This window comes from Phyllobates terribilis, unplaced genomic scaffold (assembly GCF_046119375.1).
Source record: "Phyllobates terribilis strain yellow unplaced genomic scaffold, ASM4611937v1 Scaffold_13__5_contigs__length_258822181, whole genome shotgun sequence".
Lineage (NCBI taxonomy): Eukaryota > Metazoa > Chordata > Amphibia > Anura > Dendrobatidae > Phyllobates > Phyllobates terribilis.
In genome coordinates, this window is record NW_027362773.1 from 226,814,655 (window position 1) to 226,951,667 (window position 137,013).

The following is a 137,013-nucleotide window of genomic DNA, read 5'->3' on the forward strand; positions in this document are numbered from 1 at the left end:
TAGGAGGAGATCCATGAGAGGGCTAGGTCAGTGATGCCAAGGGATTCTAGGATGTGGAGTAGGAGGGGGTGGTCGACTATGTCGAAGGCGGCGGAGAGGTCGAGAAGAAGGAGGACGGAGTAGTGTCGCTTGCTCTTGGCGGACAGTAGGTCGTTGGTGACTTTAGTTAGGGCTGTTTCGGTGGAGTGGTGGGGTCGGAAACCGGATTGAAGGCGGTCGAAGAGGGAGGAGGAGGAGAGGTGGGAGGACAGCTCGGCATGAACGTGCTGTTCAAGTAATTTTGAGGCGAAAGGGAGGAGAGATATCGAGCGGTAGTTGGAGATTATTGCAGGGTCAAGGGAGGGTTTTTTGAGGATGGGTGTGATTGTGGCATGCTTGAAGGATGATGGGAAAGTGCCGGATTTAAGTGATAGGTTGAAAAGATGGGTTAGGGCGGGGATGAGGACAGTGGTGAGGTTAGGGATGAGGTGGGAGGGGAGGGGGTCGAGGGCACAGGTGGTGAGGTGTGAGTGGGCTAGCAGAGAGGAGAGGAGGTCTTCTGTCATGGGGGAGAAACTACATTTGGGTGAGGGGGGTTGGGCGGCCGATCGGCTTGTAGATCGAAGCTTTGTCTGACTGTCAATCTTGTCCTTGAAGAAGGTGGCGAAGTCGTCGGCTGAGATGAGGGGCGAGGGGGGGGTGCAGGGGGACGGGGGGGTGCAAGGGGACGGAGTAGACAGTTGAAGGTACTGAAAAGTTGCTTGGGGTTGCGGGATAGGGCGGTTATTAGGCAAGAGAAGTAGTCTTGTTTTGCAATCGTGAGAGCAGTCTTGAAGGCGGTGAGGGACTGTTTGAACAGGGTGAGGTGTTCAGCGGAGTGGGATTTCTTCCTTTTCCGCTCAGCCACTCTAGACGTCTGCCGAAGTTTTTTCGTGAGGGGCGTTAGCCAGGGTTGTCTGTGTGCACGGGTTGTGACGTGTGAGAGCGGGGCAGCTTGGTCGAGGGCTGTGGTGAGGGTGGTGTTGTAGAGGGTGGCGGTGGCGTCGGCGTCCTGAGAAGAAGCTAGGCCAGAGAGAGGGAGGAGGGACTCGGAGAGTGAGTGGAAGTCGATGAGTTTGAGGTTTCTACGGGGGTGGGGGAGTGTGCGGGGAGGGGCGATCAGAGAGGGGGGGAGAGGGAGGAGAAGGTCAGTAGGTTGTGGTCAGATAGGGGGAGAGGTAAGTTTTCAAGGTCAGCGAGGGAACAGAGGCGGGTGAAGACAAGGTCCAGTGTGTGACCGTCGGTGTGTGTGGCGGATGAGGTCCATTGGGAGATACCGATGGAGGAGGTTAGGGATAGGAGTCTAGAGGTGGCGGTGCAGGGGATGTCAACGGGGATATTGAAGTCACCCATGATGATGGTGGGGATGTCAGAGGAGAGGTGATTGAGGAGCCAGGTTGTGAAGTGGTCAGAGAAAGAGAAGGGGGATCCTGGGAGACGGTAGATAACTGCCAGTTGGAGGTTGCAAGGGGAGAAGATGCGCACGGAATGTGCCTCGAAGGAGGGGAGGGGGTAGGAGGGGGGCGGCGTAATCGGGATGAAGGAGCACGTGTTGGCCAGGAGTAGGCCGGCGCCTCCACCGCGGGTGTTGTTGGGGCGGGGGGTGTGGAAAAATGTAAGTCCACCATAGGAGAGGACGGCTGGGGAGGTTGTGTCAGAGGGGGTGAGCCAGGTTTCCGTGATGCCGAGGAAGGAGAGTTTTTTGGAGATGAAGAGGTCGTGGATGTATGGAAGTTTACTGCAGACCGAGCGGGCGTTCCAGAGGGCGCCCGGAAGGGAGACTGGGGAAGCAGGGGCGGGAGGGATGGGTCTGAGGTTGTTGAGGTTGCGGGCGTTGGTTATATGTCGTGGGAGTGGGGGGGTGGTGTGATGAGGTGGGCCAAGATTAGGGGAGATGTCACCCGCAATTAGGAGGAGCAGGGAGAGGGTGAGAAGGTGTGGGCAGGAGAGCTTGCGTGGCGGGCGTGTTTGTTTGGAGATGGAGGGTAGAAAGTGGAGGAACAGTTCAGAGGAGAGGGTGAGGTGGGTAGGTAGGATGGAGGGAGAGATGAGCATTTCATTACTGGGAGGAGTGATGAGTGGGGGTAGTAGGAAGTGGAGAAGGATGGGAGTGAGGGTGAGAAGAAGTGGGAACATTGCGGGGGTGCGTGGTGGGTGAGAGGTGACAGGGGTAGGAGGCAGCCCGGGAGCGATGTAGGTGGGATGAGTCCTAGTGGGGGACAGGTGGCCGCATGTGAGGTGCTGCTGGGGGATAGGATGCGATCAGGGATGGGGAGCAGAGCAGGGATGAGTTGCAGTCCGGTGAGAGGTACAAACAGCCGGGGTAGAGATGAAGGTGAAGTAGCCGGGGGGAGATGCAGCAGCCGTGGACGAGGTGATGGAGCCTGGATGAGAGGGTGCGGCTGGAGATAGGATGATACGGCGGGGATGGGGTGATGCGGCAGGGTTGAGATGAAGCAGCCAGAGATGAGGTGATGCAGCAGGGATGAGATGAGGCAGCCGGAGATGAGGTGATGCAGCAGGGATGAGATGAGGCAGCTGGAGATGAGGTGATGCAGTAGGGGTGAGATGATGCAGTCAGAGATGAGGTGATGTAGCCAGGGTGAGGGGAAGCAGCCGAGATGAGAGGAGGCAGCCGAGGGTGAAGTGAAGCAGCCGATGATGGGAAGATGCGGCCGAGGATGGGAAGATGCAACCGAGGATGGGAAGATGCAGCCGAGGATGGGATGATGCAGCCAAGGATGGGATGAGGCGGCCGAGGATGGGATGATGTAGCCGAGGATGGGATGATTTTTTGCCATTTTGGTGAACCGGAATGATGTTCCAAAAAGTGTGTGGCCAAAGAGGTAATAGACTTACCTATTGATTGATCTTTCCGTGCTCTCATGATGTTTGAAAAGTGGTGCTGGATTCTCCTGCGCAGTTCCTGCATGGTCTGTCCAACGTAGATCTTGGGGCAGCTGCAAAGTAAAACATAGATGACACTCCTAGTGCGACAGTTGGAATAAACTCGTTTAGAGATTGGGTTAGGAAACAGTGAAAAAAGCCATGTTATTACCCCCCAATAATGTGAGGGTAAATATTGCAGCTGCCACAAGGGTATGTGCCCACCAATTTAGTACCTCTGGCAAGAGATTGAGTGGGACGCTGAAAATGACTAGAAGATAAAGAATCACCTAGATTTTTTGCCCTTCTGGCAATCAGTTTTGGATTCTGATTAAGAAAAGGAGCAAGCTTTGCTTCACTGAGCAGAATATTCCAATTCTTTTTGAGAATTTGGTAGAGTTTCCCCCAATGATTTTTTTACGAAGTGATGATGTTCAGGCTGTGTGCCCACGATGCGTTTTTTAAGCGTTTCCGCAGCGGCAAAAACACTTCAGAAACGCTTAAAAAATGCATGGTAGAAGGCCTGCCATGGTCCCCAATGATAATCAGTGCTGTGCACATGCTGCGGAAATTTCCGCTGCGGGTTATCATTGCGGAAAAAAACGCAGCACTACCAATTATTTTGCGGAAGCTTGGCGTTTTCACCGCCATTGACTTGCATTGGAACGCATGGATTACGCATCACTGCATAAGTAGATGCGCATTCCATGCGTTCCAATGTGCGGATGGTACCCGAGTCTGGAGGAGAAGAGACTCGCCTCGGGATCCGGGTACCATAGTACCTGTAAAAAACAGACTAAAATAAAAAAAATATATTATATTTACCTTCTGATGGCCCCCGGTGTCTTTGTCTTCGCTTGCCGGCAGATCGCGATGGACTGAAGGACCTGCGCTGATGTCAATTAGTCATGTGACGGGTCACGTGACCGCTGACGTCGGCAGGTCCTTCAGTGTACCGCGAGCTGCCGGCAAGCCAGGACGGATGGAATAAAGACTCCGGAGGCCATCGGAAGGTAAGTATATATTTATTTTTTATTTTTTACCATTCTTTACGGTCACACTATATAAATCCATGCCGTTTGCATGGATTTATATAGTGTGACCAAGTTGTCAAGCACTTTCCAAGTGATGCTAAAATCGCTTGGAAAGCGCTTGTCAACCCGCATGCGGAAATGCAAGTGAAGAACGCTTCACATCCGCATGTCCCTGGCAGGAAAAACGCATGTACAATCCGCATGCGTTCTTTCTGCTAGGGAGATGCAGAAACGCTCAGGAAAAAATCCTGAGCATTTCTGTATCGTGGGCACATAGCCTCTTTCTTTCTGTCATGGCTGTAGAAGTGCCAAGCGGTCACTATGTGTAGAAGATTGAAAAGCCTGTGCAATCACTTTGTTGGGGTACCCTCTAGCCCTGAAGTGTCCAGTTAGTTCTTTTAACTTATGAAAATTATGAAAGTCACTGCAATTGCGTTTCATACGTAAAAACTGACCTTTGGGAATTCCATTCCGGACATTCGGTGGATGGAAACTAGGATAGTGCAGGGGGCTGTTTGTTGCAGTCTCTTTGCGGTACAGTGACATTGTAATCAAACAGTCCCTGAAGATGATGTTCAAATCCAAGAAGTTAATCTCTGTAGAAGAGAAACTTGAGGTCAACGAAATATTCCAAATGTTGGAATTGAGTTCTGAAATGACGTTAGTCCCCTCTTCAATTGAACGGGTCCAAAAAAGAAGTACATCATCGATGTAGCGGTACCAACCGAACACATGGGACTGGAAGGATGCTAGCTGTTGAACGTGTGTCACCTCCCACCAACCTAGAAATAAGTTTGCGTAGGAGGGGGCACACCGGGCACCCATTGCTGTCCCTGAAACTTGTAAATAGAATTGGCGGTCGAAAACAAAGTAGTTGTTTTCGAGTACTAATCTCAGCAAGTCCAGGATGAAAAAGTAATGTAGCCGATCCCCCGTACTCCTGGAATCCAGGAAGAAAGAGACTGTTCCTAGTTCCAGATTGTGGTCAATGCAGGTGTAAAGAGATTCCACATCCATTGTTATCATTAGTGTGTGAGTAGGGAGAGTCAGGCCATTGAGTAATGTGATCAGATGAGAAGAGTCACGCACAAAGGAATCAAAGGAAAAGACCAGCGGCTGCACATAGAAATCCAAGTATGAACAAGGGCGTTCAAAAATACTCCCAATCCCGGACACGATGGACCTGCCTGGGGCTCAAGCAGGGATTTATGGACTTTGAGAAAGAGGTAAAAGGTGGGAACCACCGGATGTGGGGTTGTTAGAAAATCTCTTTCCTTTTTATTAATTCTGCCCAAATTCAATGCCCTGATAAGGAGTCTATCAATTTTGGTCTTCAACATAGTTGTTGGGTCTGAGGGGAGTGGTCTATAAGAGTTCAAATTTAGAAGCTAGCGCTTGGCCTCTTTGATGTATAGGTCCGTGGGCCCGATAACCACGTTACCGCCTTTATCGGCCTCTTTGATGAGAAATTAATCATTATTTTTAAGATTTGTCAAGGCCCTTTGTTTAGCAGCGCTCAAGTTGTTACACTTGTTTTTATCTATTTTCAAATTCAAAATGTCGCAACAAGTAGTCTCATAAAAAATCTGAACCACTTTTTTTTGGGGTGGCCCTACCTATGTCCGGTAACTATCACAATGTTACTATTACCTTGTTGTTTGCTACAGCGCATGCGCCACATCTATCTGAATGGTCTGGCTCCTTGCGATATCTTTTGCTACGCCACATATGATTGGCTTTGGCCATGGCGCCTGCACATTGCATCCTGATTTGTTGACACTGCTTGGTAACTGCCACCTGATAGGCCTGCCCCTCCGCGCAAGCGCACAAGTACTATTAAGGCTGCCGAATATTTCATACACCATTTGATACGTCATGTGTGATTGGCCTTCTGTCACAGAGCATGTGCAGTAATTACTCTTTCGTTCATTATGTTTGTCAAGTGCCCTCTGATAGGCCGGTTCTGTGGCGCAGGCACACTGACACCATTAAGGCTGCTGCTTACTTTCTATGACGCTGTCCCTATGCTTCATCCCTGTATGTGGTAATCTTACTTACTTACATATGTAGTATTTCAGTATATAAATGATAAATTGTGAACCCTCTTTTGTATCTCCTTCCCCTGATAAAGCCACATTAAAGGTGGCGGTACACATGGGGTTTCCAGCTCCTCCACACCTATTGACCTCACTTTATTTCAGGTATTTCTTCTGGCTGCATTTGTTTTTTTCCACCATGTCCATGTGACCTCACTTATAGATTGCAAATGTTCTGGCATTATTGCTTGTTTCTACTCTATATGACTTTCCCCCAATACATTTTGATGGTCACTATTCATGTTGTATGCTCTGTGGTGTCTTTGGAGAGGTGTCTCGTCCTATTATGGACTCAGCTGTTGGAATGAAATTTTTATAGCATGTTTGGCTTTTTAAATGGTTTTAATTGTTCTTGTTCATCTTTTTTCTGTCTAATAAAATAACGTCATATTTTGTGGTGATCCCAGTTTTTATGTACACTGCTTTGCCTTTCCTTGTCTACACGACTTTTTAAAATGGGCACACACACGGCGTACTTTGACAAGCAGATCTGGTTAGGTTTTGAGAAATCGCTGAACCACGAGGTTAAGCACATGGGCCAGGCACGGTACATGTGTGAGCTCTCCTCGCTTCAGAGCCGCCACCAGGTTCTGGCCATTGTTACACACGACCATGCCTGGCTGTAGGGTCAGTGGTGTCAGCCACAGATTTGCCTGCTCTTTCAGAGCTGTCCACAACTCTTCAGCGTTGTTCTGTTTGTCACCTAAGCATATTAGCTTTAGCACAGCCTGTTGCCGCTTGGCCGAGGTAGTGCTGCAGTTCTTCCAGCTTGTGACTGATGTGGTCATTTCGAAGATGGAGGCTGAAGAGGAGGAGGAGGTGCATGAGCTGTAGAATGTGGGGGCTACCCTGATAGACCCAGGGCCCGCAATCCACGGCGTCGGGAGGACGTGTCCCGTCCCAAGGTCCGACTGAGTCCCAGCTTCAAATATATTAACCCAGTGTGCTGTCTGCGAGATGCACCGTCCCTGCCCACAAGCACTTGTCCACGTGTCCGTGGTTAGGTGGACTTTCCCAGCAACTGCGTTGCTGAGGGCACAGCTGATGTTGTGGGACACGTGCTCTTGTAATGCGGGGACGGCACACCGGGAGAAATAGTGGCGGCTGGGGACAGAGTACCGAGGGATGGCCACCGACATCAGGTTGCGGAAAGCTTTCGTCTCCATGAGCCTATAAGGCAACATTTCAAGCACAAGCCTTTGAGAAATGTGTGAGTATAGTAGTGTGGCCTGTGGGGTGTTGGCTGCGTATTTGCACTTGCGTTCCAAGGACTGGGGTAAGGACAACTGAACACTGCGCTGGGACAAGGACAAGGATGTGCTTGCTCATGGTGCTAGTTGAGAGTGTGCAACGACAGATGCAGAGCAGGAGGCATCTTGGCATGCGCCATGGACAGGGGATTGGCGCGCACGCACAACAGCGGAAGAAGCAGTGGTGTCACCCACAGGCACTGTATCTGGACCCTGGGGTTCTGCCCACTTAGTCGGGTGCTTTGCTGCCATGTGCCTGATCATGCTGGTGGTGGTCAGGCTGCTAGTTTTGCTACCCCTGCTGATGCAGGCCTGGCAGGTGGTGCAAATGGCCTTTTTGGGGTTATTTACAGAGTCTTTAAAAAACAACCAGACTCGGGAAGACCTAACAGTTCTGGCAACTTCTGTCGTGTTGGCGTTATGGGAAACGCTTTCTCGCCTTGTGTCTGCGGCCACCACACTGCTTCTTCGTGCCTGTTGTGGTGCCACCTCGCCTTCCCCCTGTGTGCTGCTGTCCTTGCTCTGCATGTCCCCTTGCCAGGTTGGGTCAGTTACTATATCATCCACCACCTCGTCTTCCACTTCCGCACCCTGGTCCTCCTCCTGACTTTCTGGCAATTGTGTCTCATCATCAAACACCTCTTGTGACAGTGATTGCACTTTCCCACCGTTGCCTTCGTGTGACCATGGCTGCTCAAATATTTGGGCATCGCTACACCCGTTCTCCTCTTGATTTGCTTCAAGCTGGCCGGTAGAGGCCCAAATCTACAAATGGAAAAGTGAACAGCTCTTCTGAGAGTCCAAGTGTGGGATCAGTTCTCTCTGGGCACTCGGCCTCGTAGGAGGATGGAGGATCAGGGTGAGGAATATGCAGTCCAGACTCACGGCCACTGAGACTTGACCGTGTGGAAGACAGAGTGATGGTGGTGGTGGCAAAGTGACTCGAAGCATAATCTGCTATCCAACCAACAACCTTTTGACACTGCTCTGTGTTCAATAGTGGTGCTCTGCGGTCCCCTAGCAATTGGGACAGGAAGGTCGAGCGACAAGATGTGGGTGTTTGTTATGGCACAATTTCAGCTTGACCATGACCTTGGCCTCTGCATGCACCATCACCATCACGTCCACTTCCCCGTCCCTTGCCACGCACCTTGCCCATTTTAAATGGATGACAATATTTTCCACATTCACAAATGGCTGGATTTGAACCGCACTTATATGTGATACGTCTGACGGAGAACCAGGGTTTTAAATAGCGGGCCTGTAGTTTACGAATACTGTTCTCCACAGTGACCTCGTGTGAATAGCTTCATCGACACACTGCAACAAAATGGAAATGGAGACCAATATTTTCCATGTTCAGTTCAACTACTACTCTGCCTGTTTCCGGGGTAGACTGTGACGAGCATAGCGGCACCAGGTCTTATATAGACCTGATGATGCTGTGCGGCCAGCCAATCACTGTAATGCCCACAACTAACATGACTATGGCATTACAGTGCGTGGCAAGCAATCCCTGCATGTTCATGTTGCTCCTGCCCGAGCAACCTGGAAGTACTCGCCGAGCTTGTCGAGCATCGTGATGCTCGGACGAGTACCGAGTAGTGGCGATCGTTCATCACTAGCGATCATCTCTCTATGTCAGAAGAGGATGCAGATTTGGAGACACAGCATCAGAAATGTGGTTTTCCATGGTGAATGTTCTCCATTTATTTAACGGTCACACTCAGTCCTTCAGTAATGGGTTGTTGCTTGCAGTGGCATGTAGAAGAGGGGTCCTGAGTGCCCATTATAGGTGTTCATATACTATTATACATTGGCTTACAAAAGTATTCACCCCACACCCCCTTGCCATTTTTCGTGTTTTGCTACATCGCAAAGTGGAATTTCAATGTTTTTTTGAGGGTTTGCATCAGTTCATGTAAAAAACATGTCGACATCTGTGAACATTTGGTTTTCTTTTTATTGTGAAGCAAACAACAAATATGACAAATCTGAAAACTTCAGTGTGCATAACTATCCCCCCCCCTAAAGTCTGTACTTTGTAGAGCCTCCTTTTGTGGCAATTATAGCTGCAAGTCGCTTTGGATAATTCTCTATGACCTTTCTATATCTTGCCACTGTGATTTTTGCCCATTCCTGAAGGCAAAACTTCTCCATCTCCTTCAAGTGTGATGATTTCCTTTGGTGAACAGCAATCTTCATAGTTTGACCACAGATTCTCAATTGGACTAAGATCTGGGCTTTGACTAGGCCACTCCAAAAACATTTACATGTTTCCGCTTAAACCACTCGAGTGTTGCTTTAGCAGTATGCTTTGGGTCAAGGAAGGTGAACCTCCATATCAGTCTCAAATCACTGACAAACTGATTTTGCTCAAGAATATCCCTGTATTTCACGCCATTCATCTTTCACTCGATTTCCTTTTCCTGCTGCTGAAAAGCATCCCCACAGCATGATGCTGCCACCACCATGTTTCACTGAGGGGATGGTGTTCTTGGGGAGATGAGCTGTGTTGGCTTGAAGCCAGACATAGCGTTTATCTTGATGGCCAAAAGTTTAATTTTGGTGTCATCTGACCACAGCACCTTCCTCCATACATTTGAGGAGTCTCCCACATGTCTTTTGGCAAATTCAAAATGAGCCTCACACACAAAAATTGTAAGTCAAGGCTTTTTTTCTGCCCACTCTTCCATAAAGGCCACCTCTATGGAGTGTATGGCTTTTTGTGGTCGTATGGACAGGTACTCCAGTCTCTGCTTGAGAACTCTACAGCTCCTTTAGGGTTACCTTTGGTCTCTCTGCTGTCTCTCTGATTAATTCCCTCCTTGCCTGGGCTGAGAATTTTGGTGGGCGACCTTCTCTTAGCAGGTTTGTTGTGGTACCATGTTCTTTCTATTTGATGGTGCTCTGAGGATCATCGGAGATTGGGATTTTTTTTTTTTTTTATAACCCAACCTCACCTTTTACTTCTTAACAACTTTATCCCTGATTTGTTTGGAGATGTCCTTGGTCTTCATGGTGTTGTTTGGTTAGTGGAGCCTCTTGTTTAATGGTGTTGCAGCCTCTCTGGCCTTTCAGAAAAGCTGTGTGTAATAGTGACAGACCATGTGACACTTAGATTGCACACAGGTGGGCTTCCTTTCACTAAGCATGTGACTTAAGAAGGTAATTGGTTGCACCAAAAATTTTAGTACTTCCAAAGCAAAAGCGGTGAATACATATGCACATGACAATTTTTAGTTATTTGGTCCAATACATTTAATTTATGCCCATATTTTTCTCACTGCACTTCACCAACTTAGACTATTTAGTGCTGACGCATCACACACAAATCAGATTACAAAAATATTTAAAACACAGGTTGTAATGTAACAAAATAGGTAAAAAGCCAAGGGGGTGAATACTTTCACAAGCCACTGTAATGGGCAATTTTTGTCCTGAAGGGACAACCCGCTTTGCTAGTAAAGGTAGTACTACAAGTTTTGGAATTGCACCTTAGTAAATAATAGCAGTGTGTTCAAAAATACAAGTTAAGCACAAAATCTTTTTACTAGTTTTTATGTCCATGCATTGGGAACATTGCCCACTGTTTTCTAATACACCACATGAAGAGAAATGTATATAATTTGTAACTACTTTACAGAAAATAACAAAAATTGAACATTGGGCTGTTCTGAACTCAAACTCACAATATGTACTGTTTTTTTGAGGATTTAGCATTCCTGTGAATCACTAACCTAATATTTAGTTGTATACCCACAGTTTTTTAGAACTGCTTCACATCTATATTGCATAGAGTCAAGCAACTTCTGCGACCGGTCAACTGTTATTCCAGCCCAGGATGCTTTGGCTACGTCCCACAATTTTTTGGCATTTGTTGGATTTGCCTCAGAAATGGATTGGGCTGGCCACTCCACAATCTCAATTTTGTTGGACTAGAACCAAGATTTTGCTTGTTTACTGGTGTGTTTAGGGTCATTGTCTTGTTGAAACACCCATTTCAAGGGCATATCCTCTTCAGCGTAAGGCAACATGACCCCTTCAAGTATTTTAATATATGCAAACTGGTCCATGATCCCTGGTATGCAGTAAAGAGGTCCGGCACCATAGAGAAACATGCTCATATCATGATGCTGGCACCACCATGCTTCACTTCCTTCAGAGTGTACTGTGACTTGAATGCAGAGTTTGGGGGTCGTCTGATGAACTGTCTGCGGCCCTTGGACCCAAAAAGAACAATTTTACTTTCATCAGTCCACAAAAGGTTTCTCCATTTTTCTTTACGCTAGTTTATGTGTGTTCTTTGGCAAATTGTATCCGCTTCAGTAAGTTTTTTTTTAGTTTTTTTAACAGTGGGACTTTGGGGGAACTTCTTTCTTAGAGATTAGCTTCACACAGGCGTCTTCTAACTTGAGACTGTCTTTGATCATCCTGGAGCTGATCATTGGCTGAGACATTGCCATTCTGGCTATTCTTCGATCCATTCGAATGGTAGTCTTCTGTTTTCTTCCACATCTCTCTGGTTTTGCTTTCCATTTTAAAGCATTTGAGATCATTTTAGCTGAACAGCCTACCATTGTCTGCACTTCTTTATAAGTTTTACCCTGTCCAATCAACTTTTTAATCAAAGTACACTATTCTTCTGAACAATGTCTTGAATGACCCATATTTCTCAGGCTTTCAAAGAGAAATGCATGTACAACATGTGCTGACTTCACCCTTAAATAAGGGCCACCTGATTCACACCTGTTTCTTCACAGAATGATTGACTTCACTAATCGAACTCCACACTGCTATTATTTTGAACACTACTGTATATACCTGGGGTGGGAGACAAAAATGTAAATGACCACTGTACTTTAGACTTGATCTCATTTGATTGATAAATGTGCTAAAAAGTAAATCTGTAAATCATGTTGTCATACCCCCCAAAAAATCACTCCAAAGTGTTGCTACTAAGTGTTTCCCATCTGTCTTACTTGTTCTCTACTGCTTGAGACAGATTATGCTTGACAACAGGCAATTAGAGATTTCAAGACGGCTTACTTTCTTTTCTGACTGAAAAACTTCTTATGGGTATAAGGCCTTGTTCACAAGCTGCATTCTCGCAGCAGACAAAATGCAGCGTTTTACAGTACTCAGCGTGTGCACATACCCTAACAGAGAAGTGGTCTTTTAGTTTGGGACAGGCAAGTCCCTAAACAATGGATGTTGGGAAGTGAGGGAAAGAAGATATCAGTACCTACAGTGCTGGCAGAGTGCTGATAAACGGGGACCACTCACTCAAAAATAGTGCATAGCAAGGTACCAAGCATAAGAGCAAAAAATAGCTAAACATTTTGATGACTGATCTGTTATGTTGAAATTGTGACAATAATCAGACCGATTAAAAAAAACAAAGAACCAATTTATGTAATTGACAGCAGAAAGTTCAGACACTGAACAGTAGACGTGAGCATCAAGGTAAACACTTTATTACCATATACATATAGATATATATTTATTCATATATTGATCAGAGCATCCATTCACTGAAACAAAGGGAATTGCAAAACATATTCATCGTACACGTAAGAGGAAATCAGACAACAGATTCTTGGAAAGTTCAACTCCATAACACTGAAACATTGGAGTCTAAAAATGTCACTCTTGAGGTGTCCAGCATAGGAATAAGAGTGGGTAAAACGCCAAATAAAATATGAGATGAAGGCCAGGAAGAACAAAAAGGTTCAAGAAAAAGACTTTACGTCATAAAAAAAAAACAACCAACACCAGATGGGCAATGAAAGTGAGAAACTGGATGGATCTGGCGCTCAGTAAAGCATGCACCATTGGCTCGGGTGATCAAACATTGTGTCAGGAGTCACATGCACTTAAGTGTTTAATATTTTATGACTGTACCTGCGCATAAAAGAGGAATGTTCTGCTTGGATTCTCTGCCAACGTTATGTATTAAGACTTTAAAGAGCAAATCTCACCGAGGCTTTAAAACAGTAGAAAAGGCCTGAAATGTTATTCTCCTATGGATGAATCAAACAGAGCAAAGACAATAATTCTAAATGGAGATGGTGTGAGTGGACCCACGGGTCCCGGGCCAGCGGCCACATCAGTAATGGAACACCATTGTGCTGGCAGAGATCGTAATTAAAACCTGGAGGGCAGTGCCATTATTGAGTAAAAAAGATGGCGACCCTAGCTCTGTTCCTTATGTGGGTATCCCCAGGTATAGGGGGTTGTCCAGCACCACCACACGGTTGTACTATGGCTTTAAAGTGAATTGAAACACAAGGTTTTTGCGATGTAATCTGTCAACACCATAAGGTAAGGACAGATTCCCCAATTCCAGCGATGTATCACTTAGTTTACTGGGTTCAGCAGTTATGTTACAGTCAGTTTTCTCTGCTGATCTAGCAGAGCTCTGAATGCTGAGCCCTGTATAACCCCGCACACATCAAAGATCATAGAGTGTACACAGAAAGCTGCAAGTGACAGAAAGCTGCTAATCAGTGCTGGGGCTGTGGTTGGACCAGGAGGCACGAGGCGTGCTGTTTTGTAGTGATAATTTGCTGCTGATAAAACACTAATTGTATTGAAAAAGCAAAACAGCCTAGTAAGTGACACATCACTGTAATCAGGGACTCTCCTCCTACATTATGGTGCTCTCAGATTATATAGCATAAAACCTGATGACAGATTCCCTTTAACTTTGCAAAAAAAAAATCCTATTAATTCACTGGAACAATTTGGTGCATTTTCTCGATCTCGGAGCATGGCAACGTTCTCTACATCTCTTATGTTCTGTCTGGTCTTCCGCTCCGGCTATGTACAGGATATCACAACGGATATCATTTACACAGGCTGACGGATAGGACCCAGGAGAACAAGTCCTTGTGTGCATGTCCAATGCCCCTTCTCCAGTGCGCTTGAACTGTCTCATCACACAGTGCAGACCTGCTTGTCTACAGTGCGCCTGTACCACCGCACACACCAGCTGGCACTGGCTGCGGAGACATTGCAATGAATGAAGGGCATTGTAGGAAACGGTCACTGCAGAAGGTGCGGAATACAAGCCGGTAGGTGCATGCCGACGATTGAGCAAAGGGCAGGGAAAAAAGGTATTGAGGGGTCACTATTAATGCCCTCTGGCAGGGTGGACTCCATTTAAAAAATAAACAAATTTAGGGTCTGAAAATGGAGGAGCCGCAAATATTAGAAAAGGCCAAAAATGATGCTGGTACACAGCAAAAAAGTAACATGTATACCGCCCAATTCCGCCCTTTTTAGTGGGACGGATACATTGGTGTGGGGATTAATCTAAGTTTTTGTTTCATGTTAGGAGAAAAATAATTCTAGCTGTGACTTTTCGTGTAGCTGGTAGAGAGCGACATTTTTATTAGTGTAAACATCTATTATGATACAGTGATAGAAGTACAACATATTACAATACTACACAGAGTCCTATCCTAAAGGACTGCGATTAACATGCTGTGTCACACCTACGATCAGCTCGGTGACCACTTCACATCCAGTCTTTATATGCCATTGTGTCATACCCGGACATGCTGGAGAATCAGAGTACTCCTAGCCCGGCTCCCATCACTTCACGGAGATGCATCTGTAAGTAATGTGCTTGTGTTCAAACAAAAGGAGTACAGACAGAAATTACTTACAGGAAAGCGATCAGAAAATGACCTTGCTTTTCTGTTAAATGTATTTTTTTTTTTTTTTAAATTTTCCCAACAATTTTTTTAGACTCTTACTTTTTGTACTTTCAGAAAGTTTTCAGCAAGCTCATTATCATCAGAGGCAGGATTACAGTGACAGGTGACACCTTTATACACAACTGATAACACAGGATCCACCAATGACAATAGGTGATGTCACAGCTGACCTGCTCCTCCTCCCTTCATAATGACCTTTGCACACGCTCATTAGATGCTTCAATAGAAAAGATAGGGCTGGTGTCTGGCCATTGTGGCTAATGTACATGTATTGTTTCCTAAAACAACAAGAAATTAAGAGTCTAAAAAAATCCTCAGTGGTCAGTGTGCAAATTTCAAGATTACTATTTTTTTTATTTTAATGCAAATTGTGGCATAGGGGCAAAAAAATAAAAAGGCAAAAATTGAAAAAAAAAATACATTTAAAACACAAATCTGATTTAAACAATGGATCAATCTCTGATGATAGATTCTCTTTAAAGGCGTTTTCCAACTTAAAAAAAAACAACACATAAATGGCCTTTGATACGTTATATAACTTACTGTATAATCTAGTTCAATTATCTCGGTGCCTAGGTCCTCTGGTAGCTCCTCTGGTCCCAGCATCTCCATACCATGTACTGTGCTTGACCGTGTTTCATATATCCACATATGACTATAGCCGACTGCTCACTTCAATAACTAAGCCAGGCCCTTCCTCTGACACAGCCTATGCAGAGACAAAGGAAGTGGGCAGCTCAGCTGCTGAAATGAGACAGTCAACCAGCCGCTCCTCTGATACAGCTTATGCATAGACAGAGGAGGTGGGCGGCTCAGCTGCTTAAATAAGACAGTCAGCCAGCCGCTCCTCTGATACAGCTTATGCATAGACAGTGGAGGTGGCGGCTCAGCTGCTGAAATGAGACAGTCAGCCAGCCGCTCCTCTGATACAGCTCATGCATAGACAGAGGAAGTGGCGGCTCAGCTGCTGAAATGAGACAGTCAGCCAGCCGCTCCTCTGATACAGCTTATGCATAGATAGAGGAGGCGGGCGGCTCAGCTGCTTAAATGAGACAGTCAACTACTCCTCTGATACAGCTTATGCATAGACAGAGGAGGTGGCGCCTCAGCTGCTTAAACAAGACAGGTCAGCCAGCCGCTCCTCTGATACAGCTTATGCATAGATAGAGGAGGCGGGCGGCTCAGCTGCTTAAATGAGACAGTCAACCGCTCCTCTGATACAGCTTATGCATAGACAGAGGAGGTGGCGGCTCAGCTGCTTAAACAAGACAGGTCAGCCAGCCGCTCCTCTGATACAGCTTATGCATAGATAGAGGAGGCGGCGGCTCAGCTGCTTAAATGAGACAGTCAACCGCTCCTCTGATACAGCTTATGCATAGACAGAGGAGGTGGCGGCTCAGCTGCTTAAACAAGACAGGTCAGCCAGCCGCTCCTCTGATACAGCTTATGCATAGATAGAGGAGGCGGGCGGCTCAGCAGCTTAAATGAGAAAGCAGACAGCCCCCTTTACATACAGCATTGAGAACAGAACCTGAAGTGAAGTAGCCAGGACCCATAGATCAGAGCATTGGGGCACCTGGTGTAAATGAATTATACTAAGAGTAAGGTATATAATTTACTAAGCTTATTCATGTATTTTTTTGTTGCCTGGACAACCCCTTTAAGAATTACAAAGCGCCCAATTGTAGTAGTATGCGACAATGGAAATTTAGATAAAAGGAGTCAATCCGGACATGGATACAGCACTCGTAGTATCTTTGAACATTCACTCACATCTATAGCTATTCATAAAGAGGATTTAGAAGGGCTACACTGATCCTTAGCTCTGTCACAGCCGGAGGGAAGGCCTTGCTGGCCGCTCAGTAGTTGTCTGCCATACACCTAGCAAAACCAGCTGCTGATCGGCTAAATAAACTCTGCGGAATCTTAAAATCTTATGTCACACCCTCCCCGTGGACTGATCAGACAATAAGGCAGAGGACGTGTCTGCAGGGGGATCAGAGGGAGACGAGGTGAGCTGGAAATGTCTCTCTTTTATTTTTTTAGAAGATGGGAATGTAGTTATCAATCTTGGCTCGGTGTCTCTGGGCGATGCACTCTGCGATCCAAACAATATTCCGGCATTCCTGCTCCTTTAGCTTCACAAAGGCATAAAACACACCAAAGTGGAACTGGTTTAGAAAGGCCAATTTATTCAATTTCACCTGTAAATGGTAAAAAAAAAAATTATATGAACAATCAGAAGAAGAAATTAGATGGAATACAACAATTCTTTGGACAGGTTTCATGAAAAAGTTGTGTGTGACTGTAATAGAAAATACATCCACTTAAAGGCGGAGTTCTTGTCCCAATACGTTGACTGCAATCTATATATACAGTGAATAGATATAAAAAAAATAAGTACCATATACACGCCCCTGTTAATATGCCAGGTTTTGTAATGTAAAAAAATCATACCAAGAAGAATGGTTTCAGAACTTTTTCTACCTTGAATGTCACCTACAGTATATTCTGTATAAACTCAGAGAAGAAAACTCAACACAAATCATTTTTGGGGGTGGGGGAATTAAAAAAAAACACAAAAATATGTTTGGTTAAGTGTGAACATCCTCTTACAAAGTAGTCAGCACATGGCGGTTATCATTTACAGTGATGCTCATTAACCCCTATAAAGTTTAGTTGTTCTAGTAGGATTTCCCTGCCATTTTCACATTTTCTTGGCTGCATTTTACAGCAAAAGCCATGGTCTGTAAACAGCTTACAACACAGCAAAAGGATCTCACTCTTGAAAATTATCAGTCAGCAGAGGGGTACAAAACATTTTCATGGCATCAGATATGCCACGAACACTGTGAAGTCATCAAGAAATGGCTTAAAATTGGCACAACACTAACATTACTGGAAGTCCCTCAAAAATTGCTAAAAAGACAAGACGAAAACTGGCCTGGTAGGCGGCCAAGAAGCCTATAGCAACATTACATGAGCTGCAGGAATTTCAGTAAGTACTGGTTGTGTAATGAATGTGACAACAATCTCCTGTATTCTTCATAAGTCTGACCTGTGGGGAAGGGTGGCAAGATGGATGCCTTTTCTGACAAAAAAACAAACAAAACAAAAAAAAACACCAAAGCACAACTATGTTTTTTGAAAACCTACATCAAGTCTGCCAAAACATGTTATGATGAGACCAAGGTTGAACCTTTTGGACATAGTTTCAAAAGGTATTTTTGATGCAATGCCAACACTAAGCACCACCAGAAGAACAGCATACCCACAATGAAGCATGGAGAAGGCAGTATTATGCTTTGGGGCTGTTTTTTGGTAGCTGGAAAGGGGGCATTATTCAACATGGAGGGAGTAATGAACAGTTATAAATATCAGTCAATTTTACATCAAAACCTTCAGGCCTCTACTAAAAGGCTGAAGATGAAAAGAAATTTCACTTTTCAGCACGACAACGATCCTAAGCGACCTCCAAATCAACAAATGATCAAAGTTCAACAAAGTAGAGCGGAAGAGAGGCAATATGACATCACAAGAAGCAAAAGAATCGCTGCCAGGATGATCTGTGACTGCTCAGAGCCGAGAAAGATAATCACGGGGCAGCACAGGCAGGCAAATAGCAGCTACAGTTGATAGAAAACATGCATGACCGTCTTCTCCGCGATCCCAAAGCTGTATAGTTTAATTACACTGAAATCTGGCACAAACTCCGAGACCTTATCAACCTGTAAATGTTTTATGCACAAAGACTGAACCCTTTCTTTTAATTAAATGGAAAGACACAATATCAGCATACTGGCAAAAACCAGCTACAAAGCCACTAAAATCTTGGCAAGGAAGCCTGCCCTTTAGCTTAAAAGATTGTTATTCTATTGAGCACACGGGTATTGGCTCTGGATCACGTTCATGGAGCGGCTGTGTAGTCCATATGTGAAATTCATCATGGCTGAATATAAAGCTTCTCCAATATGATGGATCCTGCGTGTGTGTAAGGCGCAGAGACACCATATCTGCACCCCCTATCCCACACTTTAAGACTCCATATTAGGTTTTAAAAGGAATCTGTCACTGGGAGTTTGCCACCTAATCTGAGAGCAGCATGGTGTAGGGGAAGAGTCCCTGATTCCAGTGATGTGTCACTTACTGGGCTACTTGCTGCAGTTTTGGTAAAATCACTGTTTTATCTGCTGTGCTCAGTATAACCCCACCCACACCACTGATTGGCAGCTGTGCGCCCATGTACAGTGTATACAGAAACCTGCCAATCAGTGGTGTGGGAGGGGTTATACAGAGTTCAGTATTCAGAGAACTGGCAAAGCAGATAAAGTAGGGATTTTATCAAAATTACAGCAAGTAGCCCAATAAGTGACACATCACAGGAATTAGGGTCTTTTGCCCTTATATTATGGTATCTCAGCTTAGGTGGTAAAAACCTGGAGACAGATTCTTTTTAAAGTGAAGCTCGACTGTGATAACAATGTATAATACTGCCCGGAGGATACATGCTGAATATATAGACAATCTATAGTCTCATGGAAACTATAAGCAAGTAGGTTATATTTTTGAAAAGCAAGGCAGACTCGCTCATTTACACAGACTTATGTTTATTAGCCCAGTCAAACGGATTGCTCTAACACCAGTATTAACGGGCACTCATGTTCTGTGTTGTAAGGTGTAGCGACACTAACAGTACTCGTTATGTGAAGCCTACCATATATAGCGTCCTATAGACAGAGAGAAAATATCCCTCCCAGGGTTCACATATACTAAATTCCCACTATGGATTTAGCCATGCACCTGTATCAGATCCCCTGCCTTTATTACATGCAGATTTGTTACGGATTTTAATGTACATTCTGCCACACACTTCACCCAATGTACAGGTGCTTCTCACTAAATTAGAATATCATCAAAAAGTTAATTTATTTCAGTTCTTCAATCCAAAAAGTGAAACTCATATTATATAGAGTCATTACACACAGAGTGATCTATTTCAAGTGTTTATTTCTGTTAATGTTGATGATTATGGCTTACAGCCAATGAAGACACAAAAGTCATTATCTCACTAAATTAGAATAATTAACAAAAAACACTTGCAAAGGCTTCCTAAGCATTTAAAAAGGTCCCTTAGTCTGTTTCAGTAGGCTCCACAATCATGGGGAAGACTGCTGACTTGACAGATGTCCAAAAGGCAGTCATTGACACACTCCACAAGGAGTGTAAGCCACAAAAGGTCATTGCTAAAGAAGCTGGCTGTTCACAGCGTGCTGTATCCAATCATATTAATGGAAAGTTGATTGGAAGGAAAAAGTGTGGTAGAAAAAGGTGCACAAGCGGCATAACCACAGCCTTGAAAAAAAATTTGGGGGAGATTCACAAGGAGTGGACTGCTGCTGGAGTCATTGCTTCAAGAGCCACCACACACAGACATATCCAGGACATGGGCTACAAGTGCCACATTCCTTGTGTCAAGCCACACATGACCAATCGACAACGCCAGGAGCGTCTTACCTGGGCCAAGGAGAAAAAGACCTGGACTGTTGCTCAGTGGTCCAAGGTGTTTTCAGATGAAAGCAAATTTTGCGTTTCATTTGGAAATCAAGGTCCTAGAGTCTGGAGGAAGAGTGGAGAGGCCACAATCCAAGCTGCTTGAGGTCTAGTGTGAAGTTTCCACAATCAGTGATGGTTTGGGGAGCCATGTCATCTGCTGGTGTAGGTCCACTGTGTTTTACTAAGACCAAAGTCAGCGCAGCCGTCTACCAAGAAATTTTAGAGCACTTCATGCTTCTCTCTGCCAACAGGCTTTTTGGAGATGGAAATGTCATTCTCCAGCAGGACTTGGCACCTGTCCACACTGCCAAAAGTACCAATACCTGGTTTACACAACAGTATCACTGAGCTTGATTGGCAGCAAACTCGCCTGACCTTAACCCCATAGAGAATCTGTGGGTTATTGTCAAGAGGAAGATGAGAGACACCAGACCCAACAATGCAGACGAGCTGAAGGCTGCTATCAAAGCAACCTGGGCTTCCATAACACCTCAGCAGTGCCACAGGCTGATCGCCTCCATGCCACGCCGCATTGATGCAGTAATTGATGCAAAAGGAGCCCCGACCAAGTATTGAGTGCATTTACTGAACATACATTTCAGTAGGCCAAGATTTCAGATTTTAAAAACATTTTTCAAGCTGTTGTTATAAAGTATTCTAATTTACTGAGATAATGACTTTTGTGTTTTCATTGGCTGCAAGCCATAATCATCAACATTAACAGAAATAAACACTTGAAATAGATCACTCTGTTTGTAGTGACTCTATATAATATATGAGTTTCACTCTTTGCATTGAAGAACTGAAATAAATTCATTTTTTGATGATATTCTAATTTAGTGAGAAGCACTTGTATAATAAAGTGACATGACATCTGAAGTAAAAATCTGCAGCATAAATTGATAAACATTTTCATAATATCTATATATATATAATCGTCTTATCCCGTCTGTCTGTCTTGGAAATCCCACGTCGCTCATTGGTCCGGCAGCGGCCAATCAGCTCCGCGGGATTTCTGAAAAAAGATGGCGGCTGCTAGCGGCTCATCTGCGGGACGGAGATGCAGCCGGGAGATGACCGGCGCGAGGCGCTCATCTTCCGGCCGGTAGCAGAAGGACCTCTATGCGGAAGGGAGGACCGGGGAGCGGCGCTGCGGGTCTGGATACTTCTGCTGCGAGCAGCCGCTCATCTCCCAGCTGCTTGCAGCGGAAGTACCCGCACAGGCAGCGCCGCTCCCCGGTACTCACTAATACGACGCTGATTGGTCGCGACCGCCGGGCGCGACCAATCAGCGATTTTTGCGCCAAATGTAAACCCCGCTCTGCTGATTGGTCGCGGTGGCCGGCCGCGTCCAATCAGCAGTATTGGCGCCAAATTTAAACCCCGCTCTGCTGATTGGTCGCGGTGGCCGGCCGCGTCCAATCAGCAGTATTGGCGCCAAAGTTAAACCCCGCTCTGCTGATTGGTCGCGGTGGCCGGCCGCGTCCAATCAGCAGTATTGGCGCCAAAGTTAAACCCCGCTCTGCTGACTGGTTGCGGTCGCCGGCTGTCAGGTACACATGAATTGGCCAATTTATGCGCTAAGATTTCTCATTTATTTACAGCAGTAATGCTATTCATTTTCCATACTTCATATTTACATGCGCTCAAAAAATGTTTCATTTATTTCTATTTTCTACAGCAGTTATGCTATTCATATTTCATATCTATATACTCAGTGTTACAGTGTGCTACTTCATTTGTTCAATCACCATTATTGGCGCCAAATTTAAACAACGCTCTGCTGATTGGTTGCGTTCGCTGGCCGCGACCAATCAGCATTATTGGCGCCAAATTTAAACCCCGCTCTGCTGATTAGTCGCGACCGCCGACCGTGACCAATCTGCGATATAGCCGCCAAATTTTAACACCGCTTTGCCGATTGTTCACGGTTGCCGGCCTCGACTAATCAGCGATTTTGGCGCCAAATTTAAACACCGCTCTGCTGATTGCGCCCGGTCGGCCGCATACATATTCTAGAATACCCGATGCGTTCGAATCGGGCCACCATCTAGTGATATTATATTAATCTTGCAGTTTTTACACTGGACACTGAGGCTTTTTTAGACTCTTAATTCCTGTTTCAGGAAGAGTTTACAGCAGTTTATCATCAGAGGCAGGATTACAATGACAGGTAACACCTGTGTACACGCTAATAACACAGGAGCCACCAATCACAATGGGCGATGTCATAGCTGAACTTACACTCACATTAGATGCTTCAATTCTAAAGATAGCCACAACAGGCAGACCCCGGCCCTATGTACATGTGTTGTTTCCTGAAACATCAGGAAGTTAGAGTCTAAAAAAGCCCCAATGGTCGGTGTGAAAATTGCAAGATTTATATTTTTAGTTTTATTATAGTTTGCGCTATTGAAATGTAAACATTTTTTTTTTTAAAAATACAGTGTATATAATGCTCATCATTTGTAATACAGCACACAGTGCCGCATATCTAATCCCATCATGTGTGATACAGTGGCGCATATCTAATGCACATCATGCGTGATACAGCGCACAGTGCCGCATATCTAATCCTATCATGTGTGATACAACGCAGTGCCTTGTTTCAAACGCCCATCATATGTGATACAGTCTGCAGTGCCATGCATCTAATGCCCATCATATGTGATACAGTCGGCAGTGCCATGCATCTAATGCCCATCATATGTGATACAGTCTGCAGTGCCATGTATCTAATGCCCATCATATGTGATACAGTCTGCAGTGCCATGTATCTAATGCCCATCATATGTGATACAGTCTGCAGTGCCATGTATCTAATGCCCATCATATGTGATACAGTTTGCAGTGCCATGTATCTAATGCCCATCATATGTGATACAGTTTGCAGTGCCATGTATCTAATGCCCATCATATGTGATACAGTTTGCAGTGCCATGTATCTAATGCCCATCATATGTGATACAGTCTGCAGTGCCATGTATCTAATGCCCATCATATGTGATACAGTCTGCAGTGCCATGTATCTAATGCCCATCATATGTGATACAGTCTGCAGTGCCATGTATCTAATGCCCATCATATGTGATACAGTCTGCAGTGCCATGTATCTAATGCCCATCATATGTGATACAGTTTGCAGTGCCATGTATCTAATGCCCATCATATGTGATACAGTTTGCAGTGCCATGTATCTAATGCCCATCATATGTGATACAGTCTGAATTGCCATGAATCTAATGCCCCTAATTCCTCGTATCTAATGCCATCATGTGTGATATAGCCAGAAGAACAGAGTATCTAATCCCATCATGTGTGATTAAGTCAGCAGAGTTGTGTATCTAATCCCATCATGTATGACACAGCCCGCAGAGACGCATAATTAATACCAGCATGTGATAAACTCCCCGTATCTAATCCCAGCGTGTAATGTAGATATGTGTATCTAATCCCAGAGAGTGATACGGTGAGCAGCACCAACTAACAGAATAGGCGCTGCAGTCCGTCCTCGGTGACGCTGTCTACTTGTCAGTATCAACTTTGCAGTCACCAACACAACAGCTTCGAACTGTGATCCTAAACATCCTCTATTATCCTTTTGCAAATGCCAAGAAGAGGAGGGGAGCAGTGACATCACACACAGACCCCACCCACTTTTACTGCAGTCGTAATGTGAGCTAGTTGAACACTAGGTTTTTAAGCCAATTTTCAGTAGCTCCTCCCCCTAGTGTTTAAAAGTGGAAATATCAAACCTTTTCTATTAATTTTTCATATTTTATAACACAAACAAAAGTTAAGTTTTACGGTTTTAATTTTTGCAAAAAAATAACAATTTTTTAAATGGTTGAACTTTTTTTTTTTTATTGCACATTCCCTTTAATGTAAAAAAAACTGATTTAAATAATAGATAATTTTTTTAACGATAGCTTTCCTTTAAGAGTATGGAAGCAAACAAATATCCTGTAACATATTGGAGTCATTGGGAAAGTTGTCAGACGTCTGTCATTGATCGCTCAGTCCCAGCTAATGGTCTATGCCAACCACAGGAAAAGGACGACTTTATTATAGACCTAGAGGCCAAGCCATGCAAAGTTTCACAGTCAGGGTGTTCAGACAGTCCTGTAGCCGGCTTTAATCATAGAACTACTCCAGTGATACAGAAATAAAATGTGAGCAAAATCCAGGGAGTTTGGGAGAGCGCTAAATGCATCAGTCTGAAGGGAAGGATGTTACAACAGCAGCGACACCTCAGCTGTGAGAACTGTAAGGCATGGGCAAGTTGTAAAGAGTAACTGTACTTTAAAGCCATTTTCAGAATAAGCGGTCATAACACCAATATATAACCCTATTTCTGGCTATAACATGACTTGTGTCCTTGATTTTACCAGTTTTCCCTTATGCAGACTTTACAATTGACTCTGAGTTGGTAGGAGGAGACAGTTGCTGTGATCTCTCCCATACCCAGTACAGCTCTTTATTCCTTTTTTACCACGCAAAGAGATGAAGCATCAGTATGAATGATATTATACAGCAGCGATGAGCGGTCTCAATATGAATCAAGCTTTGATACGAGGTAAAAGACTTGTTAGAAAGCTCATTGCGAGCTTTCTGTGTCTCCCTCTGCCTGTTTTCTCTCCCTGTTCCTCACTCCTACTCCCCTCTCTATAACATATACGGTAATAGGCTGAATTACATGATACCACAGTGAGCTGACAGTCAGTCTTATCTAAGCAACACCCATTTTATTTGTTTTTTCCTAGTGGATGGGGCAAAGAGGAGGGGAAGGAGTGTCTGATAAGTGGGGAAGGCAGAAGATTTTTCTGATAAAATGTATTGCAAAAATTCTTATATTTGCCTGAACTATTGAGTTACGATACGGGTGACTAGTGACGCGCGAACGTGCTCGGATAAGGGGTTATCAGAGCACGTTCGGGTGCTAACAGAGTATCTTCGGCGTGATTGCAAAATAGGTCAGCATCACCCCGACTGCATTATTCGCGGCAGTTTGACAGCCTAACAATCATACGGCCGCGACACAAACCTATTTTGTGAGCACGCCGAAGATACTCGGTTAGCACCCGAACGTGCTCTGATAACCCCGTATCAGAGCACGCTCACGCATCACTACTGATGACCTATCCTTAAAGGGGTATTCCCATCTCCAAGATCCTATTCCAATATGTAGTAGGTGTAATAATAATAATATTAGCCAATACCTCCAATTAGAAATATAGTATAGTTCTTCCGATTCGCTATGTCGCTTATCCCATGTGCACGGCATTGCAGTAGCTTAGATATTTATGGTTATACCCACTACAGCTAACTGGCACTTTATGAGTGGTCGTAACCATGGATACCTAAGCTACTACAATGCCCTGCACATGGGGTAAGTGACATAGCGAATCAGAAGGACTATACTACATTTCTAATTGGAGGTATTGGCTAATATTATTATTACACCTACTACATATTGGGATAGGATCTTGGAGATGGGAATACCCCTTTAAGTCTGAGAGCAGATAGCCTCACCAATCAGCTTCAATTGAAAAAAAGAGCTGAGCAGCAGTTCACACTTAGATCTATCCACTGTCGGGCCTGAAAATAGCTGATAGGTGGGGGGTGCCAAGAGTAGGTCATAAATACCATAAGGCCAGATATCTCCATTCAAGCAAATTAAAAACCTATTTTGGATGTGTGATCGGCTGTCCTTAATGCGCAGAGCCCCTTTAGTATAAATATGAGTATGTGAAGTGTAGTAGCAATAATTCAGCCTCCAGTCTAACTGATAAAACAGACCCCCTTAATTAAATATGATTTCCACAATCACTGATACACTAATGACCCTTCTTCTATATAAGAATAGAGACAGTCTGAAGTCCCGGACTGCTGTCATTTGGATGCAGAACTGGCACCTGGACGGCGCGCCTCGCTCCCTCCAGGATTAAAAAAGAGCACTCTGATCCTCACTGCAGCCAAGAGCTTGTGTGCTAAGAGCAATGACTGAGAAGCAGCAGCCGCCAAGCAAACATCTGCTTGTAACGGCTCGTATCAGAGCTGGGCACGACACCGTTACAGCATGGATGTGGTGACCGGTGTTCCAGAGAGGATCTAGAACCCTCAGGCAAAATTATAAGGTCATATAGATAGAAGGATCATATATTAGGTGCTAAACAAGTGTGTTAAGGGGGTTACACTGCTGGTCACCACTGCAGCCAGTTACTGGTTGCAGCTGTCTTGTGCCATGATCGCCAGAAAAGTAAGGGAATTGGAAGAGTACTTGCTAGAGGATGACTGGGGAGGTGATTGGTAGGAGAGAATTCATTATTTTTTGACCATGCAAATAGAGTATAAGTAGGATATTTAGTTCATATTCCCAGATGTACTACCAGGTCAGTATGGTCTTCTGATTACGGGTCCATATAGTTTGAATTAGTTGCTTCTTTTAACAATGGGGTTTCATTAAAATATTGGATAATCTGGCTTCTACATCCTTTATGTATCATTGTACATAGCAGACTGTGGAATGAGTTAATCAGCCAGAGAGCTCCATGAAAGACTAGGTATGTAAGTCTTATCTCCTAAGCAATCCTTTAAACTGATAACAGGAATGTTGGACTTTTATCTGGTCAAAAACCAGCTTACAAGAGGGTTGAGGGGAAGAGAGATAAGTGTTATAGATCGTACCTTCAGAGGTGCTATCTGATGGATTGAACTACTCTGAATTAATTTTGTACTGTGATACACAGAGGCTGTAGAACATTTTTTTTTTATGAAAACACCTGAAAGGAGAAGTTATTTGTAGCTGGGGCTCCACTGATCCTGAAAACTAGACTGTGGAGCACCTGTTGGAATGGAGAGATGGTGGAGCATTCACACCATCGCTATATTAAAGGGATACTCAGGGGAGATAAAACATTTTTGTACTGTCCTTGCCCTCAAACTATAAAGATGAAATGCCCAGTGCACTTTAATTATATTTATAACCCTTGTCACACCAGCCCCCCTGATAATGTCTCCCTGTCTGCAGTCTGAGGTGAGGGGGTGTGGCCTGCTTCCTGCTAGTAGCCCTGCAGTGAAGGAGACATTATCAGGGGGCTGTCTGTTGCTACTAAAAGCCAGGAGCAGACCACGCCCCCTCACCTCAGACTGCAGACAGGGAGACATCAGGGGGCTTGTGCGACGGCAGCTGCTCTTCACTGCTCACCCCTCCGTCTGGGACATTACAGCAGTGTGCAGCTCCATTCTGTTACTATCAGCCAGTCTCCTGACAATAGCTGTATCTCGTCAGAGAACAGGGGACAGGCCCCTCTTCTCAGGCTGGCAGGCTGCCTCACAGGGGGGAGCTGAACACTGGTGTGAGGTAATGTCCCAGACAGGAGAGGCGAGCAGTGAGGAGCAGCCCCTGTCACACGGAATTACAAGTGTTATAAAGATAATTAAAGCGCACTGGGCATCTCATCTTTACAGTTTATGAGGGCAGGGACAGTACAAATTTTTTTTTATGTCCCCAGAGTACCCCTTTAATCTATTAAACGTCTATAGGACTGACAGAGGGAGCCGAGCGTTAGTCTAAACTGTAAATATGAAATATTACACTAAAAGTTAGAGGACGATAAACACAATCAATTTTAGTGATCTGTTAGATTTTGAATTGAAATATAGCTAGAAATAAAAAAGCAAAGATTTTCTTTGTTAAAGAAAAAAAGTTTTAAAATGATTAAAAAAAGAAGTCACAGTTAAAAACTATTTTAGCTATTAAAGGGAACCTGTCATTAGTTTTTTGCTACCTCATCTGAATGAAGCATAGAGACAGAGATCCTGATTTCAGGGATGATTCACTTGATTTCATTTTGATACAATCATTGTTTTATCTGCTGCAGATCTAGCAGTTTTCTAAATGCTGAGCTCTGTATAAACCGGCCCACACCACTGATTGGCAGCTTTCTTTTGACACTGCCCATGGACAGAGTAAGCTACCAATCAGTGGTAGGGGCAGAGTTGGACTACCGGGAAGAAAGTTTACTAGTCCTCTTTTGATAATCTCCTGCTGATAAAACAGTGTTTTTATCTTAACTACAATAAGCAGGCCAGCAAGTAACACATCACTGGAATCAGGGTCTCAGCCACTATATTATGCTGCTCTCAGATTAGGTGGCGAAAAATTGGTGACAGATTCCCTTTCAACTAACAATAAAATTAAAATGTGCCTGGTTCTGAAAAACAAAAAATCCCCAGATACAAATGTAAAAAGACTGAAATCTATGTACCCATTAGTCTATATGGCACCATCGGACAGTCTTGTTATCCGTCACATAGCGGACCAAGCGATCCGTTGTGATTTTCTGTATAGAAGGGAACCGCGATGTAAGTAAGAACATGGAAAAACACAAAAATAATGACACATTCTACTTCTTAGCCTGTGTACATAGCACCGTTCCTTGGTAGAGAAACCCCTGGAGTGTGCCCTAAGCCATACTGATGATTAAACCCTGCTGTAATGAGGTGTCACCACCATTCCCAGGCCTTACAGCAATGTACAGATTACATTTAGAATGGTAATGAGCCCATATACCCCTGGAGTACGGAAACATTGGCCAACATGTTCCTGACCTCGATGTAATGCAGGTGCTAAAGGCACAACGTTTCCAAATGATCAGAACAGACATTTGATATGGAGAAGAAAAAAAAGCCCACACTCAGCAAAGAAGCAGATGGATCCTTTTATACCATGACAACCAGGGGTAACGACAGAAATGAGATTTCATAGTACAAAACCAGCTGCAAAGGAAAAAAAAAAGAGCAGGACTGTAGGCCAAGAGCAGAACAAAAATAGCGAGGAGGATAAAACCCTTCATCTGGATCTCATCATTTCCTAATGAAGAACCAGAGAAGTTCGGCCGCAGCTCTGCCAAATCTTAATGGGTCTGTCGTACTAGACATTGAGCTGCTTTCCTCCAGCTGCCTGCGCTGAAGCTACATAGACATCGCATCCCCCATCCTATTCTTACCTCGTGTTCGAAGAATCTGTCTTCCAGTGTTTTATCTCCAGGGTTGTTTCCTGCGCCTTCAAACAGCAGTTTGTACTCCTAAAAAAAGTAAAGTGCACAAGTGAAGCCGCAGCCAATTTGCACATAAGTACTGTAGACCAGGATACTGTTTATCACTTATCTTGTTAGACCCCACCAATTGCAACAACAGGGTAGTTGTTGAGCATGTGCCCTTCTGCTGCATTTTAAAGCCCCCATACACATTAGACTAACATCTGCCGAACTCACTGACACAGCTGAGAGTATAATGTGTATGGGGGCTACCTACAGATGGTAAGGATCATGCATGTCCTATTGCGGACTGCGATCCTTTTGTTCTCTAGGAGATAAACCGCCGTCAGAGAGGTCCAGCAATGGATCAGAGCGAGCGCATCGATGTATGGGAAAGTCGGGCGAGAAAGTTCTCGGCTGAATGATCGGCCCAAATCATCGTGTGACTATCGGCTATCTAGAGTGTAAGGGAAGCTAAAGTCTATAGAGAAAGCCAGACTAAGCAATGTGGTCGGCTATTCTTAATCAGTATCAGACTTACAGAAGGAGCAAGATTGCACATGTGGGACAAGTCATTCTGCTTAATTCTTCAAGGACTCACAGTCCTAGTGGTGGAACCCACATTGGTCTAACAATCTAAGCCGAATAAATAAGAGGGAATCTGTCAGTAGGATCAGCCCTCCTAAGTCGTCTATATGCACACGTATGTCATAGGAAGCTGAATAACATGACACCTTGATACCTGCGATCCGACGTCTTATTGCAGAGAAATCCACATTTTTCTTAATATATAAATGAGCTGTTAAGATCTATGGGCCGGACATAGATCTCCCTGATAATCGGCCTCCAGAGTTTATTGTAAATGAAAGCAGGCATTACCAGTATGAGCCATGTAATGACTGACAGTCTGCGGTCCTGATCTACATGTCTCACACTGGTAACACATTCTTTCATTTACAATAAAACTCTGGAGACTTATTCTTGGGGAGCTCTATGTATCTATGTCTGGCCCATAGATCTTACATATAAGAGAAATGTGGATTTCTCTGGAATAGGATACCGGATCGCAGATATCAAGATATAATTTTATTCAGCCTCCTATGACCCGCATATCCATATAGATGGCTTAGGAGGGATGATCCTACTGACTGATTCCTTTTAATTGTATAAATAAAGGGAAAAAAATTGAATTTATTTTATTACTGAAGAATGTTTTGGGTTTTTTTTTACCACTTTTTGACCTGAGCTCCCACTGCCTGATAGAGACAGATAGGGATGAGAGAGAAACAGAGAAAGGTGAGGGAGAGATAAAGAATGAAAGAGGGATAAAGAAGAGAAAGACAAAACAGCGGAACATGAAAGAGAGAGAAACAGCGATAAAGAGGCGAGAGCCAAAAAAGAGGAGCAATAGAGGCTCTGATTCATCAAGGCCATTTTCACCAAAAATTGCTTTAAAAAGTCGCAACATTTTTGCACAACTCTGAGGCGTGACGCCATAGATCATCTAATTCATGAGGAGCTATGGCATTATTAACAACAGAGATCTGGAGTAAGATTTCTGTTGTGGCACATGGAGGAGCCCGCGGCTGCCTCTTAATGAATCAGGAGCATCTGACTCCTATATGCACGCTAATCACGAAAGACGACAGAACTAATGATCTTGGTGAATGAGGCGTAAGAGTGTAAAGCCCCCTTTACCCATCAGGCTAATGACGGTAAAACCCACAGTTACTGATCAGTTTGGCTGACAAACTAATATATATGGAGGCTTCCCGAATCTCCAACACCACATTAGTTGGGGAGATAGGGATCCAGCATGTCCAGATGCTCCTTTTGCTTCCCAAAATATAAGCCACCACCAGAGATTAAAGGGAGAGTCGGGAGAGATAGCCGACAGCCAAATGATTGACCGAACAATGCCATCTAAAGTGCATGGAGGCTTTACACCCTGTGTTGCGAGTCTATGCCAGGGTCTTGCAGGCTTTGGCAGCAGCTGACTGACATTGAGTGGTTTAGTCTATAATCTATATGTACATAACTCATGTCGTACTGGTCCATGAGAATGTTACTGGTAAACAAAAGCCTACAGGATCTATACGTATCAAGAACCCTGCTCTGCCAGGACAGCAGCTGGCTGTGAGTACAGAGAAGTTAGAGATTACTGGAATTTAGCATGTACTTACAGGGTAGTAGTCAGCTACTGTTTTGACCTGCTCGTAGTCATCTGCTCTCGCCAACTGGGCCAACCCTTCAGGGTACAATTTACCGCAGTGTGGGAACAACTTGGCACGGTCTTCTTTCGAGAGCTCGGTGCCAAATGAATTAATTGTGATTATAAACGCCCGGCGGTCTGCTTCAAACTGTAGAACAAACGTCGTTATATCATGAGGCTCGATGCTTGCAGGCACTACTACTCATATTTACTATGACATCTTACATCGTATTGTCACACGGATCTCCTGGTTTTCTTCCCACAATGGTTATTATACAGAACATGTGATGGATCGACAGGATTAGTCTACAATGTGCAATACGAATCAGGCCTAAAATCAGCATATACACCAGTATAAGGCCAGGCTCAGACGGGCGTATGTCAAGGTCAGTATAAGTACTGCATTGCCTGGACTCGCCGTTGGTCTCTTGACCCCAACTTACAGTCTCCTAGGCCCATATGAGGATATGAATTTTAAAACCCACGGTCATTCCGGTCTGAATACAGACCGTGAAATACGCCTGTCTGAAATCAGCCTATGGCCAAGTAGGGGTAGGAGCCAAGTGGAGTAGGAGCTCCATTTACCAGATGGTGGCCAAAAGTGCTTACCATTTGTTCAACTGTATAAAGTGCAGCAGATTGTGCTTTCCTTTATAGAGGCACCACAAAAAATGTATAACATACAGTACAAGTTTTTTTACAATGGGTCTTCATGGTGGACGCCACTAATCCAGAATGTGGCCACTGTCTGGAGAATACCTCCTGAGTGAATGTGTTTGACAGTGGCCGTACATGCAGTGAGTCCCTAGCCTGACAGGGCTAGACAAATGGATGATCTGCCATGGCAAATGGGCTTTCCAACATGCTTGTATAGGGGTGGGTGAAAAATAGCCTTAGAGGGAATCTGTCAGCAGGTTTTTGCAACCTCATCAAAGAGCAGCACAATGAAAGAAAAAAGACCCCCAGTCCAATTATGTGTCACTTAGTTCTCTAGGTGCAGCAGTTGTAACACAATTGGAGTTCAGAAAGCTGCACCTGTCCACACCACAACAATCTATGTACATTGTCTATTGACAGTAAGTTGCTTATTAAAGGAGGGCGCGTGATCAGACCAGGACTCACGTGAGCTGTAGTCCAGACAGTGATAATCTCCTGGTGATAAAACATTAATTGTATGAAAACAACAGCACACAGCCTAATAAGTGACACATCCATGAAATCTATGTCTCAGCTTCTACCTCATGCTGTCCTCAGATTACATAGCAAAAAGATACTGACAAGATTCCCCTTAAGGTGCCATTTAAGATAGTTGTCAACCAAAAGCTTATTAAACCAAGATGATCTCCTCTGGCCCACACTTATAAATGTTCTACTTGGTGTTTTCAATGGGGAGATAGGAGAGTGCCTCTCAGACACTTCTCTCCCACTGACAGAAAAGGATCTGAGGCTTGAATTCAAACATGCCGGTCCTCATCTCCCCTGACCTTACCTGTCGGAGGAGAGGTGGGAGATCTCACTATTTATATTAAATGATCGGACAAGCCTGGAGTGTTCAGTACTTTAATCTATTATATACAACGGGTGAAATAAGTATTGAACACGTCACCAATTTTCTACGTAAATATGTTTCTAAAAGGTGCTATTCACTTGAAATTATCTCCAGATGTTGGTAACAACCCAACCAATCCACACAGGCAAAGAAATCAAACCATAAGTGTCCATAAATTAATTTATGTGTAATAATGAGAAATAATAAAGGGAGGAAGTATTGAACACATAAAGCAAGAGAGGTGCAAAAAGCCATGAAAAGTCATGACACCAGCTGAAATATATCAGTAATTAGAAAGCTATCCTGTCACTTAGTGAAAAATAATATCAGCTGGTTCAACTGATGGCTTATAAAAAGGTGTCTCATTACCAAGGTGCCACTCAAGAAACATCGCATGATGGGTAAAACCAGAGAGCTGTCTCAAGACCTTCACAACCTTATTGTTGCAAAGCATACTGATGGCATTGCTTACAGAAGAATTTCTAAACTACTGAAGGCTACAGTGAGCACTGTTGCTCATAATCCGGAAGTGGAAAGACCATAATTTCACCATAAATCGGCCACGACCAGGTGCTCCCCTCAAGATTTCAGACAGAGGAGTGAAAAGAATTTTGAGAAAAGTTTCCAAAAGCCAAGGACCACCTGTGGAGAGCTACAGAAAGACCTAGATTCAGCAGGTGTAATTTTTTCAAAGAACACCTAAAAGTAATGCACTTAAACGGGTACTCCGGGGAGATAAAACAATTTTGAATTGTTCCTGCCCTCATACACTATAAAGACAGATTTTGGTAAGACCTTACCTGTAAAATCCTTTTCAACGAAGGAAGGAAGGGAGACACAGATCCATTACTAGTGGGTAGGCGGAGCCCCACAGGATAGTTCACCTCAGATTAGAAAAAGTGACAACTGGCCCCTCCAGCTTAGGCTGCTCCTACTCCCATGTTCTTCAGTCCGTACACAAGCTAAGGAAGAGCAGACAACACAAGCGGAACAACACAACCCCTTCCGAAAATTCAGAAATGCGAGAGAACAGGTTATGCATATACCAGAAAAAACACACAGTCCCAGGCACTACTCACTGGACCTGACAACTGCGATGAGCTGGCAATGCTGGAACAGAGCCCTAGCGCGCTGACCCCCGCCCAGATGACCGCCATCAGAGACGAGTCGCGCCGCATCTAGAAAACAATAATGCACTTCTGCCATGGGAGGGTGCTGTGTCTCCCTTCCTTCCTTCGCTGAAAAGGATTTTACAGGTAAGGTCTTACCAAAATCCGTCTTTCAGCAGCAGAAGGGAAGGAAGGGAGACACAGATCCATTACTAGTGGGACGTCCCAAAGCAGTCCAGAACTCAAGGGTGGGAAACAGTGGCAGAATCGCCAACACCCCAACAACTTAGTCAAGCGCGCAACAAGCGCCAAAACTAGATAAAGAGATAACCTAAACCACCGCCACCTGCAGGACCCTGCGTCCCAAGGCCGCATCGGCGGAAGCACTCACGTCCACTTTATAAAATTTAGTAAAAGTGTGAACGGAGCGCCAGGTAGCCGCCCGGCAGAGCTGCGCTGCCGAGGCCCCCTGCTGAAAAGCCCACGACGAACCAACAGCTCTCGTGGAATGAGCTCGAACCTTAACCGGACAAGGCTCGCCCTTGAGCCGGTATGCTTCCAGGATAGCCGAACGTATCCACCGAGCTATAGTGTCCTTGGAGGCCCGCTGACTACGCCGACGACCAGCAGAAATCACAAAAAGAGAGTCCGACTTCCGAAACCCTTGTGTGATTGAAAGATAGAACTTCAAAGCCCGCACCAAATCCAACGAGTGCAAGGCTCGCTCCTTTGGACTTTTCGGATTCGGACAGAGGGAGGGCAACACGATGTCCTGATTGACGTGGAAACGCGACACCACTTTAGGCAGAAAATCGCCACGGGTATGAAGCACCACGCGATCCGAGTGGAACTCCAGAAAAGGGGGCGAGCAAGACAGTGCCGCCAACTCAGAAACCCTTCTCAAAGAGGTGACCGCCACCAGGAAGGCCACCTTCCAAGAAAGTAAGTAAAGCATAGCTGAATCCATAGGCTCAAACGGCCCATGCTGAAGAGCCTCCAAGACTAGATTGAGCCGCCAAGGAGCCACAAACGCCCTCCGAGGCGGAAACAGACGTGCAACCCCGCGAAAATACGAGCGCACATCCCTGCGCGAGGCAATAGCCTTCCGAAAAAGCACGGATAGTGCAGACACCTGACCCCGCAAGGTACCAACCGCCCGACCCTTGGCCAAACCACATTGCAGAAAAGCCAATAAGTTGGGAATGGAAAAAACCCTCGGGTTCCTTGACGATCCAGAACACCATGAATAGAAGGCCTTCCAAGTTCTGTGATAAATCCTAGTCGTAGCTGGACCTCTGGCCGCCCGCAAGGTGGCAATGACCTCGGCCGAAAACCCACGACGGGTCAAGATCTCGGTCTCAAGTGCCACGCGGTCAAACGAAGAGACTTCAGGTCCGGATGACGAATGGGCCCTTGGGTTAACAGGTCCGGGCGAAGAGGCAGTGGAAACGGAGGCGCCGCCAGAAGAGACACCAGCGTTGAATACCATGCCCTCCGAGGCCAATCCAGCGCCACCAAAATTGCCGGAATTCGTTCGAGTTTGATCTCACGGATGACCAGAGGAAGCAAGGATACCGGCGGAAACACGTAGATCAGCTCGAACTGGTCCCACGGGGCCACTAGAGCATCTACCGCCACAGCCTCCGGGTCCCTGTACCTGGACATGAACGTCGGAACCCTGGCGTTCAGCCTGGATGCCATCAAGTCCACCTGGGGAGTCCCCCAACGGGAGCACAGCAGTGTAAAAACTTCCGGATGAAGACTCCATTCTCCGGGATCCACCTGCTCGCGACTGAGGAAGTCCGCCGTGATATTCAGCACTCCTGGGATGTGAATCGCGGAGATGGCTGGGACCCTGGACTCGGCCCATACCAGGATCCGAGAGACCTCCATCATGAGTCTGGAACTCCTCGTCCCGCCCCGATGGTTGATATACGCGACCGCTGTCGCATTGTCCGTTTGAATCCGGACCGGCAGACCGCTCAAGGGGACCGTCCAATGTCGGAGGCAGAGAAATATCGCTCTCAACTCCAGGATGTTGATCGGCAGAGACGACTCCTCTGACGACCAGACCCCCTGAACTCAGAGATCGCTCCAAACTCCCCCCCAGCCAGTCAGGCTGGCATCAGTGGTAATGACCGACCACCGTGGGAGGAGGAAGGATTTCCCTAGGGATAAAGCCTCCGGACGTAACCACCATCCAAGAGACTCTCGCACCCTGCGGGAGATACCGACACAGCGATCTAGCGAAGCCGGCGATCGGTCCCAACGGGTCAGAATAAGATTTTGGAGACCCCGGGAATGAAATTGTGCAAACGGTACCGCTTCCATTGCTGCCACCATCAGACCCAGAAGGCGCATACACTTCCGAAGGGACATTGCCATCGCCGATCTCATATCCTGGACATGGTGACGAAGGTTCGCTTGTTTGTCCGGAGGCAGGAACACCACTGCTCGAACCGTGTCGAAAAGCATCCCCAAGAACAGGATTGACTGCGACGGCTCCAAAGACGACTTCTTCCAATTGACCAGCCACCCAAAGTCCTCCAGGTGCTGAAGGGAGAGATCGCGAGCCGTCACCGCCTCCTCCGCTGTGGATGACACAATTAACAGGTCATCCAGGTAGGGGAGAATCGTAACTCCTTGCCTTGGAAGGAGCGCCATGAGCGGCGCCAGAATTTTTGTAAAAACCCTGGGCGCCGAGGCCAACCCGAATGGTAGGGCCACAAACTGGTAATGGGCCTGACCTATGGCGAAACGCAGGAAGCGCTGGTGAGCCCTGCCGATAGGGACATGCAAATAGGCGTCGCGGATGTCGATCGACACCAAGAAATCGTACTGCGACAGGGCCGCCACGACAGAGCGAAGAGACTCCATACGGAATTTCCGGGTCCGGACATGAACATTCAATTCTTTGAGGTCCAGAATGGGGCGAAACTTGTCCTCCTTTTTGGGGACCACAAAAATGTTGGAGTAAAACCCCCTTCCCCGGTCCTCCGGCAGAACCGGAACCACCACCCCCTGCTGCAGAAGAGAGTCGACCTCCCGCAGCAGTACGGCAGCCAGCTTGGGCTCGGACGGGATGCGTGACTGACGAAATCTATCGTGGGTCGAGAATGAAACTCTATGAAATAGCCTGCCGAAATAACCCGCGTCACCCAGGCGTCCGATATGCTGGACGCCCAAATCGACCCGAATTGAAGCAGACGACCTCCCACCCGAGAGCCCTCGAGAGGGTTCCTGGCGTCAGTCCGCCTTAGCGGGCTTTTTGTCAACCTCCCGTTTGTCCTGACGGAAATGTTGTTTCCAGGGTGTACGGGATTTCTGGGTGGTCTTCTTTCCGGAAGACGAGGGACGACCCGATCTCCAAGAGGGCTGACCGAACCGTCCCCTGGACTGAAAGGACCGACGACCACTACCGGCACTTGACTTGCCAGACGTAGAAGCCGCTGCTTTCTGCTGGCCTTAGCAATCAGCTAAGTGAGGTCCGAACCAAAAAGCTGAAAGCCCTTGTACGCAGACTCAGCAAACCTTGTTTGGATACCGCGTCTCCAGTCCACTGTTTAAGCCACAGTGCTCTCCTGACTGAGACGGCCGAGGATTGAGCCCTGGACAAAACCGAAGTAGCATCCAGCACTGTGTCCCTGCCATATCGGGCCACCTCTTCCAACAGCTGGAAGAGCCTTTCCACCTCAGACAGCGGAGTCCCATCTTGCCACGCCGTCCGCAGCTGATCCAACCACCGCAGAGAAGCCTCAGTAGCTCACATGGCCCCCAAGGCTGCTCGGAATCCATGACCCGCGGCCTCGTAGATGGACTTCGCCGCTAACTCCGTCCTTCTATCCAGCGGGTCCTGTAGACTCGCCTTCCCTTTAACAGGAAGCAAAGAGGATTTGCTCAGCTGAGACAATGGCACGTCCACTTCAGGAGAGGGGACCCAATTAGCGATAGTCTCCGTGGAGCAGGGATACAGGGCATCAAAAAAACGCATCCCCTGGAAGCGTTTATCCGGACACAGGCGTTCTTTCTCCACCGCCTCGTTAAGTTCATCGTGCGTCGGCAGCGTCGAACGAGCCCGACGCGACTCCTGATACAGCCGGGCCGACTTGCCAGGGCGCCTCGTCACCTCTTCAGACAGCTGTAACGCTTCCCGCATAGCCCCAATAAAAGCGTCCACGTGGCAAGAAAGCGAAGCAGAGCGACCCTGCCGATCCTCTTCATCAGAATCGGAGATCTCACAAGCCGATCTGTCGGTGATTCCGAAGCCTCTGACGCACTGCGGAGGAGACAGCGCCACCACAGGCCTGTGGCGCTTCTTGCCTCGTGACGTCAGTTGGGACTTAGTTGATACCCAATGACCCAGGAGGTCAGAGACTGTCAATGGAGCGAGTGAGCGCTTCCACTTTAACATCAATGAGACCCCCGACCAGAGTCGAACCTGACGCCGTCGAAGACCCTGGCGTATCAGATACGTGTGACCGATCCTGAAGCGGACCGGGAGAGAGGTCCCTGATCCGACATGCCCCACACAGTTGCGAGCGTCGTGGATAAGGCGGTAACAACCCCTTACAATGGGTACAGGAACCGAGGATGTGTGATTCTGCTACCACAGCCTGTTCCTACACACAAAACCCCCAAACGCTGAAGGGTTAAAGCTCCTCCTTAAAGGGAGAAGAGCTACCCCAGCTGCCTGCAGAGCAAAAGTTAACCTAACAGACTAGGTCCAGAAAGGGTTAACTGCCCTGGTGAGGCCAGACCCCTCAGAAGGGGTTAATGCTGCTGACCACGCAATACGCCTTTGCCTTAGAAGGATAGCGGTGTGCGAGTCCCTCAGGGGGGAAGTAGCAGCGCTGTATATAGCACACCCTGTCTGCCTTAAGAGGCCAGCAGTAAGGTGCTCTGCGCTGCAATAGTGTGAGAAAGGAATCTTCTGCCTTAAAAACAGAAGTGACTCACCAGCTGGCCGGGGTGACTGCTCTTCCTTACACAGTGCTCGGTGTCTGGTGTAGAGAGCGGGGAGCAGGGAGCAGGAGGTAGCACAAGGTAATGGCCGGAAGAAGAAGAGGGGGCTGGGACAGCTCCAGCGTGCGCTTTCCTGGCACTTCCTGTCTGAGCTAAGATGACAGGCAGCAGAGAGGCGCGAAGCCACGCTCCCCGCCGCCGCTACCAACGGAGCCCGCGCTCCTCCGTCCCTGCTCATAACACAAACGCCTGCAGCGGAGATATCCTCCTGCAGGGACAAAACAAGCAGTCACCACTTGAAAACAGTAACAGCGGCTGCCACAGCAGCCGCTGAAGCACTCAGACCACAGAGAGCACTTACCCAGCTGAGCGCCACAGGGACCCCCAGGGATGTGTGGCGCCGTGGCACTTTGCTCCCCCCCACGGCGGAGCGCGCAGGGATCCCACAGAAGCGGTGTGCGTCTCCGCCAGGGAGCGCCCTGTATCCCCCGGGGCCGGCAGGTTTCTGCGGGGACCTCCTTAGGGGGTACACAGATCTGCCAGGGGAGGGTCAGGGGTCCCAGCAGCGCCGAGACCCCCTGAGACCTCTAGACCACGGGGGGTCCAGGTCTCCGGAGTAAAATAAAAAATTCTTCTGAGGAGCTGCAAAGGCAGCGACTATCCTCTGCGACCTCAAATTTTAGACTGAAGAACATGGGAGTAGGAGGAGCCTAAGCTGGAGGGGCCGGTCATCACTTTTTCTAATCTGAGGTGAACTATCCTGTGGGGCTCCGCCTACCCACTAGTAATGGATCTGTGTCTCCCTTCCTTCCCTTCTACTGCTGAAAGAGGAGATACATAGTGCACTTTAATTATCTTTATAACACTTGCAATTCTGTGTGACAGGAGCTGCTCCTCACTGCTCACCCCTCCAGTCTGGCAATTTACATCACACACCAATGTGCAGCTCCCCCTGTAAGTAACAGCTAGCCTGAGAAGATGGGGTGTGGCCACGCCCCCTGTTCTATACAGAGAAACAGCTATTACCAGGAGACTGTCTAATAGTAACAGCATGGAGCTGCACACTGCTGTAATGTCCCAGACAGGAGGAGTGAGCAGTGCAGTGAGGAGCAGACCCTGTCACACTAGCCACCGATAATGTCTCCCTGTCTGCAGTACGAGGTGAGGGGGGTGGCCTGCCTCCCCCAGCTTCAAGTAGCAGCCAGCCCCCTGATAATGTCTCCTTCACTGCAGAGCTACTAGAAGGGAGCAAGCCACGCCCCCTCTTCTCAGGCTGGCTGTTATTCACGGGGGAGGGGGAAGCTGCACACTGGTGTGTGATGTAATGTTCCAGCCGGGAATGGGGAGTAGTGAGGGAGCAGCTTCTGTCACACGGAATTACAAGTGTTCTAAAGATAATTAAAGTGCACTGGCCATCTCATATTTATAGTGTATGAGGGCAAGGACAGTACAACATTCTTTTTTTTAATCTCCCCGGAGTATTCCTTTAACCTCCATGGCCTGTACGCACACTCACCATGCAAGACTTCATTGCTGAACAAAAAGCATGTTCAACAACATTTAGACAAGCCTGTGAAATACTGGGAGAATACAGTCTGGTCAGAGGACACCAAAATTTAACTCTCTGGATGCCATAATACACACCATATTTGCAGGCCAAAAGGTACTGCATATTACCCACAAAACATCATACCAACCGTGAAGTTTGGAGGTGGTAGCATCATGGCGTGGGGCTGTTTTTCAGCATACAGAACTGGCAAACTTCAGGTAATTGAAGGAAGGATGAATGGACAAATTTCCCAAGACATTCTTGATAAAAATCTGCTGCTATCTACCAGGATGATGAAGATGAAACGAGGGTGGACATTTCAGCAAGAACAGTGACCCCAAAAACACAGCCAAGGAAACTCTCAATTGGTTTCAGAGAAACAAAATAAAGCTGCTAGAATGGCCCAGCCAATCACCCGACCTAGAATGGCCCAGCCAATCACCCGACCTAGAATGGCCCAGCCAGTCACCTGACCTAGAATGGCCCAGCCAGTCACCTGACCAGAATCCAATAGAAAATTTATGGAAGGAACTAAAGTTCAGAGTTCATAGAAGGAGCCCACGAAAACTTCAGGATTTGAAGAGTGTTTGTGTGGAAGAATGGGGCAAAATCACACCTGAGCAATGCCTGTGACCAGTTTCTCCATACAGGAGGCATCTTGGTGAGGTCATCCCCAACAGAGGCTTATGTACAAAGTATTAAATAAATTTCAGTAAAGGTGTGCAATACATTTTCCCTGTGTCATTTCTCACGATTACATATAACTTAATTTATGGACACCTATGGTTTGATTTATTTGCTTGTGTGGATTGGATGGGTTGTTACCGATATCTGGAAAGAATTTCATGTCAATAGCACCTTTCTAAATATATCTACTTAGAAAATATTCAATACATATTTCACCCGTTGTATCTTTATACATAGAGCCCGAGGAAAGGGAAACCGATAAATTGTAAGAGGAACTATACAGAGGCAAAGTTTATTAATTCGCAACTTTGGGATTAGCATAACCAAGGTTTGTTTGTAGTCTGTAACCATGGACACACATCAGTATGCACTAGAGTTGAGTTCACTAAACGGTGAAAAGGTATTTGGAAAGGTTTCATTTTTCTTTCAATATACATACAAATTAACAAGAAAAATATATAATGGTTTCAATGTTCTCAAGTGCACGGTAAGTTGATATCACACTTTACAACATTTAATGTCTCAATCACTAGAAATGAATATAGCCCATACCTCAAGAATGGGACACATGGCATCTGCGGTTGTGCCTCCGAGGCCATCACAGAATTTGTAGAAGGACTCCAAGTATGCCTGGAAATCAAAAAGCAATCTATAACATGGACTCAACTGTTAGTCATCGGCAAGGGTAGCCGTATACTGCCCAGTAAGTGTTCTGCTCCTCTCATTGTCAACATCTCCTTTAGCTTCCCCGCTCTATTAGAAGTGATATCCTGCATGTGTTGAGGTGTACAAGTATAAGGAATATACAATTTATACACCCCAATACATGCACTTATCAATGGGCAGGGAAGCTAAAGGAAATGCTTTATGAAGCCTGTGACTAAGGTGAGAACACAGTACACACAGGACAACGGCAAGCAGTTAGATTTGCCCAAAATGACACCTGGAACACTCATATCTATGGAGGCAGAGATTGCAATAAATATACATTAAATAATTAAAGCAATTTTCTAATATCTAACTGAAGGTTGGCTGCACACTTTAAGATAGACAAAGTGCATGAGACTGAAATTAGCAAGGGTAATCCTTGTTAGTAAATACGTGTTCTCCCCTACTAAGCTCTCCCCTACTAAGTCTTCCCCTACCAAGCTCTCCAATACTAAATCTTCCCCTACCAAGCCCTCCCCTACCAAGCTCTCCCCTACTAAATCTTCCCCTACCAAGCCCTCCCCTACTAAATCTTCCCCTACCAAGCTCTCCCCTACTAAATCTTCCCCTACCAAGCCCTCCCCCTACCAAGCCCTCCTCTACCAAGCCCTCCTCTACCAAGCCCTCCTCTACCAAGCCCTCCTCTACCAAGCCCTCCTCTACCAAGCCCTCCCCTACCAAGCCCTCCCCTACTTTCATTTAGAATAAGCACTGCAGGCAGATTCTCAGGGAGAGCTATGTGCCACCCATTGATCTTAATAGCTCATTTACATGCTAAGAAAAATGTGGATTTCTCTAGAATAAGACATCGGATCTTAGATATCAAGGTATCATTTTACTCAGCTTCCTATGACCTGCCAATTGTGTTAATTTTATTTAGAGAGGTAATCATAGAAATAAAATGGCCGCAGACACTAAAAAATTCTGTCCTAAAATGTTAATTGGACCGGTCCCTGTGAGCATGTGCAGTATAAAGCTCCGCTGCTGTGACCTGGAGATAACCTACACCATGCACGGTTAAGCTATCCTACAGGTCACAGCGGCGGAGCTTCTACTGCACACGCTCGAGTCCTACTAACAATCCAGAACAATGTGATGTGGGTTACTGATTAAAGATGTTTAGGAATCTATTCATAATATCATCTTCTTTCTTTTTTTCTCCTCTCTTACAACTAGAGTAAACCCAGGACAGAACACTTTACTTGTACTCACCTTGTAAAGTGTGTTCCTGATTATTTCAATGTTCATTTCATCCAGATCTTGCTCGGATATACAATCCTGAAAAAATGCAGCTAAAAACAAAACATGTCATGTCCTTAATGGAGATCGGTGATAAGATAACTAAAGCAATCAGTCTTCAGTTATGAAATAGGAGTTATCCAACCACCCAATCCCCGAGACCTTCTCATCTACACAACAGGATGGATGCTGTCGAAAATGTATGAAACTGAAATAGTGATGGAGAAAATGTTCCCATTGTAATCATTATTAAAAAATATTTTCTTGTCTGCAGGCCCATCATGATCACTTGAAGAAAACCTGTAAAAGGGTGGTCCAAGTAGCCAGAAAAAGGAAGATGATAAAAAGACTGATCCACTGCCAGAAATTTTTTATATATATTTTAAAAGGGTTGCTTGGGATTTCCAAAATAGTGCAAGAATGGTTCTAAAATAATAGAAGAACCAAGAGGACTTACAACATGGACACTGGTTGTCTCGCAAAAAAATCTTATGCCCATAAGCTCCATTAGGATTTAAGGTCATCACTGAAAGGGAGGTTAAATGGGTTGTCCACAACTTAGGAATGTCTATGTTTCCTCTAGTAAAATAATAACACCTATACTCACCTCCAGTGCCGGCGCTGTTCCAGCAGTGCCGGGGCTGTTCCAGCAGTGCCGGCGCTGTTCCAGCAGTGCCGGCGCTGTTCCAGCAGTGCCGGCGCTGTTCCAGCAGTGCCGGCGCTGCTTCAGGGCTCACATGACATTATGTCACGCAATCTCTGTGGCCAATCAGCGTTAAAGTCATTCTCCTGTCCTTCGGGGAGTGAGAAAGCAGACACAGCTCTCACTTCCTCTGGATGTCAATTATGTCAGTAGGAGAGAAGAGTGAATCCAATGCTGATTGGCCACAGGGATAGCATGACACCGCTTGAATGGCGCCAGCACCAGAGGGGAGTATAAGTGTTATTGTTTTACTGGGAAAAAACAGAGATTGAGATGGGTTTGTCCTTTAAAGGGGTGGTCCTCTACTTGAAGGATGGCTCTAAGTTGGACAGACTCATGCAGTTTTACAACAGATAAGATATTTTCTGAGCATATCCGCTGCTCAGAGGGGGTTGTTCTGCAGCTTCCATTATAGAAGGGATTGTCTTCCTAACACAATAGCACAGTAGATAAAACTTACCTAAAGGAGTGTCCACAAGTATGGCATTGTATAGTTCTGCTGGTGTCTGGGCGATGTTCACAGCCTCCATCTGTTCAAAGCTGCCCAAGGGGTGGCATTTGGGCACAAGCTCAGAAATTGACCGCTGATGCAAGGTCCCCGTAATCAGCAGAATAACATTGTCTATCATATAGCTGTACCTGGAAAGAAGAGAAGAAAAAGTTTCAGTGGACTTCCTTTTCGCCATCCCGCACAAAGCACTGATCACAGGAAACAGCCATAAGACTTGTTTGCTCCAGTTTTGAAAAGCTATTAGAGACGGGAGAATGGATTCAGACTCTTGACATTGGCCAGGTCAGTAATCGGCCAGGTCAGTAATCTGTGACCACGGAACTAGAGGCCTGTGAATCTCCTTACCTCCGGCATTCCCAGGATGGCGCACAGTCATCATTGCGGTGTGAAGCACACGACTTGGCCGATGGACCGGAGTCCTGAGAATCCATTCTCCCATCTCGAATACCTATAGATCACATGTGGTGCCAAAAGGCTGACGCCAATTTTACCTTCATCATTACCACCCCCTTTTGGATAGGTGGCCTTTTTTGTTTGATTTTCACTTTTCATTTTATTATTTAATACTCCCCAATTGCATTACAAGAGCCATAACTTTATTTTTCCGTCCACACAGCCGAATGAGAGCTTGTTTTTTGCAGGACAAGTTGTAGTTTTGAATGCCACCATTTTTTTAACCGAATAATGTACTAAAAAAGAATAACAAAAATCCAAGTGAGATAAAGAGAAAAAAAAAAAAAAAAAAACCCAAACCCAAGCTATTCCGTCATGTTCTTTTTTCAGTTGAAATTAAGTATTTATTCTACGGTTCAGTATGGTTATGGTGATACTGAATTTATTGTTATTTAAAAACGTGAAAAAAAAAATTGATTTGTGTCTCCATATTCTTAAGTTGTTTTTATTTTTTTTATTTGCTTTCAACAGAATGAGCTCTGGCTTTCATTGGAACCATTTTAGGGTAAATATTAGTGTTCTTGTGATGGCCGGATCCTTTGCACAATACACAGGAATACTAGGTTATTGCAGTCTATTGGAAAAAGGAGGAGCTCCTATTAAATCCCAAAAAAGGCTGAGCCTTCATCGGAGAACAAGCCCAGGAGACACGGTGGCCTTCAGTAGGCCCCTAGCCGGCATAATACTATTGGCACCATTGTGACTCAGTCATGTACCCAACCGCTTAAATGCCACGGTCATGATTGTCAGAGGCATCTAAGGTGTTACATTCCTGGAGAAAGGTTGAACTTGATGGACCTTGGCCTTCTTTTCAACCTATATGTAAACCATCTACGATTGCTGAAGTAAGACTCTGATGCCAGCTGCATAAAGCTACATATCCCTTTGGACATTCAGTTCACCTGCTCCATTTTAGGAACAAACAGAATTTATGTGCAAAAGTGATCAGAGGAGAAAGAGGGACCATTCATATAGGGTCCCTCTCGGCTTAGATAGGTGTCCATCCCTTACTTCTGCCACTCTTAGGTAATGTTCACACATCATGATTTTTTTGGTGTCAATTTTCTGCAGCAAAACCTGATTTTCAAGGGCATTTTGTTCAGGATTTTCTTGAGTATAGATTGGGAAGGGAAAAGAGGTGAATAAAAAATAAAATATAACGTTTATTGAAAATTGCTATTAAAATAGATAAATTTGTGCAAAACGTGCATTAATAAATGCATACAGGGTCACCATCTATCAAATGGTGACCCACAAAACCCGGTCCGTAGTGAGGTGGAAAAAATATTAATAGAAATGCCTAACCCAGTCCCTTATTTATTGGGTTATGGCTATATATTATACACCTAAATTAGCTTTTTTAAAAGCCGGTATACCGGCAAAACGCGTGTCAGGGACGGTGTCCCGTGTCCTGATAGTTTAGGTGGATAGGGAAATTGATTATACCAATGAATAACAGTGTAACATTCTGAGCAACTTTGATTTAAGGTCCTCTGGCTAGCCTGTGATCCATACAGGACATGTGCAAAGATCAGGTGCTCTGTGGTCTTAGAGTGGTTAGCATTCTGAACGCAGTCATATGTGTGCGGCACCTTAGAGACTGCAGAATTTAATTTACCTACGATCATTGCAGTATTGCACAGTGATCGATTGTCTTGTGGTCCTGGCATAATGCAGCATGCTATCTCATGTGTGAGCCACTCCGGAGATTTATGAGTAAGCCCGGCTATTCATGTGCGGTCGGGTGCACCGATCACAAACTCAGGAGAGGGACTGGAGATGAATAGTGTGGCTAGGGAATACCATCCCGAGACCACTCTTTACACTACTAATCTATCTCTTTAATCTGTGCCAATATAAACCTATGGCTTGAAGGTGTAAACTGTCAAAGCATTTACCGGCATTTACAGAGCTCAACACCTGAGATAGGATCATGAGCACATTTATACATATAATAAAGCATGATCCATAATTGATTATCACAACAGGCAGTGTCAGACTATATGAATTGGATATTAGGTGCAGAATATAGCTCACATTTATATGAGCAATCTATGTCAATTGTACAATAGATAACTGGTAATGAATTTTCATTGGGCTAATTTAGGTGTATAATATACAGCCATAACCCAATAAATAAGGGACTGGGTTAGGCATTTCTATTAATATTTTTTCCACCTCACTACGGACCGGGTTTTGTGGGTCACCATTTCATAGATGGTGACCCTGTATGCATTTATTAATGCACAAATTTGTCTATTTTAATAGCAATTTTCAATAAACGTTCTATTTTATTTTCCATTCCCATCTTTTCCTCTTTTCCCTTCCCAATCTATACTCGATATAATTATGGTGGTGTACACCAGTGAATGGTAGTCTAATGAGATATGATCCTCTTTTTCTGCTCAGGATTTTCTTGCAGTTTTGGTGCTTTTTTGATGCGTTTTTTCAGCGTTTTTTTCACGGTCCTTCTGTCTTTTCTTATGCATGTACATAAAGTTCTGTGAAAAAAAAAAAGAACCCCATTCTATTTTGGCATCAAAAACACTGATACAAATTTTGATGCGTTTTTGATGCATTATTTTCACTACCCATTACTTCCAATGGGTGAAAAATGCTGAGAAAACGCTGAAAGAAGTGACAACCTCTATTTTCCAAAAAAAACATGCAAAGCACATAAAACTGGACAAAAAAAACCCCATGATGTGTGACCTAAGAATTGTGGCTTCTCATAGACTTTGTAGGTACTGCAAAACGCAGCTGAAAATTTGCATAAAAAACTTACAGAAAGCAGTCAACAAACTTGTCTTTCGACATCTTCAAAATAAAAGGAGTCATAAACTTTTTCTTACTTGCAATAAAACGTATGGGAAATACGACCCTTGGAAGCACTAGCCTCACCAAAATGCAAATGGTCTGAACGAGCTATGTGCAGATACTGAAGAAGCAAGGGGTGCTGGAAAGTGCTGCACTAAGACCAAACTGGGGAAGAAAAAAAATCGGAACTTACAAAGTCTGCCTTTCATGCAGATTCATTTCACACGAAAGCTGGAAATTGTCACTTAAAGACCTTCCAATGGAAAGCAAAGGATTGGCCACATTCGCAGTCCTCCACTTCGGAGGACACAATGCCGGTCTATGGGAGAAGAGCGGGACATGGAGCCTCAGACGATCTTCTGCACAGTGAGTCTGCGGACGTGGCGGCCATTCTGCGGACAGCCAGGTTGTGCTGCGCTATAAAGGAACAATGCCGGGCTGGTGTCCTATACTTTGGATACAAGTGATGACATTTTTACTTTGAACTTGAGGCTCACCTTACAGGGGTTGCCCCAGCATAGTTATCTGATGAAGCACCTACAGGATAGCTCATCGCTATCAGATAGGTGGGGTCTGACACCTGGCACCCCCAATGATGAGCTGTTTTTTGTTCCGGCAGCTGCGTCCAAAGTGCGGACATTCACCTGATTCCTGGTGCCCCCAACTACCGATCTGATCACGATGACCAGCCCAAAGCCTATGCCCACACAACTGCTTTAACGTATTTTGCATTTACATGAGAGATGCAGATTTATGTACAGGGCAGCAGGTCGTCCTACGGCACATTCAGGTATGGTGCGCTGACATGTCCTCGCAGGGAAACAATCCAGAAGACAGAGCACAGGCCGGCGACTGGGAGGATTTCAGGTTCAGCACTTGGAATACAACCATGTGTATCGGAGGGCGGATTTTTCCATAAACATCAGAAAGGAACATTTGTGCTTGCTGACACTAATCTGCGGACATGGATATTATCCGTTCCTCGAGAGATGAGCTGAGCAGGCACAAAAGCAGACAGCGAGCAGAGTCCTCTGGACAGACCTCAATCTGTGCGAGGACGAGCACGGTGACAGGAGCCGGGACATGGCAGCAACGCTGGACAGGCCTCAATCCGTGCGAGGACGAGCACGGTGACAGGAGCCGGGACACGACAGCAACGCTGGACAGGCCTCAATCTGTGCGAGGACGAGCACGGTGACAGGAGCCGGGACACGGCAGCAACGCTGGACAGGCCTCAATCTGTGCGAGGACGAGCACGGTGACAGGAGCCGGGACACGGCAGCAACGCTGGACAGGCCTCAATCTATGCGAGGACGAGCACGGTGACAGGAGCTGGGACACGGCAGCAACGCTGGACAGACCTCAATCTGTGCGAGGACGAGCACGGTGACAGGAGCCGGGACACGGCAGTAACGCTGGACAGACCCCAATCTGTGCGAGGACGAGCACGGTGACAGGAGCCGGGACACGGCAGCAACGCTGGACAGACCTCAATCTGTGCGAGGACGAGCACGGTGACAGGAGCCGGGACACGGCAGTAACGCTGGACAGACCCCAATCTGTGCGAGGACGAGCACGGTGACAGGAGCCGGGACACGGCAGCAACGCTGGACAGGCCTCAATCTGTGCGAGGACGAGCACGGTGACAGGAGCCGGGACACGGCAGCAACGCTGGACAGGCCTCAATCTGTGCGAGGACGAGCACGGTGACAGGAGCCGGGACACGGCAGCAACGCTGGACAGACCTCAATCTGTGCGAGGACGAGCACGGTGACAGGAGCCGGGACACGGCAGCAACGCTGGACAGGCCTCAATCTGTGCGAGGACGAGCACGGTGACAGGAGCCGGGACATGGCAGCAACGCTGGACAGACCTCAATCTGTGCGAGGACGAGCACGGTGACAGGAGCCGGGACACGGCAGCAACGCTGGACAGACCTCAATCTGTGCGAGAACGAGCACGGTGACAGGAGCCGGAACATGGCAGCAACGCTGGACAGACCTCAATCTGTGCGAGGACGAGCACGGTGACAGGAGCCGGGACACGGCAGCAACGCTGGACAGACCTCAATCTGTGCGAGAACGAGCACGGTGACAGGAGCCGGAACATGGCAGCAACGCTGGACAGGCCTCAATCTGTGCGAGGACGAGCACGGTGACAGGAGCCGGGACACGGCAGCAACGCTGGAAAGGCACCGGCTCTGCTGCTTACTGTGAACTTCACTGTCTGGCAGCCAGCCGAGGGTTATGCAACTCTGGGCACCATGCCCTTCACCCTCTGCCGTGCCAGGGAGAACGCAGGGCTGCAGCCACTCCGAATAAAGGTGAAACTGTGGAAGAAACATGGCGACAAGCACAGCAAGCCTGCCAGTAAATAAGCCAGCAGAAAATTACCTGTTGTTTAAATCAGATTTTCCGTGTTAAATTTATTTAAAAAAATCTCTGGCAAAGCTTGTTTGTTTTTTTTTTCAAATCACAATCTGTACTAAAAAATAAAATTTCAGTAGTAACCCAGCAATTCTCACACTGGCCATTGGGGCTATTTCAGACTTACATCCTGTTCTTTCAGGAAGAGTTTTCAGCAGGCTCATTATCATCAGAGGCAGGATTACAATGACGGGTAAATCCTCTATACACAGCTGATAACACAGGATCCACCAATCACAATAGGTGATGTCACAGCTGACCCTGCTCCCCCTGCCTTCACAATAACCTTTGCACGTTACTTAAAGGGGTTGTCCCGCCTTAAACTACAAGTCTGCAGACACTATGTGACTGCAAACTTGTGAATATTCACATGGGGCACACTGCGCACTGTGAGGATTCTCCGCTGCCATAGCCAGGAGCGACATAAGTGTGATTGCAAGTATGTGATTTGCATACATGTGGTCACATGCCGTCTAGACGCGTGCAGCCTTGGACAATGCAATTGTATTGAGTGAGGATGGATACAGTCTAGTCTAGATGTGGAAGCAGTATGCATACTTGTGACCAAAATCTGACTAGACATGTCCGGCCGCACTCAACACACTCACATTGAGCAAGAAAAGGCACGTTTAGTCGGCAAATTGCATACTAGCGGTCATGAGCCTGCTGCTGCCGGCCCTGGAGAATCCTCACAGCTACAGTGCACGCACTGTGAGGATTCACAAGTCTGCAGTCACAGAGTGACTGCAGATTAGTAGCATAAAGCTGGACAAACCTTTTAAATGATTCAATACAAAAAGTAGGTTTGCACTCAGTCTATTGCTGCTAATGTACATGTGTTATTTCCAGGAAACAGGAAGCTACAGTCTACAACCCCTGGCAAAAATTCTGGAATCACCGGGCTCGGAGGATGTTCATTCAGTTGTTTAATGTTGTTGAAAAAAAGCAGATCACAGACATGGCACAAAACTAAAGTCATTTCAAATGGCAACTTGAGGGCTTTAAGAAACACTAAAAGAAATCAAGATTAAAAATGTGGTACTCAGTAAGGGTATTTTTTTCAGACCAAGCAGGGGGAAAAATTATGGAATCACCCTGTAAATTTTCATTTCCAAAACTAACATCTGCATCAAATTAGATCTGCTCGTTAGTCTGCATCTAAAAAGGAGTGATCACACCTTGGAGAGCTGTTGCACCAAGTGGACTGACATGAATCATGGCTCCAACACGAGAGATGTCAATTGAAACAAAGGAGAGGATTATCAAACTCTTAAAAGAAGGAAAATCATCACGCAATGTTGCAAAAGATGTTGGTTGTTCACAGTCAGCTGTGTCTAAAATCTGGACCAAATACAAACAACATGGGAAGGCTGTTAAAGGCAAACATACTGGTAGACCAAGGAAGACATCAAAGCGTCAAGACCGGAAACTTAAAGCAATATGTCTGTAAAACAGGAAACGCACAACAAAACAAATGAGGAACGAATGGGAGGAAACTGGAGTCAATGTCTGTGACCGAACTGTAAGAAACCGCCTAAAGGAAATGGGATTTACATACAGAAAAGCTAAACAAAAGCCATCATTAACACCTAAACAGAAAAAAACAAGGTCACAATGGGCTAAGGAAAAGCAATCGTGGACTGTGGATGACTGGATGAAAGTCATATTCAGTGATGAATCGCGAATCTGCATTGGGTAAGGTGATGATGCTGGAACTTTTGTTTGGTGCCATTCCAATGAGATTTATAAAGATGACTGCATGAAGAGAACATGCAAATTTCCACAGTCATTGATGATATGGGGCTGCACGTCAGGTAAAGGCATTGGGGAGATGGCTGTCATTACATATTCAATAAATGCCCAAGTTTACATTGATATTCTGGACAGTTTTCTTATCCCATCAATTGAAAGGATGTTTGGAGATGATGACATCATTTTTCAAGATGATAATGCATCCTGCCATAGAGCAAAAACTGTGAAAACATTCCTTGAAAGAAGACACATAAGGTCAATGTCATGGCCTGCAAATAGTCCGGATCTCAATCCAATTGAAAATCTTTGGTGGAAGTTGAAGAAAATGGTCCATGACAAGGCTCCAACCTGCAAAGCTGATCTGGCAGAGAAAGTTGGAGCCAGATTGATGAAAAGTACTGTTTGTCACTCATTAAGTCCATGCCTCAGAGACTGCTAGCCGTTATTAAAGCCAGAGGTGGTCCAACAAAATACTAGTGATGTATTGGAGTGTTCTTTTGTGTGTTTGTTTTTCATGATTCCATAATTTTTTCCTCAGAATTGAGTGATTCCATAATTTTTTCCCTCAGCTTGGTCTGAAAAAAATTACCCTTACTGAATACCACATTTTTAATCTTGATTTTTTTTAGTGTTTCTTAAAGCCCTAAAGTTGCCATTTGAAATGACTTTAGTTTTGTGCCATGTCTGTGATCGGCTTTTTTTCAACAACATTAAACAACTGAATGAACATCCTCCGAGGCCGGTGATTCCATAATTTTTGCCAGGGGTTGTATAAATCGCCCCAGTAGTCGGTTTGAAAATTGCAAGATTTCTAATTTTAATATTTAATACAGATTGTGATATTGGGGAAAAAACACATTGTCAAAAAATTTTTAAAATATATTTAATGCAAAAACCTGAAATAAATGATATGTCACTTTCTGATGATCCTTTCCCTTTAAAGAGGTATTTTATATCATTTTCACCACAAATAAAAAAAATACTCTCTACATGTCTGGTATCTCCTATTAGTACTAACCTGGAGAATCATGGTTTCAGGTCATTATTACTGTACAATAAACATGGTAAAAATCCAAAACAACATGGCAGTACTGCATTTTTTTTTCACCATTTGGATTTTTTTCCCCCATTTTCCAGTACGTTATATTGTAAAATGATACATGTGAGCGTCTTGGGAAAGGGGGAGGTAAAAAACAAAAGAGCAAAAATGAAAAATAGCCCGGCGTTAAAAATGACCCGTCATTTTACTTTTAATTTTTTCTATAAATCAATATAAAGTGAAAATAAAACACTTTGTAATATATCAGAGAAATTCATTGTTTTCTACTACCGAACAGTCTTACAATTCTCACTTCATGGGTAAAATCAGTCTTCCGTGAAAACGTTACTGAGACAGGAGATAACAGTTGGTGCTCATAAAATTCTATGGAGCACTGTAACGATCATTGCTGGACAACTTGCAGGAGAACGCCTGTGTCAGCCTCTAGCTCCCTGCTTCTCCACCCCTCTCCATAGAATTTTATAAGCACCAACTGATATCTCCTATCTCAGTAATGGAAACATCTGTCTTCGAATACAGATTTTGCACCTGAATTGAGCGAAAGAAGCAGACTTCTCTGATGAGACAGATTATAAAGTTGCTTATTTTCATGTGTACTATGCATTTATGAAATAAAAATTTAAAACAACGGTTACTCTTTAAAGGGGTTAAACAACAAGTCATTCCCTTTAAGGAGGAATGCTTATTTATAGAAAAAAGAACATTTTTCATGAAGACACTGACTAATAAGAAACAAGGCATCAATCAGTGCTGGAGCTTTACTAATCCTGTATGGAGACCATAATAATAATTACTGTATGTTGTGTTACAAAATAATATCGTCAGGTCCAACATAACTGGTTATACTGGCTTAAAGGGAATTTGTCAGCAGGTTTTAGCTATCTCATCTTAGAGCAGCCTGATGTAGGGACAGAGACCCTGATTCCAGTGATATATCACCTAGTTTACTGGGAGCAGCAGTTGTGATATAAATCACTGCTTTCTCTGCTGTAGATCTAGCAGCTCTCTGAATGCTGAGCTCTGTATAACCTGCCCACACCACTGATTGGCAGCTTTCTGTCAAAGTACTGTATATATGGAAAGCAGCCAATCAGTGTTGGGGGCGTGGTTGGACCAGGAGGCACGAGACACCTAGTCCTGAAGTGATAATATCCTGCTAATAAAATACCGATTGTATTGAAACAGCAACACAGCCTAGCAAGTGACACATCGCTGGAATCAGGATCTCAGCAAGAAACCTAGTTTTATAAATGGCATTATTTTAGGTGGTATTTTATTCCATTAATGCCCTTGAATATTTACCACTGTTGCAGTGTTGTATAAATGTTTATAAAAGCTCTTATTAATGGGTTACTAAGTATGATACTGGTTCCCAGAATACTCTATCTTGCGCCTAAGTCTACATGTTTTGTCCATCCTTGACCTATGTCCTCCTAGCAAAAATAGACAGGATGAAATGTTAGAATCCAGTGTCCGGCCAACCCAAAATAATCACTTAAAGTTAGTCTAACCTTCTTCTTGGGCTATATTCAGCCAAAAAGTACATAGAAGTTTAATAGGAAAACAAACCAAAATGTAACGAGAGAGAAAAGCCCAACAAATTGGCTCCTAAATGAAAAATAAGGACACAGCCTAAGGGCATCCTCTCTCACCGACCTTCTTTTGGCTGCATCACACTGAAATCCCAATTTTATCTCATCAGGTCTCCATTGTGAGAGCAGGCAAATACCAGAAGAGCCTGTGTGCCGGCCCGGAGCCCCACACACTGAAGATCCGGCTCCAAATAGCAAGATCTTGCTCTTCTGCAGGCTACAAGGACCGGTACACTTTAATATAGTTTAATATATTATGGCATTGAAAGTGTCGTTTTGCTTAAATCCTACAATCCTGCATTGGAAGATTGTGATCTGAGATCATCCCTCTGATTTTTTTGGGTCTGTTTTGGCCGTACGCTTTCACTCTGTTCTTATACAATGTACTTGCCAGGAAAGGTCAGCAAAGAGTGAGTTTCTGCAGAAATCATAATGGGGTTTATTTTCTCTTTTTTTGTGCTGATAAAATGGCAGTAAACCTTTTTCCAAGCAGGACGAGCTCTTTGTAGATGTCCTGTCAGGGCATATAATCATTATAAAGGGAGGGGAGAAATGGTCTCTCGGTGAAACCCTTGTATCACCCCTGAAGTTCTCATTCTCCTGCCTCCACCAGAGAAGAGCCAAGCCCATCAGATCTCATTCTCTAAGTTGTACTTGGGGTATGTTCTTTCACTAGTTCAAAAAACACTTAGAAAGTGGTGGGGGTGATTTTTGCATCCTGTCCACCCTAAAAGCACTAACCATCATGCAGTGGGGTGATTAACCAGCCAGAATATGGCCAAAGAGCCTTGTTCTAGGGATCAGTGGTGGACCCAGGGGTTGGGCCCTCATCTCGCTGCTTGATGATAATTCACCATCTTGGTGAAAATGCTCTTAAACAGACACCTGTGTCAACTTGATACACATATTGAGCTCAGAGTCATGGTCATGAACAACATCCAGCTCCCCACCCCACAACTTAGTGACACCGAGAGCCCCCAGTACTGGTATAATAACAGTCAGAGCTTCCAAACAGAAAACAGACAAAGACTTTGTGCCCCTCCCTTAAAGACAGCATACTTACATCCAGGGGTTCCCACTTTACCTCCATTCTGTATTCTCCCATCAAGCGTGCTCATCACACTGTCGCATCCAGCTTCAAGAGCCCCTAAAACTGTCAATATCATTTTATCTCCTCCCACCCCTCCCAACATAAGTGCACTCAGATCAGTTCTTCTGTCCAGGCTCACTCACAAAATTCATCATCTGCAGAGCTGAGTTATGTATCATAACGAACACTTCCAGATCTCATCCACACTGACTGCTGTGAGATGAGATCTGGAAGTGTTTGTATTGATACAGCAGAGATAAATTATGTACAGTACAGACCAAAAGTTTGGACACACCTTCTCATTTAAAGATTTTTCTGTATTTTCATGACTTTGAAAATTGTACATTCACACTGAAGGCATCAAAACTATGAATTAACACATGTGGAATAATATACTTAACAAAAAAGTGTGAAGCAACTGAAAATATGTCTTATATTCTAGGTTCTTCAAAGTAGCCACCTTTTGCTTTGATGACTGCTTTGCACACTCTTGGCATTCTCTTGATGAGCTTCAAGAGGTAGTCACCGGAAATGGTTTTCACTTCACAGGGGTGCCCTGTCAGGTTTAATAAGTGGGATTTCTTGCCTTATAAATGGGGTTGGGACAATCTGTTGTGTTGTTCAGAAGTCAGGTGGATACACAGCTGATAGTCCTACTGAATAGACTGTTAGAATTTGTATTATGGCAAGAAAAAAGCAGCTAAGTAAAGAAAAACGAGTGGCCATCATTACTTTAAGAAATGAAGGTCAGTCAGTCCGAAAAATTGGGCAAACTTTGAAAGAGTCCCCAGTGCAGTTGCAAAAACCATCAAGCGCTACAAAGAAACTGCCTCACATGAGGACCGCCCCAGGAAAGGAAGACCAAGAGTCACCTCTGCTTCTGAGGATAAGTTTATCCGAGTCACCAGCCTCAGAAATCGCAGGTTAACAGCAGCTCAGATTAGAGACCAGGTCAATGCCACACAGAGTTCTAGCAGCAGACACATCTCTTCAACAACTGTTAAGAGGAGACTTTGTGCAGCAGGCCTTCATGGTAAAATAGATGCTAGGAAACCACTGCTAAGGACAGGCAACAAGCAGAAGAGACTTGTTTGGGCTAACGAACACAAGGAATGGACATTAGACCAGTGGAAATCTGTGTTTTGGTCTAATGAGTCCAAATTTGAGATCTTTGGCTCCAACCACCGTGTCTTTGTGCGACGCAGAAAAGGTGAACGGATGGACTCTACATGCCTGGTTCCCACCATGAAGCATGGAGGAGTTGTGATGGTGTGGGGGTACTTTGCTGGTGACACTGTTGGGGATTTATTCAAAATTGAAGACATACTGAACCAGCATGGCTACCACAGCATCTTGCAGCGGCATGCTATTCCATCCGGTTTGCGTTTAGTTGGACCATCATTTATTTTTCAACAGGACAAACACACCTCCAGGCTGTGTAAGGGCTATTTGACCAAGAAGGAGATAGATGGGGTGCTACGCCAGATGACCTGGCCTCCACAGTCACCAGACCTGAGCCCAATCGAGATGGTTTGGGGTGAGCTGGACAGCAGAGTGAAGGCAAAAGGGCCAACAAGTGCTAAGCATCTCTGGGAACTCCTTCAAGATTGTTGGAAGACCATTTCCGGTGACTACCTTTTGAAGCTCATCAAGAGAATGCCAAGAGTGTGCAAAGCAGTCATCAAAGCAAAAGGTGGCTACTTTGAAGAACCTAGAATATAAGACATATTTTCAGTTGTTTCACACTTTTTTGTTAAGTATATAATTCCACATGTGTTAATTCATAGTTTTGATGCCTTCAGTGTGAATGTAAAATTTTCATAGTCATGAAAATACAGAAAAATCTTTAAATGAGAAGGTGTGTCCAAACTTTTGGTCTGTACTGTATGTCTACACAGTAACTGCAAAGATCAATGAGGAGAGGGGGGGGGGAAGTGTTCTTTTCTCTCCTGCATGATGCTACCTGCTTATGATTGGTCAACCTCATGAAGGGGAAGAAGTACATGATCCCAGAGACAAATATCTGGTAATGCCAGGTTGAACATAAAATATAATAACCTAAACTTTACAAGCTAACATCTCCGCAACGGAGAGGAGGAATTAAAAAAAAATAAAAAGTCGTTTTATTCAGCTCTGCAGCCACTACTCCATGATGTGGCCAGTTCAACATGCTCAAAGTGGTGAAAAGTCCTCCTGAAGGGAGAACAAGGTTGACTTGCAGAAGTGAAGACTTTACCATTTATACCTAAACCGTTTGCTTGGTTATGGAAAAAATAAAGAATAACCCATAAACCTTATAATGTAACCCACTGAAATAAGGACATCTGACACGGAGCTCTGTTTCCAATCATATCCAGGATTATTGCTTCATGTTTTGTGTTACAAGATACAATGTGTTGTAATCACCATGTAAAAAATACAGGAGCTGGCAAGATGAAGTAAATACAACACAGGAGGTAAATTGCACTCAAAGAAAAAAATAGTTTATATGGAAATATGAAGCAGCAGACATGGACGGGAATTCTAATTTGCTGAAAAAAAAAGAAACAGGCTGTTCACTTGACAATAAACTAACCAGGGACCATCAGCGATTATCTGTAACCCATAGGCGGAAAAAAGAAACTGGCATTAAAATCTACTGCAATCCCAACAGGCAGGATTAAAGGGAATCTGTCACTGGGATTTTACTCCCTATCTGACAGCAGCATAATATAAGGGCAGGAACCCGGATTACAACGATGTATAACTTACTAGGCTGCTTGCTGCAGTTTTCATAAAATCGCTTTTTTATCAGCTGCAGATCTACAAGTTCTCTAAATGCGGAGCTCTGTATAATCCCGCCCACACCACTTATTGGCTGCTTTCTGTGTGCAGAGGCAGGAAGCTGCCAATCAATGGTGTGGGCGGGTTATACAGAGCATATGAATATGGAGGACTACCTGGCAGCAAGTTTATCAGTCATCTACTGATAATCTCCTGCTGATAAAACTGTGATCTTATCAAAAATACAGAAAGCCGCCCAGTAAGTGACACATCAATGGAATCAGGGTATCTGCCCCTACATTATGCTGCTCTTAGATTAGGTGGCAAAAACCTGCTGACAGATTCCCTTTAAGAGTAAGACCTCAGAAAGTAGTTCTAACGCATGTTCGCTTACACAAAGAGGGCACTGTGCAGCATTACCACAGGGGTTCAGACTATATTCACTTGCAATTTTAACTATAGGAAAAACCAGGAGTCTAGCATGCATGCAGATTTCCCTAAGGGGTATCAGAAGTGTCCAGATCTGAAGTATAGGCTGTAGGTCAGTCCTGTGCTCAGAAGAGGACAAGATTTCCAGCATTGTGTGTGAAGGGGCCTGGCTGACTGGCTCATTTTAATAGCTAAACTGGGCAGTCAGCCAGCCCCCTTCCCTTCACACACTGCACTACAGATGTGCCGATATTGGAAATGCAGTACTGGGTCAAGCACAAGCCCAAAATGGAGCTGCCAGGACCCGGGACAACATCGATATCTTCAGATCAGAGAACCATTGATGTTTGACATACATTAAGAGAACAACTTATCTTTTGGTCAAATAAAAAAAATCAGACATTGTAGAAGTCAAACATGCTAATTTCTGCCAATAACACACACCAGGGGGGCAGTAGGGCGGCCCTCCCATACACACTGGACTGTTAGACACTGCCCTTTTCTTTTAATTATAGCCAGCACAATTATTCACTCATTATAGTCTACTGCTACATGAAAGGGCCACCACCATTTTCATCTTATTTCGGGTTCAGCCAGGGTATGATCATTATAAAGGGGTTGTCCAGTACTTCTATATAGATGGCCTATCTGCAAGACACCAAGCATCCCAGCCGATCATCTGTTCACGATGCAGGCAGGAGGTGCTCAACTGCGTAACAAAACAGCACAATTCGGTTAACTCTACAGTGGCCGCAGCCGGGTACTGAGGATCCACTATACTCTACGGAGAGAGTGGGGGGAAGAACTGAGGAGCAGAGTGAGAAAACAAGCAGAGGCAGAGAGATTGTGCTAAAGTTATTGAGTGATTTGGTTATCTCAGAGATGGATTCACAGCTACAGTGCTCAGTACTGATATATATACACTGCTCAAAAAAATGAAGGGAACACTTAACCCCTTTACCCCCGAGGGTGGTTTGCACGTTAATGACCAGGCCAATTTTTACAATTCTGACCACTGTCACTTTATGAGGTAATTACTCTGGAAAGCTTCAATGGATCCCCCTGATTCTGAGACTGTTTTTTTCGTGACATATTGTACTTCATGATTGTGGTAAAATTTCTTCGATATCACTTGCGTTTATTTGTGAAAAAAACAGAAATTTGGCGAAAATTTTCAAAATTTTGCAATTTTCAAAATTTGAATTTTCATGCCCTTAAATCAGAGAGATATGTCACACAAAAGAGTTAATAAATAACATTTCCCACATGTCTACTTTACATCAGCACAATTTTGGAACCAAAATTTTTTTTTATTGGGGAGCTATAAGGGTTAAAAGTTGACCAGCGATTTCTCATTTTTTCAACAAAATTTACAAAACCATTTTTTTAGGGACCCCATCATATTTAAAGTCACTTTGAGGGGTCTTTATGACAGAAAATACCCACAAGTGACACCATTCTAAAAACTGCACCCCTCAAGGTGCTCAAAACCACATTCAAGAACTTTATTAACCCCTCAGGTGCTTCACATGAATTTTTGGAATGTGGAAGAAAAAAATTAACATTTAACTTTTTTCACAAAAATGTTGCTTTAGACCCAATTTTTTTTATTTTCGCAGGGGTAACAGGAAAAAATGGACCTTAAAATTTGTTGTGCAATTTCTCCTGAGTAAGCAGATACCCCATATGTGGGGGAAAACCACTGCTTGGGCGCACGGCAGGGTTCGGAAGGGAAGGAGCGCCATTTGACTTTTTGAATGTAAAATTTGCTTGAATAATTAGCAGACGCCATGTTGCGTTTGGGGAGCCCCTGATGTGCCTAAACAGTGGAAACCCCCACAAGTGACACCATTTTGGAAACTAGACCCCTCAGGGAACTTATCTAGATGTGTGGTGAGCACCCTGAACCCCCAAGTCCTTTACAGAAGTTTATAACATGGAGCCGTGAAAATAAAAGAAATTAACTTTTTCCACAACAATGATGTTTTAGCCCCAATTTTTTTATCTTCACAAGGGTAAGAGGAGAAAATGGACCCCAATAACTTTTGTGCAATTTCTCCTGAGTACGCCAATACCCCATATGTGGGGAAAATACAGTATTTGGGCGCACGGCAGAGTTCAGAAGGGAAGGAGCACGGTGTGACTTTTTGAACGCAAAATTGGCTGGAATCGAGAGCGGACGCCATGTCGCGTTTGAAGAGCCCCTGATGTGCCTAAATAGTTGAAACCCCCCACAAGTGACCCCATTTTGGAAACTACACCCCTCAAGGATTTTATCAAGGGGTATAGTGAACATTTTGAACCCAGAGGTACGACACAGAATTTGATGACATTAGGTCATCATATTGAATAAGTTGTCATTAGTCTTGAGCACAAGTGCTCGCTACTTGAGTTTTCATCGGGTACTCAGGTATGCACCATGTATCACGGGTGCTCAAGTGAAATGCTCGAGTCCCCGCCCGCATGTTTCACGGTTATTAGACACCCCAAAAAAAACATGCGGGGATCGCTCGAGCATGGCAGGCAATCCCCGCGAGTTTTTTTTGGCAGCGAAGCATATGGGGCGGAGACTCGAGCACACGCGATACTCAATGCATACCCGAGCACCGGATGCCAACTCAAGTAGCGAGCACTTGCGCTCAACACTAGTCGCCATATCGTCATTTTTTTTTTTTTATAAAAAAAAAAAAAAACAACAACAACCCCAACCCTAACCCTACCCTGACCCCAACCCTAACCCTAACATTAGCACAACCCTAACCCCAACCCCAGCCCTAGCGTTTATTTTTTACGCCGTTCCTCGTGCGGTATAAGTGATTAGACGACCTTATTCTACGGGTCAGTGCGATTACAGCGATACCAGAATCATATCGGGTTTTTATGATTGACAGCTGTCACACACTAAAAGACACATATTTTGTAAAATCTAGTTTTTGCATCGCCATATTTTGAGAGCTATAATTTTTCCATATTTTGGCCGACAGAGTCATGTGAAGGCTTGTTTTTTTGCGGAACAAGTTGACGTTTTTATTGGTGCCATTTTCAGGCACGTGACATTTTTTGATCGCTTTCTATTCCAGCTTTTGGGAGGCAGAATAAACAAAAACCAACAATTCAGGAATTGTTTTTTTTTTTTAATTTTTTTATTCTACTCCACGTGTGGTAAAATTGATAAGGTAGCTTTATTCTTTGGGTCAGTACATTTACAGCGGTACCACATTTATATCGTTTTTCTATGTTTTGGCGCTTTTACACAATAAAAGCCACTTTATAGAAAAAATTATTTTTTTGCATCGCTTTATTCTGAGATCTATAACTTTTTGATTTTTCGGATGATGGAGCTGTATGGCGGCTTGTTTTTTGCGGGACAAGATGACGTTTTCAGCGGTACCATTTTTATTTATATTCGTCTTTTTGATCATGTGTTATTCCATTTTTTGTTTGGCGGTATGATGATAAAGCATTGTTTTTTGCTTCGTTTTTTATTTTATTTTTTTACCGTGTTCACTGAAGGGGTTAACTAGTGGGACAGTTTTATAGGTCGGGTCGTTCTGGACGCGGCGATACCAAATATGTGTACTTTTATTGTTTTTTGTTTTTTTTTTCATAATAATATTTATTGATGGGTACGTTATATTTTTATTTTTGGTGGATTCTTTTTTTTATTTTTTTACAATTTTTTTTTATTTTTTTCACTTTGAGAGTTTTTACACTTTTTTACTTTGTCCCACTATGGGAATTTCACCATCCCTGTGCCATGCAGGCAGTCAGCGCTCCACAGTGAGAAGATTGTTTGGTCGTGCACTGCGCATGACCAAACAATGTTCCTGCTGCCTGGTGACCCGGATGTTGTCATAACGACATCGGGTCATCATGGCAACACCCGGGAAGCCGCGGCAGACAGCGCTGGAGGCCGGAAGAGGAGGTGAGTATTGCGATCACCTCCCCTTGCCACCGCAATGCTGCGATCGACTTCGATCGCAGCATTGCGGGGGTTAATGTGCCGGGAGCGGTGCGGGACCGCTCCCTGCACATAGTACCGGGTGTCAGCTGTGACAATCAGCTGACACCCGGCGGCGATCGCGCCCGCACAGCCTGTGTGCGCGCGCGATCGCGATGACGTATTAATACGGGTCAGGCTCTTAAAGTCCAGGGCACAGACGCATATTAATACGTCATGGGCTGTAAAGGGGTTAAACAACACATCCTAGATCTGAATGAATGAAATATTCTCATTGAATACTTTGCTCTAAACAAAGTTGAATGTGCTGAAAACAAAATCACACAAAAATCATCAATGGAAATCAAATTTATTAACCAATGGAGGCCTGGATTTGGAGTCACCCTCAAAATTAAAGTGGAAAAACACACTACAGGCTGATCCAACTTTGAGGTAATGTCCTTAAAACAAGTCAAAATGAGGCTCAGTATTGTGTGTGACCTCCACGTGCCTGTATGACCTCCCTACAACGCCTGGGCATGCTCCTGATGAGGTTGCGGATGGTCTCCTGTGGGATCTCCTCCCAGACCTGGACTAAAGCATCCGCCAACTCCTGGACAGTCTGTTGTGCAACGTGACGTTGGTGGATGGAGCGAGACATGATGTCCCAGATGTGCACAATCGGATTCAGGTCTGGGGACCGGACGGGCCAGTCCATAGCTTCAATGCCTTCATCTTGCAGGAACTGCTGACATACTCCAGCCATAGACTGGAGAAGACTGGAGAAGAGCAAATGTTGTTCCTATCTTCAAAAAGGGGAAGAAGGTGGACCCAGGGAACTATAGGCCGGTGAGTCTGACTTCTATACCAGGAAAGATATTTGAACAAATTATTAAACAACATGTATGTAAGTACATGGATAAGAATGAAGTGATTAACCAGAGTCAGCATGGGTTTGTAACTAACAAGTCATGTCAGACTAACTTAATTTCCTTCTATGACAGAATCACTGACTGGGTGGATCAGGGAAATGCTGTAGATATAGTATATCTTGACTTCAGCAAAGCATTTGACAAAGTATCTCACACCATCCTTATTGAAAAAATGACCAAGTATGCAATGGACCAGGCAACTGTTAGGTGGATTCATAACTGGCTTAGTGATCGGACTCAAAGGGTGGTTGTAAATGGCTTCACATCCAGCTGGATGAATGTCTCAAGTGGGGTACCACAGGGCTCCGTCCTGGGACCTGTATTGTTCAACATCTTTATCAATGATTTAGATGAAGGAATTGAGGGTAAACTGATTAAATTTGCTGATGACACAAAGCTAGGAGGGATAGCTAATACTAGAGAAGAGAGAGAGAGGATTCAAAAAGACCTAAATAAACTGGAGCAGTGGGCAGCAACCAACAGAATGGTTTTTAACAGGGAAAAATGCAAAGTACTACATCTGGGCAATAAAAATGAAAAAAGCATATACAGAATGGGAGGAATAGAGCTAAGCAACAGTACATGTGAAAAAGACTTAGGTATACTAATAGATCATAGACTGAACATGAGTCAACAGTGTGATGCAGCAGCAAAAAAGGCAAATACAATTCTGGGATGTATTAACAGAAGCATACAGTCTAGATCACGTGAAGTCATTATCGGTCTTTACTCCTCTTTGGTCAGACCTCATCTGGAATACTGTGTACAGTTTTGGGCACCACATTTTAAAAAAGACATAGACAAACTGGAGCAAGTTCAGAGAAGAGCGACCAGAATGGTGACTGGTCTGCAAACCATGTCCTATGAGGAACGGTTGCAGGATTTGGGAATGTTTAGCTTGCAAAAAAGAAGACTGAGAGGAGACTTAATAGCTGTCTACAAATATGTCAAGGGCTGTCACATTGTAGAAGGATCATCTTTATTCTCATTTGCACAAGGAAAGACTAGAAGCAATGGGATGAAACTAAATGGGAGGAGACACAGATTAGATATTAGAAAAAACTTTTTGACAGTTAGGGTGATTAATGAGTGGAACAGGCTGCCACGAGAGGTGGTGAGTTCCCCTTCAATGGATGTCTTCAAACAGAGGCTGGACAGACATCTGTCTGAGATGATCTAGTGAATCCTGCTTTGAGCAGGGGGTTGGACCAGATGACCCAGGAGGTCCCTTCCAACTCTACCATTCTATGATTCTATGATTCTATGATATGAGGTCTGGCATTGTCCGGCATTAGGAGGAACCCAGGGCCAACCGCACAAGCCGCACCAGCATATGGTCTCACAAGGGGTCTGAGGATCTCATCTCGGTACCTAATGGCAGTCAGGCTACCTCTGGCGAGCACATGGAGGGCTGTGCAGCCCTCCAAAGAAATGCCACATCACACCATTACTGACCCACTGCCATACCGGTCATGCTGAAGGATCTTGCAGGCAGATCGCTCTCCACGGCGTCTCCAGACTCTTTCACATATGTCACATGTGCTCAGTGTGAACCTGCTTTCATCTGTGAAGAGCACAGGGCACCAGTGGCGACTCTGCCAATCCTGGTGTTCTGTGGCAAATGCCAAGCGTCCTGCACGGTGTTGGGCTGTGAGCACAACCCCCATCTGTGGACGTCGGGCCCTCATACCACCCTCATGGAGTCGGTTTCTAACCGTTTGCGCAGACACATGCACATTTGTGGCCTGCTGCAGGTCATTTTGCAGGGCTCTGGCAGTGCTCCTCCTGTTCCTCCTTGCACAAAGCTGCTGGGTTGTTGCCCTCCTACGGCCCCCTCCACGTCTCCTGGTGTACTGGCCTATCTCCTGGTAGCGCCTCCAGCCTCTGGACACTACGCTGACAGACACAGCAAACCTTCTTGCAACAGCTTGCATTGATGTGCCATCCTGGATGAGCTGCACTACCTGAGCAACTTCTGTGGGTTGTAGAGTTCGTCTCATGCTACCACGAGTGTGAAAGCACAACCAACATTCAAAAGTGACCAAAACATCAGCCAGAAAGCATTGGTACTGAGATGTGGTCTGTGGTCCCCACCTACAGAACCACTCCTTTATTGAGGGTGTCTTGATAATTGCCAATAATTTCCATCTATTGTCTATTCCATTTGCACAACAGCATGTGAAATTGATTGTCAGTCAGTGTTGCTTCCTAAGTGGACAGTTTGATTTCACAGAAGTTTGATTTACTTGGAGTTATATTCTGTTGTGTAAGTGTTCCCTTTATTTTTTTGAGCAGTGTATATATCTTTATGTGTTGGATGATTTTTCTTCTCCTGCAGTGAAATATTAGGGGGGTAATGGAAAACAGTAATAAAATATATTATAAAACTTAGTTTATTAATTCAAGCACTGAAGAAATACCCAGGCAAACAACGTCCCATGCTGGACTTTTTTTTGTCTGCCCATTAAAGCATATCTGTGATTTCAGGTAACTCTTCAGAATTAGTTGTCGTGTATGAACATGAGGAATACCGCCATTTTTGTCTGTTATTTAGTGAATAAATCCTGTTTTGTTTTGTTTTTTGTTAATTTTCTCCTTCGCATGCTCCATCTATAATTTGCAGCTTCTATGAATTAGTATACCCCTACTAATTCATAGAAGCTGCAAATTATAGATGGAGCAAAAGAGAAAATTAAAAAAAATAATTAAATAAAATCAGGATTTATTCACTAAACAACAGACAAAAATGGTGGTATTCCTCATCTTCACAAGCGACATGGGACATTGTTTGCCTGGGTATTTCTTCAATGCTCGAATTAATACATTTTTTATAATATTTTTTATTATGGTTTTTCATTTTTTCCCCTAACACTTCACTGCAGGAGAAGGAAACTCATCCAACACATAAAGCTACGTCTATAAGACAGGTTTGCTCCTTGGTTTTTTCCCTTTCAAGCACTATATTAAACGGTGTAGCGTTGACAGTTTTATGGAGCAAGATGACCAGATCCCTATAAAACAGTCACCATGTTCCCACAGAGCGGTGACATGAAGGAAATGAAGCGTCTTAGCAATAGACATCCATGGCAGGCACTTAGCAGGACGGTCATTCACTCCTTGGTTGTCAGACATGCAATGCATCACTTCAGTTCTCTAGCAATGTCTCCATGGCTGCTTTCATCTTTCCGCGGGCCTATAAGCCCACTGGTGACCCTCCACAAGCAGGAAAACTGCATAAAAAGCAATTCCCAATATATCACTCAACTGCTTTATAAACATGCATGTAGTAAAGCTGTAATAGACGGTCTGAAAGCCCTAAATGATCACAATAGCTCCCCCAAAATAAAGGCTTTTCTTACACACTATGTTGCATATTCCATTCATTTTAATAAGAGGTAGAGTAAAATTAGTACACCCCTTTATTCTCTTCCAGCTGGCATCATCTTTGGGAGCAATAGACATGAAAACTAAAAGGCTAAAATAACTTTAGCCAAGCCAGGAACTAAAAACTACCTGTATACTCCTAAAGGGAACTAGTGTAGATACATGATTAAAGTCCTGTGATCACAGCAGCATCTGCACTTCAAGTACAGCGTCAAACAAATAAAAGGAGATGAGAATTAAAATGGTTATTCCCAAAAATCAAGTTATACCCTATCTTTAGAATAGGGAATAATATACTGATTGCTGGGGGTCCACAACTGCTGGGATCCCCCCAGCGATGCAAAGTATGAGACTCTGGAGCCCCCGAAAATGTAGCGGAGATGTTCTTGCACAGCCTCCCCTCCATTCAGTGTCTCTGGGACTGAAGGAAATAGAGTAGAGCTCTATTCAACAGTCCCTATGGATACGGAATAGCTGGATTTGGGGATGAGGGGGGAATAACCCTTTGAAGAGTGACCACCATTTTAATTTTTATTAATTCAATCAATATCAGACATGAAAATTCACTGGTAAAATCTGTATTATCGTAGTAAAGGCAGATATTCCTACAACTGAGAAAGGAGAGGTCATTTGGTGCTCTTGAGATTCTATGGAGGAGGGAGGAGGAGCTAGAGGCAGACACAGAAATTCTGCTGCTAGTTCTTCTGAAATGACAGTTACACCTTAAAGGTAAACTATCTTTTTTTTTCAATAACACAAATCTATAATTTACAAAAAAAAGTAATCTTGAAAATTTTTACAGCGTTCGCTGAGGCTTTTTCAGACTCATAATTCTTGTCCTTTCAGGAAGAGTTTTCAGCAGGCTCCTTATCAGCAGAGGCAAGATTACAGTAACAGTTAACACTTCTATCCACAGAATTCACCAATCACAATAAACAATGTCATGGGTGACCCCCTCCCTCCACAATGAACTTTTCACACACTCAATAGATGCTTCAAAATAAAAAGACAGTCAGCCTGTTCATTGTGGCTATTATAATGCAGCGCCTTGCTTGGCATTACCATATGGTCCAGGGTATGTTTTGGCCGACCAGGTACCTCCCCCTCAGCTGACTGGTCACATGACTGTGACATCACACAGGTCCTTTTGCACACAGAAGGTCTGAACACATGACTGTGACATCAGCTAAGGTCCTGTCTGTGTATGTGTGTGTGTGTGCTACAGGATATATAAACCCTGGTAGTCTTGAGACAGGGTGATAGGCGTGAGGCCTGTTCCCCGTGTGTGGGACACCATTCGTGTGAGGCCTAGTGAGGCCGAGTGAAGCCTGGCAGCCTGAAAGGTCGAGCCTGGATCCTGTGTGTGGATGCTAGTGGCCTTGCAGGGAAAGCCGGCTTGGTGAAGAGTCCTGAAAGGTGCAGGCTGGATGTCAAGTGTGAAAGACATACCAGTAGCCTTTGAGGGTACGAGGGCTGGAGACCCCCATCTGGGAAAACCGGCTTGGTGAAGAGTCCTGAAAGGTGCAGGCTGGATGTTGGCGGTGTAAGCATACCAGTAGCCTTAGAGGGAGCGACGGCTAGAGACCCCCATCTGGGAAGCCGCAAAGCCACAGTGGTGGCAAACCAAATGGACTGAAGCAGCTAAAACCCGGTAAAGGTAATACACTGCATTATATTGACATTGATATGGACATTGCTATATTATTACCTTGCTGAAGGCTGTACCCGGAGCCAAGTGGGCCTGTCTGCCACTTGGGGCTCGTGGACATTATATGTGTGAACTGCGGTTTATGGTAAAATAATAAACTGCTGCATTGTGAAATACTGAAAAGACATTGCTGGTGTGCATTAATTGACCCGGTGCAGCGAGTATCCCCCAGTATGATGACTAGCGCTACCTTACATGTGGTTCGAGAATGCGGGCAACTGCAGTCCGGTTGCTAGGGGCAACGGCACAGGACGACGAGTGTGGATAAAGCATCTTGCTGTGGCTCGGCGGGGTCACGAAGATCAAAGCATCTGGCTGCAACTCGGTGGGGTTGCGAAGATTGTCGTCGCACTCAAATCCGGTTTTGCTGCGACTCGGCGGGGTCACGAAGCTTAAAGCATCTTGCTGTACCTCAGCGGGGATTAGGAAAATTGTCCTCGCACTCAAAATTTTCCGGGGAGAGCGGTGAAGTTCTAGTGTGAACAGCGTACCACGATGGCTGTGAACGAAGCAGCAGATGTGTCTGAAGCTATTGAGCGATTAAAGGGCCGGTTAAAACCGGAGCAGGTATTTGAGAAACTTTTACAGGACATGGTGCAGGAACCGCAGGAGCTGTGGGCACCATACAGAATGGCGGCAGTGGACCATTCTATGAACTCTCCTGGGGCGCCAGTATTGTCCCAGAGTGCCCGGGGAGGTGGTAAGAGATGTTGTGAACTGAGTCCTAAGACTAGTGCTGATTTTTTTTGTAAAAATGACCCTGCCGATGTGGTTGTTAAAAAGGAGGCGGAGTCTAAAAAAGGGGGCGGATTTTCACAAAGGTGAGGAGTGTAGAAAACTGAAAATTGTTACTGGTTGTGGGTTGGTACCTCCTAAAAATGACAATGTGACCGTTGTTAACAGGGTAGCTCCAGTAGAAGGGGGTGACGTCAAAGTGGGAGGTGACCTGTTAGTCCACAACACCATGGGGAGTGACACAGACCCCGTAGCTGACGGTGACACTACGAAAGTAGAAGGAGAGGTCAGTCAGGAGGGGCTAGACGGGGTGAGAAAGTCCCCATCTCGTAGACGGCGCAAGGGCCACAAAAAGGTTGCTCCTGTAGTCTTCGCTGAAAGAGAAAATAAAAAAAATGTAATGCTGTGTGCCGTTGTTTCAAGGGTGGATCCTCCTTCCGAGGCAGAAGAGGAGGTGACGTTGCCAGTAGCAACCTCCGGTACAGTACTGAGTCAGAAGGATCGGACAGCCCTGGAAGAGGAGGCGGCCAGTCGTGACCAAGAGCTGGAGCCTATCAGGCAGCAGTGTCAGAGTGACGTGCAGCAACTATGTGGAAACCTGGAGATCGTGTCCTCAGACCAGCAGAGCCTGGAGTCTGAAAGGCAGAAATTATACCAGGTTGTGAGGAATTTACAGCGAGACCTGAAGGGAAGCAACGAGGAAATTAACCAGTGGAAGCAAATGTTCTACGAAATTAAAGAGGACCGCCACAAAATCAAGGGAGAGGTTTTGCAGTTGAAGCTTGAGAAGGAGACGCGGCAGGATGGAGTTTCTGGACGTGAAAAGGAACTAGAACGACTGCGCGAACAGTTCAACCAGGAGCTGTGTGAATCCAAAAAGGAGTATGGTGAACTCATGAGGGAGCTGCAGCAATTCCAGGACCAAGTAAAGCCTCTAATGCAGGAGAAGGAGCGGCTGGAGGACTCTGTACAAGCGAGACCGGGAGCTATCCACCCTGAAAGAGGCAATAAAAGTTGAAGTGTCTGGTCACGACCATGAGGCAGAAAAGAGGCATGAAAAGTTCAGTGAGGAACTGCAACAGATTAAGAGAGATTATGAGGATCTCCTCAAGGTTAAGGAAAAACTAGAGGAGGGTAAGGCGGATGCAGAGCAAGAGCGCCAAGTGGTTGAGACCACTCTGCAAGACACCCGTGGTGAAAATGGTGATCTCCGCAGAAAGACCTTAGGTCTGGAAGCTCAGGTGAAGGAGCTGCAGACGTTCTGTGATAATCTCCAGAGGGCAGAGACGTGCCTTAAGGAAAGGCTCAGCAAGATGGAAGCTGAGCGGGAAAAGATGGAGTCCATCGGAGAAGCCACAGACCAGGGCCAGGAGTTGGCCGCTGGTGATGGGAGGTATGAAGCAGATACCTCCTCAAGTGATGTGAGCTCGGATGATTTGGTGGATGTAGGAGCCGAGATCAAGGAGCTCAAGGAGTCGCTACAAACCCATTGGAAGCAAGAGAAGCTTGAGAGACTGGCTGTTGAGAGCCGAGTGGGCGCATTGGAGACAGAGAGGTCTGATAGAACTCTACTGTTAAAGGAACAGTTGAAGCAGGAAGAGCTTCAGAGACTGGCCGCTGAGAGGCGATTGGCGGAGCTAGAGGAAGAAGTTTCCGGGCTCAAAAGTCGCCTGACAAAGTATTACTCAGTGAACGAGGCCTCCTTGGAGAAGGAAAAGGGCAAACACGTTGCACTCACTCCCTTATACCATGAGAAGGTGGACCTGAGGAGAGCTAAGAGGGTTAACGGAAGATAAATATGAAATGGAAGTAGTCAGGACGGAAATTCGTGAATTTGTAGCTGTGAGTCAGCTCAGGGGAAGCATACAGGGTGAAGAAGCTGGAAGTCAGTTGTCCCTGAAACCTGAGCTGGTTGATCGTCTGGAAACCACTGGTGAGACCGAAACGTCTCGGTACAAGTGCCTCGTAGATGTACCCGAGGATTTGAGGGAAGAATGCACCAGTGAGTCCGTGCATGAGGAGTTTAAGAAGGCCGTGGGAGCCTGTAAGGTGTACTTGACCTCAGAAGCTAAACAGCTGGTGGTCCTATCCACGACCGAAGTCACAGTGAAGAGGGTGGCTATCCTAAGTGACATGCGCTGGCGATGTATTCGCACGAAGCGGGTTCTCCGGTTGAACACGGAACAAGCCGTTAGACAACTGGAGCTTATGAGAAAGGCTCACAGTCTGTGGGAAGAGGTCATCCGGGTGCCTCATGTTCTGGTGAGAAAGCTCGTTGGGAGAAATGGTCTAGCCATGCAGATGATGGTCAAGAAGTCTGGTGTGGTGAAAGTAAGCAGTCCACGTGATCGTCAGGACTGGATACCAGACGAAGACGGCATGGTGTCATTCTCCGCTGTAGGAACGGAAGAAAGTCTTGCATATATGAGCATGCTGATAGATTATCAAGTGACCTACCTGCGAGAGGTAGAACAGTTGAATCTCGCTAGACTGCGAGTGGATAGACAGCATCATCTGAGCAGCAGAAGAGGGCAGCCGTCTAGAAATTGTGAGACCAGACAGAGAAAGGGCCCCCTAAATAACAGAACAGCTATAGCTGGAGTTAGGGACCTTTCAAGATGTCCTGAGAGTAGTGGGCGTGGGTTTAGAGGTAGTGAGACCTCCAGTAACTCAGGTTTGAGAGGCCCATACAAACGACCCAATAGAGTACAGGACAGTACGGAGTCTAACCGGACCTTAGATACCAGGGCATGCGAGTCACACTGCTGTATGACTGACCGCTGGGAGCGGGGGAGACCTGACAAGGTTACGACTGACCGCTGGGAGCGGGGGAGCTCTGACAAGGTTACGACCCGGAAAGGTGACCTGACGAAGTCAGTGACATTGACAGATGGTAGGTCCCTAAGGAATGGGCTAATGTCGATGACTAATGTTTCAGGGGATGGACAACGCAAATGTTAAGTACATGGTCTCGGTGTGAACTGTGGGTTATAGTGGTTTGTGTATGTTATGTGTTCAACCCCACAAGTTTGAACAGTGGGGGGGGGGATATGTAATGCAGCGCCTTGCTTGGCATTACTGTATGGTCCAGGGTATGTTTTGGCCGACCAGGTACCTCCCCCTCAGCTGACTGGTCACATGACTGTGACATCACACAGGTCCTTTTGCACACAGAAGGTCTGAGCACATGACTGTGACATCAGCTAAGGTCCTGTCTGTGTATGTGTGAGTGTGCTACAGGATATATAAACCCTGGTAGTCTTGAGACAGGATGATAGGCGTGAGGCCTGTTCACCGTGTGTGGGACACCATTCGTGTGAGGCCTAGTGAGGCCGAGTGAAGCCTGGCAGCCTGAAAGGTCGAGCCTGGATCCTGTGTGTGGATGCTAGTGGCCTTGCAGGGAAAGCCGGTTTGGTGAAGAGTCCTGAAAGGCGCAGGCTGGATGTCAAGTGTGAAAGACATACCAGTAGCCTTTGAGGGTACGAGGGCTGGAGACCCCCATCTGGCAAAACCGACTTGGTGAAGAGTCCTGAAAGGCGCAGGCTGGATGTCAAGTGTGAAAGACATACCAGTAGCCTTAGAGGGAGCGACGGCTAGAGACCCCCATCTGGGTAGCTGCAAAGCCACAGTGGTGGCAAACCAAATGGACTGAAGCAGCTAAAACCCGGCAAAGGTAATACACTGCGTTATATGGACATTGATATGGACATTGCTATATTATTACCTTGCTGAAGGCTGTACCCGGAGCCAAGTGGGCCTGTCTGCCACTTGGGGCTCGTGGACATTATATGTGTGAACTGCGGTTTATGGTAAAATAATAAACTGCTGCATTGTGAAATACTGAAAAGACATTGCTGGTGTGCATTAATTGACCCGGTGCAGCGAGTATCCCCCAGTATGATAACTAGCGCTGCCTTACACTATGTACATGTGTTGTTTCCTGAAACAACAGGAAGTTAGAGTCTAAAAAGACCCCAGTGGCCAGTGTGAGAATTGCAAGATTTCTATTTTTCATTTATAATACAGATTTTTTTTTTTTAAACACAAAAACTTGATTTAAACAATACATAATTTTCTGATGACAGCTTTAATTTAATGCGTGTCAGGAGCAAAGTAGCATACTGGTAAGAAACAGTGACTGTATCTGTAACATGGTAGACAATACTACCGTGTTAACAACTGCTCTACCTCCTGCTGCAAAAACGGCTGAGCTTTGTAGGTAAGATTTTTTAGAATCTATAAAAGGTTAGGCTTGGGCTGGATTCACACAAAGCGCCTTTTACAGTTTTCTTTGGCATTTTTTTTTTAACTCCGTCCTTACATGCTACATACAAAGGCAAACATTATTCTCCATTTTGACTGAAAATGTAGTCATCTGAATCCAGCCTAATGTGCTGTGCATAATGGACTGCACATGGACCTCACGCTGCCCAATGCCCGTACCATGTACTATTTCTGTTTCTTGCAGGCACCTAATGTGGATCCGAATATTCTGATCAGTAAGGCCGGTATCACACATCCAAAAGTCAAGTCCTGAGCATGGTCCATAGCTCTGTAGCCTCACATACGTCCATTGAGTTTGGGTCAGTAGACTCGTGGGAGATTTGGACATCGAGCTCCATCATTAGCCTCCATCCCATCAGCAAACATTTGTCTTTTTCACTCTGATCTCTAATAAAGCTCTGGGAATGGCCATTTAAGCAATATCCTTTTATGTTTAGGTGGAACGCCCCGTGAAGAATTAATGATGTGTGAATGGAGTCTAATCATCTCATAATAAATGCCATTCTAGATACCATGTCCACCTTTTGGAAAGAACCCCTACTAGGTAGGTAATTTGGATGAAGGTATTACAGCATATGATTTCACAGTGATGGGTTCGGGAAAACACTCATGTGGTCTTATTAAATCCATCACCGAACAGGATTTCATTTATTTCAGAGTCACAGAACCCTTGGTCTTGGGTCCAATGAACATAAAAGTCCTAATCCCTTGGTTGCAGATGCAGCAGCAGCAGGAGACCTTTTCTTCAAACACATTACTACCCTGCCAAAAACCAACCCTGTACTTTCTGTGGTCTGGAACCATTTAATCCTATGGCCTTGGAAATCGAAACCATTAATTATCTTCCTTGGCAGCTAATGCAAGTAACCTGGGTTAAGGAGAAGTTGTTAGATAGATGAGGTGCTAAAACTGAACTGAGCAAGCCATTTGTGCCCTTTGCCTTCTGTTAGCAAGCAGTAAAAGCAGCAGATCATCAGGCGATGGGGTGGAAAGCCGAGATCACTGACATTAAGGACACTTGCTATTTAGAAGTAACTCTCACATCAGAATGAGGTCTCCATGCATCAGGAATAATAAAATTGTAAAAACCTGTAATGAGGTATACGTGTACCAAAGGGTGACCGAAGACGAGTGGAAAACAGTAATTACATCAATTTAAAGGGCACCTGTCAGCAGATGTTGTATTTTATACACACAGCATTGATCCCTATAATCACTGTTTTATGAGTAAGCAATATTGATACCAGCACGGAAATGGCCTCTTGTCAACACACCTTCCTACTATATGTGCAGGCAGCCTGACGCCAGGCTGCCACTTACCTTTATGTCTTTGCACGGGCAGCTGTTGCCATTCCTCAAATGGACTATAATGCCTTAAAGGGGACTTTTTACAGGATTTATTAAATTTAAACTCAGTACCTGCTTCAACTCGTGCTGATCCACTGATTCTGGAACAGTTTTTCTTTTTCTTCTAAGCCCCCCCCATTCCAAAGTTAAGCCCTCCCATAATAAAGATGCAAATATGCCTTCCAACTAACTGGGCGTGTATCACAGAACTTCTGTGGGCGTGGCTGTGTTTTGATTGGCTAGCATCAGAGGAGAAAAAGCAAACGCCCACAGAAAAGTTGGTTGAAGGGAACATTTGCACCATTATTACCAGGAGCATAACTTTGGAACAAAGGGTCACAGAAGAAAAAGTGTTCTAGAATCAGTGGAGCAGGAAGAAGTGGAGGAGAGACTCAGTATAAATTGAAAGATCCAGTGAAAGGTCATCTTTAAAGGGAATCTGTGAGCTGGATTTCAAACACCTACACTATTTTTATCAGCATGTAGCAATGTCAAAGACAAGTCCGGCAATACCATTACATGACTTGATTACATTGTTTTCTTATTGAGAAATCAGTGTTTTAACTGTTATGCAATTGAGGCTGAAGAGCTATTTGTAGATCTGAAGCCTCTGTCACTCCGGCTCTATTCCCCATCCAGTGCTGTCTCCTCCTGCTTAACTGACAGCTCCTTTGCTTGAAGTTACAGCAGAGAGGCTGTAGAAGACATTGTAGAGAGAGGCTTAAAGACCCCTACATCAGAGGCTCTGGTGCAGTTACCTTTGTTTTGGATAGAAAAATGGCACTGCACGCTGTGATATGTCCAATCAAAACAATGGACTCGTTGGTGGAACAGAATGGAATTCACTATCAATGTGACCCCCTTGGTTTTCAGGTGGTGGATCTAACATAGTGTTGCTGAAGATAATACAAGTCTGGACTAAGTATCCAGGAGTAGTAAAGAAAGTCAACCCATAAACACATGTGACAGTGTTCACCTCATCCCAGTGAATAGGACTGGAACACTGTATATATCTCCTGCACAGACAAGGCGGCGTTTTTGGGAAAAAAAAGTAAAAGCCAATCTTTTTTCTTTCCAGACATTCCCTATACCTCAAAAGTCACACTTTCCTGATCAAAACTATAAATCACGATCTCGGCTATTAAAGGTAATCTTTCACCCATCTGAGAGCAGCATGATGTAGGGACAGGTACCCTGATTCCAGTGATGTGTCATTTACTGGCTGCTTGCCGTTGTTTTGATAAAAATCTACCAATTCTCTGAATGCTGAGCTCTGTCTTAGGTAAGCTTGTAATCAAGGCGGCGTTATACATAAATATGGAGGACTACATGGCAACACTTACTTTAGTGATAATCTGCTGATAAAACAGTGATTTCATCAAAATTACAGCAAGCAGCCCAATAAGTGACACATCACTGGAATTAGTGTCACTGTCTCTACATTAGGCTGCTCTCAGATTAGAGAGCAAATACCTGGTGACAAATTCCCTTTAAGAGAAGCCAAACAAGAGATAGTCCACCAAAAACAATAATTATAAGAGGATGATTTGGGAGGTTTAATTGAGCGAATGCACAGATCTGGGCAGCATGGTGGCTCAGTGGTTAGCACTGCTGCTTTGCAGCGCTGGGATCCTGGGTTCAAATCCCATCAAGGACGACATCTGCAAGGAGACATAGGGTATGTTCACACATCATAGTTTTTTTTACGTCACAAACCTGCAGCAAAACTTGATCTCAGGCAGGAAAGAAGCTGCGTCAAAAACGTAGGTTTTGCTGTGTTTTTTGATGCGTTTTTTTTTCACTGTCCTTTTGTCTCTTTATGCATGTACATAAAGTTCAGCGGAAAAAAAATCTCATTCTGGTTTTGGTAAAGTAGGGGAGGTGAATTGTGTAGTGCACTGAGTTTATATGACACTATTTACTTTCTGCTATTCAGTTGCACAGGCATTGTTCAATCTCACACCTGCCTGGGCCACAGGTATTGTTCAATCTCACACCTAGCTCAGCCAATGTTTACACTGATACACATCACTAATTTAATTAAACTCTCCTAATACAAACAATCATCTCAGTGCCCAGGACAAGATGGTAAAATCAGAAAAATAAATGAGTTTCACATACTGTTGTAATTGCTTGTTTTCACTAAAAATGCGGCAAAACTTGATAGCTATGTTAACACATCATGTTTTTTTCAGCGTATTTTCACTACCCATTATTTCCAATGAGTGAAAAACGCTGAAAGAAGTGACATGCTCTATTTTCTAAAAAAAAGGCCGCAAGGCACAAAATACATTTAACACAAAGGGTCCATATATGTATCAGAACTAATTTGTACTTCCAATTTCAATTCTACACAACACTTTACACGGTGAACGGTTAGTAAAAAGTAAAAATAGAAGTAACTAGAAAGTGGTATATTAAAATTCATCTTTTATTTTAAACATGATAAAAAACAATTAAAAAGGTACCAAAAAATAAGGAAGATAAACGAAGCCTTTTTTATATATAATAAGCGCGATTGGTGAATATAGAGGCCACTATATATGGGTCATAAACATCCTTCAATTATTGGTCATAATAATCCCTATGCCGAAAAAATCATCCCACATCTCACAGTCATATGAAATCAATACTAGCAGCACACAATATAATGGTAGAGATGGATAAAGTGCTTAAGTGCATTTAGGACACATAAATAATCCCACCTAACATGTCATCCTGCTGAAATCTATATCAAATACATGTGGCACTTCCAAATCTGGTAAGTCTAATGAGATACAAGATTAACAGCATATAGTATAGGCATAGGCGGATTATAATGAGGGCAATCCGGGCTACCTCCCGGGGCCTCGGGGCTCCGGGGTGTCTATGGCCAGATTGCCCTCATTATATGTGCGGCACATACTGGCAGACAGTGGCAGGGGGGCCCCCGGACCGCTCCCCCAGCAGCGGCGCACGAACGCTGCTTCTTCTCCGGACGGGCCAGCACTGCAGCAGTTAACTTCCCTGTGCGTGGCCGTGTCTCCTAGCTGTGACGTCACACAGTGCGCGCTCAGAGAGAAAGAGAGAGAGAGAGAAAGACAGAGAGAGAGAGTGAGAGAGAGAGTGTGTAGGCAGATATCATTGTGTGATGTCTGTTTATATGTAATTTTGTGTTTCAAATGTGTTTATGCGTGTATGTATATGTCTGTATATGTTTGTGTGTGCGTGACTGCGTGCGGCCTCCCGCTGTGTATAGATGGCTACGTGCGGCCTCCCGCTGTGTATACATGGCTACGTGCGGCCTCCCGCTGTGTATACATGGCTACGTGCAACCTCCCGCTGTGTATACATGGCTACGTGCGGCCTCCCGCTGTGTATACATGGCTACGTGCGGCCTCCCGCTGTGTATACATGGCTACGTGCGGCCTCCCGCTGTGTATACATGGCTACGTGCGGCCTCCCGCTGTGTATACATGGCTACGTGCGGCCTCCCGCTGTGTATACATGGCTACGTGCGGCCTCCCGCTGTGTATACATGGCTACGTGCGGCCTCCCGCTGTGTATACATGGCTACGTGCGGCCTCCCGCTGTGTATACATGGCTACGTGCGGCCTCCCGCTGTGTATATGTGTCACCCTACCTGGATGCCACAAGTGTAATAAAGCTGTGTCTGAGAGCAAGGGGGAGGTTCTCTGGTCAGGGGAACATTAGCATGCAATGCCTCCTGTCTCAGGCCAGTAGGGGGAGCAGGCTGCCCCTATAAAAGCTGGTACTGGGGACAGGGTTAGAGAGAACTGGATTGCCTGTCTCAGCTTTGAGACGTGTCCCAGAGTGGAGCAGGGACAGAAAGTTGCATTGTAGCCTAAGAGGAAGTGTGGCAGGAAGAGAGCCACAAGCCAGAGACAAGAGGCGAAGAGAGCCTGTCTTGGCAGAGAAAAGACTTAACTTTACCAGACTTTGGTGTCTGAGGCTGGAAGGATTCCACATCCCCCAGCAGAGAACCAGCCCGCAAGGGACTGTACATTCCTTGGCCTAAGAAGCCTGGAGGCCCTGCCACAACCGAAGGGACCAGTAAAGCCGTACAAGGCTGGGAGCAGAAAGGAACCCACGTCGCAGGCCATACAGGCGAGAAAGCACGGAAAGCTCGGAAACGTGGGCTGTTATCCTATCAGGAGGAGATAGTCAGAAGGAGCGCAGAAAGCACGGTAGGCCTACACCCTCACCCTGACCAGGGCCAATTTCCCCGTTGCTCTCAGACATCCAGGTCCCCTCCTAGCTGGGACTGTTTGTGGGTCAGTTTACCTGTTTCAGTAAAGACCCTGGACTGCAACCTGTTGTCTGTGTGCTCCTTGCTCCTCCAGCCCTATCATCACTGGGACGCTCACTACCATCACTCCCACCATCCACTATACTGCCCTGGGGCCGCACTCTTCCCGTGGGGAGTCACATTACCCTAGCTGCACACCTCATCAGCCCCAGCGGTCTGCATGCAGCGGCGGTTCCTAATAACCGCAAATCCACGGGTGGCGTAGTCGGACATTATCAGCAGAACATAGCAGACTACCATTGGCCTGACCACCCTGAGCCACGGAACCGGGTCGCCACTACTACCCCCATCGTCTCCCTATTGCCCGGATCCGAGTGCCCCACGGCCCAGGGGGCGAGTCATATACATGGCTACATGTGGTCTCCTGCTGTGTGTAGATGGCGCAGTGGGGCCTCCCGCTGTGTATAGATGGCGCCGTGCGGCCTCCCGCCGTGTTTAGATGGCTACGTTTGCTCAATATTGAGTCATACAATTAATGTAAGGCTATGTGCCCACGACGCAGAAATGCTCCGGATTTTTTTTAAGCGTTTCTGCATCTCCCTGGCAGAAAAAACGCATGCGGATTGTACATGCGTTTTTCCTGCCAGGGACATGCGGATGTGAAGCATTCTTCACATGCATTTCTGCATGCGAGTTATCAAGCGCTTTTCCAACCGATTTTAGCATCACTTGGAAAGTGCTTGACAACTTGGTCACACTATATAAATACATGCAACCAGCATGGATTTATATAGTGTGACCGTAAAAGAATGGTAAAAAATAAATATATACTTACCTTCTGATGGCCTGCCAAGGTCAGCGGTCGCGTGACCCGTCACATTACTAAATGACGTCACGACAGGTCCTTTTCAGACCATCGCGAGCTGCCGGCAAGCCAGGACGCATCGGATAAAGACACCGGGGGCCATCAGAAGGTAAGTATAATATTTATTTTTTATTTTATTCTTTTTTTTTACAGGTACTATGGTACCCGGGTCCGGAGGAGAGTCTCCTCTTCTCCAAACCCGGGTACCATCTGCACATTGAAACACATGGAATCTGCATGTACAGATGCAGTGATGCGGATTACATGCGTTCCAATGCAAGAGAATGGCGGCGAAAACGCCGAGCTTCCGCAAAATGATTGGTAGTGCTGCGGATTTTTCCGCAATGATAATCCGCAGCGGAAATTTCCGCAGCATGTGCATAGCACATGCGGATTATCATTGGGGAACATGGCAGACCTTCTACCAAGCGTTTTTTAAGCGTTTCTGCAGCGGAATTGCTTAAAAATCGCATAGTGGGCACACAGCCTAAAAAAAATTATTATAATTAATATTGTGCCAAATTTCATGTGAACTATCACATGATCTATCACAGGGGATCATGTGATACATCAGGTGTGTGTGTGTGTGTGGGGGGGAGGGGGGGCCGCGCCTTCTAAACTGCCCGGGGGCCCTTGCTACTCTTAATCCACCCCTGAGTATAGGTATCCATAAGGTACTTTAGCATATATTGACCATAACATGAATCAAAAATATGGCATACAGCCGTATCAAATGTAAACTAATGCTATCTAGGTCACTGGCACACTGTGTAGTAATAGAAGGAAGAAACCCAAATGGTATCAATTAGTTGCTTGTTTTATGTAACACGGGTCACTATGGAGGTTCCTGCTTCCTGCACCCACATGCACGCTTCGCCTAGCTTCTTCGGGAGGCGTGTCAAAGGGGGCGTGTGGGTTTAAATAGCACAAAGGACCAATCAGGAGTAAAAAGGGAGGGGAGTCTAAGTGACACTAGCTAGATAGATCGGTGGCGCATGCGCAGGTAAAAGCCGATACATGATATGAAGTCCTCAGACCTGCGGTCACGTGCCGGATGATGCACTCGCTCTGCCCACCAAGCAGGGACAAGGCGTGAGCCACACTCACAGACCACGGTATATAGGGCTTAATGTTACGGCGACCCACGCATGCACACATCCATCATATCAGAAAAATAGGTGTTATCATGCCAGGAAAGTCCACAGGCAAGATAAATGTATTATTTTTTGGTACCTTTTTCCTTTTTAATTGTTTTTTATCATGTTTAAAATAAAAGATTAATTTTAATATACCACTTTCTAATTACTTCTATTTTTACTTGGTGACTAACCGTTCACCGTGTAAAGTGTTGTGAAGGCACAAAATACGCAACAACAAAAAAAAACCATGATGTGTAAAGAGAGAATTCTGGTTTCTCATAGACTTGCAAAAAGGCAGCTGAAAATTTGCATAAAAATCTGCAGCAAAAAACGCTGAAAAAACCATGATGTGTGAACATAGTCTTAATAATTAAACACGAGAACAGCTTTTTAGTGATCTTATCATGGTTCATTATTAGTGTTACCCAAGCCCCTGCACACACGAACAGCATGTTCTTCACAGCGCAGTGTGCATTGCTCTGTCCGCACCTGTAACTTTGCTCCCAGAACCTTTCTTAATGTTTGCCTAAGCCATAAATGTCTCCTGACACGTCGCTCTATCTGTGCTTCGAGTACACACTAAACAGCACTTGGCGGGATGCTCACTACCCGGGACACTCTCCGGCCAGGCGGTGGGAGCAGCGCAGTGTAACTGTGGCTAATTATGAACCACGGCTATAAACTTTTGTCAGTGAATAACTTGTAGTCCTGCCAGCTGGACGGGGCCTGCCAAGCTGTGGAAAACGCAAATTACTTACTTCAGTCTGCACCGGAGCAGTTGGCTTTGACCCTCTTGGGATTTCAGGCATCCAGATTACATTTGTACTTACATAATAGAGTCTGGGGACAAGACATCGTTCTTCACCCTTCAGTAATAGCATTCTGTGCCCATCAGAAGAGGTGTGCAGGGGACGTTGTGGCACTAATGTGACGCTAAAGAGGATTTTTTTTTAACACTTTCCTACTGCAGCTCTGAAAATTGAAGACCTTTAGCACTACTACACATGGTACTCGCAACACCTGTCTGGGTCTACTACATGGCACAAATCTGGGCTTTTTTATGTCAAACCCTCTATACAATGGCATGTAAAAGTTTAGGCACCCCTGGTCAAAATTACTGTTCTTGTGAACAGTTAAGCAAGGTGAAGATGAAATGATCTCTAAAAGGACTAAAGTTAAAGGGGTTGTCCACTACTAGGACAACCCCTTCTCATACCCCATGCTTGGCCCTTAGAAAATAAAAAAGCTTATACTCCCCTCCCATGCCGGCGCCATTCCCATGGGGTCGGCACTCACTCTTCCCGGGACTCTCGTGTGGTTGTTGCGACATGTGACCCAGGCAACCAATCAGCGCTGGCGTCACTGTCTCCGCCTCCTGTCGAATTGAACATGAAGAGGAAGTCGTGGTGGCAGCTGATTTCTGACTTCCTCTTCATGTTCAATTCGACAGGAGGCGGGAACAGTGATGCCAGCTCTGATTGGTCGCCTGGGTCACATGTCACAACACAGCACTGGAGTCCTGGGACCAAGAGTGCCGACACAGCTGGAACGGGCGGAGAGTATAAGCTTTTCTATTTTATCGGGGCCAAGCGCGGGGGATGACAAGGAGTTGTCCTAGTAGTGGACAACCCCTTTAAAGATTTGTTAGATTTAACCCATGCTTTTAATCCAAATTTTTAATCACACTGCTTATATATTTTTTATAAAAATATTAAATGTCACCTTACTGATCCCATCTTCGCTCTCATTCCAACACTTTCCAGATTTTTGCACTTCTTTGTCTTTCCTGGACAAACATGTGAGAGCTGCAGCCAATCACTGGCTGCAGAGGTGATGTGTTGCTCATTACTGTGGCCAGTGGCTGTAAGAAATACAGAGACCAGCTGGGGTAGGGGAATTTTTCAGAACGGGAGCAGCACAGAAAAGGTAGGGCAAGTATTACTATGAGCCGCAGCCCTAGAGGGGATGAATACAGCAGTGATCGCACATGCACCCTGACACTCCACTCTAAGAGATAAAAGTGCCTCGCTCCTGCCGATCAATGCAGGAAAATTAAGTTAAAAATCATCCTTGAAAAACATTGTGCAATTTGTTGAAGTCAAAATAATGTATCAGCAGTCAATGGAAGCCAAAATAATGAACCAATTAAAGGTTAAATTCCAAATCCCCCCAAAAATCAAAGGAAAAATGACAGGCGGATCTAATTTGCATGAATTTCAACACATAACTCATAATTTGATTCCGTAGTTTGTGTGGCCACCAGGTGCCTGTATGCCCTTCTAATAATGTCTATGCATGGTCCTGATGATAGTGGATGGGGTACTAGAAAACCTCCCGGATTAGGGGATTGGTGGGCTTGTACAACACTTGTGACACTTGGCGATGTTAGTTGCGCTGATAAACAATGTCCCAGAGGTTCTCAAACGGATTTAGGTCTGGGAAACCTAAAGAGGCAGTCAGTGGCATCAACGCCTTCATCACCCAGAAGCTGCCTACACATTTTGGCCACACAAGGCCTGGCATTGTCTCTCCACCATGGTTTCGTTGACCATCACATGGAAGTTTGTGCAACATTAAAAGAATCCACTCCCCAGACCATCACTGACCAACCTTCAAAGCAATCATGCTGGATGGTGATGCAAGGGTTTTCCAGACTCTTTCACCACTGTCAAGCGTGCTCAACGTCAACCTGCACTCATCTGTGCAGAGATTGGGGCACTAATGGATGACCTGACAATTCTACTGTTCAGTCAAGCAGTATGATGCTAGGCTGTGAGTACAGGTCCCATTATAGGCAACAGGCCCTCATGGAGTCGTTTCTGAAAGTTTGGTCAGAAGCCTACCAGTAGTCCACAGGATGTCATTTTGTAGGACTCTGGCACTGCCCAACCAGTTCCTCTTCACACAAAGGAGGAAATATGTGCCCTACTGTTGGGTTGATGCCCTTCTACAGCCCTGTCCTGCTCTCCTTGTGTCCTGGTATCTGTATCATACTCTTGAGATTGTGCTGGGAGACACAATAAACCTTCTTGTGATGGCATGTAAAGATGTACCACCCTGGCGGAGCTGGACTACCTGAGCAACCTGAATGGCCTCCAGAATCTGCCTCATGCTATACAGGTAGTGACATGGACACGAGTAAAACACTAGAGAATATCATTTACAAAGGAACAAGAGAGCAATTGTCTGTGGCCACCATCTGAAAACCCATTCCCTCTTTAGGGGACTTCTCCAGTGATCATGTCACTTTTATTTGCACCATATCAGGCGACATTGATTCACCATTGCTTTTATGTCCAGACTGGAGACGGATATCCCTGAAGAATCTATGACTTGGGTGTCATCAATTCAAAACATGAAATATTCAACGTCAGGAAAATAGCTGTAGACTTACGTGATGAAATCTAGGAAACTGGCAAGAGGCTCATACGATTGATTCCTCATGTGCCTGAACTCGACCACCATCTTTTCCTTCAGCTTGTCGTCAATAACAGAAACCGCCAGTGGCGAGGCTTCATTAGCCAGAAATGTCCCATAGTCTGTACTCTGAAGATGGAGCTTGAGATCTGCAGGACATAATGGGAGACAAAGTATGCACCATGTTACAGCATATAGAGTCCGTCCCGCCATTCTCTCCAGAGCCGTATTCGCAATGAAATATTCATTCTGGAGCGTCGGATCTTGGAGCTCCGCATTGTGTAATCCTGGCTATTCCCAAAAGAAACATATGAAGAAAGTGACAACTGAGTGTTATTAGATGGTGGGGTGTCCCTACATACCCCAACAGGCACCAATCGGTGCTCATACTACCAGACTCTGTAGGGACACACGTCTTGGACAAGTGGTTGGTAACACCCAGTTGTCAATTATTCTTACATTTCTAGGAAGAATAACACAATGCATTGTTCTAGAAAAATATGAGAAATACAAGTATTTACTAAAATGGACAAGTGAGCAGTGGCCACAGATCTTCTTCAAAGGGTTTGACCACTACTTTTTATTGACGAACCATCCTTACGACAGGCCATCAATTTCGATCAGCTGTTACCGGCGCCGGCCGGAAGTTCTCAGATTGTCATTCCTATGTTCCCCGTGTCCAGGTACTGCACATCCACCCCTTATTCAAACCCTTTAAGAAGAGTAACCACCATTTTAATTTTTAATTTCCATAAATCAATAGCACAGGAGAAAATAAGGAACTCTGTAATATATCTTTATAGAGAAATCAACTTCTTCATAGATGACAATTAGTGCTCATAAAGTTCTATGAAGAACTTTAACTGTTGCTTTGGGAGAACTTGCAGCAGAATGTTTGCGCCTGCCGCTAGCTCCTCCCTCCTTCATAGAATTTTAAAAGCACCAACTGTCATCTCCTATCTCCTACTGTTTAAGGCCGACGCCTGCTTACACATTATACACCTGTAAGCGCAAGTGCAATGAAAATAGCGGAAATCTGCAGCAAACTAGAGACAAATCTACAAAAAGAACCGTATGTGACACACCAGCAATACAAAGGGGCATTTTTGGGGAAGCTAAAGAATAACCTTAAGGCTATGCACGCATGATCAGGAAAATTTCTGCAGCGTTTCTGCACCTGTTGGACGCAAAAACGCTGCGCATTGATGCGTTTTCATGCGATTTTTGCATACTAATGTAGTCCGAATCGGTTGATATCGGTGGGTTGAGCTGACATTAGTCTAATGTGTATGGGGGTCATTTCTCTACACTTGCAGGAGAACAATGCTTTATAATCTTGCCGGACGGTCTGATGTGTATGGCGGCACCTGCTGACTGATGGTCCGTTAATTATCGGACTGCTGACTGCAGTGTTCTTCCCGAGATACAGGAGTGCTCAGCAGAACGAATGCTCCGTGGATGGGAGAGTCGGCTGTTGGCCAAACAATCAGCCGAAGCATTGTTCAGACGACAGCCATCTAATGTGTATGGCCGGTTAAAGAGGACAGCTTTAATTAGGACATAATAGAAAACACTTAGGCCAACATATTCAGAGACTCACGGGTCAGTGGTGACAACAAGAACCGGTTCACCACTCATGACCGTGAGTGAAAAATTGCCTACTCAGGAAACAGAATGAAAAACCGCGAAAGTGAGTAATGATGGCATAAAACAGCAAAGTTTATTAATCAATTAAAAAGGCCTCTTGATAAAGCCACACGCGAAACGCGCGTCGAGGCCCCTGGTGGATGTCCTTTGTTCGCCTCCTTCTGCCCTACACATTCGGGAGAGTTAGCAATCAGCTTGGTGAGTGCCCTGACCTACCTACTACTATGGTCTCCCATTTGGGAACTATATTTAAGGGTTATATTACCTCGCCTCTCTGGTTGTGATCTAATACTCTCCTTCTGGTTCCACCCCTATTGTTTATTCTTGCTTGTCTTCTCCCCTTTTCTCTTTTCTCCCTCTTTACTCTTCCTCCTGTGGATTCCATTGGGACATATTGTACCCTGGTACACATATATCTAAGGGGTTCTGAAGATGTTATGGGAGTTTTTCCTTTCTTGATCCAATATCTACCCACTGTCTTAATGTTTATATGTATTTATACAATTTTTGTATCACTTCTGTATACCTTTTTAATTGATTAATAAACTTTGCTGTTTTATGCCATCATTACTCACTTTCGTGGTTTTTCATTTAATTAGGACATGCCTGACATGCCAGTGTAAGGAGACTTCTAGGCCATTCTAGGACCTGAACTCTAGTGCTATTAGAAGTACCAATCCTAAAAGTCAATATCGACCCTTTAACAAGCCTTGCAATATGATTTAGGATTAACGTTACTTAGACCCCAGTCAGAGGCCTCTCATCCAGTCAAATGAGATCTCATGCTTTGCACTGAGGAGGGACAATGCCTCGAAACACGTGTCTGAAAATTGCAAATTGAGATTCTGTTTTGGTTTTTATCATAAGTTACATAGCATGGATGAACGTCAGCTGAACCCATCAATATTGATAGGGTCAGTCAACAGTTTTATGTGAATGGGGGCTCCCAAGAGATAATGCCGGGGGAGTTATGTATCCAGCATGGGCAATTTTGGATTGCATGTCTTTTTGTTCTCTAAGAGATAAGCCACAGCCAGATGTCTGACAGTGTCTCTCTCATACACAACAAAATAGAGCTCCAGTGTACGGGAGAGATGGGTTATTGCGGCCAGCTGAGCCATTGTTATATAGCTAGAAAAAGTGTAAGGAGGGCTTTAGCCCGCCATTGTGCTAGGCAGTGCAGGGCCTGTTCACACAAGATGATGAGCTGCTTAGAATGATGATCTCTTAATCAAACAATAAGATAATTTCACCTGAAAGGAGGGCGCCTGGCCACTTCACCCCACAGGCGGGTGCCTGGCCACTTCACCCCACAGGCGGGCGCCTGGCCACTTCACCCCACAGGCGGGCGCCTGGCCACTTCACCCCACAGGCGGGCGCCTGGCCACTTCACCCCACAGGCGGGCGCCTGGCCACCTCAGCCCACAGGCGGGCGCCTGGCCACCTCACCCGACAGGCGGGCGCCATGCCACCTCAGCCCATAAATAAGAGTCATGTGATCGGCGGCCTGCTTACAATGCATGATTATCGTGAAACAAAGTGTTCCTAGGGTTTGATCTAACAGAAAAGATAAGGCAGCACAATATTGCTAAAAAGTTGATGCTGGCGGTAAAAGAAAGATGTCTGAGCACTAAGTGAATTGCCACTTGCTGCCTGTGAAGAGGTGCAGCCGCAGACCAGTCGTTTGTGGCATGTCTGTACCTGCTTTGCATATATGGAGGCTGAAATTTTTGCCCATTCTCCTTTGCACTCTCGCTGTCGCCCAGTGAGATTAGATGGAGGCATCTGTGAACAGCAATTTTCAAGTGTTGCCAGAGTCTCAATGGGATTTTGGTCTGGACTGTGACATTCACACAAATTAATATGCTTTGATCTAAACCATGTATTGTAGCTCTGGTAATACGTTTAGTGTTGTTGTCCTGCTGGAAGGTGCACCTACACTCCAGTCTCAAGTCTTTGGCAGCCTCTAACAAGTTTTCCTCGAGCATGATGCTGCTGCCACCACCATGTTTGATGGTGGGGATGGTGTTTTCAGGGTGATGTGCAGTGTTAAGATTTTGTTTTCTGATACACATATTGTTTTGCATTTAGCCTAAAAAAATTCTACTTTGGTCTCATCTGACCAGAGCTTTGTCCCCTATATGGCATGTGGAAGAAGGTAAGAGGAGACCAAAGTAGAACTTTTGGGGCTAAATGTAAAATGCAATTTGTGGTGGAAACCTAACACTGCACACCACCCTGAAAACACCATCCCCACTGTCACACATGGTGATGACAGCATAATGCTGTGGAGAGGCTTGTCTTCAGCAGGGACAGGGAAGCTGCGCAGAGTTGATGCGAAGATGGATGGAGGTAAATACACAGCAAACCTGGAGGAAAACCTGTTCAGAGGCTGCACAAGACTTGAGACTGGGGCATAGGTTCACCTTCCAGCAGGACAACGATGCCAAACATACTGCCAAAGCTACAATGCATGGTTTACATCAAGGCATATTCATATGTGTGAACAGCCCAGTCACAGTAAAGACCTAAATCCCAATTAAAAGTCTGCAGCAAAACTTGAAAATTGCTATTCACAGACGTTTAGATCCAATCTCACTGAGCTAGAGCGAGTTTGCAAAGAAGATGGGGCAAAATGTCCCCTCTAGATGTGCAAAGCTGGTAGAGCCAGACCCCAAAAGACTTGCTTGTAATAGTAATTGCAGCAAAAGGGGATCCTACAAAGTATTGACTCAGGGGGGCTGAATACAATTGCACATCACAATGTTCAGATTCATATTTTTATAATAATTAGAAAACCATGTATCATTTCCTTTACACCTTACAAATATTTGCTACTTTGTGTTGGTAGATCACATAAAATCCTAATAAAATGCATTTAAAGTTTCTGGGTGTAACGTGAAAAAAATGTGGAAAAGTTCACGGGGTATGGATCATTTTTCAAGGCACTGTACAATGTCATGAATCATATATAAGATATTGGACAGACCCTACACAGATCAGATGGCCCCGTCTAGATGGCACAAGACGATCAGTAATGTTTGCAAACAAATACCAAGAATAATTAACGTAAACGAAGTTCTAGGAAAGATTAATATCAAACCGACTGGCACGCTACACTGGCTCCACAGCGCACATCTACTGAAATCTAATCAGTCTCTAGTCCTAGAATACTAGAAATATATACTGAATATTCCTCAATGGACCATTACAGGTAATCACAAGGAGAAGGAATTGCCTGGCTGATTTCTACAAGTTAATGAGGCAGATCTTTTCTAGTTTATACACGAGTGGCTATTAATTGCATTCTTCCCTGATACTTATCTAGGAACAGGTATGTCATCTGTAAACAGGACTTATTAATGGAAAAGTACTGAATAAAACAACCACGGGAACGAGGAAGTGAAATTAATAGAGAATATTACAAGGTGCCAAAGACAACAGAGTAGATCTCATAGATGACATTTAAAGGGCTGCTCCACTACTTTTATATTGATGCAGTGCCTGGCATCAGTATAACAATGCTGGTTTATATGGATGGCAGGGAATTCATCACTATAAAGATCAACTCGAATAAGAGTGGCTCTGCAGTACCTGGCAATGGCCACTACATAGTTGATTGAGCTGTGCTGTTCAGCTCTGCAACTACTAACATCCCAGCACTGAAAACAGCTGATAGGTGGGGGTGCGTGCCAGGTGTCAGACCACCACTGATTTGATACTGATGACCTTTCCAAAAGCATAGGTCATCAATATAAAAGTAGTGGAGCAACCCTTTAAAGGGAATCTGTCACCAGGTTTTTGCCACTTAATCTGAGCATAATGTAGAGACAAAAACCCCGTTTCCAGCAATGTGTCCCTTACTGGGCTGCTTGCTGTAGTTTTGATCCAATCACTATTTTATCAGCAGAAAATTATTCCTATTGAACTAGTAACCCTGCGGCCATGTAGTCCAACCATGCCCCCACCACTGATTGGCAGATTTCTGTGTGCACAGTGCATAGGCAGGAAGCTGCCAATCAGTGGTGTTATACAGAGCTCAGCATTCAGATAACTAGTAGATCTGTATAGGGATTTGATCAAATCTGCAGCAAGCAGCCCAGTTAGTGAGACATCAATGGGGGACATCATGCTGATCTCAGATGGGGTAGCAAAGACCTGGTGACGTATTCCTACTAATTACAGAATTAGTAAGACAGGAAAAATAAAGCCTCAGTGATCTGACAGTTTAAATGGGTTTTCCAGAATCAGAATTTTGCTGGCCTAGTCGAACAGAAGGCACAAGATCAGAATCAATTTATTTTTTAACACTTTCCATATCCCTTAAATAAGTGGACAACCCCTTTAAGATTGTAAACTTGCTACTTTATTCAATGGTGTCCAGCTGAATTTGACACATAGAAACTGGATCTATCAGTAACCGGTATCATCAGACAAGCATGCACTTGGAATAACACGCTAACAGAGTCAGGATTTTGCGCAAAGCAACATAGGAAAAAAGTGTTCCCTAACCAAGAAAGCAAAAAGCCATGATATATTTCATTATAAGACAGCATATGTCACTGCGGAACATAAACCATACCCCGCTCCCAGAAGCCATGTTTCTTTTCAGCATTGGAGGTAGAGGGAAAAAAAAGCCTGGAACAAAATGTTCTTAGTTTGAACAGGCTCCAATCCCCGAGGGAAAGTGATGGAGAGAGAGGAGACCAGCAATCTTGTGTCAGTTGTACCAGATGTCAGGCGTGAAACGTCCAAAGGATCTGCTCTAGGAAAACTTAAGAAACGGGAGCGTTAGACCTGGGAAGCGTAGCCAAATAATGCCGTGATGACAGCTCATCAAAGTGGAGGAGTCAAAAGTTTACACAAGTCAATTTCTAACAAGACGTCCAATTAACACAGCCTCCGCCGAGTGGGGAAAAATGAAGGCAACTTTGTGCGATTTCTAGAGGAATAATACCTTGTAAGTCACAGCCTATCCTCATGACTGCCAACTAAGCGGGCATTGTTTCTCCCCCAGGACACAAGAGTGTGTCAAGCCCCCCATCACATTAATGTCAGCTGAACCCGCAGATATTAACAGGTTTAGCCGACTGTCTGATGTGTATGGAAGCCCTGGACAACCAATTGCAAGGAGTTAAGGATCCGACATGTCTGATTTCAAGCTGCCATTCTCTTTGTTCTCCTTGAGATAAGATGTCTGGCAGCTCTCTTAGAAAAGAGAGGAGCGCACGGTTTAGCAAGTGTCCCCGTGCATGGGACAGGCGGCCTAACCGGCGCTCCCGTGCATGGGACAGGCGGCCTAACCGGCGCTCCCGTGCATATGACAGGCGGCCTAACCGGCGCTCCTGTGCATATGACAGGCGGCCTAACCAGCGCTTCCGTGCATGGGACAGGCAGCCTAACCGGCGCTTCCGTGCATGGGACAGGCGGCCTAACCGGCGCTTCCGTGCATGCGACAGGCGGCCTAACCGGCGCTCCTGTGCATGCGACAGGCGGCCTAACCGGCGCTTCCGTGCATGGGACAGGCGGCCTAACCAGCGCTTCCGTGCATGGGACAGGCGGCCTAACCAGCTCTTCCATGCATGGGACAGGCGGCCTAACCAGCGCTTCCGTGCATGGGACAGGCGGCCTAACCAGCTCTTCCATGCATGGGACAGGCGGCCTAACCAGCTCTTCCATGCATGGGACAGGCGGCCTAACCAGTGCTTCCATGCATGGGACAGGTGGCCTAACCAGCTCTTCCATGCATGGGACAGGCGGCCTAACCAGTGCTTCCATGCATGGGACAGGCGGCCTAACCAGCTCTTCCATGCATGGGACAGGCGGCCTAACCAGCTCTTCCATGCATGGGACAGGCGGCCTAACCAGTGCTTCCATGCATGGGACAGGCGGCCTAACCAGTGCTTCCATGCATGGGACAGGTGGCCTAACCAGCTCTTCCATGCATGGGACAGGCGGCCTAACCAGTGCTTCCATGCATGGGACAGGCGGCCTAACCAGCTCTTCCATGCATGGGACAGGCGGCCTAACCAGCTCTTCCATGCATGGGACAGGCGGCCTAACCAGCTCTTCCATGCATGGGACAGGCGGCCTAACCAGTGCTTCCATGCATGGGACAGGTGGCCTAACCAGCTCTTCCATGCATGGGACAGGCGGCCTAACCAGCTCTTCCATGCATGGGACAGGCGGCCTAACCAGTGCTTCCATGCATGGGACAGGCGGCCTAACCAGTGCTTCCGTGTATGAGGGAGCTGGTGGTCTAACCAGTGCTCCTGTGGACAGAAGTGTGGGCCGAACCATCATTTAGCAGACAAACATCTCATGTGTATGGTGAGACTTAACCTTCAAGTTAAAAGACAAACTTCAGCTGGATCTCCTCTGTACCCCCCAGCGCTGCTTCAAAGGCATCTCAGCTGGCAAACCAGCTTTCTAATGACAAAGGGCAAGAACATCAAACCAGTTGTCGACAGATGGATATCCACGGTTTGGCTAATATCACTAATCATGTTTCAAGGCCCTATTACAGGTCACATGTTGACTTACAGGGAAGCTACCTATAGATGCCACCCCTTCTTGAGAACTAATTTGCATACTTCTTCCCATGGAACACTGCCTGTAAGACTCCATACACCAGCTAGACATTCTTAATGAAAACTAACACCCCAGAGCAATTCCAGGCCTGTGGTAGGATGATCAAGCCCATGATAGTCTCTGAGCCCTTGACACCGTCAATGTGCAAAGCATCAACGGTTGTGACTTAGTTGTACCTAAACCGCCTTCCAAAGTTGACTACCTGGCTCCATCACTACAGATAGACTATGTGGACAAAAGTATGCGGCCACCTACATGTTACACTCACGGGGTCTTTTATGAAAGCCCATTATATATCCACAGGCATTAATGGGAACCCATCATCAGATTCATGCTGTCCGAACCACCATCTGCACTATGCGCTCGACTGCAGCCGGGGCTGGATCTTATACACCCGGGGCAATGGGACTGAACGAGAAACCTGAATTCTGTGACTAAATGTCCCAAATACTAAGATCTACATCAGCTGTTGGTGAAGGAGCCCACTGAATATTTGCTAATGGGGCAGATTTGTTTGAAAGTTTACGCAGAGATGTGCCCTCCCTTACCTTAAATTTTGTTCTGGACTCCAATTTTTTATATATTTATATATAAACAGTATATTCTGTGCTATCCAGTGGAAGAAATAAATAGTCCACTTTCATTTATTTACATGGGAGCCTATGGGCGAAAGACTTCTCACAACGTTCCCCATACCTGGAACGATCCCTTCATCAGTAATTCGGCCGATATAGTGAAATAGCAAAATTTTGCTAATGAAGGTCTTAAACCAATCCAATGTTATATTTCCATATTCATTGTAAATATTAAATACTGTGAGGCAAATCTAATAATAAGTACAATAGTAACATCTGGCATTAGTTCATTGCCGTGCATAAAATCCTGTAACATGTCGCTCAAAGCGAAGCAGCTAGAACCTGAGCGTACAGCTTTTCTGGACAATTCTGCTCAGTGTCAATACCCTGCCAAGTACGAGAACAGCGAACGGCTCCACGTTTCCTCTTTAAATCCAATTCCTAATCTCCTCTAATATAAAACATGTGTCCCCTGTATTATCTAATCGTACTGTGAATACATGATGTAGCAATAGAGACCAATTCACACACCGTGCAATTATGCCAAAAGTCACACAAGAGGCCCAAATGAACATGGCTGGACCTCTGCACGTAGTAAAGAGAACGTGTCTCCAGGACACCAGTGGGCAGAGGCTTTGCTCCCACTCTGGTCCCGCTGCTTACCAAATATTACATTTTTTTTAAATTCAGGGTTTTGTTTTATTGTTTGTTTTTTAAATCCCCCATACACTTTACCAAAATAGCGCGGCTCCTATACTGCTCTGTATAGACAAAATCTAAGCTAGAAACAAAATGACCATATACCTTGCTGTAACGTACTACAGGGTGGGCCATTTATATGGATACACCTAAATAAAATGGGAATGGTTGGTGATATCAACTTCCTGTTTGTGGCACATTAGTATATGGGAGGGGGAAAACTTTTCCAGAAGTCGGCCATTTTGGATCTAACTATTTTTTTCAATGGGAAGAGGGTCATGTGACACATCAAACTTATTGAGAATTTCATAAGAGAAACAATGGTGTGCTTGGTTTTAACGTAACTTTATTCTTTCATGAGTTTTTTACAAGTTTCTCTTTGTTTACAGCCATTGACATGTCGCAGAGGTTAACACGTGAGGAGCGGATAGAAATTGTGTTGATGTCTGGTGAACGCAGTAGCCGGGTCATTGCAGCAGATTTTAATGCAAGACACCCTACGAGACCATCCATCTCCCATGCTACAGTTAGCAAACTGCTTGCCAAATTTGTGGCAACAGTCTAACATCCCTTCTGCGGATATTAGCTACTCACAAATGGCTCCCTTACAAAATCCAGCTGCGGAAGCATCTCAACGAGGATGACACAGATCGGCGCACTGAATTTGCAGAATGGGCAAAACAAAAATTGGAACAGGACCCTCAGTTTACACAGAACATTATGTTCAGTGATGAGGCAAACTTTTTTGTGAATGGTGAAGTTACAAACAAAACCACCACTATTGGTCTGACACTAACCCACAGTGGATAGATCCCTGCAAGACTGCTGGAACACAAAAATTGATGGTATGGTGTGGTATATGGGGTAGAAAGATAGTGGGGCCATTCTTCATCAATGGAAACCTCAATGCCACTGGATATCTGAAATTGCTACATGATGTGTTGCCCTCTTTATGCACTGAAGATGGCACGCTCCCTGAGTTTTTCCAACAAGATGGTGCACCACCACATTATGGGTGTCAGGTCCGAGCATTCCTACATGAACAGTTTCCTGGAAAGTGGATTGGTCGTCGTGGGCCAGTTGAATGGCCACCAAGGTCTCCTGATCTGACCCTCTTAGACTTTTATCTTTGGGGTCATCTCAAGGCAATTGTCTATGCTGTGAAGACACGAGATGTGCAGCATCTGAAACAATGGATACTGGAAGCCTGTGCTAGCATTTCTTCTGCGGTGTTGCTATCAGTGTCTCAAGAGTGGGAGAAGAGGGTTGCATTGACAATCCAACACAATGGGCAGCACTTTGAACACATTTTATAAGTGGTCATAAACTTGTAAAAAACTCATGAAAGAATAAAGTTACGTTAAAACCAAGCACACCATTGTTTTTCTTATGGAATTCTCAATAAGTTTGATGTGTCACATGACCCTCTTCCCATTGAAAAAAATAAAGTTGGATCCAAAATGGCCACCATGGTCACCACCCATCTGGAAAAGTTTTCCCCCTCTCATATACTAATGTGCCACAAACAGGAAGATGATATCACCAACTATTTCCATTTAATTTAGGTGTATCCATATAAATGGCCCACCCTGTAGTACAGATAAATAACATTGGGCACTTAGTAAACAGTGTTTTTGAACAAAAAAAGAGTAAAAGCCATCCCTCCAGCGCCAAGGTGTACCCAAATCAGGATGGTAAGGTTTTAATAATAGAGACAGTATAGGACTGTCCAGATTGGGGTACACCTTGTCATGGTGGGATGTCTTATATGCTTTTTTTTATATCAAAAAACACTGTTTACTAAGTGTTTGCTTTTTACTTACTTACTTACAGCAGGGTATATGCTGATTTTGTTTCTATCTTCGGTTTTGTCTGTTTAGTGTCCAGTGTGAACATGCTGCTATACATTGCACGCATGCCGACTTATACTCTTGGCTCATTTTTCTTGGTAGAATTATCCAGAGAGTCACACCCCCTTGTAAATACCATAAAAATTAGACCTAAATAAAAAGGCCTCTCTCGTTATGAGACCGTATGGAATTCTTAATGGGAACATCAGGAATAAAATAAGGAAAAAACTGGCGACTTATGACCTGGTGACTGGTCCTCTAAGCAAAATTTGTAAATTTACTATTTTGTAACAAATGACAAAGTCGGATTTTACACTACTGAGAAATGTTGCACTTATAGTAAGTCCTGTATAACACGATCATCTGTATGAGATCGAAGAGGGTCCAAAAGCCCCGCGACCAGCTGGTCGCAGGTCCCATAATGGCCAGAAGTAACCTGGAAGAGCACAGATCCGGACACTATAGTGACAGCTCTCTGGTGCTGCAGCCAGCCGATCAGTAGGGCTTGTCAGGTGTCCAAACTCCACTGATCTGATGCCGATGAACAATCCTAAGGGAAGGCAGCCGTATAACTTGGATGAGGGTCGCAGTGCAATGCTCGGACTGGCCGTCAACTCTCCCGACCAGAGCATGACAGCATGTATTTCTATGCAGCTGTCACGCTCGGGTCAGGAGAGCTGCCGGCCAGTCCGAGCATTACGATGCAATCCTCATCCAAGTTACATGGCTGCCTGACTCTTCCTTAACTATAGATCATCAATATCCAAGTCTTGGAAACTGCTTCAGTCTTTTTGATGAGATTTTGAAACAGAAATTCCAAGTGTTTGAGAAGGATTTGGAGAGTTTCTGCTACAAAAACTCCGTGTGAACACGCTCAGTTTTATGGGGCGAGGCCGCAACCACTAGATGGGCTCTGCTCAGGCGTGTCGCATACGTCATTGACCGCCGTTCCCGGAACAGACACCGGCGAACCCTGGCAGCGCACAGTGCAAGCGCTGGGGGGGATTCATAAGTCTGCAGCACACAGAGTGACTGCAGACTTGTCATTCTAGACTGGACAACCCCTTTAAGCATAGTTACAGAGCCTACTGATAGAAGTAAAACTTTGCTCTTCCTCTTTCCTTCTTATCCATTTTTTATGGGGGTTTTTTGCTTTTGTTTTTTAAGTCTGAAAAAGTGCAGCAGATTTATTTATTTTTTTGTGAAATGGATATCAATCTGACATGTATTTCCCGTTATATTCCATGTCAATACAAACATATCCGCTCAATCACTTGTTACTGTACAAATGGATACGTCAAGGACAACACAGTACCACGGTGTGAAACAGGCCTTAAACGGACATTTGTATTTACAATGAATATAACGGGGAAAACGCGTCAGGTTAGTGTCCGTCTGTCACACATTTGTGCACATGTCCATTTTGATGTGTTTTTTTCAGAGGAAGCAAAAAACAATCCGCTGCGCAGATACAAAGTATGTTATAAAAATATATACTTTTTTTTTAAATGCTTCCGTATTCTGCAGCAGTGAAAGTAAACTTTATAATGTCAGGAACGAAAATAGGAAATTGATACCAGCCAAAGATGTAAGTCATCTGAAGGTGGACCCTAAAATACTGCCTAGTAATTGTTGGAATGGACTAAAAGGGTTACTCTCATCATCATCATAGGCGGGTATTGCCGGATACAGATAGTGAATACAAGCAGTTTTGCAATATACTTGTTAAAATTTGCAGCTGCTCTTGGGATATTAACACTTTTCTTTTCGGCTGGTCCAGGAGAGCGACCACTGCTGCGGTCCAGCTCTTAAGCGCTCCGGGATCAGAGGTAACAGCGCTCCAGCGATCCTGGCGGCTGCAGATCAGTGCTAACAAGCTCAACAGAAAAGAAATGCTGTCTAGCAGCGGAGGTCGGTCTCCAAGGCAACAAGCTGTACACAAAAGAAAAGTGGTAGTATCTCAAGAATGACAGAAAATGTTAAAAACTGTAAACTGCAAAATTGCTCGTATTTATAAGAAGTGTCCAATATTACCCATATATGAAGAAGATGGAAAAAACCCTTTAAGTGGCACTGTAGATGAATAATTGCTGAGTGCTGAGAGCCCACCCATCATGAGGGTCCCAAGCCCTCTGTATGAATGGAGCGGAGGTCGAGCATACATACTGTGCTCTAAAGTCTAAACAGCAGAGTACAGCGCAGCGCAGTACCATGGACTATGAAGGGAGCGGCAGTGCGCATGTTCAACCATCGCACCAAACAGGACTCTGGACCCCTGTCCTCATGACAGGTGGGGGTTGCCCCCCCAAGAGTCAGGTTGCAGTGCTGGTCCCCCCAAGAGTCAGGTTGCAGTGCTGGTCCCCCCAAGAGTCAGGTTGCAGTGCTGGTCCCCCCAAGAGTCAGGTTGCAGTGCTGGCCCCCCCCAAGAGTCAGGTTGCAGTGCTGGCCCCCCCCAAGAGTCAGGTTGCAGTGCTGGTCCCCCCAAGAGTCAGGTTGCAGTGCTGGTCCCCCCAAGAGTCAGGTTGCAGTGCTGGCCCCCCCAAGAGTCAGGTTGCAGTGCTGGCCCCCCCAAGAGTCAGGTTGCAGTGCTGGCCCCCCCAAGAGTCAGGTTGCAGTGCTGGCCCCCCCAAGAGTCAGGTTGCAGTGCTGGCCCCCCAAGAGTCAGCGAGTTATCATATATCCTTCAGGTATAGCAGATTATGACCTCTCAGTACAAACACTTAGAAGAAGAAATCCATGGGCCGTGTGGCTCCTGAGCACTGGTTGTTCTGCACTATAGGTCCTGCCCAACCCCCTGGTCTGAACTCGCACTTATCTCACACATCCCCTTTCAGTGTGGACATTGGGCAGTTCAGAGGTTACAAATAGATCCTATGGCTCAGCCAGGAGACACGAGGCACCACAGCCTCATGTTCTCACAAAACAACATGGATGCTCGGCCAAGTTACATATACACGTCACTGGACTCATCAGGTAATCATTAAAGGGGTTGTTCAGAACCTGACAATTGAGATCAGCTGCTCGGGCAGCGGCTGGATGTAAGCGATGTACAGCAGCCATAGCTGAGTGGTCGTAGACGAGTACTGCACTCACATTCCAGTGAAGTATTTTACAGCAGCCACAAAGCGATGTACAGTGATGCTCTGTTTCGCCTGGCACATTGCTTAGTTCCAGGCCATTGTTGGGTGTGCCGAACCCCTGCCAATCTCATATTGATGAGTTATCCCAGGAATACGTTCAATTGTTAATTCCTGGACAACCCCTTTAATTCAACAGATCTTGTTTAGCCAATTCAGAATTAAACAGGTCTTATTAGACACCAGATTCCTAAAATACTGGGAGGATTGCGGTGAAGCTCAGGTCTGTATGTGACGCCCCCCAGACTGTCTGTGCCATGTACAGGACAGACGAGCAGAGACCAGACCAGCCACACCGGGCTCACACACAGTCAGACATGGCTGCTGAGGTGCAGCAGCTCCCTGATCTTTCCATTTAATCCAATGCTCTGACCTTCCCTGCAGGAAAAATGGGTTACATCTGCAAAGTGAGCTGAAAAACAAAAGCAAATAAGCCGATGCGGGTGCCAGCGCAAATAAAGACAGAATAAGATCCAAATGTGTAGTCAGTGTGAGACGGGTCAAACACACAGCTCAGCTACATCAAACACAAACAGATCAGCTTGTAAACCGGGTCACAGTCCAGAAGGTGAAACCGAATAGTCAGGAGAGGGGTAAGCAATCCCAGAAGCAAATCCGTAAGGGCATTAAGGGCATCCAGCTCTTGTGATCAGCCAGACCAACTAATGAGCCTAAACTACTGTCAGGTACGAACAAATGTCTCTGGCAGCAACACCAGCAGTAGGTAGCGGTGACCCCTGTCAGCGACACTCAGTGCTCTAGCAGTGGAGAGGTCAGTATGTGTCATGGGGATAACTCGTGCTCTGAAGAAGGTGGCTGCTACTCCAAGAATCCTGCAGCAGCCAGAGAGACCCCACCATGTCTCTTCACTGTCTAAAGGTAAATCTGTCCATAGCAAGTGTTAAAAAACTTTCATTTATCCAGAGCAGCTTAAAAATGGGATTTGAGCATTATTTGGTTGTTCTAGGCAACAAGATCAGTCTTACTTTTCAGCAGTTTTGTTGTTCAGTGCTCAAGATCTCAGACAACTTAAGAACTCTATATCCCAAGATGTTAGATCTGTCTTGGTCTCCATCCTTTAAAGGAGTACCGTCAGATTCAGAGGTTATCTGACATCCAAGGGAGCGGGAGCAACGTCCTGGTGGCTGGGTGGATGGGGTGGGGGTAACGAGCCGAGAACCAGGACTCTGAAGAACCCCGTGTGAATGGAGCAGAGGTCGATTACGCACTTTGCTGCTCCATTCACTCCTACTGGGGGGTGTTGGAGATGGAGAGGGCAGCGCTCGGCAGGTCTTTCACAGTGGCCCTGCTTCTCTGTTCCAGTGGGGTTCCAGTGGTCAGACCCAGGGATTGGGAAGTTGTCCCCTGTCCCATGGATAGGGAATAACTTCCGAACTTGAGAATACCCGTTAAGTCATGACAGCCTCTGACCAGGGCAGATGATGACTGCACCCATTGGGAATCACTCTGCAGCCATGTGACGGGATCATCGGTGTTTGGGGAAATATCCTGTGATTTACGAAGCTCTGGGAAAACACCGGCCCGAAAAACTGTTTAGGAAATAAATATTACGTGATCTGTTCACAGATTTATGCATCTACGCCCATAAGATGTTTGATAAATACAAAGCCAAAAATAATGAGGGAACATCGTGACCCAGAAATACAACCACCATCTATAAATACATTGTAAACCGATTTACCCTAAGGGCAAAATCATTAATTCGCTGTTCCTGCCCCTTGTGGAAGAAAACAAGGAAGACGAGAGGTCAGGGCAGGATAAGCAGAAGTGCGGGGAGCATCAACACACAAGGGCGCCACATCTGGTTCATCTTCAGGGCAGAGGCCACAGCCTTTGTGAAGGTCTCGCCTCATCCTAAAGCAGGCACCTGGAGAAGGACGCAGAAAGGTACAGCACTCTGCTGCCACCCAGTGTTCACAGAAGGATACAGCAAAGATAAAGTCTATCTGGAGCACATTATTCTTTATGTGCAGCCCTGCCACCTAGTGTTAAAAAATGGCATCACAATTCATGGCCAATATCACAGGTCTAAGGTGGAAAAGTTGTCCAGAATCCCACATCACAATAGTAACACACATCATGGCTCTTTTTATTCTGCTTCCGGTGTATTTATTTTGGTAACATATTTTAAAGGGGTTTCACGGTTTCAAAAATGGGTTGGAGCTTGTAAACCAAAAAACACACAAAACAGAACTGTGCTTTACTCACACTCCTGGGTCCAGCGCTGCGTCTCCGCCACCACTTTTGGGATCTTTATTTATGGCATGTGTGGTCACCAAGCTCAGTTATTGGCTACAGCAATGTCAAAGAGAGCAGTGTCAGAATCTAAACACTGGACCTGGGGAGGGTGAGTATAGACATTTTCTTTATAACAAACTGCACTGTTGAAGATGGATTTTCTGAAGCAGAGAACCCCTCTAAAACTCACCGCAATAATGACTGTGAAATCAATATCATGCTTGGAAATTTCTAAGCACGAGCTGAAACATGCTCCTGTGTCTCCAAGAAAAGAGAGAAGACTTGGAAGGAAAAGTGGTCTGGGGCTCCTGCACCCCCCTATAGCACCGGAGGAATGAGAGGCCCCAACTCGGACATGTCACTCAGCCACTGAAAGCTGTTTCTCAAGAAGCCACCGCCTGGGTAACATAAGAATTGTGCAAATGGGGTAAAGAATAAAAAAAAAACAGCTGTCTATCGATGGGGTCCTTTACATGCGTGACAGCTAATGCAGGATCCTCCTGGACTTCTGAAGCCAAACCTTGGTTGGAACGTCCAGTGGTGCCCAAGCTTCAGGTTCCTCACAGAAGGCTTGACGTCTTCTCCTAGGATTTCCTGACACTTGAACGCATCCATCTTGTCCTCCACGCGCTGCAGATTTCCAGTATTAGAGGAAGCAGAGCAGTACAGAGCGTCCCCAGCTGGGTCAGCCGAGGGGACATCTTGGAGTTTGGGCATGGAGACTGTCAGTGAAACCCCAGTGCTTGCTGCTACCACATCCTGCTGCAGGTCTTTTGCAGTCACTGGAAAGTTTTTCGCCAGCTGCCCCCTCGGGAGTATTGGGGCTGCCGGTGACAGCTTGCTCTGCCTGTCACTGTGATGCACCCTTCCAGCTTCATCTCTAGAACATACAATTCCTCTGCTATTTTTGTATAGTTTTTCTTATTTGTTCTCCTTTTTGGGCCACTCTCGACATTAGAACATTTCTGACATGCAGACAAATGTCACATTGACCACCACCCCAGCCAGTCCGGGTATTTGACGTATTTTACCTCAAGCACAATGAAGTCCTTGATTAGCTTTTCGGGCAGCACGGTGGCTCAGTGGTTAGCACTGCAGCCTTGCAGCGCTGGGGTCCTGGGTGCAAATCCCACCAAGGAAACATCTGCAAGGAGTTTGTAGGTTCTCCCCATGTTTGTATGGGTTTCCTCCCACACTCCAAAGACATACTGATAGGGAATGTAGATTGTGAGCCCCAATGGGGACAGTGCCCTTGATGTCTGTACAGCGCTGCGGATTATGATGGGGCTATATAACTGAGAAAAATAAAATTTTCAGCTAATTAGATTTCAATGAAACGAGAATAAACAGCAGAAAGCTTGCAAACTTTGTAAATAATAATCTTAAATATCAATGGGGGTGACTAACTTTACAGGGAACATCCCCTTTCCTCTGTAATTCTATACATTGTGTAGTATATGAACACTAGCCCAGGACCATAGTACAGTGCTAACACTAACTAGTATTAAAGTACTGTGCTGCCACCTTGTGTCACAAGATGGTATTGCAGAGCATATGGCAGAGCTGGCGACTCCAGAAATATTCAGCTGCTACTCAGAAACCGTATTATTAGAAACATCTGACTAAAGATCGAATAACACCAAAGCCGCAAACTGTGAAAACCAAAATTTGTGCGAGTCTCAAAACTTTTGGAAACAACTGTACAAGTTACAAGTGAAGTAACAACATGTTCCCACAAGGTGGCAGCAGCATACCATTCTCAGACAGAGTGCTCTTTAAAGTGAGCCATGTGACACAAAAACCTGGCTACATTCGTAGGCAATTTTTGTTGCGTTTTTTCCCTTTAAAATAAAAAGCTAAATAAAAATGTCATGCATTTTTATAGCATTTTCAGAGCTTTTTGGTGCTTTTTTCTAACCTCCTGGAGACATCACTATTAAAGATCTAGAACTTTATTTTTCCTTCTGCAGAGCGTATACTGCCGATCTGATGATACCATTTTGGGGTGCATAGAACTTTTTTTATGAATGATTTTTCCATGATAGTTTAGCCCCCTTATGGGACTTGAACCAGTGATTGTTTGATCACTTGTACTGTGTATGTATATAACAGCACTTTCTTTTTAGCCCCCTTATGGGACTCGAACCTGCGATTGCTTGCTCTACACACCACAGTATTGTAGCATATAGTGACAATCCCAATCTCCTATGAAGCCCAGACTGTGGCCGAGCTTCACAGGAGCACCAGGATGACCCCAGCAGGCCTCTGTGTGTCATGGTAACCCATCGGCACCTCACAATCACAGCGCGTGTGTCTGTCTCCTAATCTCTTAAATGTTGCTGTCAAGACTGTAGCAGTCACTCAGGTGCCAGCAGTATAACACAGCTAGCACCAGTTCTGTATGCAGCAAGCATGCTCAACTCTTGAGCCTGCTCCATACAGTGAAGCAACGCTGGCACAGCATAACATTTTTTGTGTTTTTTCGTTGAGTTTTTGCACGACAGGTCATGCAATTCGCTGAAAAACAGGATACAAAGATTTCTCATTAAAATCACATTTATTAAAGAGGGCATCCCAAAATAACAGTCATAGGGGGGACTTAATACATCGAAAGTGTGGCTTTTAAAGGGGCTAAATGCTGCCTTTGTTGTACATAAATAGAATTTTGTTTTATACGTAAAGTAGGGTGCTTGGTGCACCCTTGGTGTGGCCGAGAGATTCGGTGCACTGTACCGCCTCCTCAATCTGCATGAAAAACTGCTTCCTTCTGTACTGACTGACAGCGCTCGCTTGGCCAGAGTGAGCACTGCTAGAAAACAATCCTTGTGTGAACCTGGCCTAACAGACAGTGTAACAGGCCTCTCTCCGCCCTGTTGTCCTTGCACGATCCTCTCCTCGTTATCCAGACTCCGAAGCCACTTGCACACAACACCTCCGAATGTATCAGTAGAGCAGCGCGTGTTCATGCCCGAGGACTCTTCTCAAGGAGTGCTCACTCTGGCCAAGCGAGCGCTGTCAATCAACAGAAGGAGGCAGCGGTTCATGGAGAATAAGGGGCCGGAACGGTGCACCGATTCTCTTGGCCACACCAAGGGTGCACTGAGCACCCGAGCCTAATAACTCTTATGCACAACAGCAGCACTTACTAAAAGGGATTGGTTTCTATAGTGGCTAAGTTCCCTATATGACCATGAAGGGAATAGAAATAGTGATTTTGTACTGCTCCCTTTAAGAAAAAAAACAAAAACCGCCACAAATTAGCAAAATAAAACGTGGGACCAAGAAAATGTTATGCAGCGTGTGAACAATGGTTCACAATGTTCTATAAACCTGCAGGTGAAAAAGAAGGGGGAAAACAGAAAAATATAGCAGTGGTGAAATGTCTCAGTGGAATATGTCGGTAGCTTTTAATGTTCAAACAGGACCTTTCCCCTCACAAAAACTGTTATAAACAGATGACAGGCCTTAAAAATATCAGCGCAGGGATAGCAGTGATTGATTTGGTACCAAAGGTACAAGTGTGACAATTGTTCTCCCCACCAGTAATCGCAGCAGTATCTTCCATCCCCCCAATAGTCAGAGCAGAGCCAGGCTTCCCTTTTTCCATTACATACAGATGGGCTTAAATTTATCCCATTAGTCACAACAAGGCTTCTTTTCCCCTCTAGTCATCAATTAATTTGCTACCATCCCTCCTAGCGAGATCTGAAACCCAGCTGTCAACACCCTGGTACATCGGATGTGCCCTCACAAGCCCCTGCAAGAGGCAGCTGTGTCTCCCAGCCGGCACCCGTGCACCAGCGATCACACTATCCCATGGATGGGCACTCCACTACCCACCGGCGATCAGAGATGGTAACAAACCTGTCGGATTTGACAGTTTTTAGAGAAAACTATCAGTATCCAGGATAATCCTGAGCTAACTCTCCATATTAACCCCTCAGGCGTTAATGCATTGGAAGACAGAACTATTCTCATAGTTTATAGTAAAGCAAGGAAGCTGAAAATTTAAAAATTATATATACGAACACACAGTCAAGGCTGAAATTGTTCCAGAAAATGAAGTATTTCTCCCAAAAAATTATTGCAATTACGCATGTTTTGTTAGGCTGAGTTCACACGATGCGTATTTCATGCGTTTCCGCGGCGTTTTTGCAGTTGCGGAAACGCATGAAAAACGCATGGTAGAAGGGAAGCAATGTTCCCCAATGGAAATCCGCATGTGCTGTGCCCATGATGCGGATTTTTCCGCAGCGTGAACGCTGCGGTCAAAAATCCGCAGCATGTCAATTAATTTTGCAGAAACGCGGCGATTTCGCCGCCATTGACTTGCATTAGAACGCGCCAATTCCGCAAGACTGCATCTGTACTTGCGTAATTGGCGCGTTCTAATGTGCGGATGGTACCCGAGTGTGGAGGAGAGGAGAGTCTCATCCACACCCAGGTACCATTAAAAAAGCTGTAAAAAAAGAATAAAATAAAAAATACATATATACTTACCATCTGTCGGCCCGCGCAGCGCTCCCGCTTGGTTCCCGGCACTGGCAGTGAGTTGTAGGACCTGCGCTGACGTCAGAGTCATGTGACGGGTCACGTGACGCTGACGTCGGCAGGTCTTTCAATTCAAAGTTGCCGGCAGCCGGGAACTTTGTAAAGCAGGACAGCGCGGGCCATCGGAGGTAAGTATATACACTCTCTCGGGGCACACTATATAAATCCATGCTGTTTGCATGGATTTATATAGTGTGACCTAGTTGTCAAGCACTTTCCAGGTGATGCTAAAATCGCCTGGAAAGCGCTTGTCAATCTGAATGCGGAAACGCATGTCAATCTGCATGTGGATCCGCATGTATTCTGCAGGAAAAACGCATGCACAATCTGCATGCGTTTTTTCTGCCAGGGAGATGCAGAAATGATGCAGAAATTTTCTGCTTCATTTCTGCATCGTGTGCACATACCCTTATACACGTTTATTTCCTTTGTGTGTATTGGAACCACACAAGAAAAGCAAATTAGACATAATTTCACACAAAACCCCAAAAATGAGCTGGACAAAATTGTTGCCACCTTTTTAAAATTAAAGGGTAAACAACTTTGTTTCAAGCATGTGATGCTCGTTCAAACTCCCCTGTGGCAAGTAACAAGTGTGGGCATTATGAAAATCACACCTGAAACCAGATAAAAAGGGGAGAAGTTGACTCAATCTTTGCATTGTGTGTCTGTGTGTGCCACACTAAGCATGGAGAACAGAAAGAGGAGAAGAGAACTGTCTGAGGACTTGAGAACCAAAATTGTTGAACAATATCAACAATCTCAAGGTTACAAGCCCATCTCCAGAAATCTTGATGTTCCTTTGTCCACGGTGCACAGCATAATCAAGAAGTTTACAACCCATGGCACTGTAGCTAATCTCCCTGGACGTGGATGACAGAGAAAAATTGATAAAAGGTTGCAATGCAGGAAAGTCTGGATGGTGGATATGCAGCCCCAATCAAGTTCCAAAGAAAATCAAGCTGTCCTGGAGGCTCAGAGAGCATCAGCGTCAGGGTGAAGTATCCATCAACATTTGAATGAAATGAAACGCTAAGGCAGAAGACCCAGGAGGACCCCACTGCTGACACACAGACATCATAAAGCTAGATTGCAGTTTGCCAAAATGTACGTGAGTATGCCACAATCCTACTAGGAAGGCATCTTGTGGACAGATGAGACGAAGATAGAGCTTTTTTTGTGGCAAGTAACAGGTGTGAGCAATATGAAAATCACACCTGAAACCAAATAAAAAGGGAGAAGTTGACTCAATCTTTGTATTGTGTGTCTGTGTGTGCCACACTAAGCAACAGATGAAACCAAGATAGAGCTTTTTGGTAAAGCACATCATTCTACTGCTTACTGAAAACAGAATGAGTCCTACATCCTACAAAAAAACACGGTACCTACAGTCAAATAAAGTGGAGGCTCAAAGATGTTTTGGGGTTGTTTTGCTGCCTCTGGCACTATAACTGTGTGCAAGGCATCATGAAATCTGAAGACTGCCAAAGGACTTTGGGTCGCAATGTAGTTCCCAGTGTCAGAAAGCTGGGTTTGCGTCCTAGGTCATGGGTTTTCCAGCAGGACAATGACCCCAAACATACTTCAAGAAGCCCCCAGAAATGGATGGAAACAAAGTGCTGGAGAGTTCTGAAGTGGTCAGCAATGAGTCCGGCTCTAAATCCCATGGAACACCTGTGGAGAGATCTTATGTTTGCTGTTGGGAGAAGGCGTCTTCAAATATGAGAGACCTGGAGCATTTTACAAAAGAAGTGTTGTCCAATGTTCCAGTTGACAGGTGTAATAAGCTTGTTGATGGTTATAGGAAGCGATTGATTGCAGTTATTTATTCCAAAGGGTGTGCAACCAAATATTAAGTTCAGGATGCGAACATTTTTGTCCGACCCATATTTGGCATTTTGTGTGAAATTATGTACAATCTGCCATTTTTTTTCAAGTTTTTTTTTTCTGTGGTTCCAATACACACAACGGAAATAAACATGTGTGCAACAAAACATGTGTAATTACAATAATTTTCTGGGAGAAATACTTCATTTTCTGCAACAATTTCAAGGGTGCCAACACTTTAAACCATGACTGTATATATTATAAAGACATAATAAAAAATATTTTAAAAAATAAAACAGAATAAAGGAAAAGCCACAATTTAGGCAGAATATTTTTTTCAAAACAGCTCAGAAATCAGTAAAAATAGTAATTAAAAAATAAAAGTCACAGCTTTGGACAGTAACTGGCTGCGGGGTGACATGTGTCAGGATTAGTGATGAGCGAGTATGTTCTGTTAACCCTTTCGGCGAGCATCCTCCGGTGCTCGCCGAGTATCTTCAGTGTGCTCGGGTGTTATGTTTGAGTCACTCCGTATTCATGATTTGCGACTGTTTAACAGCTTTAATACATGTCCTGTTTCTTAGGCATTCCTCACATGTATTAAAGCTGTCAATCAGTTGCAAATCATGAATACGGAGTGACTCAAACATAACACCCGAGCACGCTGAAGATACTCGGAAAACATCCGAGCATGCTCGTAAATCTTGAGTAACGAACATGCTCACTCATCACTAGTCAGGAGGTCATTGCTGCATCATAAGGGCATGTTCACACGCTGCGTTTTTGCTCTAAACAAAAAATGCAGCCTCTCAGACTGGACACACAGGTGCGTTTTTAAATCTGATGTGTTTAACCCCTTTCCGACGTGGTCAGTAATAGTACGCACCACGTCGGCACCCCCTGTTCAACGCGGGCTCCGGCACTGAGCCCGCACTGAACTGGGCACATGTCAACTGATTCTTACAGCGATCCACCCGCAGCTGTTAACTAGTTAAATGCCGCTGTCAATCTCTGACAGCGGCATTTAACATCGCCGCACCGGAAGCGCGTCACTTACCCCGCCCATCGGTGACCCCGTCACGTGATTGCGGGTCACTGATGGGTGGGCATGACAACCCTGGGTCTGCAGCAGACCCCAGTGGCTGTCATGTACTGATCACTATGAGCGCCACCTAGTGGTCGGCGCTCATAGAACAGAACCATTTCTGCTACACAGAGGTGATCTGCTGAAAGTCTAGTGCTCCTGGGCGAAAGTCTAGTGCTCCTGGGCGAAAGTCTAGTGCTCCTGGGCGAAAGTCTAGTGCTCCTGGGCGAAAGTCTAGTGCTCCTGGGCGAAAGGACTGCTCACAACCTGTGACCTGCTGACAGTCACCAGCGGTGGCCTCTGCTAGCGGCACCACTGTTAGGCGGGCACATAACACCTTGACGGTACATACACCACCTGGTGGCAGGTCTGGGCAATGCTGGTCACTTTTATATGCTTTTCTAAGAGAGAAAGTGATAAAGAGAGAGCATGCTGTGATATTAATAATACATGCCCAAAAACCCACAGAGGTTCTGGAGCACACTGCATGAGCTGGATGTATAAAGAGGACCTGTACAAATCCAGGCCGTCAGATAGCGGAGAACTTGCTGATTACTGGGGTCTAAACACTGGAACTGCCAACAATCCCGAGAACGGGACTCCGCAGAGGCTAGCCTTCTGTTGGGTAGAGATGCGCACACTCGACCTCCACTCTATTCATTGTTTATGGGACGGCTGGAGATAGACAAGCACTGTTCTTGGCAGTCCCATACACAATGTAAGTGCACCTCCGTGACATTAAAGACGGGGTTCTGCAGCAGATTCTGGAAATAACCTTTCAAAAAGGGCCCATCATCAGGTAAAAAGTGACCATTTTTTGCTCCCCTGAGTATTCTGGGTCATTTTTCCATTTCATGTGAATCCACCATACGGCTCCAGAAACATGGGCCTTTTTATTTAGTGCTATTTTTTACGGTCCTTACAATGGGCCTGGCTCACAAAGCAGAGCAGCCTAAAGACACCCCCCGAGGATCCTGTGAGCCCCGCCCCCTTAGTAAAGGCCATAAAAAGCAGAATTAAATAAAAAGGCCCATATCTCTGGATCCTTATGGTGGATTTACAGAAACACTCAGGAATTATCAGTATCATTTTTTACCACTATTATATTGTCCTTTGTTTCAGATTTTAACATAGAACCTGCACCAGAAATCTGCTGGAAATTCTTAAGTATCTGAGCACCCAACGTCTACCGTTCTTGTAGATCAGACCAGCGCAGAGTGCAGCGCAGAGTGCACATCCGGCCCTTTGGCTGTCCTGCCCTGTGAACTGAAACAAACAAAAGTGCTAGAGACAGTGCCTGCATCAAGTGGCCTCTTCCCCAACTCAAGAGTCACAATTTCACTGGTATCTGCATCCTCAGGATATTGTCAAATACAAGGGTGCTATCCGATAGCACTCAGACCAATGTTATTCTATGGGGAAGTGCTGCACAAATTGCATCGCACTCTCCCATACAAGTCTATGGCTGCGTAGAAAACATTAGGCTGCACTTGGTTGACATCTGAGTGTAGTCCGATTTCCACAGACTGACACAAAGGAGAAGATGGAGAAATTAAGTTCTCCATCTTCTGCCACCTGTGCTGCAATTCTTTCATCTGAGAAAATTGGATCACAGCAAGCTGACTGTCGGATCAGAGTTTGATCAGTGTCGTTTATATAATCGTTCCGATTCTCTATAAGGCTATGCGCACATGATGCAGAAATGCTCAGGATTTTTTCCTGAGCGTTTCTGCATCTCCCTGGCAGAAAAAAACGCATGCGGGTTGTACATGCGGATTGTACATGTGTTTTCCTGCCAGGGACATGCGGATGTGAAGCGTTCTTCACTTGCATTTCCGCATGCGGGTTGTACATGCGGATTGTACATGCGGATTGTACATGCGGTTTCCTGCCAGGGACATGCAGATGTGAAGCGTTCTTCACTTGCATTTCCGCATGCGGGTTGTGATTTTAGCATCACTTGGAAAGTGCTTGACAACTTGGTCACACTATATAAATCCATGCAAACGGCATGGATTTATATAGTGTGACCGTAAAAGAATGGTAAAAAATAAATCTATACTTACCTTCTGATGGTCCCCGGTGTCTTGCTTCTCTCGGTGCTGAGTGCCGGCAGATCGCGGTACACTGCACTGAAGGACCTGCCGTCACATGACTATGACATCAGCGCAGGTCCTCCAGTCCATCGCGATCTGCCGGCAAGGGAGGACGAGTGCAGCGGGGGCAGCCAGAAGGTAAGTATAATCTTTATTTTTTACAGTTTTCTATGGTACCTAGGCCTGGATGAGAGTCTCCTCTCCTCTAGACCCGGGTACCATCCGCACATTGAACGCATGGATTCTGCATGTCCTTATCTAGTGAGGCGGAATGAGTGCGTTCTAATGCAAGTCAATGGCGGCGAATACGCAGCACTTCAGCAAAATAATTGGTAGTGCTGCGTTTTTTTCCGCAATGATAACCCGCAGCGGAAATTTCCGCAGCATGTGCACAGCACATGGGGATTATCATTGGGGAACATGGCAGGCCTTCTACCATGCGTTTTTTAAGCATTTCTGCAGCGTTTTTGCCGCTGCGGAAACGCATCGTGGGCACATGAGAAAATCTACACTGGTGTGACCCTGGCCTGAGCCTCAAAGCAGCAGGTGGGGTGATGTCACTATATCCCCCCTGCCATGCAGATCCTCAGTCTACACATAGAAAAGACCACAGTAGCGCATCAGGGGAACAGGGAGAGGAGAGTTGTACTTTCTTTTTCTTTCTTTTTTTTTAACCCCTTTAAAGCCCATGACGTACTAATACGCGTCTGTGCCCTGGGCTTTAAGAGCCTGACCCGTATTGGTACGTCATGGCGATCGCACGCGCACACATGACAACATCCGGGTCACCAGACAGCAGGAAGATTTTTTGGTCATGCGCAGTACATGACCAAACTATCTTCTCACTGTCCAGCGCTGACAGCCTGCATAGCACAGGGATGGTGCTCCATCCCTATGCTATGCAGGCAATCAGAATAAAAAAAGTTAAAGTCCCATAGTGGAACAAAGTAAACAAATAAAAATACTGTCAGAAAGTGATTTTTTTTTTTTTTTTTTTTAAATGTAAAAATATATATATAAAAAATAATAATAATAATCCACCAAAAATAAAAATATAATGTACCCATCAATAAATATTATTATGAAAAAAAACAAGACAATAAAAGTACACATATTTGGTATCGCTGCGTCCAGAACGACCTGACCTATAAAACAGTCCCACTAATTAACCCCTTCAGTGAACACGGTAAAAAAAACAAAAAAAAAAACAAAGCAAAAAACAATGATTTATCATACCGCCAAACATAAAATGGAATAACAAGCGATCAAAAAGACGAATATAAATAAAAATGGTACCGCTGAAAACGTCATCTTGTCCCGCAAAAAACAAGCCGCCACACAGCTCCATCAGCCGAAAAATCAAAAAGTTCCAGCTCTCAGAATAAAGCGATGCAAAAAATAATTTTTCCTATAAAATAGCTTTTATTGCGTAAAAGCGCCAAAACATAGAAGAACGATATAAATGTGGTACCGCTGTAAACGTACTGACCCGAAGAATAAAGCTGCCTTATCAATTTTACCACACGCGGAACAGAATAAAAAAAAAAAAAAAAAAAACAATTCCCGAATTGTTGGTTTTTGTTTATTCTGCCTCCCAAAAATCGGAATAGAAAGCGATCAAAAAATGTCACGTGCCTGAAAATGGCACCAATAACAACGTCAACTCATCCCGCAAAAAACAAGCCGCCACATGACTCTGTCGGCCAAAATATGGAAAATTTATAGCTCTCAAAATATGGCGATGCAAAAACTAGATTTTACAAAATATGTGTCTTTTAGTGTGTGACAGCTGTCAATCATAAAAACCCGATATGATTCTGGTATCACCGTAATCGCACCGACCCGAAGAATAAAGTCATCTAATCACTTATACCGCACGAGGAACGGCGTAAACAATAAACGGTAGGGCTGGGGTTGGGGTTGTTTTTTTTTTCAAAAGTAAAAAAAAAAAAAAAAAAAAAAAGATGACGATATGGCGACTAGTGTTGAGCGCAAGTGCTCGCTACTTGAGTTGGCATCCGGTACTCGGGTATGCATTGAGTATCGCGTGTGCTCGAGTCTCCGCCCCATATGCTTCGCTGCCAAAAAAAAACTCGCGGGGATTGCCTGCCATGCACCAGCGATCCCCGCATGTTTTTTTGGGGGTGTATAATAACCGTGAAACATGCGGGCGGGGACTCGAGCATTTCACTTGAGCACCCGTGATACATGGTGCATACCTGAGTACCCGATGAAAACTCAAGTAGCGAGCACTTGCGCTCAAGACTGATGACAACTTATTCAATATGATGACCTAATGTCATCAAATTCTGTGTTGTACCTCTGGGTTCAAAATGTTAACTATACCCCTTGATAAAATCCTTGAGGGGTGTAGTTTCCAAAATGGGGTCACTTGTGGGGGGTTTCCACTATTTAGGCACATCAGGGGCTCTCCAAAAGCGACATGACGTCCGCTCTCGATTCCAGCCGATTTTGGGTTCAAAAAGTCACACCGTGCTCCTTCCCTTCTGAACTGTGCCGTGCGCCCAAACACTGTATTTTCCCCACATATGGGGTATCGGCATACTCAGGAGAAATTGCACAACAAACTGCATGGTGCAATTTCTCCTGTTACCCTTATGAAAATGCAAAAGTGGGGGCTGAAAAACATTTTTGTGGGAAAAATGTGAAAATTTTATTTTTACGGCTCAATGTTATAAACTTCTGTGAAGCACCTGGGGGTTCAATGTGCTCACCACACATCTAGATAAGTTCCCTGAGGGGTCTAGTTTCCAAAATGGTGTCACTTGTGGGGGGTTTCCACTGTTTAGGCACATCAGGGACTCTCCAAACGCAACATGGCGTCTGCTAATTATTCAAGCAAATTTTACATTCAAAAAGTCAAATGGCGCTCCTTCCCTTCCGAACCCTGCCGTGCGCCCAAGCAGTGGTTTTCCCCCACATATGGGGTATCTGCGTGCCCAGGGGAAATTGCACAACAAATTTTGGGGTCCATTTTTCTTGTTACCCCTGTGAAAATAAAAAAAATTGGGTCTAAAGTAACATTTTTGTGAAAAAAGTTAAATGTTAATTTTTTTCTTCCACATTCCAAAAATTCCTGTGAAGCACCTGAGGGGTTAATAAAGTTCTTGAATGTGGTTTTGAGCACCTTGAGGGGTGCAGTTTTTAGAAAGGTGTCACTTTTGGGTATTGTCTGTCATAAAGACCCCTCAAAGTGACTTTAAATATGATGGGGTCTCTAAAAAAAATGGTTTTGTAAATTTTGTTGGAAAAATGAGAAATCGCTGGTCAACTTTTAACCCTTATAGCTCCCCAATAAAAAAAAATTTTGGTTACAAAATTGTGCTGATGTAAAGTAGACGTGTGGGAAATGTTATTTATTAATTCTTTTGTGTGACATATCTCTCTGATTTAAGGGCATAAAAATTCAAATGTTGAAAATTGCAAAATTTTCAACATTTTCGCCAAATTTCCATTTTTTTCACAAATAAACGCAAATGATATCGAAGAAATTTTACCACAATCATGAAGTACAATATGTCACGAAAAAATAATCTCAGAATCAGGGGGATCCGTTGAAGCGTTCCAGAGTAATTGCCTCATAAAGTGACAGTGGTCAGAATTGTAAAAATTGGCCTGGTCATTAACGTGCAAACCACCTTCGGGGGTAAAGGGGTTAAAAATTGTCATTCACTTGTGGGAGAAACTGCGGGGGCCATCACATTGTGTGAAGAGCTGAGGAGGGCCACTAGTCTGTGCAATTTGCAGGGTTGTGGGGGAAACTGTGGGGGCCATCGAGCGAGGGGGGACTCAGCCTGATATCAGCAGGCACAGTGAGTCGACAAACTAAATTCGGCTCAATATTATAAAATTACTGTATGTCTTATAGTAATTGTAATATTGGGCAGAAGTAGTTTCAGTCTATTAGTTCGGCCTCCACCACAGTCAGGGTCTCCTATGTGGCCTTTTGGGAAAATGAACCCCCCCCCCTCATGTTGAAGATAATTCTGCACTGAGGAAAGGAGGAACAGATAATGATCTACAAGTGACAACACTGATCCTGGTTCATAGTTTCATTTTCACAAAAGTCCCTGAGTCACCAGACAATGAGGATTTCCTGTACTCACTGTCTACAGAGAAGGAACCAGAATGTGTGGTCCATCACCAGGCATCCCACTGGGACTGGAGAGATTACCTGAAGGTGGCCATCACGTGGCTCTACTGTACTGAGGACACAAAGCAGTAGAAGAGTGGGAGATGCGTAGGGAATGGGGGTACACCCCATCCCCCTAGAATCCTGGAAATCAGATCACGGCTGAATAAGTGACCTGAGCACCAACAATGTCACGTGTGAGAACATAGACGAGGCCAGGGAAGAGCATTATATACAGATCCAGAAGACAAGAAGGCTCATTCTCCAGATCATAGACAACTAATCTCCTCTATGGTAAATTACAGGGGCCAAGATCCTCCATTTTCAACAAATCTCTCTTACATATTAAAGGGGTATTCTCATGTTTGGAAGTGAAACCTGTCCACTGGGTGGTGTCCAACCTCTGGGACCTCCACTGTTACCGAGAACCCGGGCTCTGAAGACGCGTGTGTGAATGGAGCAGTCGTTGATCATGCAATGCCGCTCCATTCGTTCTTAATGGTGTCGCCGGATATAGAGAGCGCAGCGTCCAGCTGGTCTGCGGCACTCCCATAAGAATGATCAGTACTGCAGCGCACATGATCGACCTCCGCTCTACAAAAAGGAAGGGGTTTTCTCAACCATAAATGTGTAAAACTGTCAAATGCAAGTAAAACAAGCAACACTTCAATTCACCTCTTACTACAAATCTATCAGAGGTGGTCGGCTGTATTACGCATGGAGCTCTTTGCCATAGAGCTTGTGAGCGCTGCTCTCAAGTTATCAGATCACTGGATCGAGCCAGCTCAAGCTTCAGCACTATTCTGTGGCTGCAGAGGCTAAGTTACCTCTGCAAGCAGCACTGGAGGGCTGGCACCTTGATCCAGCGGCTCAGCCTGCTCTGAGCTATCAATCCTCAGGAGCATGCAGCCCCCCCTGCAAGCAGCAAGTCGGGAGACAGAGGAGCGTTGCGATCCTGAGGATAGATAATGAGAAGAACCCTTTAAGGGTTAATTACTTTATGCCGAGCAGTATTCTCTGCAAATATTAAAGGATTTGTCCACTACTAGTTTGGTGATGACCTGTCCTTAGCTGGTTGTTGAGGGTCCCCATGATCACTGTTACTGGCTCTGGCACAGGACAGATGTACATGGGGGGTTATCCTCCCCTCCTGACAACAGCGATGGGGGAGGGAGGTTGTCGCCCCTCCTGACAACAATGATGGGGGTGGGAGGTTGTCGCCCCTCCTGACAACAGCGATGGGGGTGGGAGATTGTCGCCCCTCCTGACAACAGCGATGGGGGTGGGAGGTTGTCGCCCCTCCTGACACTGATGGGGGGTGTTGTCACCACGCCTGACACTGATGGGGGGATTGTTGTCCCTCCTGACACTGATGGGGGGGGATTGTTGTCCCTCCTGACACTGATGGGGGGTTGTCGCCACGCCTGACACTGATGGGGGGGGTTGTTGTCCCTCCTGACACTGATGGGGGGGATTGTTGTCCCTCCTGACACTGATGGGGGGGTTGTCGCCACGCCTGACACTGATGGGGGGGTTGTTGTCCCTTCTGACACTGATGGGGGGATTGTTGTCCCTCCTGACACTGATGGGGGGGGATTGTTGTCCCTCCTGACACTGATGGGGGGTTGTCGCCACGCCTGACACTGATGGGGGGGGTTGTTGTCCCTCCTGACACTGATGGGGGGGATTGTTGTCCCTCCTGACACTGATGGGGGGGTTGTCGCCATGCCTGACACTGATGGGGGGATTGTTGTCCCTCCTGACACTGATGGGGGGGTTGTTGTCCCTTCTGACACTGATGGGGGGGATTGTTGTCCCTCCTGACACTGATAGGGGGAATGTTGTCCCTCCTGACACTGATGGGGGGGGTTGTCCCCTCCGGATACGGATGGGACGCAGTATGCACTATGCAGAAGCCATGGCCCTGCACAGGGCAGGAGAGCTGACATTACTGCTGATTATGATGGGCAGCGCTCACCTATGCTGGCTGCCGATCACTGCCCCCCCGCATACACAGGAAGCCGTAATCCAGCCGCACATCACTCACCCTCCAGGGTCTCACACTGCACCAGATTCAGGTAGTCTCCCTGCGACAGGATCCCGGCCTTGAATCCGCGGACCAGGCCTTCCAGGTAGCCGCTGTCCACATTGAAGTACAGCTCAGAGAAGGACGTCATGATGGCGGCGGAGAGGAGAGATCGGTCTCCGTTCAGAAGAAGGATGGCTGACGTCACTACAGCGGCTACCAGGGCCCGAGGACACGGGTGGAGTCACGTGAGCTCAGCGCCACCTGTCACATGACGAGCCTGCTGTCATGGTGGAGGAAGAGAGAGCGATTAGGGAGAGCCAATCAGCGGACTAGCTGTGGTGTGACGTCAGGAGAAAGAACCTATTAGAGACGCCGACTAGAGCGAGGCTTGAGACGCAGGGGCAAAGTCTGGAGCGCAGTGAAAGGGATTGTGGGTATCGGAAGCTGAGAGAGTTATTGCCTGTATTGTCGCACGCAGGGATTAGTTGTGTCTCATGTGTGTAGTCAGACACGAGAAGGATGTGCGATAATAGGGGACCTCACTCCTAGTAAGGCTGGGGACACGTGACCATGTCGGTACAGATAAGTCCTGGGCGATGGTCGCTGTAGCGAGATGATTAGTCGCAGCATGACCTGGTGTCTCCGCTGCTGGCAGTGTGCTGTGGTTATGGGGGCGCCACATTTATACAGGGGGGTTTTGTTAATTTATTAAAAATAAATGAAAAATGTTCTCCAGGCGCTGTACTCTGAGCCACAGCTTATTCTTGCAGGACGGCCGGAGTTTTTATTGGATCGTCTGATTTTCTTTTATTCACCTTTTTTTCTGGGAGGTAAAAAGAATGAAGGATTCTGCCATTTCGATTTCTTTTCATTTCTCCATTCACCGCACGGGATAAATGTGATCACGTTCCATTAGGTCAGGAAGCGGAACGTGTTACATTCTATGATTTATATGCCATGATTTATTTATTTTTCATTTTTTTTAAAACTATTTTTACTGTGCGTTTGTTTTTGTTTTTTTTTTTTTATAAATATTATTAAACCCCTTAGGGGACTTGAACCAGTGAGCGTATGATGACATAGAAAATTAAAAAATGCAATAATATTGTAATATTACTGTCTATTGTGTAATTGATCTTAAAGGAGCCGCGCCGTGGACTGCAGTAGCCTCAGTGGCCGTCAGAATGGAGAGATGTAATGTCACAAACCCTCTACATATATGTAATAAACTAGCACCCTTTAGTGCCTTTCATGTGGCACTGAAGGGTGTTTAGCCTTAGTAAACCTAATAGATTAATCAATAATAAATTATTTTTTATGTGGGGTCCTCCTCATTTTTGATAACTAGCAAAGGCAAAGCAGACAGCTGTAGTGCCCCAATTCGGGGTGGCTGCATGCTAGTATTTTTAGGCTGAGAAGGGCCCAATAACAAGGGACCTTCTCAGCCTGATAATATAAGCCCCCAGACATTGGCTACCACAGGGGTCCTAATTACTAGTAAGTGGAAACTCTACCTTATTAACACTGTCTGTGTATTAGCCTGACCTCCCTCCCAAACCGTAATACTATTATCATTGGAATATTTATGTAGCATTGGTTGTGCTTGATCTAATATAAGCACTTGCACCTTTGCTCTTAATCATAGGCCTTTTTCAAGCTTCCTAATGCAAATCAGCACCATGCACTTTATATATTTACTAGCTATTGAACCCTTTCTACGCCTGGGTGGCGAGCATTTTTGATATATGATCTCCCATGCTGGTATGTGCTGCCCCCACCCCTCACCCCCAATCCTGGTATGCGTGGCACCCCTCACCCCCAATCCTGGTATGCGTGGCACCCCTCACCCCCAATCCTGGTATGCGTGGCACCCCATACCCCCAATCCTGGTATGCGTGGCACCCCTCACCCCCAATCCTGGTATGCGTGGCACCCCTCACCCCCAATCCTGGTATGCGTGGCACCCCTCACCCCCAATCCTGGTATGCGTGGCACCCCTCACCCCCAATCCTGGTATGCGTGGCACCCCATCCCTCATCCCTATCTTGGTATGTATGGTATCCCTCATCCTGGTATGCATGGCCCCTCATCCGAATCCTGGTATGCATGGCACCCCTCATCCCCCAATCCCGGTATGCATGGCACCCCTCACCCCACAATCTTGGTATATGCATGGTCCCCTCACCCCCCAATCCTGATATGTGTGGGACCCCTCACCCCCCCAATCCTGGTATGCGTGGTCCCCTCACCCTACAATCCTGGTATATGCATGGTCCCCTCATCCCTTTCACACTGTACACACATACAAAAAAAATAAACTGTTATACTCACCTTTCTTCTCTCTACTCCAGCGCTGCTGTGTCCTGTTTTGCCGGAGGCCGGGGGAGGAGTGGGCGCCGGATAGCGCTATGCGCATGCGCCGATCCGACGCCTCACTCCTGCCCCAGTCTCCGGCGAAGAAAGAGGCGCCGCGGCAGCGCTCCTCCCGGTCAGGTAAGTATGGCGACGGAGATCGCGGTATGCGTTCAGTGTCTATGTATACCGCAATCTCCGGCGCCATACACTCCTCTTACCTATGACGGCTCCATGCGTTCTTCTGTCTGGAGCCAGACTGCGCGTCACGCATGCACAGTCTATAAAGGCTTCAGACAGAGACATGCATCCCCGGTTATATTATAGATAGTTTCATCAATTTTGGGAAGAGCGATTGCATTACATATACTGTATATGACTTGTCTAGCTACCTGTTTGCTACAGTTGATACATTTTGCTTATTTTTAATACATCTGTTTTTATATTTATTACCATAATAAAAATTAATATTTTAATTCATTGATACTTCATTTAATGGAGATATGCCTTTTTCTCTATTAGTATGTTTTTGATGTAATTTTAGAGGTTAGTCATGTCTTAGTGACACTGTGTACTAATTTACCCGCTCCATCCAAGTAGTGCGAATATTTGCCATAAATGTACTGCAGCTGTCACTAAGAGGTTAAAGAGGTTTTTCAGGACAACGCTAATGTATGGAATGTACAGTATAAAATAAAGGAATGGTAATTATTGAATCCAGCACTGATTCTCAGATGGTCCTCATGAGTCCCGGAAGTGATGACATCATGTCAATCAGTCACATGACTGCTGCAGTCAATCACTAGCTTGTACAGCACGCGACTGCTGAGGCCAAAGCTTTTCCGCAACAGTCACGTCAGAAATGAACCATTGCAGCGCCGGGGGATTTAAGACATAAGGAATAGATATTATTTTGTTGTATAACGTTCTCTACTTTATTGCAACTTCTGAAAGACTTGAAAACCCCAATATAAAGCTTATGTGCAGTATAGTGGGCATCTCAATGAGTTCTACTAAGTGACTGAAATACAGATATCAGTCATAATAAGTAATAAGAGTATAAATATTCTAATACAAAAATGACATTCAATTCTATCAGATGGTTCTGAACTGTTAATGTAATATTTTCTGATGAATATCTCAACTAAGGTCCCTTGTGATATTTCTGTGGCCATATGTAGTAGCTACTAAAAGATGACTTGTAGCAGCAGGTGGGGTCAGTGTATGAGAACACAAAAAGAGTGACGCCGATAAATATAGGTTAGAAAATTTAGGAATTAAAGGGGTGTTCCGATCTCCAATATCCTATCCCAATATGTAGTAGGTGTAATAACAATGATAATATTAGCAAATACCTCCAATTAGAAATGTAGTATATTTCTCCTGATAACCTATGTCGCTTACCTCATGTGCAGGGCATTGCAGTAGCTTAGGTGTCCATGGTTACAAACACTCATATAGTGACAGTTGTAAGTGGTCGTAACCATGGATGCCTAAACTACTGCAATGTTCTACACATGGCATAAGCAACATAGTAAATTAGAATAACTATTCTACACTTCTAATTGGAGGCATTTGTTAATACAACCCCTGGCAAAAATTATGGAATCACCGGGCTTGGAGGATGCTCATTTACTTGTTTAATGTTGTTGAAAAAAAGCAGATCACAGACATGGCACAAAACTAAAGTCATTTCAAATGGCAAATTTAGGGCTTTAAAAAACACTAAAAGAAATCAAGATTAAAAATGTGGTACTCAGTAAGGGTAATTTTTTTCAGACCAAGCAGAGGGAAAAAATTATGGAATCACTCAATTCTGAGGAAAAAATTATGGAATCATGAAAAACAAACACACAAAAGAGCACTCCAATACATCACTAGTATTTTGTTGCACCACCTCTGGCTTTAATAACAGCTTGCAGTCTCTGAGGCATGGACTTAATGAGTGACAAACAGTACTGTTCATCAATCTGGCTCCAGCTTTCTCTGATTGCTGTTGCCAGATCAGCTTTGCAGGTTGGAGCCTTGTCATGGACCATTTTCTTCAACTTCCACCAAAGATTTTCAATTGGATTGAGATCCGGACTATTTGCAAGCCATGACATTGACCTTATGTGTCTTCTTTCCTTCTTTCAAGGAATGTTTTCACAGTTTTTGCTCTATGGCAGGATGCATTATCATCTTGAAAAATGGTGTCATCATCCCCAAACATCCTTTCAATTGATGGGATAAGAAAACTGTCCAAAATATCAACGTAAACTTGGGCATTTATTGAAGATGTAATGACAGCCATCTCCCCAGTGCCTTTACCTAACATGCAGCCCCATATCATCAATGACTGTGGAAATTTGCATGTTCTCTTCATGCAGTCATCTTTATAAATCTCACTGGAACGGCACCAAACAAAAGTTCCAGCATCATCACCTTGCCCAATGCAGATTCGCGATTCATCACTGAATATGACTTTCATCCAGTCATCCACAGTCCACGATTGCTTTTCCTTAGCCCATTGTAACCTTGTTTTTTTCTGTTTAGGTGTTAATGATGGCTTATGTTTAGCTGTTCTGTATGTAAATCCCATTTTCTTTAGGCGGTTTCTTACAGTTCAGTCCAAGACATTGACTCCAGTTTCCTCCCATTCGTTCCTCATTTGTTTTGTTGTGCATTTCCTGTTTTGGAGACATATTGGTTTAAGTTTCCGGTCTTGACGCTTTGATGTCTTCCTTGGTCTACCAGTATGTTTGCCTTTAACAACCTTCCCATGTTGTTTGTATTTGGTCCAGATTTTAGACACAGCTTACTGTGAACAACCAACATCTTTTGCAACATTGCGTGATGATTTACCTTCTTTTAAGAGTTTGATAATCCTCTCCTTTGTTTCAATTGACATCTCTCGTGTTGGAGCTATGATTCATGTCAGTCCACTTGGTGCTGTAGAGGACATATTGATACTCAATGTAGAGGACATATTGATACTCATGCTAGAGCAACTCCATTTTGTCTACTCGCTTTAAAATCATGTTATTATCACTCCTTGCATAACATACATTCTTTCTTTCTCTTCCCATAGAACTTCTCTCACACTAACTTTTTCTCAAGAGAACATTTTGTCAGACACTGTTATCTAACGTGTTTAGGCCAGGTTTGACCTTGTAAAATTTCCATAGTTCTTCAAACTAACAATGATAACATGACCATATATGTGTTTTCCGTAATAATTGTACTAACATTAGTTAGCCAATAGTATTGTAGTATGGCTGTAGAGTTGATTGGCTATTTGATATACTCAAAACAATATAAAATGCTAAGCAAAATAAACGGGATCAGAGATTCTTTGAATCCTCCCAATACAGAACATCGTTTCCGTTTGGTTTTCTGTGGATTGCAATCAACATAATAATTTAATAATTTAACACTCAGTTGGTCAACCGTGAAGGGTTATTGCCCTCCCTTAACAGTGCTACAGCTCTCCAAGGTGTGATCACTCCTTTTTAGATGCCGACTAACGAGCAGATCTAATTTGATGCAGGTGTTAGTTTTGGAAATGAAAATTTACAGGGTGATTCCATAATTTTTCATTCTGCTTGGTCTGAAAAAAATTACACTTACTGAGTACAACATTTTTTATCTTGATTTCTTTTAGTGTTTCTTAAAGCCCTAAAGTTGCCATTTGAAATGGCTTTAGTTTTGTGCCATGTATGAGGGTATGCCAAAATTTTGTGACTTCTGGTGTTCTCACGCCATTTCTGCCTAGCTCTAACAAAGTGGCAAGACGAAGACACAGAGACCACAGCTCGTCAAATTCATGGCGAGCAGTGTTCGCTACACCGCAAATCTTACTCCAGCAACTGGAGTAGGCTTTGGGCAAGTCACTCACAGAGGTGCACTCCACTCATCTGGTTCTCTTTGTGGCTAGGCACACGCTGAGGTGCACTCCACTCATCTGGCGCTCCTGACTCATGAAGAGGCGTACACCACTCATCCAGCAATCCTGATTCATAAAAAGGCGAATGTCACTCATACAGCACTTCTGATTCATAAAAAGGCGTATGCCACTCATCTGGCTCTTCTGATTCATGAAGAGGCTTACGCTACTTGTCTGGCACTCCTGATTTCTAAAAAAGGCGTACGCTACTCGTCTGGCGCTCCTGTTTCATGAAGAGGCATACGCTACTCGTCTGGCACTCCTGTTTCATGAAGAGGCATACGCTACTCGTCCGGCACGCCTGATTCATGAAGAGGCATACGCTACTCGTCTGGCACTCCTGATTCATGAAGAGGCATATTCTACTTGTCTGGCACTCCTGATTCATGAAGAAGAATACGCTACTCGTCTACCACTCCTGATTCATAAAAAAGGTGTATGCTACTCGTCTGGCACTCCTGATTCATAAAAAAGGCATACGCTACTCGATTGGCACTCCTGATTCATGAAGAGGCATATGCTACTCTTCTGGCACTCCTGTTTCATGAAGAGGCAAACGCTACTCTTCCGGCACTCCTGATTCATGAAGAGGCATACGCTACTCGTCCGGCACTCCTGATTCATGAAGAGGCATACGCTACTTGTCTGGCACTCCTGATTCATGAAGTGGCATACACTACTCGTCTAGCACTCCTGATTCATAAAAAAGGTGTACGCTACTCGTCTGGCACTCCTGATTCATGAAGAGGCATACACTACTCGCCTGGCACTCCTGATTCATAAAAAAGGCATACGCTACTCGTCTGGCACTCCTGATTCATCAAAAAGGCGTACGCTACTCGTCTGGCACTCCTGATTCATAAAAAAGGCGTACGATACTCGTCTGGCACTCCTGATTCATAAAAAAGGTGTACGATACTTGTCTGGCACTCCTATTTCATGAAGAGGCATACGCTACTCGTCTGGCACTCCTGTTTCATGAAGAGGCATACGCTACTCGTCTGGCGCTCCTGATTCATGAAGAGGCATACGCTACTCGTCTGGCGCTCCTGATTCATGAAGAGGCATACGCTACTCGTCTGGCGCTCCTGATTCATGAAGAGGCATACGCCACTCGTCTGGCACTCCTGATTCATGAAGAGGCATACGCTACTCGTCTGGCACTCCTGTTTCATGGTCAACAATAGACCTTCGTCAGTACACAGATTGCAGTGTTGAAACAGCTAAGAGCTCAAGACTTGTGTGATGCTGCGTTGTTCATCGCTAGTAAAATGAAGGAGAGCGCTCTCCTACTACTAGCAGTGGACACCGCAGAACCACATTTTTTAGTACATAGGACACACAACACAACTGGACAGCAAAATTATGGACTGGCCCTCACTCAGCTTGAGAGAGAGCAAATGTCTATTGTGTGATGAAGAGGAGCTGGATGTGTAGAGCGCCATTCATTATGGTGACTAAATAATCTACCTGACATAACAGTCATATGACTGGTGAATGGCATTCACTGCCGTACAAGTTTGTGTATAGAAAGGACCTTGTCTTACCCAATGTTTGACCATTTTGTCCCTAAAATATAAGAAAGAGGTGCAGCCTGAAAATGGCTGGACTTTTGTCCACCATGAAGTGATAGTCTAGCATACACATGGCTGCTCCACTCAATCGTTTTGGGACTGCCAGAAATGGCCAAGTGCTATATCTGGATAACTCCAGTCATGCCATAGAGATTGGAGGGAGCGGCAGTGACAATTGCCACTTCATTCAAACGGAGGATAAGAGTGCCCCAATCTGGCAATTGATGACCCCAATGACTAGTTCATACTAGACTCCTATGTCTATATAAATAAATGAAAAAAAGGAAATTTATATATATATATACACAGTTATATGAAAAAGTTTGGGCACCCCTATTAATCTTAAGCTTAATGTTTTATAAAAATTGGTGTTTTTGCAACAGCTATTTCAGTTTGATATATGTAATAACTGTTGGACACAGTAATGTTTCTGCCTTGAAATGAGGTTTATTGTACTAACAGAAAATGTGCAATCTGCATTCAAACAAAATTTGACAGGTGCATAAGTATGGGCACCCTTATCATTTTCTTGTTTTAAATACTCCTACCTACTTTTTACTGACTTACTAAAGCACTTTTTTTGGTTTTGTAACCTCATTGAGCTTTGAACTTCATAGCCAGGTGTATGCAATCATGAGAAAAGCTACTTAAAGTGGCCACTTGCAAGTTGTTCTCCTGTTTGAATCTCCTCTGAAGAGTGACATCATGGGCTCCTCAAAACAACTGTCAAATGATCTGAAAACAAAGATTATTCAACACAGTTGTTCAGGGAAAGGATACAAAAAGCTGTCTCAGAGATTTAACCTGTCAGTTTCCACTGTGAGGAACATAGTAAGGAAATGGAAGAACACAGGGACAGTTCTTGTTAAGGCCAGAAGTGGCAGGCCAAGAAAAACATCAGAAAGGCAGACAAGAAGAATGGTGCGATCAGTCAAGGACAATCCTCTGACCACCTCCAGAGAGCTGCAGCATCAACTTGCTGCAGATGGTGTCACTGTGCATCGGTCAACTATACAACGCACTTTGCACAAGGAGAAGCTGTATGGGAGAGTGATGCGAAAGAAGCCGTTTCTGCAAGCACGCCACAAACAGAGTCGGCTGAGGTATGCAAAAGCACATTTGGAGAAGCCAATTTCTTTTTGGAAGAAGGTCCTGTGGACTGATGAAACCAAGATTGAGTTGTTTGGTCATACAAAAAGGCGTTATGCATGGCGGCAAAAAAACACAGCATTCCAAGAAAAACACTTGCTACCCACAGTACTATTTGGTGGAGGTTCCATCATGCTTTGGGGCTGTGTGGCCAATGCCGGCACCGGGAATCTTGTTAAAGTTGAGAGACGCATGGATTCCACTCAGTATCAGCAGATTCTTGACAATAATGTTCAAGAATCAGTGACAAAGTTGAAGTTACGCAGGGGATGGATCTTTCAGCAAGACAATGATCCAAAACACCGCTCCAAATCTACTCAGGCATTCATGCAGAGGAACAATTACAATGTTCTGGAATGGCCATCCCAGTCCCCAGACCTGAATATCATTGAACATCTGTGGGATCATTTGAAGAGGGCTGTTCATGCTCGGCGACCATCAAACTTAACTGAACTGGAATTGTTTTGTAAAGAGGAATGGTCAAAAATACCTTCATCCAGGATCCAGGAACTCATTAAAAGCTACAGGAAGCGACTAGAGGCTGTTATTTTTGCAAAAGGAGGATCTACTAAATATTAATGTCACTTTTCTGGTGAGGTGCCCATACTTATGCACCTGTCAAATTTTGTTTGAATGCAGATTGCACATTTTCTGTTTGTACAATAAACCTCATTTCAAGGCAGAAACATTGCTGTGTCTAACAGTTATTACATATATCAAACTGAAATAGCTGTTGCAAAAACACCAATTTTTATAAAACATTAAGCTTAAGATTAATAGGGGTGCCCAAACTTTTTCATATAACTGTATATATATATATATATATATATATATATATATATATATATATATATATATATATATATGGGGTTCACTCTCTTTGGTAGCCGCTTGAAACACGAAGCCACAGGGTTTTTTTATATCACACATAGAGTAGTGTTTATTTCCACTGGTTCCACAGCACCAAAACCATAAACATAAAACCCTAGCCTTGTCCAGGCGCTAACTAAACAAAACAAACCCTGGCTACTAATACACGACTGAGTTATTCCCAGTTCGATCAAACAAAACTGCTAATTGTCCATAGTAACCAGTGATTCTTGCAGTTAGGTGCACATGGCCTTTGCAGTCTCTTTCCAGAGAGATCCTGTCTTGTCTTTCTCCAACTCCAACACACCTCACTCTGTCCGTTCCCCCAGCTGACTGACCGGTGAACTAATGGTCTGGTTCTAGTTATAGCTATCCAGGTGCACCTAATCAGGACCTGTAGTTCTAGGATTTAACCCTAGCCTACCTAGCATTGCTACACTACATTACCCCCCCCCCCACCCCACCAGCTCTGCTCAAAGCCGGGGGCTGGGCGTCATCTGCCAACAGACAGGACCTACAGGAGGCCAGTTTAAGCTCCTGAAATAGCCTAGCATTCTTAGGACTCCTAAAAGGTTTTAAATTAACTCCAGCATGAGGCTCATGCTTGATGACATGAGGGTAACCTAGTAACTCCAAGAACCTGCCCCTATTTTTGGGTATCATTTTCCAGCTGTGCTGTTTTTGGAAAAGCAACAAAGTTTCGGCCACTTTGACACCCACAATGTTGGCTTCTGACGGGGCAAACAAACAAGAGGTTTCAAGAGGGTCCCTATCCTTCCAGGGTTTTAGCATGTTGCTATAATATATGGGAAAGGGCTTCTTTTTCCATTTATAGTTGACCTCTCCCACCTTTTCTACTGCTACTTGGTAAAGAACTTGGTCCCTCCTGTGGGCACTAACACAAGTGCCCGATTCCCAGGTCTAAACTGTATCACTCAAGCCATCCGATTATACCCATGGGATTGTGCCTCCTGTTACATGACCCCTCGCTTTGGTCCCTCAACATAACAGGCCATTATGCTAGCCAAATGTGGAAAACGATTTTTTACTTCTGGGGAACACCATTTAACACTTTTACGTTTTCCAGAGTATCTTTTACCAATAAGTCCCTGAGCTAGGCAGTCCCAAAGTTGTCCTGGGACTCCTCCAGGTCAGGGATATTAGCTTCAGGTGATGCTTCCTCATCCTCCTTTCCAGCCAGTACAGTGAAAAGACATTCATTGTTTACATCATGTGACTTTGTTACCATAGCCGACTCCTGGTGGCATACTGGACTTCACTGTCACCTGGCACAGCTGAGGTCCCTCTGGTGCGGCACTCCACTTCAGATGTGCAAAAAATAAGAAGCATCAACCTATGGAGCAGTCCATTGATTCTGAGACCAACCGACAGTGGGATGATATATGCCATGGGGAACGACGCCACCAAGAGACAATTGTATTAGATGTACCCTATAAACCAGGCTCTGAATGTTTGGGCGGCCCTTAGATGTGGTCTTGTGCCCTTTATTTGGGGTATCCCAGAAAGGTGACCTCAGGCACCTTGATTGATAAGGGAGTTCTCCAAAGCCAAATATCTTTTCAAGAGGCTCACAAAGTCATCTGCATTCTGGAGATCTCCTTAGGAAACCAAGCTTTGAATGGACTGAGGTGGTGAGTGAATAAATCGGTCCATCACCACTCTTTCCACCATCTGGGTAGGCTTGTCCCTTTGGTAACGCCAGAAGTGCGGACCGCAGTATTGAGTATATACTAGTTATTTTAGTGTCTGGCTAATAAAATGAATTCCTTGACCTATGTAACATACAATATATATATATATATATATAAGGCAGCGCTACTTATTATCCTGGGGGATACTCGCTTCGCTGCGTCAATCAACTCACATATGATCAGCTTTCCGTTTTCCAACAATGCTCAGCAGTTTATTACACATCATAAACAGCTTATTTCCGGGTCCAACTCCGTGACCCGCCGACACACTGATAAAGTCCACGAGCCCAAGTGGCAGACCGGCCCACTTGGCTCTAATTACAGCCTTCCGCAAGGTAGTACTAAACAATGTCCATGTAAATGTCCATAACACAAGGAGTATTACCTTTTGCCGGCTTCAGCTGTAATAGTCCATTTCATACGCCCCCACTGTGGCACTACGGCTTCCCACACGTGGGCTCCAGCCGTCACTCCCTCTAAGGCTTACTGGCGTATTACATATATCATACCCAGGCTTCACCCTCCAGGACGCTTGTGTGGCACTCCGAGGCTTACTGGCATCCCCCACACTTTCACACAGGGATCCAGGCTTCACCTCCACCGGAGTCCACCAGGCCTCTTGTGTGGCACTCCGAGGCTTACTGGCATCCCCCACACTCTCACACAGGGATCCAGGCTTCACCTCCACCGGAGTCCACCAGGCCTCTCCAGGCCTCACACGAGCGGTGTTCCCCCCACACACACAGGGAACAGCCTCGTGCCTCTCACACGGTGCCCACACAGGAGCTCCCAACACACAGGAACTCCTACACACCGGAATACACCCACATAGGAACATACAGGGTTTATACAGTTATATGAAAAAGTTTGGGCACCCCTATTAATCTTAAGCTTAATGTTTTATAAAAATTGGTGTTTTTGCAACAGCTATTTCAGTTTGATATATGTAATAACTGTTAGACACAGCAATGTTTCTGCCTTGAAATGAGGTTTATTGTACAAACAGAAAATGTGCAATCTGCATTCAAACAAAATTTGACAGGTGCATAAGTATGGGCACCTCACCAGAAAAGTGACATTAATATTTAGTAGATCCTCCTTTTGCAAAAATAACAGCCTCTAGTCGCTTCCTGTAGCTTTTAATGAGTTCCTGGATCCTGGATGAAGGTATTTTTGACCATTCCTCTTTACAAAACAATTCCAGTTCAGTTAAGTTTGATGGTCGCCGAGCATGAACAGCCCTCTTCAAATGATCCCACAGATGTTCAATGATATTCAGGTCTGGGGACTGGGATGGCCATTCCAGAACATTGTAATTGTTCCTCTGCATGAATGCCTGAGTAGATTTGGAGCGGTGTTTTGGATCATTGTCTTGCTGAAAGATCCATCCCCTGCGTAACTTCAACTTTGTCACTGATTCTTGAACATTATTGTCAAGAATCTGCTGATACTGAGTGGAATCCATGCGTCTCTCAACTTTAACAAGATTCCCGGTGCCGGCATTGGCCACACAGCCCCAAAGCATGATGGAACCTCCACCAAATAGTACTGTGGGTAGCAAGTGTTTTTCTTGGAATGCTGTGTTTTTTTGCCGCCATGCATAACGCCTTTTTGTATGACCAAACAACTCAATCTTGGTTTCATCAGTCCACAGGACCTTCTTCCAAAAAGAAATTGGCTTCTCCAAATGTGCTTTTGCATACCTCAGCCGACTCTGTTTGTGGCGTGCTTGCAGAAACGGCTTCTTTCGCATCACTCTCCCATACAGCTTCTCCTTGTGCAAAGTGCGTTGTATAGTTGACCGATGCACAGTGACACCATCTGCAGCAAGTTGATGCTGCAGCTCTCTGGAGGTGGTCTGAGGATTGTCCTTGACTGATCGCACCATTCTTCTTGTCTGCCTTTCTGATGTTTTTCTTGGCCTGCCACTTCTGGCCTTAACAAGAACTGTCCCTGTGTTCTTCCATTTCCTTACTATGTTCCTCACAGTGGAAACTGACAGGTTAAATCTCTGAGACAGCTTTTTGTATCCTTTCCCTGAACAACTGTGTTGAATAATCTTTGTTTTCAGATCATTTGACAGTTGTTTTGAGGAGCCCATGATGTCACTCTTCAGAGGAGATTCAAACAGGAGAACAACTTGCAAGTGGCCACTTTAAGTAGCTTTTCTCATGATTGCATACACCTGGCTATGAAGTTCAAAGCTCAATGAGGTTACAAAACCAAAAAAAGTGCTTTAGTAAGTCAGTAAAAAGTAGGTAGGAGTATTTAAAACAAGAAAATGATAAGGGTGCCCATACTTATGCACCTGTCAAATTTTGTTTGAATGCAGATTGCACATTTTCTGTTAGTACAATAAACCTCATTTCAAGGCAGAAACATTACTGTGTCCAACAGTTATTACATATATCAAACTGAAATAGCTGTTGCAAAAACACCAATTTTTATAAAACATTAATGTAACATACCTGGCGGCGTCCTTGCATAGTGGTCCATCTCCCACTGTGCAAGAGCGTGCACTTGATCTCCTGTCCAGAATGTCTCTCTGGCTTCCCTTCATGCTGTCTGTTTGTGTCTGTTTCTGCTGCTTAAGGACGGCGCCCGATCACTTCCTGCTTTTTGTACCTGCTGTGGGTCACACCTCTTGTGCGTCCTCAGCCTATTGCTGTCTGTCACCTGGTATATAGCTCAGCTGCGCCCATCTATTCCTGCCTGAGCATAGTGTTTCATTCAGTGTGTGCTTGCACTCTGAAGGTGCCAGGTCCCGTTCTGTGTTCTCTTGTCTGCCTATCCTGGAGGCTGTATTTCCAGGCCTGTCTGAACACGCTCCTAGCCTGTTCCTCCTGCCTTCTAGGGGCCGATTTCCTAGACCCGTTCCTGTATCTTGTCTGACCTGTCTGAACACGCTCCTAGCCTGTTCCTCCCGCCTTCTAGGGGCCGATTACCTAGACCCGCTCCTGTATCTTGTCTGTCCTGTCTGAACACGCTCCTTGCCTGTTCGTCCTGCCTCTCTGGGGGCCGTATTCCCAGACCCGCTCCTGTATTCCGCTGCAGTGTCGGTCTCCTCCGTACACTCAGTTCCAGTCTGAACTCTCTCCTATCCTTTACCTGTTTTGCCTCTATGTCCGTTCCCTTCCTTTTTCTGCAGAGTCTGAACTCGTACCTAACTCCTGCTTGTTGTCTCTGTACTCCCGTTTGTGAGTTTGTGGTCCACTCGCTACTTCACTGCAAGTACCCTGTGGGTGTCTGGCTCTGCCTTTCCCTTCCTGTCTGTTCCGTGTGAACAGAGCCCTGTCCCCCCTACTCAGCCTAGCCTGCTCTGACTCCTTTGCTCACCGCTCCGGCGGTTCTAGCCTGCTCTGACTCCTTTGCTCACCGCTCCGGCGGTTCTAGCCTGCTCTGACTCCTTTGCTCACTGCTCCGGCAGTCTCGCTCCGCTCTTATCCTTTTGCTCACTGCTCCGGCAGTCTTGCTCCACTCTTGCTCACTACTCCAGGCGGTCTCGTCCTGCTTTACTCTTGCTCACTGCTCCGGCAGTCTCGCTCAGCTCTGACCCTTTGCTCACTGCTCCTGGCGTCCTGTCCTGCCCTGCTTCTGCCCGCTGCTCCGGCAGTCCTGTCCTGCCCTGCTTCTGCCCACTGCTCCGGCAGTCCTGTCCTGCCCTGCTTCTGCCCGCTGCTCCGGCAGTCCTGTCCTGCCCTGCTTCTGCCCGCTGCTCCGGCAGTCCTGTCCTGCCCTGCTTCTGCCCGCTGCTCCGGCAGTCCTGTCCTGCCCTGCTTCTGCCCGCTGCTCCGGCAGTCCTGTCCTGCCCTGCTTGTGCCCGCTGCTCCGGCAGTCCTGTCCTGCCCTGCTTCTGCCCGCTGCTCCGGCAGTCCTGTCCTGCCCTGCTTCTGCCCGCTGCTCCGGCAGTCCTGTCCTGCCCTGCTTCTGCCCGCTGCTCCGGCAGTCCTGTCCTGCCCTGCTTCTGCCCGCTGCTCCGGCAGTCCTGTCCTGCCCTGCTTCCGCCCGCTGCTCCGGCAGTCCTGTCCTGCCCTGCTTGTGCTCGCTGCTCCTGCAGCCCCGTCCTGCTCTGTTCTTGCCCACCGCTTCGGGCGTTCCCTCTCTGCTGTGGTTGTCTACCGCATCTGCGGTTCTGTGACCCAGTCTGTACTGGGTCTTAACCTTTCTGTGCTCCAGCCCGTCCTTTCGGCCAGTACCTCCCTGCCTGCATACTCGCCTGTATCCACCCATCTGCATACCTGCCGTGTTTGCTTATATCCACCAGTCTGTGCCAGCCTAACCTGCCTGTTCCTGAGTCCCAGTGTGTACTGGGTCCTATCCCGCCTGTGTTCCTACCTGCTAGTGCCTCCCTGTCTGCACTCTAGCTGTGCTTGCCTGTACCCCTCTACCTGTATTGTTCCTGAGTCCCAGTGTGTACTGGGTCCTATCCCGCCTGTGTTCCTACCTGCTAGTGCCTCCCTGTCTGCACTCTAGCTGCGCTTGCCTTTACCCGCCTGCCTGCATACCAGTCGTGCCTGCCTATACCCTCCAGTCTGTGCGCCAGCCTAACCAGCCTGATCCAGTAATCCCTGTGTGGGTCAACCCCCGTGTCCGGAGTTTGACCTGGAGTAGCACCTGGTCCCTCTACCCGGTTTCTCCCTGGTGCACTGGCGTCGTATGCCGTCGTGCCATCTTGGTCGGATCGGCCAGATACTTAGTCACGCCCCTCCAGGCACTCTCCGGTTCATGGTCCAGTGGAATCACTACAATCACACGCACACGCCGCTCAGCCCGGGCGTGTGCATAACAATTAAGCTTAAGATTAATAGGGGTGCCCAAACTTTTTCATATAACTGTATATACTGCAGCACACACACACACACAGATAGGACCTTAACTGTGTGCATAAGGACCTGTGTGATGTCACGGTCATGTGACCAGTCAGTTAAAGGGGAAGGTACATGGTCCTTCCAACACACTGAACCATTAAAGGGATGTCTGCTAAATGGGGTTGGGACCATCAGTTTTGTTGTGCAGAAGTCTGGTGGATACACAACTGATAGTCCTACTGAATAGACTGTTAGAATTTGTATTATGTCCTTTGCTAAAGGACTAAGAAGATGAATTCTAAACAAGCCACACTATTGTATGGGCTTGTTATTTCATGTTTTAGTTTATGCTGTACAAGTGCTGTATTTGAGTTTCCTGTGATGTGGTTTATGAGGAATGAAATAAACCAGCCGGACTTTAAATAGAAAAGGTTCCTGTGCTACCTCAGATCGCCAAGTGAGTAGCATTGTTACAATATCAATATATATACATATGTATATAAATATATATATACTAGATGGTGGCCCCATTCTAACGCATCGGGTATTCTAGAATATGTATTCGGCCAACCGGGCGCAATCAGCAGAGCGTTGTTTAAATTTGACGCCAAAATCGCTGATTGGTCGCGGCCGGCAACCGCGACCAATCAGCAAAACGGTGTTTAAATTTGGCAGCAATATCGGTGATTGGTCTCGGGTGGCGGCTGTGACCAATCAGCGAACTGTGTTAGTGAGGACCAGAGAGCTTGTTTAAATTTGGCTCTAAAATCGCTGATTAGTCGCGACCGCGACCAATCAGCAAAACAGTGTTTAAATTTGGCACCAATATCGCTAATTGGTCGCTGCCGGCGGTCGCGACCAATCAGCAGAGCGGGGTTTGAATTTGGCGCCAATAATGCTGATTGGTTGCGGCCGGCGACCGCGACCAATCAGCAGAGCGGTGTTTAAATTTGGCGCCAATATCGCAGATTGGTCACGGCTGGCGGTCGCGACCAATCAGCAGAGCGGTGTTTAAATTTGGCGCCAATAATGCTGATTGGTCGCGGCCGGCTTTCGCGACCAATCAGGAGAGGGGTGTTTAAATTTGGCGCCAATATCGCTGATTGGTCGCGGCCGGCAACCGCGACCAATCAGCAGAGGGGTGTTAAAATTTGGCGCCAATATCGCTGATTGGTCGCGGCCGGCGACTGCGACAAATCAGCAGAGGGGTGTATAAATTTGGCGCCAATAATGCTGATTGGTCGCGGCCGGCGACCGCGACCAATCAGTAGAACGGTGTTTAACCCCTTAACAATGGGTGACGTATTAGTACGCACATTTGGCCTCCCCCCTGTTCAGTGAGGGCTGCTGCACTGAGCCCTCACTGAACCGAGCACATGTCAGCTGATTCTTACAGCTGACATGTGCCCGCAACAGCCGCGGGTGGAATCGCGATCCACCCGCGGCTGTTAACATGTTAAATGCCGCTGTCAATCTCCGACAGCGGCATTTAACGCGCGCTTCCTGGAAGCGCGTCCTAAGCCCCGCCCACCGGCGACCCCGTCACGTGATCGCGGGTCACCGATGGGTGGGCATGAGAACCCAGGGTCTGCAGCAGACGCCTGTGGTTGTCATGATCTGGTCGCTATGAGCGCTACCTAGTGGTCGGCGTTCATAGCACTGGACCAATTCTGCTATATGCAGGGGATCTGCTGATCCCCTGTATGTAGCAGAAACGATCGGATAGTTGCTGCTTCTAGTATCCTATGTTGACTATTGAAGCATGCAAAAAGTGAAAAAAAAAAGTTTTTAAAAATATAAAAAAAATTAAAAAAAATATAAAAGTTTAAATCACCCCCCTTTCGCCCCATTCAAAATAAAATAATAATAAAAAAAACACATAGACATATTTGGTATCTCCACATTCAGAATCGCCCAATCTATCAATATAAAAAAAGAATTAATCCGATGGGTAAACGGCATAACGAGAGAAAAATTCTAAACGCCAGAATTACGTTTTTTGGTCCCCGCAACATTGCAATAAAATGCAATAACGGGCGATCAAAACATCGTATCTACCCCAAAATGGTATCAATAAAAACTTCAGCTCGGTGCGCAAAAAATAAGCCCTCACCCAGCCCCAGATCCCAAAAAAATGGAGACGCTACGGGTCTTAGAAAATGGCGCTTTTTTTTTTTTAACCAAATTTTGGAATTTTTTTTCACCACTTAAATAAAAAAGAACCTATACATGTTTGGTGTCTACGTACTCGTAATGACCTGTAGAATAAGAATGGCAGGTCAGTTTTAGCATTCAGTGAACGTGGTAAAAAAATAAATAACAACTGTGGTATTGCACTTTTTTTGCACTTTCACCGCACTTGGAATTTTTTTCCTGTTTTCCCGTACACGATATGGTAAAACTAGTAATGGCGTTGAAAAGTACAACTCGTCCCTCAAAAAATAAGCCCTCACATGGCCATATTGACCAAAAAATAAAAACGCTATGGCTCTGGGAACAAGGGGAGCAAAAAACGAAAATGCAAAAACGGAAAATGCTCCGGGTCATAAGTGGTTAAATTTGGCGCCAATAATGCTGATTGGTCGCGGCCTGCAAATGCGACGAATCAGCCAAAAAATGACCAAAATGTTCCTGTGATGCCATATTCCTGGTGGCTAACGCGTTTTGGTCACTTCACTACACTTGAATGTAAATGAACGTGTAATGCTGGGATCTGTGTAAGCAATGTTTAAATTTGGCTCCCATAATGCTGATTGGTCGCGGTCATCTCCCTGCTGCATCGCCGCTGACCTCCGTCCGGCAGATGAGCCGCTAACGGCCGCCATCTTTTTCTGAAATCCCGCGTCGCTGATTGGCTGCGGCCGGACCAATCAGCAACGCGGGATTTCCTGGACAGACAGACAGACGGGATA

General features: G+C 45.3%; 1 protein-coding gene across 1 annotated transcript; it reads right to left on the bottom strand.

The window, feature by feature from the left end:
- Positions 1–12,739: 12,739 nt before the first annotated feature.
- Positions 12,740–118,004, bottom strand: ATP6V0D1 (ATPase H+ transporting V0 subunit d1). The gene is made up of 8 exons (XM_073659326.1): positions 117,730–118,004; positions 85,191–85,362; positions 44,781–44,959; positions 43,591–43,670; positions 42,223–42,300; positions 31,786–31,962; positions 29,573–29,650; positions 12,740–17,212 (listed from the first exon to the last, which is right to left on the bottom strand). Exons 1-8 carry the CDS (start codon positions 117,857–117,859, stop codon positions 17,051–17,053), a joined length of 1,056 nt encoding a protein of 351 aa, XP_073515427.1. The 5' UTR covers positions 117,860–118,004; the 3' UTR covers positions 12,740–17,050.
- Positions 118,005–137,013: the final 19,009 nt, after the last annotated feature.

Coding starts and splice junctions, on each gene's coding strand:
- ATP6V0D1 (XM_073659326.1), bottom strand. CDS start 117,859: ATGACGTCCTTCTCTGAGCTGTACTTCAATGTGGACAGCGGCTACCTG. Junction 85,363..117,729: donor GCAGTGTGAGACCCTGGAGG/GTGAGTGATGTG, acceptor TATGTCCTGCAG/ATCTCAAGCTCCATCTTCAG. Junction 29,651..31,785: donor CAGTAGCTGACTACTACCCT/GTAAGTACATGC, acceptor TACTTTTTTTAG/GAGTACAAACTGCTGTTTGA.